The 138,294-nt window shown below is 43.5% G+C and overlaps 2 protein-coding genes and 1 long non-coding RNA gene across 3 annotated transcripts; 1 reads left to right on the forward strand and 2 right to left on the reverse strand.

Annotated features, from left to right (window-relative positions):
• Positions 1-1,307: 1,307 nt before the first annotated feature.
• Positions 1,308-71,633, reverse strand: KIF3A (kinesin family member 3A). The gene is given in 19 exon segments (XM_047778601.1): positions 1,308-4,391; positions 6,331-6,455; positions 7,314-7,382; positions 7,719-7,772; positions 9,100-9,225; positions 10,312-10,422; positions 10,611-10,791; positions 11,036-11,192; positions 15,034-15,042; positions 19,429-19,527; positions 27,973-28,137; positions 28,140-28,146; positions 28,456-28,653; positions 29,049-29,188; positions 34,200-34,305; positions 48,318-48,402; positions 48,728-48,872; positions 68,655-68,928; positions 71,472-71,633. Coding segments are annotated over 19 exon segments (2,106 nt in total). The 5' UTR covers positions 71,478-71,633; the 3' UTR covers positions 1,308-4,342.
• Positions 71,634-77,501: 5,868 nt separating this feature from the next.
• Positions 77,502-80,135, forward strand: LOC125126325 (uncharacterized). Its single transcript, XR_007134598.1, has 3 exons — positions 77,502-77,574; positions 79,002-79,141; positions 80,073-80,135. It is a non-coding gene; the product is annotated as an uncharacterized LOC125126325 (long non-coding RNA).
• SEPTIN8 (septin 8) lies at positions 78,964-106,312 on the reverse strand. The gene is given in 11 exon segments (XM_047778602.1): positions 78,964-80,270; positions 80,272-80,286; positions 89,906-90,096; positions 90,194-90,326; positions 90,537-90,705; positions 90,900-90,996; positions 91,562-91,723; positions 92,737-92,923; positions 93,275-93,470; positions 94,969-95,089; positions 106,156-106,312. Coding segments are annotated over 11 exon segments (1,449 nt in total). The 5' UTR covers positions 106,186-106,312; the 3' UTR covers positions 78,964-80,122.
• Between the last annotated feature and the right edge of the window lie 31,982 nt (positions 106,313-138,294).

The raw sequence follows: 138,294 nt of genomic DNA on the forward strand, positions 1-138,294 counted from the left end.
AGGAGGACTAAATACCTGATTTGCTTTGCAAATGAAATAGCTTAAGAATGCAACATTCAGATAATGTCATAACGTGTGTTCAGAAGACTCCTCCAGTTTAAGTTTAGGCAACAGCTTCAGATCTGTGTTCACTGCTGCTGTAGGCATAGACTAACTGTGGGGTCTATGTCTAACTGAGGGACGTGGGGGTTTTATTTTGTTGTTTTTTGTACTTGGTTTTAAAAGAGATTCTCAGGGGTGAGTATTCATAAGCAGGTGGGATGGGCAACACCCCCAGCAGCATGCTGACAACACAGGTATTACGGTTTCCTAGGGGCGCACCTTACTGGTGTTGCCTGGAGAGAGTTGAGTATCGTGGTGGCGGACGGGCAGCAGGTGGGAAGGTGGCGCTACCCATTATTATTACTATTATTTTTTTGTCTTTTTTGTCTTTTCTAGGGCTGCACCCATGGCATACAGAGGTTCCCAATCGGAGCTATAGCTGCCGACATACACCAGAGCCACAGCAACGCAGGATCCCTAACCCACTGAGCGAGGCCAGGGATCGAACCTGCAATCTCATGGTTCCTAGTTGGATTCATTAACCACTGAGCCACAACGGGAACTCCACTACTCATTATTTTGCTTGGCAGATGACAGGCCTCTATTTTCATGTTCTATGTGCGCGTGGAGGAGCTTTACACCAGCTAGCAGATGGAAAAGGAAGAGAGCAAGCCCTGAGATGGCCAGAGGTGTCTTCTCTCCTATGCAAAAAGCACACTAAAACCCTTTGAAACTTGTCGACAAATCAAAACTTCTCAAAGTCCAGTGACCTTCTTGAGGCTGCCTAGCATGGTACCTGGTAATCAAGAAATATTTGTCAAAAGAACACATGATTAGCAATAATCCAAGCAATGCTATTGTCTTGGAAATATTTTAAGCTCATTAAACATTTTTGAAAGAGATCATGATATCACTGCCATGAAGAAATGTCTCCTTTTACCTTTTAGTGAGATACATTTTCCATGCAGACTTCTTTAAGTTTCTGTTCTCAAACACCTAATGACAAGGATAACAAAACTTGGAAAAAGATATTCTTGGTGAAAATACATTGGATCGATGAGAAGAAGCGTTTTAAAAAACATCTCTCCCAGGTTTCTGCATCTTGATGATTTCTGTTTGAAGACCCACAACATTAAAGAGTTTCTGGGTGTGAAATTACATAGCCCTCTCTTCTTGAAATTGAGATGCTAAGCACAAAGAACTTGCCTATTACGATCAGGATGGACATAAACACAAAAATTGTTCAGTAAAGAAGCAGACCACTATTCCACGCATTAGGTAAAGATTTTTATTTCTTATTTAACCATGCTGTATGTGTACATACAATAACAATATATACAACTTGAACAAATAAAATTTATACATAAAATACAATGAAAGTGTGGCTTTTGAAATTAATGCAACAAACGCATCATACAATTTATAATTTTGGCCAGTATACAGTGTTGTAGTAATGCTACTGAAGTTATTAATGATTTAAATTAGACTACAATTAAGCTCAAAGGCACTAGAAAGATCTATGTTTTCTTCTAGCATTTTAAGATCAAAGAGTAAGTAAAAAGGAAAACAACTGTATACATTAAGAAACTGGGCAGACACTGGCATACTTAAATGTAAACTCTACCCATCTTTAATTCACAGCCCTGTAGGAAAGGGAGAGACCTTCCTCAAGATAAGAGCTAAGGGGGAAAATATTTTAAAGGACTAAAAAGAAAAAAACAAAAACCTAAAGCTATAACCATAATTTAAAAGCATGTTACAGTTGAAGTAGAACCGCCCCCCTCCTCTAAAGTAACCTTAAATTTCTTGCTGCAAAACAAGGTCCTTTTTCCCAGAAAGTAGATGACATAGCATGTCAAGTGGATTCTACTTTTGGAACAAAACAAATAGATGTAGACACCCCCGCAGTCTTGATGAATCTTAATACTTCACAAGAATCTAAACAAAAACGGGAACTATTATACCCTAATGTCCTAATTATTACTATATATAATTACAGGTTTATTAAAGAACATACCACATTCTAACAAGGTTTCTTTTAATAAATAAGCATTACTTTTTTAAATTAATGAGAAAAAATAGCCATTCAATAACCTATTTATATGTAACACTCATTTTAAATCTGCCTCATTTCAAATAATGAGTAAGTCTGTTCATTCATATCCTTTCATGAAATTAACAATGAAGTTACAAAATATTCTCTTTGTGAACAAAGACAAAAAGTGAATGTGAAGAAACCACAGAACTGCTATGACTGGAGCTAAATGAAGAGCTCTTAAGTCAGGCTCCCATGTTTTCACACAGATATTCAGACCTGGCTTGAATATCTATCTAATTTTGGTGTTACATAAGATGAATATTTAATGCCCATCTGCTATGATCAATTCTGATGTAAATGCCTTAAAAAAGCTAAAGCTGCCTGTTTTTAAATTTTCTCAATGTTTTAACTTTTTACAGATTTCTTTTTGTTACTGCAATGGCGTGGAAAAGAAAAAAAATCTAACAAGATTGGCTTACATTTTCTACAATTTTTTAAAGCTTAATGCAAAGCTTTATTCCACTTCTATTAACTGGATGGTTAAGTAGCAGTCATATTTTTTCTACTGGGACAATTAAGATTTCTCTAGAATAATCACTAACAGAGTTAAACGTGTATCTACAACTGCCAAGGTACTCTGCTCACACAAAGCTTTTTTACAAGACACAAATTCACCTCAAGGCTTCACAGTACCTAAACAATGCCCCACAGAGTCAAGTTGTAAATGTCTAACTATCCTACACATTACAAAGGAAATGTTGCCAGTTAAATGCAATTTTATTTCCTAGAAAATATCCACCATACATAGGACATCTGAGTACGCCACCTTTGGAATGTACTTTGAACTTATGGACACATTTTTACCATCATTTCACAAGCAGGCCTCCTTCACTCATCCCTGCTCTATACAGCTTTGTAATTATAAACCAGTATTTAACCAAACTTACTAAAATAATGTTAACTTAATAAATACTCATTTATGAGGTCTCAAAACTTGTAGCCAATGTGTTTCAGGGCTGATTACATAATTTAAAAACTCACAAAAGACACATATATATATATGCACATAGTGGTTTTGGAGTAGCATAATGTTAAAAAAAAATAAAAATGTTGTAAGCAGCCAACAAAATAATAAACAATTCTATCTACTACAACTTATTTCACTATAAAATAAAAATAATTTTTATTTTAGAGTTATGGTCTAACTGGATTTAACAATGGAAGAAATTCGGGGAAGAGTATTTTCTTTATAAAATATGAAGAAAAACAAAACTAAGTGTTTTAATGGCAAAGAATTAAAGACATTTTTCTTCCTTTGGCTGCATTTGCTGGAAAATGAAGACCTTTCTCAATTGGGAGAAAAAAAGCAGTCTCCATCAAAATTTATAATGCAGACACAAGAAAACATCCGTTAGTCACACTTCAAAGTGAATTTTTAAAAATATACACATATAGGCAAATATTAGTGGTCAGTATTTAGCTTCTTAATATTCTGCAACTGTGGCTCCTTTATATTTAGGTACAAATTCAATGTTTCAAGAATCATGAAACCAAGAACAAACAAACAATTTAACTTGAGGTCCAAGTGGCAAAAAAGATCAAGAGAGGTCCAGATGAAAAGCATTTTCAACTTTTGCTTTTTAAATATGTATACTTCTAAAGATGGACTATCAAATTATAAAATTTTCCATGTATCAATAAGTTCACTCATCTCATACTTTAAATTCAATGAATGTTAAGTATAAAAATTAGAATATATTTTAAAAGGTCAGGGGGGTGTTAGGATTGAATCATTTCTTAGATTCACAGCCCATACATTCATATATAACAGCAAAACATATACAGGACAATTATACCTGCACTTTTCTGTGTGCACAACAGGACTTGCATTTTGTTTTGTTTTGTTTTGAATATCTGGCTATCTAAATATACAGTAGTTAAGTAAATCACTAGCAGATTTTTGTATACATTTAAATTGCAATGCTCTACAGAATGAGCTGCTCCCTCAACTTCCCTGCACAGTACAAACTGAAAAGTACTATGACAATTTGAACAATTACTAGTTGTACATTTTTAGTGTTATACTAACTTAATATATATAGACTAAAAGTTATCAGGCAAATTATTAGTTCCAGTCTTACTCCATGATCTACAGCTTCCATTATTTGAAATGACACAAAAGTCTTCAGTGTTTTTATTAATGATTTTGTCCAGGCATGAGAGTATCACTAATTTTTATTGTGACTTTTAAGTCTGTAACATTTACTGAAGTAAAGAGTCAATTACAGTTTCGGGCTTTGTAGAACGCTTTCTGTTTGGAGAAGAGAGAAAGAAAACGTGAATGCTCGCTCTCCTAAGAGACTGAACTGCCAACACTTTACGTAGTAGATGATAATTCGAAGCCACACAATCTAGAAATAGGCCAAGGTCTGACATGCTTGACCATGTTAAAAGATCAAGGTCACCTACAGTGAGTGCAAGAGCATGGCACGCCATTCTACCACCCAGAGTGATGAGGAGATGTGTGAATAATAAACTGGACTAGACAATCGGGGTGGGCCAAGCGGTCTCCACGCTTCCCAGATCTGAATCTTCAGATTACCTCTTCTGGAGTATGCTATAGACTTATTCAGTGAAAATCAAAGACAAACATCATCTGAAGCAACACCCCCCCACATGACTGCGTAGGAACCGATGGAAAGGGTCCATTAATGTATCATGTTAATTCCAAGTTTCTTTATTTAGCACACTGAACTATCTATTTCTGATGAGGAATGTCACATTGAACAATCCCAAGTATTGTAATGTAGGATTAATAAGCCTACTTGTTGTGGCTATGTGTCCATCTTTATGGCCATCTACTGTTTTCATAATACTGCAGGCTAATTCCGGTATAAGAGATGCTGGGTTTGGCTCATCTAATGATACCTCACATTTTTTTTTTCAGATGAAACCAAAAGAGTATACATTTTTAAAGGAGCATGCTGAAAACTATATCCAAATACTTTATCAAATTATTTGCTTGTTTTAGGTCCACATAGTTCTTCTTCAAGGGACTAAAAACAGAAAACTCATGTAAATAATCCTGATTTCTGGCTTTCTCCTTTGAAACAAGAAGATCCAGAAACAATGAGGCACTCTTCCGCAAAAGAACAAGAAACAGAGTAGTTAGACAGACCACTCACTTGAGACGGACCAGACCGCACTCCATTTTGCCCAGTCCACACCACTGCCTGCTTTCCGCCTACACTGAGACCAACCGTCTTATCATTGCACATCACACTCGCATTGCTACTTTTCTTACTGAGTGCAGAGTTAAGGGGAAAGTATCTCCATTAAAACTGGAAAAGTCAAAGATCCAAAGGGATTTGTGTATCTTTTAATTGATTTGCGTCATTCATTAGTATGACATACCTGGCTTCTGTGGGCATATAAAAACCTTTTAACCTCAGGCACCTAAATGCTGAAGAGTGCAGAAATTTGCACACTTTTACTATGCTACTAATTCCTCCTCCCCAAATTTATAAATGTTATTTAGGTTACATTTATGAGATTATGTAACACAAAATACTGCAATTTAAACTTCATCCTACATGTAACTCAAAAGTCTATATACTCAAAGAAGGAAAAAATAAGCTTTTATTTCCTGCCCCTTCAGGAACCCCAAAGTCTTACAGTCAGTTTAAATAAGCTGAACAGAACTTGACATGCTTGATGAAAAAAGAGAAGAAACAAGCGCCAGCCCAGGGCTCTCATATCCCGAATTCCTGGGGCTCTATGACAATACACACAGACACTCAAAACCAGCCCCCAAAGGAGAAGAAGAGATGGTCAGAGAAGTTTTCTTCAGTTGGTGCCTGAGATAATCAAGGTTCATGGGGCAACATCCATGACAGAAACAATGAGTCGGCTACATACAATACCCTGGGAGTCCAGCCAGGCAAATTAATTAGCATCTCAGTAGAATAGTTAGTGTAAGGAGTAAGGAATTAAGAGAGTAATGATTCATTACACATTTGGAAAGGACAAAGTAAATTAAAAATAAATCCTACTACTCAGGAGGGCTAAAGAAGTTGGAAGACCTTAATTCTTTAGCTAGATTTCATTTACCCAAATTGTAACTACACACAGACTTTAACATCAAATATATTAGCCAAAATACTCACCGCGTTAACTAGATTTCCTTTAAATGTATCTAACTGGAAAATCTCATTTTTTTTTATTTCTTGGGACTCCAGGACAGTTCTTACCTTCTCCCTGTCTTTGGTCTTGCTTTCCCCTTTGAAGTCCGTGGCCTCTCTAATTTCATCAAGGACTGGCGCAGGCTCTCTTCAGTGTAGGCAAGATAAACGTGGGAAAGATCCACCTCAAAAGGCTATGAAAAGGAAGCAAACACAAGACACTCTCACAGAAAGGATTTAAACCAGATTTGGGGGAAGATTTAAAATACTGAATTAACTCCTAGAAAAAAATCAAAGACGAAACCAAATAAATATCTAAAGATCTCTTTTCCTAATGCCATTTATCTCAAATGTATTCACCAAGTGTATAAGCCCCTGACATACTATAAATTCCTTTTAGTAAAGAAAAAGTGTTGGTGTTTTCCCCAAAGCTGCTACTTCCTCTTGGTGACCTACGACTAGGACCAGCTTTGAAAAGGACAGGACACATTTTAGTCTAACCATATCCCAAAGGCCCAGAGAGGTGGTGAAAAGAATCTTCAAAGAGGACTCTAGGCCACTATGGCAACAGAAATGATAAGCCGGGCATCATGACTGAAGGTGAGCAGAACTGTCCTAATAATCTCTGTCATAGAGTCTCTTAAAAAGATTAGCCTATTTTTTAAAAATTTATTTATTTTATGTCTTTTTAGGGCCACACCCGCGGCATATGGAAGTTCCCAGGCTAGGGGTCAAATCGGAGCTGGAGCTGCTGGCCTAGGCCACAGTCACAGCCACGCCAGATCTGAGCCGTGTCTGCAACCTACACCACAGCTCACGGCAATGGCACATCCTTAACCCAATGAGTGAGGCCAGGGATGGAACCTGAGTCCTCGTGGATGCTTGTCAGATTCGTTTCCACGTAGCCACAATGGGAACTCCCAGATAGCCTATTTTTTAACAGAGTTGACTAACAGATATTATGATAATAATACAATTCAGTAACCCACATTCCTATAAAGAATCAACTGTAGTTTTTGCTGTTTTCATTTTTTTAAAAAAAGCATTCTTACATCTTTCTCCTTTTTATCAGGAACTGGAGTCTGCTTTCTCATGTTATTTCCTGTGTAGGCAACACATTTCTCAAAAAAAGGAAAAAAGGGGAAGAGGAGAATTACCTTAATTAGCAATTTTTACTATGAATAAGACAAATGACTATAAGACAGTACATTCATAAAACATGATTTGACTGCTGGAACAGAAAGAGGCCCAGAGGTTATTCAATGCTATACACCAACCTATACCAGTTCTACTGAGTGTTGTATTTATTACAAAGAATCTAGTTACTTAGAAAAACATCTTATCTTCTCATTTGATTCATCCTCTGGACCACCCTTCTCTCCATGACAGCCAGCACAATTCCAGGCTACAGGAAGTATTCTGTAAGTAGTTTATGAAAGGATGACGGTAACACTCACTAGCTGCCATTCTCCAATGTCTTCATTCCAGTGCACATAGTTTTCAATCATTTCCTTTTAAAAGAGGAAGATGATATACTTTTAATATTTAATAATATTTAAAATACATAAAAATACTCATGCAACTAAAATCATATATTAAGTGATAAGTTAAATCTCAAAACATATACTGCATGATACCCTTTTTATAAATTTTATTTATTTATTTTTGCTTTTTAGGGCACACCCATGGATGTGGAGGTTCCTAGGCTAGGGGCTGAGTAGGAGCTACAGCTGCTGGCCTACACCACAGCCGCGCCAGATCTGAGCCGTGTCTGCAAGCTATACCACAGCTCACGGCAACGCCAGATCCTTAACCTACTGAGTAAGGCCAGGGATTGAACCCGAAACCTCATGGTTCCTAGTCAGATTCATTTCCCCTGCGCCACAAGGGGAACTCCAATATGTATTTTAAAATATACACTTGCGAGGAATATATGTAGATGCAATTAAGCTAATTTTTATTTAAAAAATAAAAAGCAAGGATGGTGGTTTGAGTTGGAAGAGGCAAAAGGATGGAACAGGGAAGAGGGAAACCATTTGGTTAGAAGTGGGTCACTGTCATGGTCCTAGTTTTTGTTTTGGGTGACAAGTTCACTACAAAATAACTAACTATATAAAAACAGGCCATCCAAGGACCATCAAGGACTGCGAGCCAAATATTAATTCTGTGCAACTGAGGTCCAAAGGAGACAAATACCAAGGCTTATATTCAGACAAATTTCTTAAAGCTGTATACAGATTCAAAATAAATTAAAAAAAAAATCACTGTTGAAGTTTGCTAAAATGTACTGGAAAGAGAGAAATTTGGGTTAAAGAAAAACAAACACATTTTTTAAATGATACTAGTATTTAGAGTTAGCATCTACCTAGGGAAGGATGGTAGAGATGACTGCACAACACTGTGAATGTACTTAATGTCAATGAACTGTACACTTAAAATTTAAAATGATAAATTCTATGGTATGTGTATTTTACCACACACACCCACAGACACAGAATTAGCATTCATAAACAGGGAGAAAAAGGTAGCACAGGAATTCTAGTCATTCTATGTATAGGATAAAGAATGTTATAATTCACGCACACCTTTACCTGACTTACATGAGTCTGACTTCCTCCAAAGGGATGAGAAATTTTTATTCAGATACTTAGATACTCAAACAGAGATTTATATATGAAGAAAAGTTAACAGCTAAAGTGACGGCATTCGTTCAAGAAAATTTTATCATCAACAACTGAAATGTAAATATTTACCACTGACTAAATTAGAAATTACATTTTTTATTCCTTAACCCCAGCCAAGTGATTTAGCATCTAGGTCAGAGAACTTCTCTCTTACCTGATAATCCTGAGGTATAAAGTTATCAATAATAAGCATCTGAAGTCGAAGCTCCCGGCTAAGTTGTCGAATGTTCTCCAGGAGGCCTTCAATTTCCCTCTGATGTTCTTGTTGGAGATCAGCCATCTACCAGAAAATCAATGAAAATATTAAAGATAGACAAGATTTTTTTTTGTCTTTTGTCTTTTCTTTTGTTGTTGTTGTTGTTGCTATTTCTTGGGCCGCTCCCACAGCATATGGAGGTTCCCAGGCTAGGGGTTGAATCGGAGCTGTAGCCACCGGCCTACGCCAGAGCCACAGCAACGCGGGATCCGAGATCCGAGCCGCGTCTGCAACCTACACCACAGCTCACAGCAACGCCGGATCGTCAACCCACTGAGCAAGGGCAGGGACCGAACCCGCAACCTCATGGTTCCTAGTCGGATTCGTTAACCACTGCGCCACGACGGGAACTCCCAAGATAGACAAGATTTTAAGTAACAAAACAATTCTATCTGACATAGGACACTGGTTTAAGACCTTATAAAAGCTTACCCAGTTCTTTCACAAAAACACTTGACAGAATAACACTATTATTGTCTATTCCACATTATTAACTTAAGTTTGGAAATAAATCATCTAGCTCAAGAGCTGAAATTATAGACTACAATACAGGTGCAAAATTTATTTCTTTAAAATTGTAAGCATATGGAGTTCCTATTGTGGCTCAGCAGGTTAAGAATCCAATTAGTATCCATGAGGATGTAGGTTCAATCCCTGGCTTTGATCAGTGGGTTAAAGGATCCAGAGTTTCCACAAGCTGCAGTGTGGGTCACAGACACAGCTCAGATCCTGCGTTGCTATGGTTGTGGTGCAGGCTGGTGGCCACAGCTCTTATTGGACCCCTAGCCTGGAAACTTCCAGATGGTGCAGGTGCAGCCCTAAAATGTATGCTTGCCCAAAGTGTAAGCATACATTTTGATACCTTCAGAAATATATATATATATATTTTTTTTTTTTTTTTGGGCCATGTCCACAGCATGCAGAAGTTCCTGGGCTAGATATCAAACCTGCACCACAGCAGCAGCTCAAGCCACAGCAATGACAATGCCAGATCCTTAACGTGAGCCACCAGGGAACTTCTCCTTTAGGATTCTTAATCATATTTAATCAAAGAAATTCTCCTCTAAAAAATTCAGAACTACAAGAGTAGGTAATTTCTAAAAGACCAACCTCTGACTTTGCAGCCATCAGCATAGTCCAAACTTTCTTTAACTTCTTGGTCTTTCCTTGAGCTTCTTCTTGTAAACTGGTATACTTCTCTTCAATATCCAAGCGTTCTTGCTATGACAACAAGTGATAAATTTCAGAATAATTTTCATCATTAAATCACAAATTTAATTACTTAACAAATGACATAAATGTATAGATATGCTTTAAAAATTTTACTAAGATTACAGATATTCAGCTTTTCACTAGAAAAGCTGAATACCTTAGGTGAAGAATCAACCAAAACCAAAAATTCACATTACCTCTTTTTCCTCAAGTTCTCTGCGAAGTTGCTCTGCTCTTTTCCTCCTTTCTTCCAGTTCCATGTTGGACTCTTCAAGAAGTTTCTCTTGTTCCTCAGCTTTCGCCAACAAATCAACGCCACCAACAATTACCTTCTTCTCCAATGCAGATAATTTCTCTAGCAAAGACTGATGTTCTTGTCTGTTAATTAAAACAAGAATACTCTATACCCATCCATTATCTACCATTCTACTAAATTTCCCAAAATTTAGTAAGAATTTGGATGTAAAATTTCAAAATAGGAATATAATTATGTAACATCTCTATCAAATTACACAACTGTGTAATACTGCTTTTAATTACTATCCAATTTTCTTGCTTATGCATCCTATAAAAAAACCAAGAAATTAAAATCATGAATTCATCTCAACTCAGTAATACTCACTGGGCCTTAAGGAGATCTTTTTCTCGTTTCTCTAACTCAGCTCTAGCCTTGTTTCTTTCTTCTTCTTCCATATCAAGCTTTGTTTCAAGTGCTTTTCTCTCCTCATCAATTTTTGCTTGCATTTCAACCATCTTATCTGGGGAAACTTTCTTTTTACCTATTTGAGTCATTTAATTGCAACAATCACTTCAGAGTCAATGTTTCAGACATAAGTTATCTCCAATATAAAAGATACATTCCTCAAGGACACAAAATCAAATGTTAACTTTTTAAGGAAAACAGCTAATAAATTTTATTTCTATTTATTATGTTCCCTAGAAGATCTTTGTAACTACTTGCTAAATTCAAACTCTTGTCCAATTATGCAATGATAACTAACAAAACTAAGTGAAAGAGAAGCAAAACAGATGAGCAGGGACAAGAAAAAAGAAAGACCAACAGAAAAACAAAATAAATTATACAAGCAAAGATCTCCATGTACCCAAATAACGTATCATCGAAAAAACAATATGACTATTAAATTACCTTTTTCTGATAACCAGGTTCGAAATCAAGCAGCTTCTCAAAACATCTCCCCACAAAATTCATTAAAATAAACAAATAAAAATCACTTATAGGTATAAAATGTATAGATAAAAATATCAGGCAGAATTTGTGTGTGTGTGTGTGTGTGTCTTTTTAGGGTTGCACCTGCAGCATAACAAAGTTCCCAGGCTAGGGGCTGAATTGGAGCTGTAGCTGCTAGCCTACACCACAGCCACAGCAACGCCAGATCTGAGGTGTGTCTGTAACCTATACCACAACTCATGGCAATGCCAGACCCTTAACCACTGAGCAAGGTCAGGGATCAAACTCGCATCCTCACGGACACTAGTCGGGTTTGTTACTACTACATCACCACGGGAACTCCTATCAGGCAGAATTTATAGCAAGTAATTTTTTAATATAAATCTTCAGAGTTTTTCTAAAATTTTGTTTGATAAAATTACTTGAAAGTATTTTATTTCATAGAATCCTTTTTTTCTTTTCTTTTTAAGGCTGCACCCATGACATATGGAAGTTCCCAGGCTAGGGGTCCGATCAGAGCTACTGGTGCCAGCCTATACCACAGCCACAGTAATGCCAGATCTGAGCCACACCACAGCTCATGGCAATGCCAGATCCTTAACCCACTGAGTGAAGCCAGGGATGAATCTGTGTCTTCATGGATTCTAGTTGGATTCGTTTCCGCTGTGCCACAAAGGGAACTCCTCACAGTATACTTTCAAAGCAAGTAACTCTATACTAATTAGATAAATTATAATTACATAATAATTAACCAGGCATTTTACAGTGTTGAGCTGTCATGACATATATCTTTTTTTCTTTATAGAAGACATTTTATTTATTTATTTATTTTTATTTACTTTTTTTGTCTTTTTTTTTTGCTATTTCTTTGGGCCGCTCCCTCGGCATATGGAGGTTCCCAGGCTAGGGGTCCAATCGGAGCTGTAGCCACTGGCCTACGCCAGAGCCACAGCAACACGGGATCCGAGCCACGTCTGCAACCTACACCACAGCTCACGGCAACGCCGGATCGTTAACCCACTGAGCAACGGCAGGGACCGAACCCGCAACCTCATGGTTCCTAGTCGGATTTGTTAACCACTGCGCCACGACGGGAACTCCGACATATATCTTAAATGAACAATTAAAACAGCTTGTTGCTATGTCAAATTCAGGATCCTAAATCTCCCTAAGTCAGATTACACATTCCAAGTGTCAAACATAAGTAGAAGCACTACCAAATAATAAAGCCAGAAATACAGCTTCCAAAGGATTATTTTGATAATGTCTAGGATTATATAGATATATATGAGTTGTTCAATGAAAATTTATTGTATGAATTTCAAAATCATTAAAATGAAATAAAACATCAAAAAAAGAAAAACTAACTTATTAAACTGATCATGAAACTGAATCAAAGATAATTCAATTCTAGTAATACAATTTCTTTGAAACATACTTTCCTTCAGAAAAACAATCAAACTTTTCACAGAATTGGTCTGAGGCCCTCCTGAAAGCTGTCATTCTTAACTTCCTTCCCAAAGGACCACAGAAGAGTGTAAAACAGACAAGTTTATAAGTTGTTAATGTCTCCACTCAAAAGCTAACCTCTCCTACTAACAAGGAAAGAGAACTGAAAAATAAAGACAATGGAGATAGAGATCTGCACATGTTCTTTTGGGAACCAGTAGACAATGAATCATTCATAGGCTTTAATTCGCTAGGTTAAAATTACATAAAAACCCTAAGGGCTTAAAATACATTACCCTTCAGTTTCACAGAAATCTCAGTCCAAAAAAAAAAAAAAGGAAAGAAATCTCAGTCCAAAATAAACTAAAGCCACAAAAAAAAAAAAGTTAAATAAAAGAGTAAACAAAAGCAATGATCCAAATTCATGCTTTGGTGTGGTGTGATTCACTGCAACCCAAAGTCAGGCTGTAGACCTGACTCTGTTGACTTCTTCGGCACAGTCACCTGTACTGAACATTCTAAATTACAATGTTAAAAACTCGTCTTAAAAAGCAATCTAACTCCTGTTTCCAAAGCATTTCTGGCAAGAATTTCCCATAAGTAATATTACTTCTTAGAAATTTGAGGGAGGAGAGTGTAAGTTCAGGTACCAAGTAAGTGTAAACATGAAAAATAACTTCCTTTCCACCTGAGAATTGCAAGTATTTAAAGAAAAAATGGCAAATATATCAAGATAAAAAGAATGTATTGTGAAAACTGTATGTGTATAGAGGAAATGATCTGATCAAAAGAGGGTACATTAATTTTTTAGGCTCATAGGGCTACAACTGTTTTCTTAAGTCAAAAACGTATAGTTTCCAAACTCATTAAAAAACAGTAAAATAAAATTTATATGTAAGAATACAAACCACATGCCTATTGATGGATTACTACTATACCTGAATTGCATAAGTTACCCACACCATTCGGGTAATATTTTCAAACTGATGTTTTAGCAGTAAACATCTTATTGCACTCTTACAGTATTTTCATAAAGATGACCATGAAATATAGCTAGGTTCAGTTTCAAAAGTCTAATAGTTAAGCAACGTATTATTTTAGCCAGAATCAGTGTGGTAAATCATTATATTTCTCTGCAAATAATTTTAAGCTAAATGGTAATGCGTACCAACTCTCCTAACCAAGCACTTAAAAACATGACATCAATAAAAGTCACTTTTACACTTTTTTTTATAAGATCTTTAAAAAAATTAATAAGCCAAACCAACAAATAATTCTTCTTCTAAAACAGCAAGAATTCAACACAAAATTTCAGGTAAAAACAAAAAATCTAAAAAGAATGTTAATATCATAGAGTATTCAACTGAGCCAAATAGCAGTGGTAATATTTTAAATTTCCCTCTGCCACATACTCTAACCAAAACTGTGAAGGTAAACTTTTCTGGCAAGGCAAAGTTAAAGGGAGGAATTTATTTCACTTTCATTACATGAGCATCTATGGGCATACATGCCAGGTATCTGATTCCTCACTTTTTAAAAAAAGGGAAAAAAATGAAATTATTTACAGCTGTATTTCTAAAATTTGGCTTAATGGGTCTTTAAGAATTTAGAAAAATGATTATGCCATCTGATTCTGGTGATAATATCTATTTTTGTTGTCTATTTAGTTAATTAGGCTTAGAATATCCCATATGCTTGTCACTGTCAATCTAATACTTCTGAAATGTCCCCATAAGAAGACTACTTAGAAAGAAAAATGTTCCTAAGACCTTCCTTAATAAAAACTGAAATAATGTAAAAAAAAGAATTTAGTAAAAAAGGAAGTTTTTTTTAAAAAAAGCTGAAGTTTAAAGATATTTTAAAATACAAAACACACTTACCTTATAAAAAACTATATTTAAAAAATGTAATGTATTTAAATAACAAAGTTCTTTATAGTTTAAATAACTGTACCATATGCAGTGCAAAGCAATCACACCAACCTGCTTGATCTTTCAATAAGAAGCAGTAAGCAAATCGGAGACAGGAAGCATGTGCACAAAGATGAGGAGGAAAAAAAAGAAAAACATTATTTATTTTATAAAATAAAGAAAAATGTAATAGCATTGATTTATAAGTATAGGAATCACTATAAAAACTGAAATAGAGAGGTTTATGTAAAAAAAAAAGTATACTCAACATAATCAGAGATATAATTTAACCAAGGGTAATAAGAAGATTAATTTAGCCTAAGATTACAATTCAAATCAATCCAAGAGTTCACACTGACTCCTAAACTCCTGCAAACATAACAGTTTTGCAACAAATGATGGACATGGAATTGGGAAGTAATCTAAAAGGGCAAAGCAGGAAATTGAGCCAATTTTAAAAAATTAGTAAGTTAAAAGTAGCAAAATTCATATTGTCTATTTTCAAAATTTCCCAATTCAATGACCCTAGCATGAGGATACATCACAGGTGTGCCTCCCTTTAAGAAAATCCAACACAAATAATTCAACCGACTAAACAGATAAATTATAGTAATTTGTAGTAATTTTGTGATTAACGAAAGCATTTAACGAAGAATTTTTAAAGAGAATTCTCCCAATGCATTTGATATCCCAACTTGATTTATAAGCAATTTTTTCAGAAAAAAATTTATTGCATAAAGTGAAGTACACCTGTATAACAAACTTGCATTCAATCTATTAGTAGACTATTAAGGGTAGTTATAATAATGATTCCACAGAAGTAAATGATCAATTGATGATTCAAGCAAAGAATACCTTAAAAAAAAAAAAAAAGAGCCACTCTTTCTTTCTTTTAAAGGAAAGGTACATACAAGTTACACACAGCAACCACATGCTGGGACAGCCATCTCTCCACTTCATCTACACTTTCATATTGCAACAAAAGAACTTAATATTATGTGCTAAGTACAGAAAGAGTAACTAGCACTGCTTGAATTGAACAAAGCACAACTCATTTCATCACATACTTTTATGTAACTATTTTTTAAGGATTAAGGTGAATTTTAAAACAAAATTAAATTACAATGCCTCCCACTCAGTTATTTTTGCATATTTTACAGTTTATAATACAAAATGAGACTTCTATATGGTTTCTAAATCGGAGTACTTCTAAATACAATTTCATGTATTTTATAAGTCATCCTATGACACTGTCTTGGTAAAATGTAAGAATTGAAAATAGAGAAAATAATTTCTAATATTCTTGGAATTCTTTCTCTAGAAAGCTAAAAGCATGAGAATAACCAAATATTGTTGTTTTTAGTTTTGGAAAGTTAAGTATATAGATAATGCTTTAAAAGGCAGTAAGCTGCAACTAGTACAATAAAGCATCAATTCTATTCTGGAAATAAAATAATACTTTACAACTTTATTAAATTATGGTTTAAGAAAAAGTTTTTAGGTTTGAAATAAGTAGACGCTTCATAAACAATTTCTTGTGGATCTGAATTTCCTAAACATATCTTAGAAAGTTTCTTAAAATCAATCAGGTAATTTAGAAATAGGGATAAATGGCCATTTGAAATAAAATACCATTCAACTTATCTTTACTTGCTTCAAACTTTACATTTTTCTTTATTTGGGAGCTTTCAATCTTAAGCTACCCTTATGAATAGGACACCAAAGCAGAAAAATCTTCACAAATTTAAGACATGTTATAATGGGCACTGGTGTATTTCCAAATATAATCTGTACCTTAAGAAATTCAGGATTTATTACATGTCCTTTACAGTGACTAAGATGTACCATGAAACATAAAAAAGAATCATAAGAATTACTCTTTAAACAGCTTACTAGCTCTCTTTACATTATCTCAACTGCAAAAGCATGAACCTCTCTTCCATTGTCTCAAACATAAGCTTAAGCATATGTTTTAACAATTATGGTTGACTGGAAGCAATGAAGAGGGAGGAAAAATCATCACATGCTTGTTTTACGGAGAAGCCCAACATGTATTCTTTAATTAATGACAGGGTGCAGCGCAGCATTTCTCAAATGAAGCCCATGGGTTATGAAAAAGCCAAAGCTCTGTTAGAGAATTTAAGAGCTACCACTCACTAGGCAAGAACTTATCCAGAGGTTTCTCTATGACAGAACATGTTGAGTCTGAACTACTGCTGCTGCTACTGCCTGGAAGACAAAGAAATGAGCCCAAAGGGAACCAAAGAAAGAGGAGACAAGAAAATGAACACACACACAGAGAAAAATTCAATTCCAGAGAAAGAATTTTAAAGGACACAATCAAGCGTTGTATTAAACAACCAAAACTTACTTTCCCTTAAAACCAGTCTTAGTAGTCTATCCAGTATTTTCTCTCTCTCTCCCTTTTCTTTTTTTAGGGCCGCACCCGCAGCTTATGGAGGTTCCCAGGCTAGGGGGTGAATCTGAGCTACAGCTGCAGGCCTACACCACAGCCACAGCCACAGCAGATCCATGCCGCATCTGCGACCTACACCACAGCTCACGGCAACACCAGATCCCCAACCCACTGAGCAAGGCCAGGGATCAAACCTCCCACCTCATGGTTCCTAGTCAGATTTGTTTCCACTGAGCCATGACATGAACTCCGAAATCCAGTATTTTCTAATTACAACGCCATTCAGGGGAATTAGGAACTGTATACCTTCAAGTATCCACTGTGGATAAACTCTACTATTCAGTTAAAATGTAGTAATGCAGAGGGTTGAAATGACAAGAATAAAAAATAAGCTATCTGGTGACATTTTATGTCTATTTTACACTATTTAGTTGATAAGTTAAAGGAAGTGAGTTTTAAATATTAAAGTCATGCACATTAAAATTGCAGGAATGATAAATTACCCTTTAATACAGAGGGCTTGGTTTGTCTTCAGTTTCACTCTTTCCCCTCCAAAACATCAAACTATCAGATGTGATTATGGGTGTTTAAGATTTCACAGCAAAATTCTGAAAGGCTCACTGAAAACTTTAAGATTTCTAAGACTAGAAGGGAGATATTTTACTACTAAATGTTTGAACATATTAAGTAGTGGCATTTTAATTTTTTACTGTATTATTTATTTATTTATTTGAATACACATGTGGCATGCAGAAGTTCCCAGACCAGGGATCAAATCTGTGCCACACTTGCGACCTGCACCGCAGCTAAGGCAATGCCAGATCCTTAACCCACTGCACCACAGGGAAACTTCGTAAAATTTTATTTTTAACAAATCTATTATCTGCTTTAGCTGTAAATAGTTTACTCTGTTTAAAAAAACAACAACAACAAAAAAAAACAGGTCTGTAAACAAAACCATTTCTCAAAATCAGGGGTCAGCAAACATTTTCAGAAAAGGGACAAATGGTAAGTACTTCAGGCTTTCTAGGCCAAATACACTCATGTGAGGACCACCATAGACTAATATGTAAACAAATGAGCATGGTTGTTTGTTTAACTTTTATTTACAAAAAAAAGGTGATGGGCTGGATTTGGCCAGCAGACTATTTGCCAACTTTAAATCGTATTTTTCCTCTCTTTTGAGGTTACAGACTCTTTATGGCTTTTAAATTTGGGACTCCTGATCAAGCAGTGATATGTGTATTTTCAGCAAGAACATTTTAATAAGACAAGGAAAATATGCACCAGCTTGTCAACAATGATCCACATTAATGGAAGAGAGTTCTGAAACAAATTAAATATTTAGGGTAAAAAGGTTTGAAATGTAGGCCATTATAATATGTCACCAATACTTTTATCACAATTAATAAAGTCTTAATTCATACTTAACAAGTGTCCTATAACAGGTGAGTATGAGACTGCATTTTATAGAGAATATATTTTACAGTCTATTAAAAATAGAATCCGCCTACAAATTTATTACTTAATAATATTAGTCTTAATTCATACTTAACAAGTGTCCTATAACAGGTGAGTATGAGACTGCATTTTATAGAAAATATATTTTACAGTCTATTAAAAAATAGAATCCGCCTACAAATTTATTACTTAAAAACTCAATGACATCTAAAGCCTAATCACATTTGAAAAAAAATCCACATTATCCTAATTTTCTAAAAAATTTAGGTTCCTAACACAATAAAGTTCTTGCATTAAACTAAAACCCCATATAATATTTTAAAACGGTATATCCACTATCATAGATTGTTATAATTTGAAATTGTAAAAACAAAACAAAAAACCCAGAACATACGGTATGCTGATTCACCTAGAAACAGGAGAACAGTATAGGAGGAAAAAATAATGCAAAATTAACCAGGCATACTTCCTCTGAATTACTACCACAATTAAAAAGGGAAAAATTAAAGGCATGCACGCAACTGCCTGGGAAATATTAAATCATTAGCCAGCAATCTCGGTTAATTTCTAGAATACTAAAAAGAACTTACCTCTTCTTTTTTTCCTTTTCTCTCCATCTTCTCCAACCTCACCCTCTTCATCCTCCTCCTCCTCTGATCCACTGATATCAGAGCCTGATATTTCCTCCCCTTGAATGGAAGAAATTTAATACAATTTCTTTTTTCTATCACATCACCGGATATTTAAGAACTGCCTATATCAACTTTCTTCATTAAGTTTTTGCACCCTAAACAGAAGTTCCCAGGCTGTCAACTTGTGCCACTGTAGCAACCCAAGCCACATCAGTGACAAAGCCAGATCCATAACCTGATGATCCACCAGAGAACTCCCAAACTTTTTATTTTTTTATTTTTTCATATATATATATATATATTTTTTTTTTTTTTTTTGGTCTTTTTGCTATTTCTTTGGGCCGCTTCCGCAGCATATGGAGGTTCCCAGGCTAGGGGTCTAATCGGGGAGCTGTAGCCACTGGCCTACGCCAGAGCCACAGCAACACGGGATCCGAGCCACGTCTGCAACCTACACCAGAGCAACGCCGGATCGTTAACCCACTGAGCAAGGGCAGGGACCGAACCCGCAACCTCATGGTTCCTAGTCGGATTTGTTAACCACTGCGCCACGACGGGAACTCCCCAAACTTTTTTAAATTATAGTTGTTTTACAATGTTGTGTCAATTTCTGCTGTACAGTAAAGTGACTCAGTCATACATACACATACATTCTTTTTCTCATACTATCTTCCATCATGTTCTATCACAAGAAATTGGCTATAGTTCCCAGTATTATACAGTTCCCAGTCATACATACACATACATTCTTTTTCTCATACTATCTTCCATCATGTTCTATCACAAGAAATTGGCTATAGTTCCCAGTATTATACAGTAGGACCTCACTGCTTAACCATTCCAAATCCAACAGTTTGCATCTAACCCCAAATTCCCCCTCGGCAACCACAAGACTGTTCTCCATGTCTGTGACTCTGCTTCTGTTCTGTAGATAGGTTCATCTGTGCAATATTTCAGATTCCACATATAAGTGATATCATACGGTATTTGTCTTTCTCTTTCTGACTTACCTCACTTAGTATGAGAATCTCTAGTTCCATCGATTTGCTGCAAATGGCTTTTTTTTTTTTTTTTATGGCTGAGTAGAATTTCACTGTGTATATGTATGTACCACATCTTCTTAATCCATTCATCTGTCAAGGGACATTTAGGCTGTTTCCATGTCTCAGCTGTTGTGAAGAGTGCTACTATGAACACATGGGTGCATGTATCTTTTTGAATTGTAGTTTCATCTGGATATATGCCCAGGACTGGGATTGCTGGATCATAAGGTAGTTTAGTTTTCTAAGGAAGCTCCACACTGTTTTCCATAGTGGTTATACCAATTTACATTCCAACTAACAGTGCAAGGAGGGTTCCCTTTTCTCTACACCCTCTCCAAGATTTGTTATTTGCTGACTTATTAACGATAGCCATTCTGACCAGTGTGAGGTGGTACCTCATAGTAGTTTTGATTTGCATTTCTCTAGTAATTAGTGATGTTGAGCATTTTTCCATTTTCCTGATGGCCATCTATATATCTTGAGAGAAACTGTAGTTTAGACTTGCATATTTCTAATAGTTATATTGAGCATTATTTCATGTGCATCTGTATGTCTTCTTTGGAGAAACGTCTGTTTAGGTCTGTTTGCCCATTTTTCAATTGGGTTGTTTGTTTTTTTGTTGTTGCTTTGTATGAGTTGTTTTTGTTTTTGTTTTTTTGGAGATTAAGCCCTTGTCAGTTGCATCATTTGCAACTAGTTTCTCCCATTCCACAAGTTATCTTTTCATTTTTTTTTTTTTCACGGTTTCCTTTGCTGTGCAAAAGCTTGTGAGTTTGATTAGGTCCCATTGGTTTATTTTTTATTTTTTGGTCTTTTTTGTTGTTGTTGTTGTTAAGGGCCACACCCACAGCATATGGAAGTTCTCAGGCTAGGGTCTGAATCGAAGCTGTAGCTGCCGGCCTACGCCACAGCCACAGCTACACCCAGATCCGAGCTGCGTCTGCAACCTATACCATAGATCATATTACGACAGACCCTTACACCACTGAGTGAGGCTAGAGATCAAACCCGCATTTTCATAGCTACTAGTCGGGTTTATTACCGCTGAGCCATAATGAGAACTCATTTTTATTTCTATTGCCTTGGGCGAATGACCTAAGAAAACAATTGTACAGTTGATGTCAGAATGTTTTGCCTATGTTCTCTTCTAGGAGTTTGATGGTATCTTCTCTTACGTTTAAGTCTTTGCGCCATTTTGAGTTTACTTCTGTGGATGGTGTGAGGGTGTGTTCTAGTTTCAATGACTTACATGCAGTTGTCCAGTTTTGCTAGTACCACTTGCTGAAGAGACAGGATCTCTTTTTCCCATTTTATATTCCTGCTTCCTTTGTCAAAGATTAACTGACCATAGGTGTCTGGGTTTATTTCTCGGTTCTCTATTCTGTTCCATTGGTCCGTATGTCTGTTTTTGTACCAGGACCACATTGTCTTCACTCCTGTAGCTTTGTAATATTGTCCGAAGTCTGGGAAAGTTATGCATCCTGCTTTTCTTCCCCCTCAGGGTTGCTTTGGCAATCCTGGCCTTTAATGGTTCCATATAAATTTCTGGATTATTTGCACCTATATTCACTGAAGATATTGGCCTGTAATTTTCTTTTTTGGTAGTCTGTCTGGTTTTGGTATTCGGGTGTTGATGTCCTTGAGAGTGTTACTTCTTCTTCAATCTTTCAGAAAGTTTAAGAAGGATGGGTATAAGTTCTTCTTTGTATGTTTTGTAGAATTCGTCTGTAAAGCCAACTGGTCCTGGACTTTTGTTTATAGGGAGTGTTTTATTATATATTCAATTTCAGTTCTAGTGATCAATCTTTTCAGACTATTTCTTCTTGATTCAGTTTTGGCAGGCTTTATGTCTCTAGAAAGTCTCCATTTCTTCTAGGCTGTCAAATTTGTTGGCATATATTTGTTTATAGTATCTTTCTTATGGGTTTTTATATTTCTGCAGTATCAGTTGAGATTTCTCTTTTTGCATTTCTTATTTGGGTTCTCTCTCTTTTCTTCATGGTAAGTCTGTCCAGACATTTGTCAATTTTGTCTACCCTTTCAAAGAACCAGCTCTTGGTATTATTGTGTTTTTGTAAAATCTCTATTTTATTGATTTCCTCTTTGATCTTTATGACTTCCTTCCTTCTGCTGATTTAAGGTTTTGTTTGCTCTTCTTTTGCTAATTCTTTTAGGTGGTAGGTTAGGTTGTTGAGTTCATATTTTTCTTTTTTTTTTTTTTTTTTTTTGAAGAAGGCCTATATCACTATCAACTTTCCTCTAAGAACTGCTTTTGCAGCATTCTATAGATTTTGTATAGTTGTCCAACTCTTATATTCTTAGACAGTATATCAGATACATTAACCTTGGAAACAGATATGATGTACACAGAATATTTATTTTTAAAGTTCCTAAAGAGAAGTTAAATTCTGATCCACTTATAATTTCAAATGATTAAATACAGTTCTAAATGTTCTATGTTAGAGTTAATATTTCAGTCTTTTTTTAGTTTTTTATTTTCTATTATAGTTGATTTACAAGATTCTGTCAATTTCTGCTGTACAGCAAAGTGACCCAGTCATACACATATATATTCTTTATCTCATATTATCCTCCATCGTGTTCCATCACAAGTAACTAGATAAAGTTCCCTGTGCTATACAGAAGGATCTCGTTGCTCATCCACTTCAAATGCAATAGTCTGCAGCTATTAAACCCAAATTCCTGGTCCATCCCTCTCCCTCCCTCCTCTGCAACCACAAGTCTGTTCTTCATGTTCATGAGTTTGTTTCTTTTCTGTGGATAGGTTCATTTGTGCCATATATTAGTTTTCAGAGATAAGTGGTATCATACAGTATTCATCTTAGGATGAGATTTCCATCCGTGTTGCTGCCAGTGACATTATTTTGTTCTTTTTATTGCTGAGAAGTATTTCGTTGTGTATATATACCACTCTAAGGATGGGCATTTAGGTTGTTTCCATGTCTATTAGGTTGTTTCCATGTCTTGGCTATTGCGAATAGTGCTGCAATGAACATAGTGGTGCATGTATCTTCTTCAATTAAAGTTTTGTCCGGATATATGCCCAGGAGTGGGATTGCAGGATCATGTGGTAGCTCTATATTTAGCTTTCTGAGGTACTGCTATACTGTTTTCCATAGTGGTTACACCAATTTACATACCCAAAGTGTAGGAGGATTCCCTTTTCTCCACACCCTCTCCAGGATTTGTTATTTGTAGACTTACTAATGATGGCCATCTGACCAGTGTGAGGCAGTATCTCATAGAAGTTTTCATAGGCATTTCTCTAATAATTACTGATGTTGAGCATTTTTCAATATGCCTGTTGGCCATCTGCCTATTTTCTTAGAAGAAATGTCTATCCAGATCTTCTGCCCATTTTTTAATTGGGTTGTTGGGTTTTTTTGTTGTTGAGTTGTATAAGCTGTTTGCATATTTTAAAGATTAAGCCCTTGTCAGTTGCATCATTTGAAATTATTTTCTCCCATTCTGTAGGTTGCCTTTTTCTTTTTTCTATGTTTTCTTTAGCTGTGCAAATGTTTTAAATTTGATTAGGTCTCACTGGTTTATTTTTGTTTTTATTTCTGTTATCTTGAGAGAATATTTCAGTCTTTACAAAATATGATCTCTTTTGCGGAGCATTTTCTCCTCAGTTTTCTGTTTAAGATTTTACATAATTCATTCAACCTGTGTATTTTCTAAGAGCCACAAATCTGTCATCTAATACAGTGATCCCACATTTAGGACTATACCACATGAAATAATTCAAAGTAAGAACGGCTTATTTGTACAATGATTACTTTAACCTAAAAAACCAAAGGGAGTAATTAAGCTAATATTAATGCAAATCAGTACTATATTACCTTCCAAGTAGTTATTAAAAATTACTATCGGCCATCCATTAATTTTTTTTTTTTTGTCTTTCTGCTATTTCTTTGGGCAGCTTCCGTGGCACATGGAGATTCCCAGGCTAGGGGTCCAATCGGAGCTGTAGCCACTGGCCTACGCCAGAGCCACAGCAACACGGGATCCGAGCCGCATCTGCAACCTACACCACAGCTCATGGCAACACCGGATCGTCAACCCACTGAGCAAGGGCAGGGACCAAACCCACAACCTCATGGTTCCTAGTCGGATTTGTTAACCGCTGCGCCATGACGGGAACTCCCATACATTAAATTTCTAAGAAAATAAAGTAACTGGGAGGGAAAAAGTAAAATATACACCAATTACAAGGTAATATTTGAAACTGTAAATATAATATGGGAAGAAATCAAGAGTCTTAAGAGAAGAAATTGATTAAAAATATTTTGTTTCATAGGCCTGCTAGCAATGAGCACACTTAATGCCCAAATCTTAGTTTCTAAATACCATCCTCTGGGAGTTTCCACTGTGGCTCAGATAGTTAAGGACCCAGTGTCATCTCTATGAGGATGTGTGTTTGATCCCTGGCCTCATGGCACAGGTTACAGATGTGGCTCAGATCCAATGTTGCTGTGGCTGTGGTACAGGACAGCAGCTGCAGCTCTGATTCAGCCCCTAACCCAGGAACTTAAATGTGCCACAGGTGTGGTCATAAAAAAGGAAAAAAAAATTACCATTCTCCAATGAAAGAACAGGGGAAAATATCTGATTTTAGGGACCAGGTAAGGAAAATACAAAATGAGCCCCAAACATATGTGGTGCCAGAAAGTGAGGAAGTGCTCAAAAAAACAACCAAACTGATGGGAATATGCTGAAAGCTATAGGAACTACACTGAAGGAGCTCTTAATGGCCAAAGCTGGTATAATTTGAGCAATAAAATAAACAGCAATAAAATAAACAATGATATTATTGTATTATAACTCACAGACTAAAATAAATACCTACATGTCCATAGTAACATAAATAAAAACCTGAATAAATAAATTATGGGGAAAAAGAGATCGCTCTTTCTTAAAATAGAATTTCAAACACTAAACACTAGAGGGAACAAGGGGAAGAGAAAGTCCCACTGAGCAAATGCACATAACTATTACTGGATGCTAAAATTAGTGGAAGAAAGTATGATGAGAAACAGGACCTCTGTATAGCCTCAAAGTGTTATCTCCACAAGACAGACATAAATGACAAAGGAAATAACAAAATAGAAGATTTATAAAAAACTTATAATTGTGAGAGAACTATGGATAAATTCAAATTGAGGAACATTCTACTAATATATGACCAGTACTTTTCAGACGAGATCAGGCACGTTCAGGGTGGTATGGCCATAGACTGACCAGTACTTTTCAAAAGTATCAAGATCATCAGAGACAAAGACTGAGAAACTGGGGGCTGAGGGAGACTAAATAGACATGACAACTAAATGCAATGTGATTCACAATTGGATCCTGAACAAGAGAAAAAGGACATTCCAAAGAAAATTGTATTACTGTAAATTTCATGGTGTCAATAACTGTACCATGATTATGTAACATGTTAACATTAGACGAAGTTGCGTGATAGGTACACAGGAACTCTCCTTGCTATACTTGTTGCGTTTTTTACAAGTCTAAAATTATTTCAAAATAAAAACTTTAAAAATATTCTTTTAATGTTTTTGCCTACTTTTTAATTGTTTATATGATTAACTCCATTAACTGGCTTATAAAATTCTGTTAACTGGATTATAAAAACAAAATGTCGTAAGAGCACAAACAAAATGAAATTTATTAAAAATGAAGTCAGAAGTGAAGTCAGACAATGAGGCACCAACATCAAATGCTATCACTTACATGTGGAATCTAAAAAAAGGACACAGTGAACTTCTTTGCAGAACAGACACTGACTCACAGACTTTGAAAACCTTATGGTTTCCAGATGAGACAGGTTGGGGGGTGGGAGGATACACTGAGGGTTTGGGATGGAAATGCTGTAAAATTTGGTTGTGATGACTGTTGTACAACTATAAATGTAATAAAATTCATTGAGTAATTTAAAAAAAATAAATAAAAATAAAAATGAAGTCAGCATTACCATATTATCCAGCAATTCTACCTTTGGGTATATACCCAAAAGAATTGAAAGCAGACTCAAACAGATATTTGTATACCCACATTCACAGCAGCAATATTCACAATAGTGAAAAGGCAGAAGTAACCCAAGTGTCCACCAACAGACGAAGGGATAAGCCAAACATAGTATATACACAAAATGGAATATTATTCAGCCTTAAAGAAAGGAAGGAAATTCTGACACATGCTACAATATGGATGAGTACTGAGGACATTACCCTAAGTAAAATAAATAAGTCGGATACAACAAGAAATTCTACATGCATGGGGTACCTAGAAGAGACAAATTTGTAGAGATAGAAAGCAGAATGGTAGGTTACCAGGAAGAGATGGGGTGTTAGTGTTTAAAGGGTACAGAGTTTCATTCTGGGATAATAAAGTCCTGGAGGTGGATGGTGTGATGGTTGCAGAACAATGTGAATGTACTTTATGTCACAGAACTGCACACAAAATAGTTAAAAGGTAAATTTTATCAAAATAAATAATATTTAAGAAGTTCAGCAACATAAAAGTATACTCTCAATATTAACAGATCTAAGAAATTTCACATCTTAAAAACATACTGACTATAAATACCACCTAGTGGTCACATTTAAAATATCAGATTCCCTTATCTAAGGCAGCTCAATTATCACTTTTTCTCAATAACCTCTAGAGTTTATTGACTCAGCACCATCTCCAAAGGTTTATGATGGTGGCATCTCTGGATTTCACATCTAATCTAACCTGCAGATTGAGAAGAGGCCTCTTCAAAGCCCTTTACTCACCCGGTACACAAAGGAGCCCTACATCAATTAGTTCTTAGCATGAAGGTTCAGGGAGTCACTGAGCACCTAATGATGGCTGCAGAACTTCTCACCCTCATGAATAAGTTCTTCAAATTATCTAATCTACTAATATTATCTTGTTAGAAAAGAATTCCCAAAATATAATCTCATGTTCAAATTTAAGCGTTGAAGCATATTTTCAAGGCCATGCAATGAATTTTTACTTACAGTGAACTAGGTTAACCCATGATTCTCTGACAGCTTTGTTTACTTCACATAATAGTGATGATACCTTTCATAAACAACTCTGGTCACTTTCACTAAATACATATATGGTAGAACCTGCTCTTATAGAGGAACAAACAAAAATCATGATTTAATAAGTGTTCATATGAAATCTTTACAAAAGATCATAGGGATTGAGATGAAGGTTTAAACAAATTTTTAAAAATCACATACATAAATACTATAACTTTACTTGAGCTTAATAAAATGCCAAAGTATGTAAATATCGAGTTACACTGCAGAAATATTCCTTTAAGATCAATGTTAGAGGTTCAAAGAATTTTTAATAGGTGATTTTTATTACAATACGTACTTGTTAAACAGCATATTTTTAGCCAACATTAAGATTAATTATCTTGAGAAAAAGTTACCTTCTTCAAGCTTTTTTTTCAGTTCTTCTATTTCTTTCTGAAACTGACGAAGCAAAGCATCCTTTGGATCTTCATTAATTCTAGCTTTATTTTTAATATTCTTAGCACGATTAGCATATCGTAATGTACTGATGGTTTCATCGTAATTGTAATCTGCTGGCCCATATTTGCACACTGTTGAATTATAAACACAAAACATTTTACACTTGACATAGTTAAAATTAATACTGCCATTACAAATAAAATCAAAAAGAAATTTGGAGCATATTTCCACACTGGCCTTCTTGAAAAAGAGGGCATCACCACATGGGTTTACAAACAGTATAACTGTAGGCTAGCACACATGATGTACTAGAAAAATAATCATACATTTCAAAAAGTAAAATAATCAACAGTTTTTAAATTTTTATGAATATCAACTACTGACATAAACAGGAAGCTTAAATTTCCCTAATGATAACTATACTACCAATAAAGTCTTACCATCATGGTTTTTGAATTGCCTCCTAAGGAATCCTGAAGAAGCCGAGTCAACTTAGAGTTTCGATAAGGCACATGAGTGCTTTTTCCATCAACCAAGGCAGAAATTACATTACCAAGGGTGGAAAGCGAAAGATTGATTTTTGTAGCTTCTTTTAGGCGCTGTCCAGTAGCTCCAGTTTTTGCTTGTCTTTCTGAACCCTAGCAATAAAGAGCGACAGAAACAAAACTAAAATAAAAAATACATAATATTCTTCCCAAAGTTAAAAAACTTATAACTTTTTTTTAACAATAAAACATCTGCTATCTGGAATTCACTTCAAAACAAAACTGGAAGGGAAGAAGTGGCTGAGGGTAGAGATGAAATAGGACTGACTATGAAATGATAATTAATGAAGTTGGGTGATGGGTACATGGGAAATCATCAACTTATTCTACCTACTTTTATACAGAGTTGAAATAGTACAGAGTTAACGAGTTAAACACAAACAACTTTAAAATGATACATATAATCACTCCCTTTCACTTAAACTATTCAATTATAAAATAAAAAGAACTCACAAGAGTTATGTCTTAAGTAGCATCTTGTTACTTACAGCAAGATCTACAAGATGGAGCTTCCCCATCCTGACATGCATGTTTCCATCAACGCCTTTTTCACTGCATTCTATAGTAATGGTAAAGATGGCATGGGAACGGGAACTGTGTTCATTCATATTAGTTGCACCAACAGAACCTTGAATAAAAGGAAGAAATTCTTTAAAACTGTAACAACTGGGAACACCTTTAAAAATAATTAAATTACTAAATTTCATCACAGCCAAAAGCCTGAGAGCATGGCTAAAATATAAAAGCTTAAGTGTAATTAGCCATTATTAGAAATTTTTGACATTTTATGTTGATAACAAAAATTGTAATTTTTTCATATTGAAGAGGTGATTTTAGGACAAAATACTTAATTTAAATTACAACTATTACAGGCCCCAGAAAATAACTAATTTACATTTAAAAAAATCTTAAATCATTCAAAATATTAACTGCTATTTCAGCTTTCTCTAAAAAGTACTATGTGTTGAGAATCAACCACAGGAATACTTGCATATATACGATAGATAATACAAGGATATTTATTCAGTGCAGAATTGTGTGCAACAGAGAGATCAGAAACAACCAACAGGACAATGGTGAACCACTTACAGAATAGTCACACTATGGATTACTAACCAGTCTTGAAAAAAACATAAGGTAGAGGAGTTCCCATCGTGGCTCAGTGGTAACGAACTCGACTAGTATCTTTGAGAACACAGGTTTGATCCCTGGCCTCGATCAATGGGTTTAGGATCCAGCACTGCCATGGGCTGTGGTGTAAGTAGCAGACATGGCTTGGATCCCTGCGTTACTGTGACTATGGCGTAGGCCGGCAGCTGCAGCTCCCATGTGACCCCTAGCCTGGGAATTTCCAGATGCCCCGAGTGTGGCCCTAAAAAAAAAAAGCAAAAATACTAACAATAAGGTAGATCTGAATGACATGGAAAGATACCGGTAATACATGAACTGAGGGGGGGGAAAAAGAGAAGAATGTAGAATATAATTCCATTCTTGTAAAACAAAAGTATCCATTCAAAATATGCTAAGAATTTGTGTGCGTAAAATATTTACATGAATATATTGTGCAAAGAAAAAGATATGTTTTGATTTTTTTTTTGTCTTTTTGCCTTTTCTAGGGCCACTCCCTCGGCATACGGAGTCTAATCGGAGCTTGTAGTAGCCGGCCTACACCAGAGCCACAGCCAACGCCAGATCCAAGCCATGTCTGCGCCACAGCTCACGGCAACACTAGATCCTTGACCCACTGAGCAAGGCCAGGGGTCAAACCTGCAACCTCAGGGTTCTGAGTCAGATTCGTTAATAACTGCACCACAACGGAAACGCTTGTTTTGATTTTATAATAGGCATTCACTGGTTTTTTCCCTCAAATTTCAAAGTACTTAAAGCATATTAATTTAACCTAAGACCAAAATTATTTTCTCACTTTATATTCATGTAGAACTTTTCCACGCAAGCTGTGATCTTAGAACTTAAACATTAAAACATATTCTTTATTAGCAAACGGCTATATTAAAAATCAGATAACCAGAATGTTAATTGCACTGATAAAGTAAAGCCAAGCCCAATGAAGAAGGGTAAATGGAAAATCAATGGAGGAAAATGCCAGGATTTGTGATGCCATACTACATTTTCAATTTTCTTTTAAATCAAATAATGAATTTATGAAAATTTTCCAAAAATACAAAAAACATAAATTTGATACCACTTCAAATCATCTAATCAGAAGTGACACACACACACACTTCCACAAAATAGTAGGTCTTACTTTATTTTCTGTTTCCTTCCACTTAACATTATCTACTACATATATTTCCCTGCAAAAACAACTTGAAATCTTTACTAAAACTTGTTTTGCTGTTCTCTTACTAAGAAATATTTGGGATTATTTCCCATTTTAGGTCTTCATAAGGGACATTAATGTGAGCATCTTTGAGCAGACACCTTTCTTTCTCTCTAGAATTATATCCATGGGATATATTTTCCAAACTGCAATTATCTGGTCACAGGATAGGAACAGTTTTAGAGGTATGTGATTATCAAATCCAAATGCAGCACTGCTTTTGAATTTCCAATGGGAGAGAGAATTTAATTTGAAAATGTCATATTAAATGTTTTAACAACTATTATTTTTTGCAATATATGTGTAATATGCTATTTATGATTGTAGTATTTCCCATTATGAAAACAAAGCAATGTAACAGACATGGCGTCAAAAGTGACCTACAATCCCTAGGAGAACAGCTTGCAGCAATCAAGTAGATTCAATGCTCCAACCTACCGACACATCACATAATGGAAATAAAATATAACACCTCTACAAATTTTTTGTCAAAATATTTGTTTTGGAATAAAAATTAAGTTGTATGTTTTTCAAGAGGGTATGGGAAAACTTATCCTATAAATATGCCTGCTTGTGTATCAACGCATGTGCATAAAAGAGTATTTATTACAGTATTGATCATAACAGCAAGACTGAAAACAACCCAAAGTTATCAATAAAAGATTGGTTAAAAAATTAGGTAGATCCATCCAACAAGACAATATATAGTTACTTTAAAACACTTATATATGTACTAGTACGTGTTAATGTGAAATGATCTCCAAGATAATATTGCTTTCTGTTTTTTAGTTTTTTTAGGGCCACAGGTTCAGCATACATAAATTCCCAGGCTAGGGATCAAATGGGAGCTGCAGCTGCCGGCCTACAACACAACCACAGCAATGCCAGATCCGAGACACATCTGCAACTTACACCACAGCTCACGGCAATGCCGGATCCTTAAACCCACTGAGCAGGGTCAGGGATCAAACCCACATCCTCATGGACACTAGTCGGGTTTGTTTTCACTAAGCCACAATGGGAACTCCTCCAAAATAATATTGACTAAATAAAATTATTTCTATACTATACAAAACAGATACTAATTTTACATTTGTAAATGTACAGCAGCTTTATTGTCATATCTTTACTGTAATATCTTTATTGTAAATGTATGGTAGCTTTATTGTCATATCTTCCTCCTCTGCTATTTTCCTCTTGATACTTACGTTATTATATTTCAAGATACTACAGTTTGTATTTTCAGGACAAACTTTTCCACTTGGATATTTGTACTAAATGTTTAATTCTTGAACTCAATCTATTTATTAATTAAGAGTGTTTTCCTCTCTGCCATTTTAGACCTTTAAATCCCTTCATCTTTCTTTCATTTTATTTCTCTCATTAGAATTTTTCCTTTTCCTTGAAAAAAAAATCTCACATACCAAGTTAAATTAATTCCTGCGTAATTAATGGAAGGTTTTATTTACTATTGTGAGTGGAATCTTATGTTAAAATTTTTAATTAAATGGGCAATAATATGAAAATATTCCTGATATAAAAAATTCAAAAATACAAACATACAAAAAAACAAGACAAAAGCTCCCTATACTCTTTTCCCTCAACCTTATTTCCCTTTCATTTAAGGTAACCACTGTTAAATACCCTTTCACTTCGTATTTCACCTACACACATGCTGACACACAAATACATAATATCCAAATACACAGGTTAATAATTTGGCTTTTTTACACATGGAAGTGGGATGATGCAAAGAAAGCAAATTAGCTTTCTTTTTCACTTAGCAATATATCTAGCTAAGTCTTTCAGGCTTCTGCATGTAGACTTCTTTTTTTTTTTAAACAACTTCATTATAGTCCATAGTATTTTTGTACCATAATTTATATAACTGATGTTTTAATGACAGTTATTTAGATTGTGCCAAACTTTTGCTATTACAAATTATGCTGCAATATAGTATTTTTTGTACAACTAAAAATATTTTTCTAGAATACATATGTAGAAATAGAAACAGTGAGTCAAAGGAATGGATTCTTAAAATTTCAACAGATATAGTTATACTGCCCTTAAAAGAGGCGGTAAACTTTCATCACCATTGTCATTTCTTTAGAGCCTCACCAATCTGGATATCTTTTCATTAAAACTGATGGGTAAAACATCTCCTGAGGTTGATTTAATATGCATTTTCCTGAATACCTGTGAAGTTTAATATCCTTTCATACGCTTACTGCTGTGAATAGTTCTGTGAACATGTTCATATACATATATCTTTTGCTCATTTTCCTGTTAAAATTTTGGTCTTTTTCTATTATTTCCTTTGTAAAAATGAAATTATTTTTTAAAACTTTTGTTTCATTTCCTTGAGTCTGCTTTTAATGTAGTCATAAAAACATTAAAAATGTTTATTTTGGGAGTTCCTGCTGTGGAGCAGCGGAAACGAATCCAACTAGGAACCATGAGGTTGCGGGTTCGATCCCTGGCCTCGATCAGTGGGTTAAGGATCTGGCGTTGCCGTGAGCTAAGCCAGATTGCAGGTTGCAGGTTGTAGGCTGCAGATGCAGCTCAGATCTGGCGTGGCTGTGGCGAAGGCCGGCAGCTGCAGCTCCGATTAGACACCCTAGCCTGGGAACCTCCACATGCCACAGGGACAGCCCTAAAAAACAAAAAGAAAAAAAAATGCTTATTTTGTGTTTTTATCTTTTGCCTCTCGTCTCTAAGTGCTGTTAGCAACATCATTAGTACTAGACCTGTGGCATCAGCAATACTGCCGAAGCTTTTTATTTAGAAAAAACTTGATTTGTTTCACTTTTCTTGTCAATAAAGGGGAGGCTTTATAGTGCCTGGTCAATACTGACTAATAGAAAATACTCAAATACTCACTCTGCCACTTATCAAGTAGTATATTACCTTGGACAAGTTACCTTAACCCTCAGTTTCCTCAATCATAACATAGGAATTTAATACTTCACAGTTCATTTTGGAATTAGATCATTGCTTATACAGCATTTGCACAAGCACTTGCCACATAGTAAGTGCTCAATAAACTACAGCTAACAGGAAACAGCAATATGGGTCTCAAAGATATAGATAGCATTACTACTAAGAAGCAAAATGTCAGTCAGCATGGAAAGCAATCTTTTGTTCATACATGCTTTCCACATAGTAAACAATCAAAGAGAAAGGGTTTTCAAGAAACCTAAAAATCCAATATTTACAAGGCAAAGTGCATAGCAGTTTTGCTTCTAAACCACTCTACTCCACTCACAAATGTTTAATCACAATTAAGCACGACACTTACGATTTTTGTGGCCCAGTGTCATGATTCTATCCATATCATCAGCATTGTTTACCACATAAGCTGATAAATCTTTAATATAAACTCCAACATCAGGTCTTTCTTTAACCTAAAAAAATAATAATAAGATTTTACATATATATCCGTAATTCTTCTACAGTTACTTATTGAATATCTACTATGTGTTGTACACTATGCTAGATATTGAGGATACACTGATGAACAAGGCAGACATAGTTTCTACACATGTGGAGGAGACAATCCATAGAGAGAACAAATGAATAATTACACACAAAATTATTTTATTTCAATTGTTACAACGCCATGAAGAAAAAAATATAGGAAATTATGAGAATACATTATATAGAGAGAGAGACTTAAGTTAGTGAAATGGGGACAGGATAAATTTCCCCAAAATGATGTTTAAGCTAAGACTAGATAGGAGGGAGCCAATTCTGCTGGAATAGGAGGAAAAGAGTATGTACAAGAATCCGGAAATGGGGAAAAAAAAAAGAAAAAAACACTGGGTACTAGCTAAAATAAAAAACAATCGCACAGGAGTTCCCTTGTGGTATAAGAGGTTAAGGATCCAGCACCATCACTACAGCAGCTCAGGTTGCTGCTGTGGCTTGAGTTTGATCCTTGTCCCAGAAACTTCCACATGCCACTTCCCGCCAAACAAACAGTCAGAAAACAACCAGACAAATAAAAGCCAGGGAAAGAGTAGAGGACAAAAGGGAAACAGGTGGAATATTTGGCTATAGATGTAGGCAGAGATAAGACTAAGCATAGTTATTGGTCTTTATCTTAAGAGCAATCTGCAGCCACTTGAGGATGAAAGTTGCATGAAATAATCAGCTCTGTAGTATTGATGTAAAAATATTACCTTTCTGTGAGTAACTTTATGAGAACTTTCACCAAATTTGAAGGATGCATGTAGAATATTTTTATCTAAATTACTATCTGTAAAATACGAATAGAAATACCAAATTCACTTTGTAAGGTGCTAGAAGTCACCTCCATAAATCAACAGACGTGAAACTGAAGCTTAAGATACCAGCAGGACAAGCCATTCCATAGGTAATAAAACCTCACAGACAAAGATGACAGACAAAAGTTTAAAAAACAATACCAGAATAGAGATTAAAAACAATAGGAAAAAAAATCAAAACCTACGGCTAGATCTTTGAAAGGGTAAACAAAACTGACAAACCTCTGGCCAGGCTCACCAAGAAATGCAAAAGAAGCCAAATAAACAAAATAAGAAATAAAAAATGAGAAACGTCAACTGTTAGCACAGAAATACAAAAAAAAAAAAATTTAGAGAATACTATGAACAATTATATGACAACAAACTGTACAACCCAGAAGAAATGGTTTTTAGAAGAACACAGGTCATCAGAACTGAATCAAGGAGTTCCTGTCGTGGCGCAGTGGTTAACGAATCTGACTAGGAACCATGAGGTTGCGGGTTCGGTCCCTGCCCTTGCTCAGTGGGTTAACGATCCGGCATTGCCGTGAGCTGTGTGTAGGTTGCAGACGCGGCTTGGATCCTGCTTTGCTGTGGCTCTGGCGTAGGCTGGTGGCCACAGCTCCGATTAGACCCCTAGCCTGGGAACCTCCATATGCCGCAGGAACAGCCCAAGAAATAGCAAAAAGACACACACACACAAAAAAAGAACTGAATCAAGAAGAAATAGCTTGAATAAACCAAACATTAGAAATGAAGTAGAATCTATAATTTAAAAAATTAAAAAAAAAAAAACCTCCCTACAACAAAGTCCAGGACCAGATGGCTTCACAGACAAATTCTACCAAACAAGCAAAAGAAAGACGAGTTTTACCAATCCTTCTCACACTCTTTCAAAAGACTGAAGAGGAGGGAACAACTACTAAAGACAGTCTATGAAGCCACCATCACTCTGACACCAAAACCAGAAAAAGATATGACCAAAAAAGAAACTAGATGCCACAATGAGGTCCTACTGTACAGCAGAGGGAACCACATCCAATCTCCTAGGACAGAACATGATGGAAGACTGTATGAGCAAAAGAATGTGTATACATATATATGTGTGTGTGTGTGTCTGGATCACTATATGGTATAGCATAAACTGACACAACACTCTAAATCAACTGTACTTTAATAGAAAATATGTAAATAAAGAAAACTAGAGGCTAATATCTTTGATGAATATTGATGTGAAAATTCTCAATAAAATATTAGCAAGCTGAATCTGAAGAACACAATAAAAAGTCACACACGGAGTTTCCATTGTGGCTCAGTGGAATGAATCTGACTAGTATCCATGAGGATGCAGGTTCGATCCCTGGCTTTGCTCAGTAAGTTAAAGGATCTGGCATTGCTGTGAGCTATGGTGTATGTCACAGACTTGGCTCAGATCTGGCATTGCTGTAGCTGTGGAGTAGGCCAGTGGCTACAGCTCCAATTCGACCCGTAGCCTGGGAACCTCCACATGCCACGGGTGCGGCCCTAAAAACACAAAAGGGGGGGGGCGGGTTAACATACTATCCATCCCAAGTTCACAAGGATGGCTCAATATATGCAAATCAATCAATGTGATATACCACATTAACAAAAGCAAAGACAAAACCACATGATCATCTCAAAAGATGCAGAAAAAGCATTGACAACATCCAACATCCATTCATGATAAAAACTCCTACCAAAGTGGGTACAGAGGAAATATAGCTCAACGTAATAAAAGCTATTTATGACAAACCCAGTGCCAATATAAGATTCAATGGTGAAAAGCTGAAAGCCTTTTCACTAAAATCTGGAACAAGAGACAAGGATGCCCACTCTTACCACTTCTATTTAACATAATATTAGTAGTCCTAGCCATAGCAATCAGAAAGAAAAAAGTATCCCAACCGGAAAGGAAAAAACAAAATTGTAATTACATGCAGATGACATGATCCTACACATAGAAAACCCTAAAAACACCATGCAAAAACTATGAGAACTGATAAACTAATTCAACAAAGTAGCAGGATGCAAGATTAACATACAGAAGGTGGTTGCATTTCTTTACACTAACAATGGAAATATCAGAAAGGGAATGTAAAAATAAATACCATTTATAATTGCACCCCCCAAAAAATTATATAGGAATAAACCTGACCAAGGAGGTGAAAGATGTATGTGCTAAAACTATAAAACATTAATAAAAAATTTAAAAAGGGTTCAAAAATAGAAAGCTATCCCATGCTCTTGGACTGGAAGAATAAGTTTTTTTATTAAAATTGCCATACTATCCACAGCAATCTACAAACACTGGCAATCCCTATCAAATTATTCATGACATTTTTCATAGAACTAGAACAAATAATCCTAAAATTTATATGGAACCTTTATAAAAGATCTATAATTGCCAAAGCAATCCTAAGGAAAAAGAACAATGCTGGAAACTTACCCTCCTGGACTTTAGACAATAGAACAAGCTACAGTAATCATACCAGTATGGTACTGGCACAAAAACAGATATATGGATCAATGGAACAGAATACAGAGCCCAGAAATAAACCCACCTACACCTAGAGTCAATTAATCTTTGACAAAGGAAGCAAAGGGGCAAAAATATATAATGGGAAAAAGACCCTCTCTTCACCAAGGGGTGCTGGGAAAGCTGGACAGATGCATGTAAATAAATGAAGTTAGAACACACCCTCACACCATACACAAAAATAAACTTGAAATGGCTCAAAGATTTAAACATAAGACAGGACACCATAAAACTCCCAGAAGAGATCACAGGCAAAACATTCTCTGACATCAATCATATCAACGTTTTCTTAGGTCAGTCTCCTAAGGCAATAGAAGTAAAAACAAATATTAACAAATAGGAACTAATCAAATTTACAAGTTTTTGCACAGCAAAGAAACAATAAATAAAAGGAAATGACAACCTACTGAATGGAAGAAAATATTTGCAAATGACGTGACTGACAAAGGCTTAATTTTCAAAATATACAAACAGCTCATACAACTCAACAACAACGAAACCCAATTGAAAAATGGGCAGATTTAAATAGACGTTTCTCCAAAAAAGACATACAGATAGTCAATAGGCACATTGAAAGATGCTCAAAATCACTAATTATTAGAGAAATGCAAATCAAAACTACAATGAGGTAACACATCACGGCAGTTCAAAGAGCCATCACTAAAAGTCTGCAGATTAAGGCTCTGGTATTGTCACTGCTGTGGCTCTGATTGCTGCTGTGGTGTGGGATCAAACCCTGGTCCAGGCATGACACGGGTATGACAAAATCATAAATAAGAAATTAAAAGTCGGAGTTCCCGCCGTGGCTCAGTGGTTGACGAATCCGACTAGGAACCATGGGTTTCGGGTTCGATCCCTGGCCTTGCTCAGTGGCTACAGCTCTGATTAGACCCCCTACCCTGGGAACCTCCATATGCCACGGGAATGGCTCAAGAAAGGGCAAAAAGACAAAAAATAAATAAATAAATAAATAACTATTTTAAAAAAAGAAATTAAAAGTCTACAAATAACAAATGCTGGAGAGGGGGTGGAGAAAAGGGAACCCTCTTGTACTGTTGGTGGGAATGTACACTGGTACAGCCACTATGGAAAACAGTACAGAAGTTCCTCAAAAAAACTAAAAACAGAATTAACATATTATCCAGCAATTCCAGTCCTGTGAATATATCCAGATAAAACTACAATTTCAAAAAGATACATGCGCCCCATCTTCACTGCAACACTATTCACAACAGCCAAGACCTGGAAACAACCTATATGTCCATAACGGATGAATGGATTAAGAAGATGTGCTCCACATACACAATGGAACACTACTCAGCCATAAAAGAGAACGATTAATAATGCCATTTGCAGCAACATGAATGCCACTAGAGCTTCTCACTGAAGTGAAGTCAGAAAGAAAAAGACAAACACCATATGATTATCACTTATATGTGGAATCTAAAATATGGCACAGATGAACCTATCGATGGACCAGAAACAGACTCACAGACATGGAGAACAGACTTGTGGTTGCCAAGAGGGAATCTGGGGTTAACAGATGCAAACTATTACATTTAGAGTGGTTAGGCAGTGAGGTCCTGCTGTGATCACTTGTGACAGAACATGATGGAAGATAGTATGAGAAAAAGAATGTGTGTGTATGTATGAATGACTGGGTCACTTCGCTGTACAGCAGAAATTGACCAAACACTGTAATTGAACTATAATTAAATTTTTTCATTTTTTTAATTAAAAAAAAAAGCAGAGACAAAAGTCACAAAGTCACTAAATTCCACGTGTTTGTTTTAAATCCAATTAGAGGTTTGGGCTTTTTTTGGTTTCTTTGGAGGGAGGGGTCTCTTTTACAAGATACATCTATACATCTAGAAAAAGTTACTCTTTTTCTCATGAGATAAACGTTAAGCCCTAATTTTACTAGTAGTAAGGTGTTGGTCTTGCCCAGCAGCTGCCTGAGCATTTTTGTCTAAGGGACAACCCACGCACTTGCTGCTAGCCAGACCCTGCCAGCCCCTGGTACAGTGATCCCCCGGTAAAGGAAACAAGGCTCTGGTCCTGGTCTGCAAGATGGTCTCTGGTAAGTGGCGCGACTGCGCGTTAGCTGACACCAGGGCATTCTTCACCACTGAGTTACCGAGACCGGAATTTCACTTTTTGTAGGGGGAAGACACAAAACTTGGTCATCTGGTATTGAGCAGAGTACTGCTTTAACTGGACCTTCTCTTTTGGGTGGCGGCATCCCTTGACCATCTGGCACTGCTCGTTATAACATGAGAAACTCCTTGTCAGAGCAAGGCTCATCTGCACCCCCTCTTCGAAGAGCAGATAGGAAACTTTCCATTCAAGTGCTAGGAAACTATGACCCTGAGAAGACACCAGATACCGATCTCCCAGTCTGTTTCTGGCCATGTCAGTTTTGTGAAAGAATAATGGGTAATAAAAACTCTGTTCCATCTGTCGTCCCGCAAGATGTTATTTTATGAAGTTGGGAGATCTTCAGCCATGCTCCCATGGAAACGAAGAAAATAAAACTCTGCTGTAAAACCACACGGCCCTTAGGCTCTGATGAACAATGATCCCTCAACGGTTCTTTAGACTGTAACACCAAGAGTCAACAAGAACTGTTTCGTAAAAGGGAAAGAAAATGGGATAAAATTCCTTATGTACAGGCTTTTATTCTATTGCATCAAAGTTAATCTTTGGGAAATGGTTTGACTTTTATCTTAGGTGTGCATATAAGTGTCTTGGCACATGAATTCGAATCCTGTTTTCCATCTCTGGTTTTGAAACTCGTTAGGTGATCCTGGCCCTAGTTTGAGGCAAGACCCCCACCAGGAGGAGAAAAAGGAAGGGAAAGAATTAATCCTTTTCACAGATACCATGTATTGATCTCAGCTTCATTACAGAGAGTCCTGGTAACTCAAATATGGTCTAGACATTCCTGGAAACTAACCGCTTATATTTAGTGGAGAGTCTGACTCAGAACTGGCAAGTTCATGTAGATATAAGGCACATGAACATGAGTGAGTGATATACATTATTGTCTATTACTGTTATTTATGAAACCTTTTCAAAATTTGGGTGAAAACGCTATCAAAGAATTTTTTCCATAAAAACACAAATTTAATTTGTATTAACAAATAGTTCACAGTACCAAAACAACAGATCTCAAACAGGGCTGGTTACTCCCCTGCCCAGAACAGTATAGAAATTTGTGGGCGAGGAGGGGAGAGATTAAGATGGCAGAGGAGTAAGATGTGGTACCCACCTTCTCCCACAAACACATACACACACAAAAGGCTACATGTACAATGATTCACAGGGAACATCTACCGAACACTGGCAGATAAACCTATAAAAGGGTAGAACAAAGAAGAAAAAAGAGAGAGAGAAAGGAATCAGGGCAGTACCAGCACTCCTGAGAGGGGCGCTGTGAAAGAGGAAAGGAATCTGCACCCTGGGAAGCCACCTAACTGATGGGCAGATCAGAAGGACCTCAAAGCCTCAGAGAAAAGCCCAACAGCTGGACGGAGGAGGGCAAAGCAGTGAGAGAGCAGCACAGACTGTCAGTACCACTGCCCCAGACACCACAGCCTGAGACATTTGGGCAGGGGCTGGGCACTGAGACTCAGGCTCCAGAGGTCAGTTCCAGGGAGAGGACTAGGGTTGGCTGTGTGGAGACAGCCTGAGGGGCTGGGGAGCAGTGTGCCAATGGTTGGGGAGTAGTGCGCCACAGCCAAGGGAACCCAAGAGGAGGTCTGGTCCCATAGGAGAAGCAAGGCACCATTCTTGGGGAGGGCAAGAGGAGGTGGGGGGACTGCCATAGGACTATCTATCACTGAGCAGATGCTTGGAGGGTGGGGCTATGGGTGCAAGAGCACCAGCTACCAGTGGTGGCACCTCTCCTGCTTGGGCTAAGCATGATGGGGCGCTTCCTGCGGTACAGGTGGCAGGGGCAAACCACAGCAGTTATCTCTGACTCCAGAGGTGGGTGTGGTCCACCAATACCAGGGGTCTGTGAACAGGCAGCACCTGCAGCCCCAGTCACCTCAGAGGTTGGCACAGAGGAGGGTGCTGCAACCGAGCACCACTGTTATTGCTCTTACTCTCCTGGAAATGCACATGCCCTACAGCTGCTGATGTCAAACCCTCTGGGCACCACCTACACCTGACTGAGGGTCACTGCTACTTCCCAGGCCCCTGCAATGAGGAACAACCTGCACTACCTTCCCATGCGTCCTTGCCACTGTCAAAGGCCCAGCAATCAGGCACCGGCTACTAGCCCTGTCCACTGCCTCCACGACCTGGACGCATGCACAGCACCCTATCAAAGTGATAGCAGCCTGCACACATTGAGCAAAGACACAGCAAGCAGCCAAACCAAAAGCAGCACCATGCCAAAAATAAATAGTAAGCTCTCACAAAATACTCAGGGACACTCTCACATATAAATAGCCCTCCAAGACAATAGCTGTTTTCCCTAAATTCACAGAATAAGAAAAATATAAACAAAATGAAGAAGCTCAGGAACCACTCAAGTCTACAAATAACAAATGCTGGAGATGGTGTGGAGAAAACGGAACCTTCCTACACCACTGGTGGGAATGTAAATTCGTACAATCACTATGGAAAGCAGTATAGAGGTAACTCAGAAAACTAAATAAAGAACTACCCCATGATCCAACAATCCCACTCCTGGGCATATATCTGGACAAAACTTCATTGAAAAAGATACATGCATGGCTATGTTCATTGCAGCACTATTCACAATAGCCAAGACATGGAAACAACCTAAATGTCCATTGACAGATGAATGGATTAAGAAGATGTGGTATACATACACAATGGAATACTACTCAGCCATAACAAAGAACAAAATAGGAGTTTCCATCTCAGCACAGCAGAAACAAATCTGACTAGTATCCATGAGGATGCGGGTTCCATCCTGGTATCACTCAGTGGGTTAAGGGTCCGGTGTTGCTGTGAGCTGTGGTGTAGGTCACAGACATGGCTTGGATCCCGAGTTGCTGTGACTATGGCACAGGCCAGCAACTGTAGCTCTGATTCAACTCCTAGCCTGGGAACTTCCATATGTTGCAGGTGCAGACCTAAAAAAAAACAAAAAACAAAAAAAAAAACCCATAATAATGCCATTTGCAGCAACATGGATGGAAGTAATATAGAAAGATTGCCACAATCCACTGTTCAGTGAAAAAAGCAAACTGCAGTGGGGGCGGCAGGAGAGGAGTAGTCTTTTCAATAATAGTGATAAGTCAACCGGATATCCATATGCAAAGGAGTGAACTTGGGCCTCTACCTCACATGCTATATATAAAATGAACTAGAGATAAATAAAAGACCTAAATATAGGAGCTAAAACTATAAAACTCTTAGTGAAAAAAAGGCATAAATCTTCATGACCTTGGATGAAGCAACATCTTAGATAAAATATCAACAAGCACAAGCAACAAAAGTAAATACAGATAAATCAGACATGATCAAAATTTTAAACTTTTATGCTTCAAAGGACATCAAGAAAGTGAACCCTGACACCTATGGTCAATTAATCTTTGACAAGGGAGGCAAGAACATCAAATGGGAAAGTCTATTCAGCAAGCATTGCTGGGAAACCTGGACAGCTGCATGCAAAGCAGTGAAACTAGAACACACCCTCACACCATGCACAAAAATAAACTCCAAATGGCTGAAAGACTTAAATGTAAGACAGGACACCATCAAACTCCTAGAAGAAAACATAGGCAAAACACTCTCTGACATCAACCTCATGAATATTTTCTCAGGTCAGTCTCCCAAAGCAATCGAAATTAGAGCAAAAATAAACCCATGGGACCTCATCAAACTGAAAAGCTTTTGCACAGCAAAGGAAACCCAAAAGAAAACAAAAAGACAACTTACAGAATGGGAGAAAACAGTTTCAAATGATGCAACCGACAAGGGCTTAATCTCTAGAATATATAAACAACTCATACAACCCAACAGCAAAAAAGCCAGTCACTCAATGGAAAAATGGGCAAAAGACCTGAATAGACTGTTCTCCAAGAAGATATACAGATGGCCAACAAACACAGGAAAAAATGCTCAACATCGCTGATTACAAGAGAAATGCAAATCAAAACTACCATGAGATACCACCTCACACCAGTCAGAATGGCCATCATTAATAAATCCACAAATAACAAGTGCTGGAGGGGCTGTGGAGAAAAGGGAACCCTCCTGCACTGTTGGTGGGAATGTCAACTGGTACAGCCACTATGGAGAACAGTTTGGAGGTACCTTAGAAACCTATACATAGAACTTCCATATGACCCCGCAATCCCACTCTTGGGCATGTATCCGGACAAAACTCTACTTAAAAGAGACAAGTGCACCCGCATGTTCATTGCAGCACTATTCACAATAGCCAGGACATGGAAACAACCCAAATGTCCATCGACAGAGGAGTGGATTCGGAAGAGGTGGTACATATACACAATGGAATACTACTCAGCCATAAAAAAGAATGACATAATCCACTTGCAGCAACATGGATGGAGCTAGAGAATCTCATACTGAGTGAAATGAGCCAGAAAGACAAAGACAAATATCATATGATATCACTTATAACTGGAATCTAATATCCAGCACAAATGAACATCTCAGAAAAGAAAATCATGGACTTGGAGAAGAGACTTGTGGCTGCCTGATGGGAGGGGGAGGGAGTGGGAGGGATCGGGAGCTTGGGCTTATCAGACACAACTTAGAATAGATTTACAAGGAGATCCTGCTGAATAGCATTGAGAACTTTGTCTAGATACTCATGTTGCAACAGAAGAAAGGCTGGGGGAAAAATGTAATTGTAATGTATACATGTAAGGATAACCTGACCCCCTTGCTGTACAGTGGGAAAATAAAATTATAAAAAAAAGAAAAAAAAAGAAAGTGAAAAGACAACCCACAGATGGGAGAGTAGTTTTGTCAATTACCTATTAACAAACCTGTACCTAAAATAGATTAAGAATTATTACAACTCAATAACAAAAAGACAAAGACCCAATTAAAAATGAGCAATAGATCTGAACTGAAATTTCTCCAAAAAATAAATATAAATGGTGTGACAAGATATTCAATGTAATTAGCCATCAGGAAAATGGAAATCAAGCCCACAATGAGATACCCTTTTACCACTAAAATGGTGACAATAACAAGTGCTGACGAGGATGTGGAGAGATTAAACACCTCATACATCGCTGCCAGGAATGTAAAATGATACAGCCTCTTGGAAAAACAGTCTAGCAGTTCCTCAAATGATTAAAAATAGAGTTACCACATTATCTAGCAAATGCATTCACTGATATACAACCAGGAGAACTGAAAAAAATCTATGGATCAAAGATACTGCAGGTTCAATTCCAGACCACTGCAATAGAGCAAGTCATATGAATTTTTTGGTTTCTCAGTGTGTATAAAAGCTATCTTTATACTGTGGTCTACTAAGTGTGCAATAGCATTATGTCTAAAAAAATGTATGTACCTTAATTTAAAAATACTTTATTTCTAAAAAATGCTGACCATTATCTGAGCCTTCAGCGAGTCACAAACTTTGAGCTGGTGGGAGGTGTGAAATATTGCAAAAATTACCAAAATGTGACAGAGAGATATGAAGTAATAAGCACACTACTGGAAAAACGGTGCTGAACAGACTTGTTCAATGTAAAGTTGCCACAAACCTTCACTCTGAAAAAACACATTATGTATAAAACCATAATCTAGTAGCACAATAAAACAGGTGTCCCTATAGTCACACAAAAATCTGTACAAGAATGTTCAGAGCAGTATTATTTCTAACAGACAAAAAGAAGAAACAACTCAAATGTTCCACTGATGAAAGAATCAAATACAATGTCATATCATTCAGTAAAAACGTCGTATCATTCAGCAAAAAAAGAAATGAAATACCAATACATGCTACAATATGCCTGTGCCATGAAAAGTTATGCTAAGTGAAAAAAGCTAGTCCAAAGGGCCACATACTGTGTTATACCCTTATATGATATATCCAATTGGGCAAATCTGTAGAGACAAAAAGTAGATTAATGACTACCTAGGACTGTGGAAACAGGTGGAGTGGGGTTGTGGGGGTGATAGCTAAGGGGTATGGGCTTCTTGGGGGTATAAAGGAATTCTAAAACTAGTTGTGGTGACAGTATCAAAAGACACTGAACTGTATATTCTAAATGGATGAAGTGTATGGTATGTGAGTTATATATCAATAAAGCTGTAAAAATAAAAAAGAAATGAAATACTGATTCATGCTACAACTTGCACAAATCCTGGAAACATTATACTAAGTGAAAGAAGTCAGACATATAAGACAAAAATTCTATGATTCTATTTAAATGAAATGTCCAGAATAGGCAAATGCATAGACAGACAGTGAACTACTGGTTACCAGGAGTGGGGGAGAAAGGGGAACGAGGAGTGACTCCTAATGGTCAATGAGTTTCTTTTCTGAGTAACAAAATGTTCTAATTAGATAGTAGTGATGGCTGCATAGCTTTGTGAAGATACTAAGAATCATTAACTTGTACACTTTAAAAAGATATTATGTTATGTGAATTATATCTCGATTTTAAAAATGAATGTGAAGCAGCTATACCTGTCAGTTAAAAGCATTATGTACCAATTTACAAATTTCGTGATTATCTGACATTTATGCAAATAATCTCACAATTGCCCTTTTCTAAGATGCAGGATGAAAATAGTCTTTAGTACCAACCTATTATCCAAAAGTATAGAAACTAGAGTTTCTCAATCACAAAGTTTAGTTTTTTGGAGTTCCCGTCATGGCTCAGTGGTTAACAAATCCGACTAGGAACCATGAGGTTGCTGGTTCAGTCCCTGGCCTCACTCAATGGGTTAAAGATCCAGCACTGCCATGAGCTGTGGTGTAGGTTGCAGACGTGGCTCAGATCCCAAGTTGCTGTGGCTCTGGCATAGGCCCACAGCTACAGCTCTGATTAGACCCCTAGCCTAGGAATCTCCATATGCTATAGGTACAGCCCTAGAAAAGACCAAAAAAAAAAAAAAAAAAAGACAAAATAAATAAATTAATAAAGTAGAGTTTTTCCTTTAGGTAAAAGAAAGACTGAAATCACAAGTATCTGTGACTACATTCAGTTAGTCTTAATACCTGTATTTTGACACTTTAAATGTTTGACTTAAATTCTGAAGTACTCTTGAGCATTCATACCAGAAAATGACAACTTTGCATAAAAATCTATGTGAATGTTTACAGTGGCTTTACCAATAAGTGCCCCAAACTGTAAACAGTGCAGACGAATTTCAACAGATGAATGGTTAAATACACTATGCAACGCTACTCAGTAACAAAAGGAATGAACTATGGATACAAGAAACAGCTTGGATGAATCTCTAGGGTGTCATGCCAAGTGAAAAATACAATTCTGAAAGGTTACATATTGTGTGGTTATATTTTCCTAATATTTCTGAAATGACCAAACTGAAGAATTGGAAAGGAGATGAGCAGTTGCCAGGGGTTGGGGCTGGGAACAAAGGGTAGTGGTCACAAAAGAGACAGATGTGGTTAGAAAAAGGCAGCACGGGCATCTTTGAGATGTAACTGTTCAGTACCCTGATGTGGCTGCAGATACACCGATCTACCCATGTGATAAAATGGTATTCGACACAAGTCAATGTAAGAAAAACTGGGGGCATCTGAAGAAGATCTGTGGACTGTATCAAGGTCAGCATTATGGTCGTGGTAATGCATTACGGCTTTGTAAAATGTTACCACTGGGGCAAATTGTGCAAAGGGCCATCTCTGTATTATTTTCTACAATTGCAAGTGAATCTACACTTGCCTCAATAAAAATTTCAATTAGGCACTTGCTTTTATCAATGTACATAGTATGCTATTTTTGGAGTAAAAATAAAATTTGTCTGTATTTACGTAAAGAATACTGAAAATTCCTTGGTGGCCTAGTGGTTAAGGATCTGATGTTGTGGAGTTCCTACCATGGCTCAGCGGAAATGAATCTGACCAGCATCCACGAGGACACAGTTTAGATCCCTAGCCTTGCTCAGTGGGTTAAGGATCCGGCGTTGCCGTGAGCTGTGAGCTGTCACAGACACAGCTCAGATCTGGTGTTGCTGTGGCTGAGATGCAGGATGGCAGCTGCAGGTCTGATTTGACCCCTAGCCTGGGAACCTCCATATGCCACGGGTGTGGCCCTAAAAAGATGTGGAGAAAAAAAAAAAAAAAAAAGGTAAGGTGTTGTCACTGTTGTGGGCACTGTTTGGCCCCTAGTCCAGGATCTCCTGCATGCCAGAGGCATTTCCCCCCCCCAAAAAACAGGTACACTGAAAGGATAAATGAAAATGGTTGTCTTAGGCTGGGCAAAATGGGATAGGAACAAGATTTTTCAACATATAAATGTTTAAAATATTTTTATTTTAAACCATGATATCACATTACCTGGTCAAAAAATAAGTTAAATATTAAAAGTAATTTTGTACAAAAAAGACCTTAATTTAGTACATAGTCTATTGCTCCAATTTCAATTATCCTTACCTCTAACCTCTGTGTCTGATCCTTGCCCAAAAGGTCACGAACTTCTTCATTATATATTTCCAAATAGGACACTCGAACCAAAAATCTGTAAATGAAACATCATTTTATTTTTTTATGAAAGTTCCTGGGTCAGGGATTGAATCTGAGCAATAGGTGCAATCTCTGCTGCAGCTGTGGCAATGCCGGATCCTTAAACTCACTGTGCCAGGCCAGGGATCAACCCCGAGCTATTGCAGTTGGATTCTTAACCCACTGCACCACAGCACAACTCCAGCAAAACATCATTTCTTAACAACATAAAAAAATACTGAAATGTTTAAAGAACACTTTTGCAATGTGTTTATAAAATAGATACGAAGACATCTTCTAATGTTTGTACTTCTCAATATTAGAAAACAATTTTCATTTACCTTGTATCACCTTCTGCTTTTGCAATGTGACCAAATATGTGAGCAAATGAATTTGGAATGATTCCTCTAAGTTCAGGAACAGCTCGAACACCTTCCATGGTAAAAGTTTTACCTGTTCCAGTTTGTCCGTATGCAAAAATAGTCCCTGAAAATAATGAAGAGAATCACTTTTTAGTCTAATGTTACAGGACAAGAGCTCTTAAAATTAATTCCTTTGACACTGTGATGGCAATTTCTACCCTAGATTAAAATTTATTCCAGTGCAATTTTCACCTTTACCATGCTGTACTGTACAATATGCACTGTTCGCCACAGGAGCACAGATAGCACTATTTAAGTACTGCAGTCAATGCCATAAATGCAAAATCTGACATTTGAGCTACTCATAAGAAATTTCTTAGAAAGTGTGTATTAATTATTTAATGTGGACATTAGAGAAGGAATATAGTTAGAGCAAAAGAATACAGGTTCCAGAGTAGAGAGATCTCAGCTTGAATCCACTCATCTGACATGTTTCTTCCATTTGACCTTTCAACATATCTAACCAGAGATTATCTCCTGGTAAAATGGAGATAAGAATAACCGACTCCACATTGATAGTAAGAACCAAATGAAACAATTTACTTAAAGAGACCAACCTGAGGCCTGGCAAATGGTAGCTTTTTTCCCTCTTAATCTAAATAAGTTCATTACTTAAAAAACAAAAAAATTGTTTTGGAGTTTGCGTCGTGGCTCAGTGAGTGGTTAACGAATCCGACTAGGAACCATGAGGTTGTGGGTTCCATCCCTGACCTCGCTCAGTGGATTAAGGATCCCGAGTTGCCACAAGCTATGGTGTAGGTTGCAGATAAACCTTGGATCTCTTGTTGTTATGACTCTGGTGTAGGCCAGTGGCTACAGCTCCAATTGGACCCCTATCCCGGGAACCTCCATATGCCATGGAAACAGCCCAAGAAATCGCAAAAAGAGAAAAATAAATAAATAAAATTAAATTTTAAAAAAATTTTAAGTAACAGCTGTAAGGAATAGAGGAAGTCAACAAAAAAGGCAACAATGCAATTATTACATGTAATTCCAGATACAACTTAAAACTTTCTAGATACCCAAATTCATTCCTTCAACAAATACTTAGTACACACCTGGGTATGGCATTGTACTGGGCACCAGGGACCCAGGGACAAACAAAAACAACATAACCTTTAATCTTACGGTGCATGTAATCTTGGGGAGGCCATGTTGACCAAATCATTAAAAGCTGGATGAGTGCTGGGAATGAGAAACACAGTTCTAGAAGACAGTAAGGAACATAATCAAGACAGGAGAGCTGATGCAGGAAGGGGTTGGGAGCAGTCAGGGAAGGCTTTCCAGAAAAGCTAGGTTTAAGATATGATCTGATGTCATAGCAAGAATTAGACATGAACAGAGTGGACAGCAAATGGCAAAATAGAGAGTAGAGAACCTGAGGAAATGAAATACAGAATGGAAGAAATAGAGATGGAAAAGGAAGGTGGATGGCAGAAAGGGCTAAAGAAACTAGGAGTTTCCCTCGTGGCTCAGTGGTTAACGAATCCAACTAGGAACCATGAGGTTGCGGGTTCGGTCCCTGGCCTTGCTCAGTGGGTTAAGGATAGGGCACTGCCATGAGCTGTGGTGTAGGTCTCAGGTGAGGCTCAGATCCTGCAGTTGCTGTGGCTCTGGTGTAGGCCAGCAGCTTCAGCTCTGATTAGACCCCTAGCCTGGGAACCTCCATATGCCGTGAGAGAGGCCCTAGAAAAGGCAAAAAGACAAAAAATATATATATATAATTTACATATGATCAGAAATCCCACTCTGGCCATATATCTGGACAAAACTGTAATTCAAAAAGATAAATGCACCCATATGTTCACTGCAGCACTATTTACAATAGTCAAGACATGGAAAAAACCTAAATACCCATCAACACATGAATGGATAAAGAAGACAATGTACCCATATAAAATGAAATATTACCCATAAAAAAGAACGAAATAATGCCTTTGCAGCTACACGGATGGACCTAGAGGTTATCAATATTAAATAAGTCATAAAGAGAAAGATAAATACCATATGATGACTTATACATGGAATCTAAAATATTATACTAATGAACTTACCTACTAAACAGAAACAGACCCAAAGACATAGAGAACAGATTTGTGGTTGCCAAGGAAGAGAGGGGTGGGGAGGGATGGACTGGGAGTTTGGGACTAGAAGATGCAAACTATTATATATAGAATGGATCAACAAGTTCCTGCTGTATAGCACAAGGAACTATATTCGGTATCCTAAGATAAACCTTAATGCAAAAGAATATGAAAAGGAATATATACTATATAATACATTACATATTATATATGTATAACATATAATATATATCTGTATTATATATTTATATAAAACTGAATCACTTTGCTATATACCAGAAACACTTAAAAAAAAAGAATATAAATAATGCCTTCAAAGGAGCTGAAAATATCATGAACTCATACACTGCACTTTTGGGGGCCATGTCCAGAGCATGCAGAACCTCTTGGGCCAGGGATTGAACCCATACCACAGCAGTGACAATGCTGGATCCTTAAACACACTAGGCCACCAGGGAACTCTTCATATATTGCATTTTAAAACAGACACAACAGCTACTATTTACTGATTGTTCCTATGTGCTGAGTTATGTACTTTTCATGTATTTCTATTTAATTTTCACCTTAACTCTAAGAGCTAGGCACTATTTATGTTCCCACAGGTCTAGGTGAGGGAAACAAAGGCTTAAAGAGGCTGACTGGCTTGCTCAATGTTATAGTAAGTGGTAGAAATAAGATCTGAACACACACAGTCCATTTGTCTCCAGAGCCCATACTTTCTACCAATATGTAATGACCAAAAAAAAAAAAAAAACTCATAATTAATTCCCTACTGCAATTTCCATTAATGCATTAAATATATGAAGATTACTAATTTAAGAAGGATATTTCCACAGAAAAGAAAATCATGGACATGGAGAACAGACTTGAGGTTGCCAAGAGGGAGGGGGAGGAAGGGGATGGATTGGGAATTTGAGGTTAACAGATGCAAACTATTGCCTTTGGAGTGGATAAGCAATGAGATCCTGCTGTATAGCTCAGGGAACTGTATCTAGTCACTTATGGATGGAGCATGATAACATGAGAAAAAAGAATGTATACATGTATGTGTAACTGGGTCACCTTGCTGTACACTAGAAAATTGACAGAACACTGTAAACCAGCTATAACAAAAAAAAAAAGATTATAAAATTTTTTGTACAATTTTAGAACTGAGAAAGGAAGACCAAGTATCCCTAAAATTAAAGAGATGAGAGTCCAAATTTCCAGTTTTTAAATGCCAAACTTAACAAATAGAGCATTATAATTTCCTTCAACATGAACTTCTCCCTGTGATTTTATCCAATCTCATTTCTGAATTACGTATTTAAAATAGCAGGAGGTCCACCAAAAAACCTGCACGTGGATATTTACAGCAGCTTTGTTCTTAACTGCCAAAACTTGAAGGCAACCAAGATGTTCCTCAGTAGGCAGGTGAACAGATAAACTGTGATACATTGCGACAATGGGATATTATTCATCAATAAAAAGACATGCCGCTATCAAGCCAGGAAATAGCATGGAGAAAACTTAAGTGCATGTTACTAACTGAATGAAGTCAATCTGAAAAGGCAACATATCTATGTGATTTCAGCAACATGATACTATGGAAAAGGTTAATTTTTCAGTGCAGAAGAAAAATGACACTAGATGGAAATATGGATCTACCTAAAGGAGTGAAGAATACATGAAATGGTAATTACATGAATAAATAAAGACATAAACTTTTTTCTTGTTATCTAAATCTCTTTAAAAGGCAACTGATGGTTTAAACAGAAATGGTAACACTTGGAGTTTACAACATGTAGAAGTAAAATCGATGCCAACATAGCACAAAACTTGGGAGGAAAGAGATTGAAGTACAGAGCAGAAATTACCAGAGCCTTGTACATTATTTATACCTCAACAAAACTTATCCTGCTAAAAAAGAGACTAAAGTACAGTAGTATAAAATGTTTATATTATCCATAAAGTGATACAGTATCACTTGAAAGTAACTGTAATATATTTAAGGTTTATACTATAAACCTTAAAGCAACAAAGATGCACTGCTACAAATCACAAAGATAGACTGGAATAAGAAAAATACTTGATTAATCCAAAAGAAAGCATAAAAAGAGGGAAAAGGGGAACTAAGAACAAATGGGACAAAGAGAAAACAAATAGCAAGATGACAGAATTTACACCTAAGAACTAATCACAATAAATACAAATAGGCTCATACCCTAATTAAGAAGCAAGAGATAGCAGAAATGGATTAAGAAAAAAAAAGACAAACTATATGCTTCTGTGCAGAAAAGAGCTAACACAGCAGACCCTAGACTGTTACCTTTTGCTATCCTTTGCTTTAAAGTTGGCCTCTGACTAGTATCTGGAAATTAAATTCAGGGAGGATTCCCACCAATCCGTAACTAATAAGAGTGGCTCACTATGCCGCAATTGCTCGTACAAACACAGCGGTTTATACTAACATCTGCTTTACATCTTTTGAGAGTCTGGGATCTTTGCACTTGCTAGGCTGAAGGTGACTCCATGAGCAGCTTCCAATAAAAACCTTGGGCACTGTGTCTTTACATCACTTTCCTGACAAAGAACATTCATGTATATTGTCGTGGCCAATGCTAGGACAATTAGATGTATCCTCAGCACCCACCCATGAGAGGACTCTTAGAAGTTTATGCCTAGTTTCCTCCAGACTTCATCCCATGCACATTTCCCATTCGCTGATTTCTTTTTTTAGTATCCTTTTTGTTCTAATAACCAAAGCCATAAATACAACAACACCTTCAGTGTCATGAATTCTCCTAGCAAATCAACAAAACTGGCATGATCTCAGCAACCTCTAGAAAAGGTACCTACTAAAAATGCCGTTTCAATATAAAACACAAATATGTTAAAAGCAAAAAGATGGGAAAGGATATACCATGTTAAACACCACTCAAAAGAAAACTAAAATTTTTATAATAATATCAGACAAAGTAGGTTTCAGAGTAAAGAATATTACCAAGGATAAAGAGTAGTAATTTCATAATAAAAAGGAGGCTCACCAAAAGGACATAAAACCCCTAAACATTTATGCATTTACTCACAGGGTTTCAAAATACATGAAGGAAAAACTAACACTATTTAAAGGAATAGGGAAATACAAAAATACAGTCAGAGAATTCAATACCCCCTTCTCAATAAGAGATAGACCAAGTAGAAAATAATTAATTACAAAGATGATTTAAACACTACAAATTGACCATTTATAGAACACTCCATTCAACAATAGCAAAATACATGTCCTTTTCAAGTATACACAAAACATTTTAAATAATAAAAAAGAAACATTTTGGGTCATAAAACGAAAAAGTCAAGAGATAAAAAGTATGTTCCCTTATTAAAATGGAACTATATTAGAAATCAGCAGTTTATACTATAAACCTTAAAGTAACCAGGTTTATACTTAAACCTTAAAAATCTCTGGAAATGTTAAAACAACTGGAAACTAAGACATTTCTAAATAACCTAGGAATCAAAAAAGAAGAAGGAAGGTAGAAAGTATTTTGCACTGTATAGAAAATGAAAACGCAGTATGTCAAAACTTTCAGGATGCCACTAAAGCAGTACTTAGGAGGTAACTTAATAGCATTAAATTTCTGTATTAGAAAGGAAGAAAGCTCTCACAACAATGGCCTCAACTTCCATCTTAAGAAAGTAGAGGAAGTTCCCGACATGGCTCAGCAGAAACCAATCTGACTACTGTCCATGAGCATGCAGGTTTGACGCCTGGCCTCACTCAGTGGGTTAACGATCAGGCATTGCCATGAGCTGTGGTGTAGGTCACAGATGTGGCTCAGATCCTGTGTTGCTGTGGCGGCTATGGCATAGGCCAGTGGCTACAGTTCCAATTCGACCCCTAGCCTGGGAACCTCCATATGCTGCAGGGGCGGTCCAAGAAGTGGCAAAAAAGACAAAAAAAAAAAGAGTTAAAAATTAGAAAAAGACTGAAATAGGAGAAAAGAAACAAAGATCACTGAAGAGAAAACATAAAAATAATAAAGAAAAATTAATAAAACCAAATGTTGGTTCTTTGAGAAGATTGATAAAATTGATAAACCTTTGGCCACACTAATCAGGAGAAAAAGAAAACACACATACCAACATTGGGAATGAGAAAAGTTCTATCACTACATTCTAACATAAGAATAGGGGACTGGAGTTCCTGTTGTGGCGCAGTGGTTAACAGATCTAACTAGGAACCATGAGGTTGCAGGTTCGATCCCTGGCTTTGCTCAGTGGGTTAAGGATCTGGTGTTGCCGTGGGCTGTGGTGTGGGTTGCAGACGTGGCTCGGATTCTGCATTGCTGTGGCTCTGGCATAGGCCGGTGGCTACAGCTCTGATGGACCCCTAGCTTGGGGACCTCCGTATGTCGCAGGAGCGGCCCTAGAAAAGGCAAAGAGACAAAAAAAAAAAAAAGAATAGGGGACTGATACACACAAATTTTCGGCAATAATGTCAACAATTTAGATGAAATAGACAAATTTCATTAAGATCAAGTGCAAAAAAACCACTAAAGGAACAGTTAACTTGAATATTCAAAGAAAACCTATTAAAACAAACTGAATTAAAGAAATGGAATCTGTAGTTAAAACCTTCCCATACACAAAAAATTCCAGGCCCAGTAGGCTTCATTTGGTTAATTTTACCAAACCTTTGGGGAAGATGTAATATTAATTCTACGCAAATTTTCCCAGGTAATTAAAGAGGGAATACTTTCCAACTCAGTCTATGACTAGCATTATTCTGATACCAAAAGCAGATAAAAACAAACAAGAAATTACATGCTTATATCCCTCATGACCACAGCTGCAAAAATAAACAATACTTTAGCAAATAAATCTAAAAATATACAAAAGAATAAATAATACAGCAAGACCAAGAGGCATGGCTGGTTTCCCATTTAAAAATCATTCAAAGAGAGGAGTTCCCATTGTGGCTCAGTGGTAATGAACCTGATTAGTAGCCATGAGGATGGGGGTTTTACTTCTGGCCTCACTCAGTGGGTTAAGGATCCCTTGTTGCCATGAGCTGTGGGGTAGGTTGCAGACATGGCTTGGATCCAGCATTGCTGTGGCTGTGGCACAAGCCGGCAGCTGCAGCTCCGATTCAACCCAAGGGAACTGCCACATGCAGAGGGTGCAGCCCAAGTTTAAAAAAAAAAAAAAAAAAAAAAAAAGACCAAAAAAAAATCAATCAAGGAAAGCCAAGATCAAGATGGTGCAGGAGTAAGACATGGTGCTCACCTTCTCCCAAAAACATGCACACAAAAAACCATCTACATGTACAACGATTCAAATACAACATCTACTGAACGCTGGTAGAATGCCTTAAACCTCCAAGAAGGGCAAGAAACCCTCCACATAACTCAGTAAAACAAACGGAAAAAAGAGAGAGAGAGAGGCATCAGGACGGGACTCCTGAGAGGCAGGTGTGAAAGAGGAAAGAAACCCACACCCTGGGAACCCACCAAACTGATGGGGAGATCAGCTGAGACAGAGGGACCTCAAAGCCTCAGAGAAAAGCCCAGCTGGATTGAAGGGGGCAAAGCAGAGAGCAAGCTGCACAGACCATCAATACCACCTCCCTGGAAACCACAGCCAGAGATACTCAAAAAGGGGTTGAGCAGTTGAGACTCAGGCTCTGGAGGTCAGTACTGGGGAGAGGACTACGGTTGGCTGTATGTAGATGGCCTGAGGGGCTGGGGGCAGTGTGCCAAGGGCTGGAGAGTGGAGCACCACAGCTGAGGGAATCTGGGAGGTCTGGTCCTGCAGGAGAAGCAAGGCACCATTCTCAGTGAGGGCAAGATGAGTAGGGGCAGACTGTAATAGGAATATCTATCACTATGCATGCATGGATTCTCAGAGGGTGAGGCTACAAGCAGAGAGGCACCTCTTGTGTGGGCTACAGGTGACAGCCCCTCTTGCACCAGCTACCAGTGGCAGGGCCTAAGCATGACGGGGCACTTCCTGTGTGGTGTACAAGCAACGGGGGCAAATCACCATAGTTATCTCTGACTCCAGAGGTGGGCATGGCCCTCCACCACTAGGGGTCTATGAACAGATACCACCTGCAGCCCCAGTCACTTAATGGGTTGCTGCAGAATAGGGCATTGCAACTGAGGACCACCCATTGTTGCTCTCACTCCCCTGTTAAAACGGACGTCCTGCCACTGCCGCAAGCTCCAGGCACCACCCACACCTGCCTGAGGGTCACTGTTACTTCCCAGGGCCCTGCAATGAGGAAGAACATGTGCCTTGTTTCCATGGGTCCTTGCCACTGTCAAGGGCCCAGCAACCAGGCCCTGTCTACTAGCCCTGCCCATTCCTTACATCTACCTGGAAGCATGCACAGCACCCTATCAAGGAGAAAACAGCCTGCACACACTGAGCAAAGAGACAGCAAGCATCCAAACCAAAAGCAGCCCTCATGCCAAAATAAATAGTAAGCCCTCACAAAATACCCAGGGGCACTCTTGCATATAAATAGCTCTCTGATACTACAGTAGTTGTTTTCCCTGAACTCACAGAATAAGAAAAATATAAGCAAAATGAAGCAGCTCAGGAACCACTCCCAGTTAAAAGAACAGGAGAATTTGCCTGAAGAAGCAAACAATGAAAGAGACCTATGCAGTCTAACAGACACGAAGTTTAAAAAAGAGATAGTGAAAATACTCAAGGAATTAAGAGAAAATATGAAGAAATTAATAGTGGATGTGAAGAGTAATACAGATTACTTTAGAGAGGAACTTAAAATATATGGAGGAGCCAAGAAAAATTAGAAAATTCATTTTCAGACACACAAGGTTGAGTTAAAGGCACTGAACAGCAGAATGAATAATGCAGAGGAAAAATTTACAGCCTAGAATATTTTACCCAGCAAGAGTATCATTTAAAATAGAAGAAATAAAGAATTTCTCCAACAAACAAAAAGTCAAAGAGTACAGCAATACTAAACCCATTCTAAAAGAATTACAGAAAGGGCTTCTCTAAATAAAAAAAGAATTAAGAAAAAATAGGATGGAGGAAATCACAACTGGAAAGTAACAACCTAAATAAGCCAGCATATAGACCTAAAAGGGGGGAAAAAAAGCAACTGTAAAAGTGACAATAAGCACAAGGAACAGCAAAAGGATAAACATGAAGATGCTAACAAATGACATCAAAATCATAAAATATGGGCAAAGAATTTAAGAAAATCTAAACTCTTTTTTTTTCTTTTAGAACATGTTTCAGCCTATATGACTATCAGGCTAAAGAAAGCAGATATAGGAAGGGGTTAATATACTTGAAAAACAGGGCAACCACAAATCAAAACCAAACATTACATTTACAAAAACTAAAAAGAGGAGGATACAAGCATAAAATATAAGGAAATCATCCAACCAAAAAAAAAGCAAGGAACAAAGGAGAAACGGAATCAACTGGAAAACAAGGCTTAAAATGGCAATACACACATATTTATCAATAATTACCTTAAATATCAATGGACTGAATGCTCCATCAAAAGAGACACACAGTGGCAGACTAGATTTTAAAAAAAGGAGCCTACAATATGCTGCCTACAAGAGATTCACCTTAGGGCAAAGAGATACATAGAAACTGAAAGTGAGGGGATGTAAAAAGACATTTCATGGGAATAGAAAGACAGGAAAGTATATGCAATACTCATATCAGGCAAAATAGATTTTAAAACAAAAGCCATAAAAAGAAGGACATTATTTAATGATTAAAGGATCCATTCAAGAAGAGGATATTACACTCATCGATGCATGTGCTGCTAATATAGGAACACTCAAATATATACAACATATACTAAAGGACATAAAAGGAGAATTGATGGGAATACAATAATACTAAGAGACTTCAACACCCCACTCACATCAATGGACAGGTCCTCTAGAGAGGAAATTAATAAGGCAACAGAGATCCTAAATGACACAAGAGAAAAGTTAAAACTTAATTCACATTTTTAGGAAATTACATTCCTGAAATATATGCATACACACACACACACCCATACACACACACACACCCATACACACACACTTCTTTTCAAGTGCACATGGGACATTCTCAAGGATGGACCACATACTGGGGCACAAAACTAACCTCAACAAATTTAAAAGTACAGAAGTTATTTCAAGTATCTTCTTTGACCACAATGGCATGAAACTAGAGATTAACCACAGGAAAAGAAATGAGAAAAAACCGACTACCCAAAGACTAAACAATATGCTACTAAAAAACCAATGGGTCAAAACAAACAAATAAAACCAATGGGTCAATGACGAAATCAAAAGGGAAATTAAAAAATATCTCAAGACAAACGATAATGAAAACACAACCATTCAAAATCTACGGGACACCACAAAAGCAGCTCCTAGAGGGAAGTTCATAGCAATACAGGCTTTCTCAAAAAAGAACAACCTCAAATCAACAACTTAACCTACCACCTAAAAGAATTAGAAAAAGAAGAACAAACAAAACCTAAAGTCAGCAGAAGGAAAGAATTCATAAACATCAGAAAGGAAATCAATAAAATAGAAATGCAAAAAGAAAGAAAGAAAGAAAAACAATAGAAAAAAATCAATAAAACTAAGAGCTGGTTCTTTGAAAGGGTAAACAAAATTGACAAACCTCTGGCCAGACTCACCAAGAAGAGGAGAGAAAGAACTCAAATAAACAAAGAAATGAAAAGAGAAATCTCAATGGATATTGCAGAAATACAAAAAACCATAATAGAATACTATGAACAATTATATGCCAACAAACTGGACAACCCTAGAAAAAAAATGACAACTTTCTAGAGACATACAGCCAGCCAAAACTGAATCAAGAAGAAATACATCACCTGAACAGACTGATCACTGGAAATGAAATTGAATACATAATGAAAACACTCCCCTACAAACAAAATCCAGAACCAGATGGCTTCACAGGCAAATTCTACCAAACATACAAGAAGAACTTATACCAATTCTTCTTAAACTTTTCCAAGAGGTTGAAGAAAAAGGAATAATTCCAAAGACATTCTATGAAGCCACCATCACCCTAATACTAAAACCATACAAAGATAATACCAAAAAAGAAAATTATAGGTCAATATCGTCGATGAATATAGACACAAAAATACTCAACAAAATTTTAGCCAACCAAATCCAACATTATTTAGAAAAGATCATACACCACGACCAAGTGGGAGTCATCTCAAGTTCACAAGGATTTCAACATATGCAAATCAATCAACCTCATACACCACATTAGCAAAAGAAAAGTCGGGTTCCCGTTGTGGTGCAGTGAAAAGGAATGTGACTAGCATCGGTGAGGATGCAGGTTTAATCCCGCCCTCACTCACTGGGTCGGGGATTTGGCATTGCTGAGAGCTATGGAGTAGGTCACAGACACAGCTAGGATCCCACATTGCTGTGGCTGTGGTGTAGCCCATCAGCTATAACTCTGATTTGACCCCTAGCCTGGGAACCTCCATATGCCACGGGTTCAGCCTTCAAAAAAAAAAAAAAAAAAGCAAAGAACAAGTCAACAACCACATGATCATTTCAGTAGATGCAGAAAAAGCATGTGACAAAATCCAACATCCATTCATAATAAAAACTCTTAGCAAAGTGGGTATAGAGGAACATATCTTAATATAATAAAAGCCATCTATGACAAACCCACAGCCAATATAATATAATAAATACTCAATGGAGAAAAGATGAAAGCCTTCCTGCTAAAATCTGGAACAAGACAACAATGCCCACTCTCACCACTTTTATTCAACATAGTATTCAAAGTCCTAACCACAGCAATCAGACAAACAAAAAAATAAACAAATAAAAGGTACCCAGATTGGAAGAAAAGAGTGTTGTAACACTGTCATTCTATGCAGAAGGCTTGATACTATATATAGAAAACCCTAAGGACCCCACGTAAAAACTACCGGATCTCACCAATGAATTCAGCAAAGTAGCAGGATACAAAATTAACATTCAGAATTAACATTCAGAAAATTAACATTCAGAAATTAACATTCAGAAATTCAATTAATTGGGGTTGCATTTTTCATTTCTGTATACTAAAAATGAAATATCTGAAAAAGAATATAAAAATACCTTTTAAAACTGTACCCCAAAATTTAAATACCTAGGAATAAACCTAACCAAGGAGGTGAAAGATTTATACACTAAGAACCATAAAACATTAATCAAGGAAATTAAAAAGGATTCAGACAAATGCAAAGATATTCCATGCTCCTGGACTGGAAGAATTAACATCATTAAAATGGCTATACTACCCAAAGCAATCTATAGATTCAATGCAATCCCTATCAAATTCTCCATGATATTTTTCACAGAACTTAAACAAACAATCCAAAAATTTGTATGGAAGCACAAAAGACCCAGAATTGCCAAAGTAATCCTGAGAAACAAAAACCAAGCAGGAGACTTAACTCTCTCAGACTTCGGACAATATTACAAAACTACAGGAATCAAGACAGTGTGGTACTGGTACAAAAACAGACATATAGACCAATGGAACAGAATAGAGAATCCAGAAATAAACTCAGACACCTACAGTCAATTAATCTTCAACAAAGAAGGCAAGAACATAAAATGGGAAAAAGACAAGTCTCTTCAGCAAGTCATACTGGCAAAACAGGACAGGTGCATGTAAATCAATGAAACTGGAACACACCCTCACATCATACACAAAAATAAACTCAAAATGGCTTAAAGACTTAAACATAAGACAAGACACCATCAAACTCCTAGAAAAGAACATAGGTAAAACATTCTCTGACATCAACCTTATGAATGTTTTTCTTAGGTCAGTGTCCCAAGGCAATAAAAATAAACCAGTGGGATCTAGTCAAACTTACAAGCTTTCGCAGAGCAAAGGAAACCATAAAAAACAAATAAACAAACAAACAAAAACTCAAAGACAACCTACAGAATGGGAGAAAATAGTTTCAAATGATGCAACCAACAAGGGCTTAATCTCCAAAACATATAAACAACTCATAAAACAAAACAGCAAAAAAACAAGTCCACTGAAAAATGGGAAGAAGGCCTGAAGAGACATTCCTCCAAAGAAAACATACAGATGGCCAAGAGGCACAAGAAAAAATATTCAATATCACTAATTATTAGAGAAATGAAAATCAAAACTACAAGGCAGTTACCACCTCACACAGGTCAGAATGGCCATCATTAGTAAGTCTACAAATAACAAATGCTGGAGAGGGGGTAGAAAAAAGGGAACCCTCCTACAACATTAGTGGGAATGTAAATTGGTACAATCACTATGGAAAGCAGTATAGAGGTACCTCAGAAAACTAAATTTAGAACTACCATATGATCCAGCAATCCCATTCCTGGGCATATATCTGGACAAAACTTCATTGAAAAAGATTCATGCACTCCTGTGTTCACTGCAGCACTATTCACAATAGCCAAGACATGGAAACAACCCAAATGTCCATCGAGAGATGAAAATGGATGAAGATGATACTTATATACAGTGGAACACTACTTAGCCATAAAAAAGAACAAAATGATGCCATTTGCAGCAACATGGATGGAACTAGAGATTCTCTACTTAAGTGAAGTCAGAAAGAGAAAGACAAATAGCATAAGATAGCACTCATATCTGTAATCTAATATACGGCATAGATAACCTATCTACAGAAAAGAAACAAACTCATGGACAGGGAGAACAGACTTGTGGTAGCCAAGGGGGAGGGAGTGGGATGGACTGGGAGTTTGGGGTTAGTAGCTGCAAACTACTGCATTTGGAGTGGATAAGCAATGAGATGCTGCTGTATACCACAGGGAACCATATCTAATCACTTGAGATGGAATATGATGGAGGATATTGTGAGAAAAAGAATGTGTGTATATATATATATGTATAACTGGGTCACTTTGCTGTACAGCAGAAATTGACAGAACACTGTAAATCAACTATAATAAAAAATTTTTAAATATATATATATATATATATATATATATATGGTGTCACTGAAAAGAGCAAAGGATTAGAGGTGTGACTCTAGGTCAAATCCACAGAATCTCACTACATTTAAATAAATAAAAAAATATCAATGTAATTGGCCACATTTTAAAAAAAAACTTTGAAAAATAATTTCTAAGTGCGAAAACACTGCACTTTGCAAAATTCAATACAATCCCCAAAAGAAATTCTCAGCATACTAGGAACAGAGGGGAACTTATTCTGATTAAAGGTATCTCCGGAAAAATCTACAGATAACATGGTACTGGTAAAAGCATGAATGCTTTCTCCCCAGGGTTAGGAACAATACAAAAATGTCCACTCTCACCACTTCTATTCAACACTGTACTGGAGCTTCTATTCTAGCTAGGATAAATTAGGTAACAAAAAGATCACAAAGAAAGAAGTTGTCCTATCTTTATTTTCAGACATGCTCTTGTAGGTAGAAAATCCTAGAGAATCAACCCATTAAAAAGCCTAATAAACTCAAAATGGATTAAAGACCTAAATGTAAGGCTGAATACTATAAAACTTTTAGAGGAAAACATAGGCAGAACACGCTTAGACATAAATCACAGCAATATCTTTTTGGATACACCTCACAGAGTAATGACAACAAAAACAGAAATAAACAAACAGGACCTAATTAAACTTAAAAGCTTCTACACAAAGGAAACCATAAACAAAATTTAAAAAATTACCCACAGAATGGGAGAAAATATTTGCAAACAAAGAAACTTATAAGGGATTAATCTCCGAAATATACAAACAGCTAATGCAGCTACATAAAAAAAAAAGCTCAATTGAAAAATGGGCAGAAGATCTAAATAGACATTTCTCCAAAGAAGACATACAGATGGCCAAAAAGCACATGAAAAGATGCTCAACATCACTAATTACTAGAGAAATGCAAATCAAAACTACAATGAGGTGCCACCTCACAGCAGTCAGAATGGCCCTCATCAAAAAGTCTACAAACAATAAATGCTGGACAGGGTGTGCAGAAAAGGGAATGCACCTACACTGTTGGTAAGAATATAAGGTAGTGTAGCCACTAATGGGAACAATATGGAGGTTCCCTAAAAAAATAAAAATAGAGCTATCATTTGATCTAGCAATCCCCCTCTGGGGCATATATCCAGAGAAAATCATAATTCAAAAAGATACATGCACAGCCACGACTTGCAAAGACACATGTACTCCGATGTTCACTGCAGCACTACTCACAACAGCCATGGACATGGAATCAACCAAAATGTCCAGTGACAGGGGAACGGACAAAGAAGATGTGGTACGTATATACAATGGAATATTACTCAACCATACAAAAGAACGAAATGATGCCATTTGCAGCAACATGATGGACACAGAAATTATCACACTAAGTGAAATAAGTCAGACAGAGAAAAAGAAATATAGAAGATCACTAATATGTGGAAACTAATTTTAAAAAAGAACTTATTCATAAAATAGAAACAGATTCAAAGATTTTGAAACCAAACTTAAGGTTACTCAAGAAGGAAATGTGGGAGGGAGGGATAAATTAGTTAGGATTAACATATACACACTACTATATATGAAATAGATAAGTAACAATGACCTAATATATAGCAGAGGGAAATTTACTCAATACTGTGTAATAACCTATATGGGAAAAGAATCTGAAAAGGAATGGGTATATGTATACTACAAAAAATTAAATAAAGTATTGTTTATTTAAAATAAATTAAATAGATAATCACCAATGACCTACTACTGTATAGCAAAAGGAACTCTACTTAATATTTCCTAAAGCCCATATGGGAAAGGAGTCTGAAAAAGAATGGATAGACATACAACTGAATCATTTGCTATACACCTGAACCTAATATGACACTGTAAATCAACTATACTCCAATAAAACTTTTTTAAAGCATACTGGAGATAAGAATCAAGTTTAGCAAAGTTGCAAGATACAGAGTCAATATACAAAAATCAATTGCAAAACATGAAATACTAGTTCACACCCACTAGGATGGCTATAATTAAAAAGAGAGATAATACGTTTTGGCAAAGATGTGGGGAAACTGAAAACCTCATACATTGCTGGTGGGAATGTAAAAACAGTGCAGCCACTGTGGAAAACAGTCTGACAATTAACCTTTTGACTCAGCAATTATATTCCTCAGTACCTAAGGAAACTGAAAATACATGTCCACATAAAAACATGAACAAAAATATTCATAGCAACATTATTCATAAAAGCCAAGAAATGGAAACCACATAAATGTTCATCAACTGACTAATGGATAAATAAAACAGAGTACATCCAGACAATGGAACATTATTTGGCCATAAAAAAGAATTAAGTACTGATACATGTTACAACATGGATGAACATCAAAAACATGCTAAGTAAAAGAAGCCAGACACAAAAGAGTACATGGCATGTGGTTTATTTATATGAAATGCCCAGAACAGGTAAACTCATATGCATAGAAAGTAAGTGCCTGCCAGGGTAGGAGGGAGCAAACTAGGAGTAATTGCTAATGGCTACAGAGTTTCTCTTTAGGATGATAAAACTGTTCTGGAAACAGGTAATGATGGTTATACAACATTGCGAATGTACAAAACCCCTGATTTTTATACTGTAAAGCGGTTAAAACAATGAATTTCACATTATTACATTTTATCTCAATTAAAAAAAACTAGGGAGTGCCTGTCGTGGCGCAGTGGAAGCGAATCCGACTGTGAACCATGTGGTTGCAGGTTCGATCCCTGGCCTTGCTCAGTGGGTTAAGGATCTGGCGTTGCCCTGAGCCGTGGCGTAGGCTGCAAACGTGGCTCAGACCCGGCATTGCTGTGGCTGTGGCGTAGGCCAGCAGCTATAGCTCTGATCAGACCCCTAGCCTGGGAAACTCCATATGCCATGCGTGTGGCCCTAAAAAGACCAAAGACAAAAAAATTTTTTTAATTAAAAAATTAAATTAAAAAAATTTTTTAAATAAAATAATCAGGGAGGTCTACTCAATGTTCTGTAATAACCTATATGGGAAAAAAGAATGGATATGTGTATATGTATAACTGATTCACTCTGTTGTATACCTGAAGCAAATACAATGTTATAAATCAACTATACCCCAATAAAATTAAAAAATAAATAATCAACTGCATTTCTATACTAACAATGCACAATTCCAAAAAGGGAATTATGAAAACAATTCTATCTACAATAGCATCAAAGAAAGACCTTAGGAATAAATTTATCAAAAGTAGAACAAAATTTATAAATTAAAAACTACAAAATATTGATGACAGAAATTAAACAGGACATAAACAGAGAAAAATATCATATTCATGACTGGAAGACTAAATATGGTCAGAGTAACAATTCAGTAAAATCCCTATCTAAATCCTAGTATTTTTTTCTTTAGGAAATTAACAGGATATTCCTAAAATTTATATGAAAATGCATATTTTAGATTTAGAAAAGCCAAAACAACCTTGAAAAAGAACTAACAAAATTAGACAACATATACTACCTAATTTCAAAATATTCAAGAAAGCTGTAATAATTAAAACAGCAGAGGAGTTCCTGTCATGGCTCAGTGGAAACAAATCTGACTAGCATCCATGAGGACACATGTTCAATCCCTGGCTTCACTCAGTGGGCTAAGGATCCAGTGTCACCATGAGCTGTGGTACAGGTCCCAGACATGGCTTGAATCTGGTGTTGCTGTGGTGTAGGCCAGCGACTGCAGCTTCAACTTGACCCCTAGCTTGGGAACCTCCATATGCCATGGGTACAGCCCTAAAAAAAAAAAAAAAAAAAAAACACCATAGACATGGAGGAATTCCTTTGTGTCACAGTGGGTTAAGGATCTGGCACTGTCACTGCAGTGGCTTGGGTCACTGCTGTGGCTGCATGAGTTTGATCCCTGGCCCCAAAACTTCCACATGCCAGCCAAAAAGAAAAAACAAGAACAAAAAACCCCCGCACAGACCTGGAAAAGAACAGGCAATCCAGAAATAAGCCTACATATTTGTGGTCGGTGGAACGTTGACAAAAGCACCAAGTTAATTCAATAGGGAAAGACTAGCCTTCTCAACCAACGGTGCACAAACAACTGGATATCCACAGGCAAAAAGGAAATAAGAGGAGGAGGGGAGAAATCAGACCCTCATCTCACACCTTGTATAAAAATGAACTCAAAATAGATCACAGACTTAAATGTAAGACCTAAAATGTTTACAACTTCTAGATAAAAACATAGGAGAAAATCTTTGTGGACTTGGGTTTGGCAAAAATTTCTTAGCTATGTCACCAAAAGCATGTGACAAAAGAAAAAAATTGACAGCTGGACTTAATCAAAACATAAACTTTTCAAAAAAACACCATTAAGAAAATGAAAAGACAAGCCACAGACTGGGAGAAAATATTTTCAAAACACATATCTGATCATGGATATGAATCTAGAATGTATATAAAGAGTATGATTCAATAAGAACACGGGAAATCTTGGAGTTCCTGTCACGGCACAGGGGAAACGAATCCAACTAGGAACCATGAGGTGGTGGGTTTGATCCCTGCCCTTGCTCAGTGGGTTAAGGATCCGGCGTTGCCATGAGCTGTGATGTAGGTCGCAGACGTGGCTCGGATCCGGCATTGCTGTGGCTGTGGAGTAGGTCAGCAGCTGTAGCTCTGATAAGATCTCTAGCCTGGGAAACTCCATATGCCGCAGGTGCAGCCCTAAAAAGACAAAAAAAAAAAAAAAAAAAGAACACACGAAATCAAATTATAAAATGGGTAAAATATGTTAAGAGATATTTTACCAAGAAGATAGACAAATGTTCAATCAGTACACAAATAAATGTTCAACGTTGTTAATCATTTGGGAAATACAAGTTAAAACAATGAGATACTACTACAGATCCTCTAGAATAGCTCTAATTAAAAAGACTAATAGTCTAAATACTGGTGAGAATGTGAAGAGACTAGAAAGCTCACACCATGTTGCTGGGAATAACAGTACAGTCACCACTTAGGAAAAAAGTTTTAGTTTTTTCACAAGAAAAACATATATTAAAGGTAAGACCTAGCAATTCCACTCCTAGGCATCTGCCCAAGAGAAACTTTGAAACATATCAGCAAAAAGACTTTAAAAGGATGTTCATAACAGTATTATTTTTCATAGTCACAAAACTAGATCATTCAAATTCCCATCAAAGATCATAAAAGATGGCAGAGTCACAGAACAGACTACAACTCAACAATAAAAGGGAACAAACAACTGATACATGCAACAACATGGGTGACCCTCAAAAATATTACACCAAGTCTAAGGAAACAAAGATAAAATGGCCTATCATTTGATTTACAGAAAAAAATGTTTTGGCCACCCCCCAGACATGTGGAAGTTCCTGAGCCCGGGGTCAACTTGAGCTGCAGTTGTGACCTTGGCCACAGCTGCTGCAATGCCAGATTCTTAACCCACTTTGCCACAAAGGAATGTCCGATTCATATGAAAGGCAAAACTAGACAGAACACAGGTCAATGACTGCCTGGATGTGGGACTGCAAACGGACATAAAAGAAATTTGGGGGTGATAAAACTAGATTGTGGGGATGGTTTCACAACTGTATGTATTTACTACAAGTCATCACACTGTACAATTTGATTGTACAATTACAAAGGGTGAATTCACTGGGAAATGTAAATAGCTGATAAAGTTGTTTAAAGTACTCACCATTGTAGCCTTCAAGAACAGAATCAATAATAGGTCTAGCAGTTAAATTATAAACATCTAGTTGTTTACTCTCTGGTCCAAAAACAGTATCAAAAGTAAATGTCTTTGGAGGTTCGTTGGAAGAATCAGTCTTATGTACAGTGATAGTCCCCCTCATCTCATCCACACTGACGGCCTGTTTGTAGCACATTGATTTCTCTCTCTCATTGAGGGGGCGGCACCTCACAACCACTTTCACATTATCGCAGCTTTCCGGCTTCTCCGATTTATTGATCTGGTGGAGAAAATATTTACAAATGACAAAAATGATATTTACTTTTACCTTCAGAAGATTAAATTTAAAATTTGAAAAAGGATGCTTTGCTATCTCAGTGCCTTGCACACATTAAAGCACTCCATAAATAACTGTTAAAAGCAATTAAAGAATTACAGATATACAGGAAAAAAGCTTACTAAAAGATATAAAAATAGTTTCTTTTACAATATAAATGAGGGGAGAGGAAATGTAATTTATAGTTCATGCAATTTAGGCAGAAAATGAGCGAGTATATCAGAGACTTCTTTCTGCACAGAAGTCCCTGACTTCCTGAGTCTCCAGCCTGTAGGAAAACACATGTGAACATGGTTAATAACTTTAATCAAGAACATGGTAGTAGGTCCTCTGTTCTCCTGAGATTGTGTTTTATTTTCTATATTAGCAACAAATTTTAATTAGATAATGTATCCATATATAGTCTACCTTCTCTATAGAAGACAAGTAAAAGAAAAGACTGGAGGAGAAAAATGTTTTATCTTGATTCTAACCTTGTGAACATTTGTATATATAAAGTTTCAATTTTTGAAATTTTATGATTAAGTATCTATATTAAAATACTAAGGAAGTTCACCACTTCCATTAAACAAGTAGTAAATTCCTAATGTCTCAAATTCTCTCCTAAGCATTAGAGAAAAAAATACGAGCTACTGTTCTTGACAAGGAACAGATGATACCAATTCAACACACCTATCTCCATGTCTACTTTCACCACCTTCATCTAGGTCATCATTATCTCACCTGGAATTATCAGAGACTCCAAACTGTCCTCGTGCACCTAATTAGATCCCCCTACAGTTTGTTCTCCACATGGCAGTCGGCATCAACACAAGCCTAATTATGTCACTCCCCTACTTGAAACTCTTCAATGGTTTTCCCACAGATCTTAGGAAAAAAACTGAAATCCTGAAGGTGGTCTGTAAGGTCTGGCTCTGGCCCTTGTCTACCTCTCCAGCCCTATTTCACGAGTTACCCTGCTTGGCTTTCTTAGCCTCAGCCACATCGGGTTTCTTTTAGGCCTTTTCTTGTCACCATGCTCCTTCTTATCACACACCTATGTGCTGTTCCTTCCGCCTAGAACATTCTCCACCCGCCCCTTCACTTACCCTGCAAATCTCAGCTCAATAGCCCCTTCACCTTACTACTGCGTCAAATCCTTGTATAGGCCCTGAGAGCGTACTTCTCTCTTCTTCCTCTACAGTTGTTACAATTCTCTCTCTCTCCCCCCTCCCCTTTTCTCTTTATTTGATTAATGTGTGTCTATCTAAACCATAGGTTCCAAAGAGGAAATCAAGGGGCCACACTCAACCCACAAATGTCTTTTGCTTGGCTCAATTGAATTAGCCGCTACAATTTAAAAATTGAGAAATTTCACAAAAGTCACAATTTCTAGATTCTCTTGAAAAAAAAAACAGATGATCTGACATCTGTAGGTCAGTGTTCCCACATGGCAGTACTTTACAATTCACCAGAATCTACTCCTATCTACAGTATGCCACGCAATCACGTCACTCATTACTGTTAAGTGTCTTGTCTCTGTAAATACGTATGGTTTTCACCTCTGCTCAACAAGGTACGTGTCTACAACTGCAAGCACCTGGTTGGTTTTGCTCACTATTGTATCGCTATTGCCTAGCATGTGGCTGATGCCCAATATCTGCTGAATGAATTGATAAATAGAAAGCAAGGACAAGGAACAAATATTAAGCATTTAACGCTAAATGTCAAGCACTGTCCTTCAAGTCTCCTGCGCAGTAGCTTATTTCCTCCAGATAACAACCCCGTGAGGAAAAGTTTAATTATGTGGGAACGAAGGGCCCACAAGGATTAAATAATTGCCCAAGGCCTCGTAACCAGTAAACTGGCCACAGCTCAAGTGTTCTCCATGACCCTATACTAGACTTACACGACGACCCCTTATCAAATGCAAGATAACAATCTGTGAAATCCTACGAGACAAACATAGCACCCCCCCCACCCCCCTCACACACAAAGACACCTACGGGTTACATTCTGCACTGTAAGCTAGAGCGCCACGAGAGGAATGACAGGTCGATTCAGGAGCCTGGAGTAGGGGAGGAAGCCCGTGCTTTGACGCCTTCCAGAGCTTGGCTCCGGAGCGCAGATACCCCGCGAGGTGAGAGGCATCCAAAGTCGACCCTCGGCGGCAGCTCCTAGACGCCCTACCCAACGGGCTGGGCTGGGAGCTAGAGCGCATCCTCTGGCACAGCGCCTTCATGTTAAACAGGGCAGGCCTTGCGGGATGCAGCAGCGACGAAGGCGGAAAGGCCGGCCCCGGGCCCCTCCCAAGGTCGGGCAGACCCCCCAACAGGCCCAGGCCCATCCGCCGGGCTCCCCAAATGCTCGGCCGGCCGGGCCTGCCAGGTCCCGTCCCGCCCCACCCCGGCCGCCCTTCGGCTCCGCGCCTCCATGGCAACGGCCGCGCCACCCTGCCAGGCCGCTGGGATGAGGAGGAACCCCAGCGGCTGTGAGACTCTCCTCACCGGCATCGTGGCTTCCTCCCGTGCCCGGCGGACGTCCCCGCCCGGGGTGCAGTCCAACGACGCCGGGTTCGCGGGAGAGGCGAGTCAGAGAATACCGAAACACCTCCTGGGCGCTCCCGAGACTGCGGCTCCTGAGGCGAGAGCGCGCGCTACGCAGGCGCATTCCGATCTCGCCCCGCCCCATCCCCTGGCCTCAGGTTTCTTCTTGCATTACGCCTGCGCGGAGACTTTCGGAGTCCGTCTCCTAGGACGCCAGGCTGAAGCCGCGCCTGCGCAATGCTTCCATTCCGCTGTGCTGGAACCGTGGCCCACTTTGGGGTGGGGATGGATACCAGGCTACCACCGAAGGGGAGGAGGAGGCACTCCTAGATCCGCATCTTCTATCTTCTAGCGTTTGCGGTACTCCAAATATTAACAACAAGAATAGCAATTGTATAGTGTGTCCTATCCGAAGAGTCAAAAACTAGACAGACATTACTGCGCTTGATGGCTGACCTGTTTATGATCTGTCTCACCCTTAGGTGAGGACCTGAGCGGCTCTGTCGGTATTCTCACAATTACCTCCAGAGCCTAGAATAAGCAAAACGTGGGTTTTCAATACATATTTGTGAAATTAAAAAAGAATAATCTATCCTCTTTCCTGTCCGAACCTCTCCTCTGAATACAATTCCACTTGGATGTGTAATAGGCACTTCAAATTTGTAGTGTCCAAAATTGAAACGTTGATTCCTGCCTCCTATTCCCTACTAGTACCCATCCCACCCCCGTCAAACGTTATTGTAAATAAAGTCGTTTATTTTAAAGGTTCATCACAATAAATGTGAGCTCAATTCTGACAAGTGATCTGGTCAAAACAGTCTTTTTTCTCTCATACACAATATCCAATCTTTCTATAGAGCTAGCTATCTTCAAAGTGGAACCAGAATCTGATTACTTCTACCACACCAACGCTCACCTGCATTACTACTAAACAGCTCAGAACTGGTTTTCTTGTCCCTGCTAGTCTTTTTCTTTCTTTTTTTTTTTTTTTTTTTTTTGCTTTTTAGGGCCGCACCCACGGCATATGGAGTTTCCCAGGGCTAGGGGGTCCAATTCGGGCTGTAGCTGCTGGCCCACGCCATAGCCACAGCAACGTGGGATCTGAGTCACGTCTGAGACCTACCCCACAGCTCAGGGCAACGCCAGATCCTTAGCCCACTGAGAGAGGCCAGGGATCAAACCGCAACCCCATCCTAGTCAGATTCTTTTCTGCTGTGCCACGATGGGAACTCCCATGCTAGTCTACTTTCAACATGAATCAGACACTGTGTTTTCTCAGTTCAGAACCTATCCATGATTTCACCTGAGAGAAATAAAAGTCAAAGGCCCTCTTCCTGCTTCCTGCAATCATCCTTACTCAGTATTGCAAGCTATCCTCCTTGCACCAGCTCCACCTGGCCTTTAGCCCCAGCCTTCTTATCGCTTCACCCTACTTTATATTTCTCCATAGTAGTTATAACTATCTGATATACCATATATAACATTTACATACACACAGCTTTATTAAGATATAATCATGTCATACAATTCACCAATTTTAATTGTACAATTCAATGATTTTTACTATTTGTAGAGTTGTGCAATCATAACCACAATCAATTTTAAACATTTTCATCATCCCAAAAAGAAACACTATACTAACAGTCATCACCCCTTCTTCCCACCTGTACGCCAGCCCTAGACAACCACCAATCTACTTTCTATTTCTACAGATTTGCTTATTCTGGACATTTCATGTAAGTGGAATTATATATGACCTTTTGTAAAATGACTTCTATCACTTAGAATAATGTTAAGGTTCATTCCTATTATAGCACGTATCAGTAATCCTTTTTTTTTTGTCTTTTCATCTTTTCTTGGGCCGCACCCCCCCCCCCGCCCCGGGCATATGGAGGTTCCCAGGCTAGGGGTCCAATCGGAGCTGGAGCCACAGCAATGCGGGATCTGAGCCACGTGTGCGACCTACAGCACAGCTCACGGCAACGCTGGATCCTTAACCTACTGAGAGAAGCCAGGGATTGAACCCACAGCCTCTTGGTTCCCAGTCGGATTTGTTAACCACTGAGCCATGACGGGAACTCCAGCAATCCTTTTCATTTTATGGCTGAATAATATTCCATTGTATGGATATGCCATATTTTTGTCCATTTGTCAATTGATGGACGTTTGGCTACTTTTTGGCTACTGTAGATCATGCTGCTACAAGTTTTTGCGTGAACATGTTTCGTTTTCCTTGGGTATATACTACAAGAGGAATTTCCACATCATTTGGTAACTCTAATATTTAATATTGTGAGGTGCTGCAAAGTTGTCTTCCATAGTGGCTGCACCACCAGCAATGTATGAGGTTTACAATTTCTTCACCTCCTCACAACACCTGGTAGTGTTGTATTCAAGCTTTTCTTATTACAGCCATCCTACTTGTGTAAAATAGTATCTCCTTGTGGTTTTGACTTAACTTCCTTGATGACGAATGATGCTGGATGTCATTTCATGCGCTTATTGATCATTTGAATATCTTCTTCAGAGAAACCCTTTGCCCTTTTCATCCGTCTTTTCATGAAGTTGGAAGAATTATTTATATATATTCAAAATACAAGTCTCTTTCAGATACGTTATATATTTTTTTTTCTCTCATGTGTATTGTCTTTTTAATTTCTGGATGGTGTTCTTTGAAGCTCAAAGTTTTTCAATTTTCATCAAATTCGATTTATACATTTTTTTCTTTTGTTGTACTTTTGGGGCATACTTAAGAAACCACGTCCCAACCCAAGACATGAAGATTTATTCTCTCAGGAGTTTTATTGTTTTAACTCTTACATTTAGATCTATGATCTATTTTGAGTTCTTTTTGTATATGATATGATTTAGTGATCCAGCTTCATTCTTCTGCAGTATGAATATTCATCTGTCCCATCACCATTTGCTGAAAAGCCTGTTCTTTCCCCCACTATTGTGGCATCTTTGTCAAATATTAATTGGTCATAAACATGAGAGTTGATTTATAGACTCTCAATTCAATTCCGTGGATCTATATGTCTATTAAATACTAGACTGTCTTGATTACTCTAGGCTTGTAGTAAGTTTTGAAATCGGATAATGTGAAGACTCTATTCAACTTTTTAAGATTGTTTCGGCCATGGTGAATTCCTTGCAGGTTCATAGAAATTTTAGAAATACCCTGTCAATTTCTGCAAAAAGACATCTGCAAACTTAACAGGGATTATGATGAATTTATAGATCAATTCGGGAAGTATTTCCATTTTAACAATTTAAATCTTCTGGTTCATGAACACAGGATGTCTCTCCATTTCTTTAGGTCTTTAACTTCTTTCAGTGATAACTTTTCAACATAGAGGTATGCCCCCAAGGGAGTTCCCATTGTGCCTCAGTGGTTAACGAACCCTGAGGTTGCAGGTTCGATCCCTGGCCTTGCTCAGTGGGTTAAGGATCCTGCTTTTCCTTGAGCTGTGGTGTAGGTTGCAGGCACGGCTGGGACCCCGAGTTGCTGGGGCTCTGGTGTAGGCTGGCAGCTACAGCTCCGATTGGACCCCTAGCCTGGGAACTTCCATATGCTGCGGGAGCAGCCCAAGAAATGGCAAAAAGACAAAAAAAAAAAAAAAGTATGCCCCCAAGGGTAACCACTATCCTTCCTCTAACATTATAGATTCATTTGTATACTTTATATAAATGAAATCATACAGTATGAACTCTTTATCTGTCTCCCTACATTCAATATGATGTTTGTGAGAGTCTTCCTTATTGGGTACAGCAGCTCATTCTTTTTCAGGGCAGTGTAGTGTTCCGTTGTATGAATGTACCACAATTTGTTTAGCCCATTCAACTGTTGACAGATGTTTGGGTTGTATCCAGTTGGCGGCTATTACAAATAGCGCTGCTGGGAACATCATGTGGGTGTCTTTTGGTGGATCCAAGTGCTTTTCTGTTGGGCATATACTTAGAAGTGGAATTGCTGGGATTTCCATATATTCTACTCATATTTATTGCCTTTTTCCTGACCAGAACGTACGTTCCTCGGCTATTTTATTCACCGTTACGGTCGTAGCACCTAACACGTTGCAGGGCTTCAATAAATAACCTTCCTCAGAACCAGCATTGGTACCAGCTGCCCCATCCTGGGCAGGCTTTGGGCGTTCAGTGGGTTCGCATAAGGTGGGAGGAAGAGCAGAGAGGATCCTTCACCCACCTGCGCGTTCTCTGTCCCACCCGCCTCCCAAGTCCCTGTCCCTCATCTGGCGAGCAAATGGCTAGGAGGGGCTGGCCCCACGCGCCGGGACACCTCTGGACCCAGGGCGGGGGGGTGGGGTGGGGCCTCCGAGCCCGCCCTGCCCCGCCCGGGGGCCGCCCCAGCTGCAATTCCCAGGCGCCGGGTTAGAAAAAGCCGGGCTAAACTCGGATGCAGACCCAGGATGCTGCGCTGCCATGGCCTCCCGCCCGCGCCCCCGGCCGCAGCCCTCGGCCCTCGGAGGTAAGAACCGTCCCGCGTCCAGCTGAACTGGTCCTTCGCTGGATTCTCTCGCCGGCCCTGTGGACCGCCTCTCTCCCCCGGAGGAGACTCAGGACCTTGCCGGGGGAGTGCCTGTGCGGGGCCGCCCGGCTCCCCGCGCCGGTTCCGCCCGCTGCACGCCCCACCCCCGCCCCCGACGCCGCTGTGGGGCCGCCGCCGCCGCCGCCTCCCCCGCCGCCCCCGCCGCCCCCAGTCCCGAGCCAGCCCTATCTGGTGCCAAGCGACTGGGGAGGCGTCGTGGACGAGCGCCAGCTGGATGCCCACCTGACGCAGGCCCTGGGTCGCGAGGCGCGCCTGTGGCAGGGCGGCCAAATCCAGGTACCGGTCCCCGCGCCGGGCCTTCCTGGGAGCGTGTTCATCCCCGTCCTCACGCGCACACGGTTCGCGGCGGGGCTCCACTTGCACCCGCGCTCAGGTGAGCAGCGCCCTGGAGCGCGCACCTTTCCCAGGTGCGTCCCCTCGCACCAAGCAAGAGGCGGGATTCGCTGACTTCTCCCACTGAGAGGGTGCTTCGGAAAAGGGCTTCTTTGAGTTGGGGAACTCTTCGTAGGACCCACAACGGGCGCGGGAAGAAGATCTGAATGGGGGAGCCGCTGGGCAAGAGGGGCTCTTTACTGACCGAGATTGGAAGTTGAGGGGGCTTCTCACCGCCTTTCTGATCATCTTAAGCAGACGGTCCAGCCCCTGGTGGACAGAGACCGGCCACTAGTGACCGTCCCTCCCCTCTCCCACCTCCTCTTTCCAGCAGGTGGAGATGTGCAAAGCCTTCGAGGGAGTCGTGTTGTGGCTCCTGAGAGTTGAGAATATCTTTGGCTTCTCCCAGACCACTTTAACCTGGCTCTCACTATCTTCAGCCGCTTCATACTTTCAGTAAAGGTTAGGAGGTCTCTGATGGATGGTGACAGGTGTTGGGGGGTGGAAAGGGAACTCTGTTCCCCATTGCTGCCTGAGAGGAGATTCATGCCAGATGTCCACACTGAGCCTCATACGCTAAGTAAATTGTTCCAACTGGAATTGGAGCCCCTCCACCTCCTACCACTCTGCCCCGTCTTGCTCAGTATTTGGGTCCATTAGGGGTTGACTTGGGGAGCCTAAGAGGACCTAGTGGGGAAAGGACTCCCTGTATGATGATGTTGGGTGTGCTTGTCTGGACCCATCCACAGCAGCCTCAGGCCAGGATGAGACTGTGTGTTCCCTAAAATGCTGCCCTATTTCCCACCTCCAGACAGTCCTCTGATAGACGACTGCTGGCTAGTGAGTCATTTGTGGTTCTGAAACCAGGAGGTTTTCACTGATCATGTCTGAAAATGAAACTAACTTCCATGTGGATAAATACAGTCTGCCTTTTAATTTAAAAAGGAAAAACTTGATTTCTTTACTTAAAAAAAAAAAAGAGATACTTTACAGTTCATCTCTGGCATTCGTATTCTGCTCAAGTGTGTTTCTTCCCCCACTGCAGGTAAAAGAAGGCGTTTATTCCATTGTGTCACAATTACTTCCCTGAGACTTGCTGCCAAAGTTAATGAAGAAGAGGAGGTATGGGTCCCTGGAAGTTCATTCCAAGCTACTTTTGAGGGATATGGGTGTATAACACTGGAAGTTTCCTGTAGGGTCTGTGCCCTTGGGAAAAGTTTTCCATTCTGGAAAAGTCATTACCCTTCCAAGATCTCAACTGTCCCTTCCTTAGGCTTGTCAGATGCTGGGACCCCACAAATGGGGAATTAGAAGAGCCGAATTCTCCTGGTCCAGCAAACCCAGAGGGCTTACCTCCTGGCAGATTTATCTTGCCTCGTGGGTTGATGCAGGATGCCACTTCCCACTTAGCAGAAGAAAAAGGCCATATGGCCAAAGCATATGGCCAAATGGCCACTCCCAGACACTACACCTAAGAAAGCTGCTTAAGGACTTGGCTGTGTCCCTGGTTTTTAGGGACTATGGGACCATTCTCCCAGAAGGCCAGGAGGGCCATGTGCAGTGGGTGGAGAAGAAGCCCCCAGAAAGGCTTCACCTTGCTTGAACTTCTGTTTCACTGTGGCTTCTGTTCAGGAGAGAATCCTGAACTTTCTGAGGCCTCTGTCTCTCCCTCCCTCCAACTTCTCCTCCTTTGGGGATATGGAACCCCTGCTATTTCTACAAGGCCTCACCCTGAGATTGGCTGATCTCAGGGTCTAAGCAGGCAGAAAGAGTCTCCTGTGTGTCCAGTTCCAAATCTTTGGGAAAAAAAAATTTAAATCCTGTTTGTTAGACTATAATGTAAGCCTCCCCCCAAGATGTTTTGTCCAACTAAAAATCAAGTAAATAACCTTTATAAAAGAAACTGTTCCTAGAGGTTGTAGTAAGATTTTGTTATTTAAAAAAAAAAAAAGTAGAGGGACCAAGTCTTTCATGCACTTGGTACTTGAATGTTTATTCACAGACAAACTTTTGTAGTATATGTGGAAAAAATTCAGTTTTTCTGGGACTGACCTGCCTTCAATGAAGGCAGAAGGAATGTGTTTGTACCTATGGTGTTGCCAAAACCCATGCGAGGTTTTATCAGCATCTCTTTCTCATAGAGAGAAAGGCATACCCTCTATGACAGGAATTACGGTAGGGCTGGAGATGGGAGAATGGGTTGAGGCCCACAGCTGGAAAGCTTTGAGTGGGTTCTGCAGCTGAATGGGGGAGACAGCACAGCCCCAGCCTGCAAGGCCACCTTCGGGTATGAGCTGGACTGCAGTTTGGGGATCAAGACCTGTTGGCAGCAGGCGGCCATGTGGTAGTCACTACACATTGTCCCAACGACCTAGGGACTTGACAGACAGCCAAGATCTGGTTTGGTTTTTCTTCTGGAAGCATTTTTCTGTGGTGGGTCACTGGCAGACCACTCTCCTAGGGTCATGGATGCCCAATCCCAAGGAAAGGAAAACAAAAGCTACCACGACATGGTGTAGGGCTTTGGCCTCTTTATTTTCTTTTTACAGTTAATTCCGCGCGTAAAAGACTTCATAAAGCACTATGGCTCTGGCTACTCCCCCAAATGAGCTGCTGAGGATGGAGCTGGCTATTCTGAACAACTGCACTGGGATCTCTACACTGGGAACCGCTGGACTTCTTGACCATAGTAAGTATGAGGAGTTTCCCTGGACTCGTCGTGCCTTTGGAAGAGCTGTTCACAACACAGGACGGCAAAGCACACGTCCTTGCACATGCAGCACAGTGAGGTCACCCACAGGGCTCACAACACACGGACAAGTGACATTGTATCTTCAATCCAACAGAGTTCTGCCAGACTCCCACTTCTAAAGACATGAACTTTACAAAGATATTTAGACGGCACTATTAGAGTGAGTTTCTCTTTTAAATACACACTGCAAAAATATGTAACTTTCCATTCTATGAATACTGTACATAAAAATCTGTCTGCTTTTGCTACACTTTACACACATTCATTTAGCTGTCTTTATGCACCTACCCACAATCCTTACTGAGGCTTTAGACCATATTGATCCGGCACTTAAAAAAATGTCATATAGTTTTGTGTTTGTTTTAGTTGGAGGATGATGGTCGTCCTTAAGGATATGATTCCGTTAGTAAGGCAAAATTACGCAATGTGGAAACGTCATGGGGTTTTGGTCTGTTATGAAGCATGAAGATTAAATCACTAAGGACTGTAGCATTTTGAAAACCCGCCACTGTTGCCAAGTTGCAGAGTTTCTTCTCCTGTTCAGCAGATACAAGTAACTTTTCTGTGACCTTAATCTTGAATGGACTGTTTCTCTGTTCCAGAATTGAAACACTGTCAGGCGGGGTACTTGAGGCTCCTAATGACCCTGCTGCAAAGCAGACTGTCTTTTCCTCTCCCAGGTTGAAGCTGAACTTGGCCACAGAGTGGGTATTAAGCCTCAAGCCCCTGCGGGGCCATGAATGGGAATGAAAGGGGTTGGGCAACATTTGATGTTCCCTGATGGAAATTTAAATTGTTTGCACTTTGGGTCCTTGGTATCTGAAAAGTATGGGCTCTCTGACCTAATCTTAAAAACCACCGTCTCCAGTTCCACACCCTGGTGGTCCTGGGCTGGCCCCACGTGAAGGAGCTGCTGCCTCAGAGGAATCCTTCCCTCCACGTCGCGTCCCTGACCAGGCAGCTGCAGCACTGTATGGCGGGCCACCAGCTGCTGCAGTTCAAGGGCTCCACACTGGCCTTGGTCATCATCACCTTAGAGCTGGAGAGGCTCATGCCCGACTGCTGCTCCTATCTCTGATCTGCTAAAGAAAGCACAGGTAGACATGGACTTGGCCCCAGACCAGGCTCTCAGTTCTGCCCCTTGAGCTGAGGCACTCTGCCCCCCGAAGGGTACCCGTGGCCCTTCTCGACCCGTGTGGGCTTCAGAAGATGCTCTGGCCATGAGGACTCTGAACACGCATGGCATTCCCTCTGGACCTGAGTATGGGACCCATTCCTTCAGCAGACCAATTAGACAGGGAGAGACGCTTTGTCCCAGCAGCAGCCCCTGTAGCCAAGAGCATTCAGGGACCTGCCCGGCTCAGTGGGATGCAACACTGAACTTAATATTGGGGAGTGTAAATTTCAGACACCCCCCCCCCCCCGCTATATGGTCCCAGGCACTGGGCTTCCATGAGGCAGGCACTGGGAGGCAGAACTGCTTAGGATGGACAGGGTTAAGATGGAATGTGTTAGACGAAGGACAGTTTTAGGGAGGTGGAAGATGGGTGTCCCTGAGATGGTGGAGTTTAGGTTCTTAAGTTGGGTGGTTGGACTTTCCTGAAATTGCTCCATGCTGCCAAGTTGGCACTCAGTTGCTCATTCTTTAGAAGGTAAAAGGGTTCTGCCTCAAGAATGACCACTCTGTTTTAATTACAGGTTGGCATTAGGCAGTGGAACCGCTGCAAAGAACTTGTAAAGCAGCAGCTGATACGTGTGTAGTCACCTTCCTGCACAGACAACGTTCTGTTTCACCTGCCAGCCCCTGTGCCCCTACCCCCGTGCCCTTGAGAGCATAATGGCAATCCCTCCTTGCATGGACTCCTCATATTCGTGGCTTTATGGATCCTATAACAAAGGAAGAAGGCCCTGAAAGAGGAACTGAGAAAATGTTCCTGAATCTTGAGAAAAAAAAAATAAGGGGGCAAAAAAGATGGGTCTGGGTCCTTAAGGGAAAGGGAGTCTGACAGATTGAACCCCTGCCTCCCTTGCCACTCTGGGCCCCAGAGAGAAGGAATAAATGCTCCTGCTGCAGTGCGGTTTTGCTCCTTTCTCCAGCAAGAGCTGTATCAGGGCTGGAATATGAGGCCAGAGGTAGGCTCTGCGGAGGGCCAGAGCGAGCCCTGGTACTGACAGACACATTCTAGCTGCTCCACCTGCCAGGGCTGGCCAGGGCCTTCCAGTTTCCTAGGCTTATCTCATGAACATGTGCAGCGCTTCGGGTCCCAGCACCCTGCCCGCCCCTGCAAAAATGGGACAGTCTCTCCAGATCCCTGGACCTGGCCATGATTTAAGTCTTTTGTTCTAAGGACGTGATGATCAAGCAGGCTTTGTTTATGTACAGAAGGTAACTTGATGAAGCTTTAGGCAAATCTCTTTTTACTCCTAAGCAAAGGAGTCTATTAGCTTAACGAGGGGAATTTTTGAGTTAAAGAATGACACTTCCAGTTACCCTTAAGCTGGGAAGGCACAACTCCCAGACGCTGTTGAGGTGAGCAGGTTCGGAGGCTGAGCCTGCCCCCGGCCCTGCGCTGCCAGGAGGAGGAGAGGACTCGCAAGGCTGTGAGGACTCGCAAGCTGCCCTCGGATGCTGTGACACTGCAGAGCCTTCTCTAGGCAGGGGCATCCAGTTGACAGAGATACCTGCTGGGGCTGTGTCGGTAGTGCTGGGGATATCACAGACTGAGCCACACACGTAGAGGTGTTCTGTGAGGTCCCTCCATGGAAGTTTTTTTGGGTAAATGTGCTAAGCCATAGGGCGTGTGATTTGCTACGAGGTTCAAAATAGTCAAGGACCAGAGACAGATGATAATAGTGTCTGTACGGTAGTCAGTTCACATCTCTACCATCTGCTGAGACATAGCTACCTGCTGGGGCTTTTGGTAAAATACACTTTGATTCCTTTCAACCCCGTCTGAGTCTTATTTCACATGGATACCATGCATGTGGACTTTATGATAGAGTCAAACACACTTGAAATTCCATCTCCCGGGTCCTATCAGGAACCGTCCTCTAGTCCCACCCGGAGCAAGACACTGGTGGCAGCAGGCTGCTTGTGGCCACAGCTCCCTCTGCCCCCCTCCTCCCACTGTGAGGGGGCACTGTCGTTGGTGGTGGCTTGTCCTACAGGCCCACGCCAGCTCAGGCTGTCCCTGACATCAGGACACTGCTGACAGGTACCCAGAACCCTTAACCCAGTAGCTCTGGATGTAAAGCTGCATCCCTGGAGGTAAACCAGCTCTCAATCCCTTGGAGACAGAAGGTAGAGCTGTGAGCCACAGTCCTGGGGTAAGGGACCGCCTTGCTGCTTCATCTTTCTGTAAATAACCTTCCCCTTCTTTGGGGAGGCAAACTTCCGTATTGCCCAAGTACCACTCGTGAGGTGGTGGTTGTTGTTTTGAGTTTCTGTGCTGTCCAAGCTTGCCTGGGGGTCCCAGGTCCCATCCTAACTCTCCTCTAACACTTTTTTTTCCCCAAGGGTAGGAACTCAGATCAGAGATTGGGGGGGGGGTCACTGTGGTGGCAGAAATAAGGACACACTCCATCCTCCTACAGGGGCTAGGGGCTGGTGAAGGGCTGTGGCTGCAGAAAAATGGAGATGGGAGAGGGCTCAGAGGCGGAAGGGCTAAGAGAAGAACAGGGTAGATGAGCATCACAGACCTGTCTGAAACTTTTCAGATATTTCCTCCCCCATTGTGTGAGCCAAGTTTTATAATGTTGTTTCTTCCCGCGGTGTGGCCCTACTGCCCCTGGCTTCCTGGAGAGTCTGTCCTTCAAAGCTTAGAGAAGACTTTGCATCTCTGTCACCTGCCTCCCCATGGGGAGAGTTGTGCCATACCTTCTCCAGGGCTGCCTGCATGCCCTTCTTCCAGCTGGGCTGTCAACGTCCCCACCTTGGTCCCCTAGCTCCTCACTTGGGTCTTGCCAGAGATAAGCCTAGTGTCCAAAAGAAAAAGCTCCCCAACAGGTGGGCCCAGGAGATTGCCATCGCTTCCTTCAACCACCAGTCTGCCCTTCCTCAACCACAGATTCGTCTCCTTGCCAGGGCACCCCGTGTCTACATAACCATCTCAAGGCCACCCTCCCACACTGTCAAACTGCATGCTTTAATATTGGCCACATTTCCCCTGTTCCTCCATCATTCCATCAGGTTGCCAAGGAACAGCCATAGCTCAGAAATTAAGGGTGCAAGATACCAATATTCAAACCCCAAATCCTCCCAGCTAAGAGCTGTATGACCTTGGGTCATTGCTCGACCTCTCTGTGTCTTACCGCTAAGATGGCGAAAATGATACCTAATCATACGATTATGGTGAAGATTAGAGGAATTAATATATGCAAGGCACCTGAGAGTCATGACTGGCAGACAGGAAGAACTCAAAGGTTGGCTGTTCCATGTCAAGCCTCCACAAGGATGTAAACTCTTCAAGGGCAGGGTCTGCCTTTCCTCATGTGCTACCTGACAGTCACCTGGTAAAGATGCATTGGCCACAGGCTGCCTCTTCTCAGTCGTAACTATCTTTCCTCCACTGCCAACCTATTCAAGAGCCTTTCACAGATGCCCATGGCAGGATTCATTATTAAAACATACCTCCTACAGAGGCTGATCAACTCCACAAAGTTCACAGATAAGACAAGCTGCGTTTTAAACGGGATGCCGTAGCGGATTAATAGGCTAGGAAACATTAAATCAGAAAAGCCACTGCCCAAAAAAAGACACCACAAAAACTCAAAATAAATGCAAAATTTAATGGAAAAAAATGAGTACAAAGTGAATGGAAGGGAACAAAAACAGTCAATGAATGAAGGAGTAAATGAATTAACCAGTGAGGCAGTTTTAGAAAAGCATGTTAACGTAACAGAGTAGCAAGCCACACTTCCCTCCGGCCTCTTATCCAGTTATCTGAGCCCCACTTCACAGGGAACCCACACGAACATACATGAACACATATGCGGCCGGTCTGCACAAGTACAGACCACCTAGACTCAGGTTCCCCATAACTCGGGCGACCGCACATCCCAGGGTGCCTGAGACAGTTACGGCTTATGCCTGTTGACCTGGCATAATAATTAAGAGCATCTCCTTTCACTCGCAAAGTCTCAGTTTGGGCAGTAAATTATATGGTGATTCTACCCCAAACCAACTTGGTTCATGAAAGACATGATAGTAAAGGCCAGCATCATCCCACTGACAACCCTAACAATACCAACAGACACCACTGTGACAGCAAAGGAGGGGCGGGCAGGCCCCGCAACAAAGGCCCCATTCCATGGGGGCAGCTCGGTAAATAACAGCAAGTTTCAAGCTTGCCGTGTGCACCAAGGATTAATTTGGTCTCAGCTAAAACGACAAAATTCCAAACACAAAGAGCATGGAAGAAAAGTGCAGCGGGGCCCGCCAAAGCCAGTGGGACCTGGGAGGCAGCTCAGACCTCAGAAAACGTCACAATGGCAGGTCTCCCCCAAGATGCCGGGAAGCCTTGGGCCCACAGACAGGTAACCAGCCCCACCTCTGGCCTCCAAGGTATGCCTGGGGGTGGCCCGCAGGCAGCGGTGGGCGGATGGCAGAATCTACCTGCTCCGAGAGTCCCCAGATTGGCCCACGAACCAGGAATCTTCATTTCTTATGTAATCGAGGACCCCGCTGGGTCGCTGGGCCTCATCTTGAGAAATACACTAGCTGATAGAGGCGATCTTAAAGGTCATACTCCCACCAACTAAATACATTTTCAGACACATAATGGCCCTAAAGTTAAGCTGCTTGCAGTCCACATCTGCCTCAGATAGGCTGATGTGTCTTTCTGGATACCCACACGGAAGCATCAGTCCTCCGTTACAAGCAGAGGTGGATTCACTATGACACGAACGAAGCTTAAGTTTCAAGGCCCCTTCTAAAGCCTTGTACCGACCTTATATTCGTATCCCTTTTTTTTGTTGTTGTTCTTTGGGGGGGGTATGTTTTGGAAGAAGGCTTCTCAAAGAGTTCAAGCTTCCAGCCCCTCTAAATCTGTATCCACCTCTGGTAAGGGCAGAATCCTTGGAGCCAGTGATAAAACGTGAGCGTCACTAAAACCTGCCCTCCTGGTGAGGAGAAAAAGGCCTGCTTTTCCTGGCCGTACCTCGGTGGATACACACAACTCACCCTCCACCCTTCTCTGCATGGCAGCGGGGAGCCAGGACCTAGTCCTGGACATCAGCAAAGCAGGAAGCCAAGGCACAAAGAGGGAAGCCACGGTGGGAGGAAAGAAGGAGGACACAAAAAACAAACTGCCGATCCGACCATACATGAGCGCGGCTTCCTAAGGCTTCCAACTCAGGAGGGCACTAGACTGTGAGCTCCTTGAGGCTACAGCTGCGTGTCACTCTGGGGAGCCTGTGCCCAGCTCAGTGCTTCACCAGCATTCAGTGAAATCCTCCCTTTAGCCATGCATTTCTCGCATCCCGTGTTATCAGAGCGTATTTTCAACCCTGACAGTCTCAGTGGCTTGCAAACCAACAGGAACAGAGGAGCATGTGTGGACCTGGGATGGGCTCCCTAAGAGGGCAGCTAAAAGGGAAAAGCTCCTCTGCAGGCAGTTTTTTTCTCACATTGTTCACGAACATCAGACACCTTCGTCTCTTCGTCCTGTGACTCCGCCAGGAAAAAGCAAACAATGACCTGGAAAAAAGAAACCTTCTCCCTCTGAGCACGCTTTGCATTCGGAATCTGCAGGGTTGGGGTGGGAGTCTTAGCAGGAGTCACACACTGAACACACACACGTGGGGCTGGTCCCTGTTTACACGTGGCGCCTCTGGGGCACACGGACAACGGCTGCGGGCTGCTGTTCCATTTACATTCACAGTGAAAACATGGGCTGTGGTCTGGTGCGTGACCCGCTTCCATCCGTAAAGAAATTCCAAACACTGTCATGACAGGATGTTTATTACCCACCTCTCCCTGTATTGTATAGGGATACTTTATACATCAGGAAGGCTGAGATGTTTTTAGTTTTTAAAAATCAGGGTATCTGTGTTACTTATGAAAATAATGGGAGAGGGTATTATTTGTCTTGATGCTGGTGCCGAAATAAAAAATTTAGAAGTGCTTTAAAAGTTATTATTATCATTAGGCTCTAGGTTAGAAAAATTAAAACGAAGGGGAATCGGGCGGATCTGCAGCATTGATACCGGCCTCGCCTAGGGCACTGCGCGAGTTGCCATCTTGACGCTGAACAACTAGGCCGAGCATCGCCGGCGGGGGCCTTCGCTGGAGCGGCACAAAACTGCTCCATCAAGGGATAGTGACACTGTAAATGGAAGACCAGCCACTGGCTCTGAAAAAAATAAACCTCATCAGTTTGGGATTCCAGCATTCATGGCTTTGACGAATTTGCATAGAGAGGGTGGCCCCTCCCCAAGGCCCGGGCAGCCTCGGTCGGGGGGGGACAGGGCTGGGGGACAAAGCAGGGCTGTAAACACTGGAGTCTGTACCGGCTCCCAGTCCGTCCTCACACCAAGTTATGGGAGAAGGGTCACAAGGTGTAACTCAAGCAACTTAACACATGAAAGTCTAAAGTCCGCTCTTGACATGTAAGTCTGTGCGTGCGTTAACTGAAAAATAAAAATAAAACAAACAGAACAGAAACAGACACATTAAAAGATACGCCGACGACCAAATCAAACAGAAGCAAAAGACAGCAAGGTGGACACTGGGAAAGGACAGTCAGTTTGGCATTTGGGACGAGCAAAGCAGAGAACTCGCTTCGGTTTATGGCATCCCAGGCTGAGCGTCCAGATCCGACTAGGAGGTAATTTTACAAAAAGGGATTAAGGTTTGACGAATAAGTACAATCGGTCAAAGCCATTCAAGTAAACGGGCGTCCCCAAAGGCCCCTCTAAATGCACTCCTGACTCACCCCGGTGCCCTGACCAGGCCGGGGGAAGGGTGCTCCCAGCCACCCCATCTACCCCGCTCCTGGCCTCCCCGAGGCCTGCACAGGAGGAGAGGGCCCTCTCCCAGAGGCCAAACTGACTGAAGCTTTCTGGAATGTCCCGCCAACAGAAAAGACCTGTTTCCAGGCTCAGGTCACATGAAAAAAGCCTGGAAACCTGACACCAGTGATGAGCCCCACCCTGAGTTGTGCCAGTGCCCTTGAACCCGGCCGACCCCACCCCACTGACCTTACACCCTAACCCAGCCACAGGTCCTCGTCCTCAGTTTTCTAGGGGTTTTTGCTTTTTTTTTTTCCCTCTCTTTAGGGCCATGCCCACGGCATCTGGAGATTCCCAGGCTAGGGGTTGAATCGGAGCCACAGCTATTGGCCTACAGCACAGCCACAGCAGCGCCAGATCCCAGTCACATCTGTGACCTACATCACAGCTTATGGCAACGCCGGATCCTTAACCCACTGACTGAGGCCAGGGATCGAACCTGCGTCCTCGTGGATGCCAGTCAGATTCCTTCCCACTGAGCCACAACGGGAACTCTATTGTCTTCAGTTTTTGAGAGGTTTCTCCACATCTCACTTCCTAGGGGACTCTGCCTTTTTTTTTTTTTTTTTTTTCTTTTTAACCGAGATGGCCTGGGCTAACCTGGCAGGAACAGGGCAAAGTCTCTTGGGGTGCCAGCACCTGGGCCACAAACTGGCATACTCCTTCCAGGAGAAACCAGATTTCTTAGCTGCTAGCTTGAAATCCACACAGGTTCCAATTCACAGAGCTGGACATGGGACCAGGGCTAGAAGCAAAGGCAAAGCTGAAGGGAAACTAATACAGCTGAGGGGAGTGTGGGGCCGGGGTCCTCCCTGAGGACAGGCAGGGGCTTATCTGCCCCAGCAGTGCCAGCAGGGGGATTGGGAGTCAGCAGGATGGGGAAACTATAGCAAGAAGGAAGCCTCTCTGTCCCAAAGCAGAAAACAGGCCTGAAGACTGAGAACTAGCCTCTAGTTCCTAAATGCCTGGCTTTGTCCTCCCGGCCTCCCCCGAGGGAGAAGCCCTTTAACTTTCTTTTCCTTCGATGTGTCTGTGCCTCTGTGCAGGTGTGTCCTGGGAACTGTGTATATTGGTAGCCGTGCATCTGAGTCTCTGTGTGTGATGCGGCAGGAGAGACTAAGACAGCGTACCTGTGTCACGCATGTGCGTGTGTTAGGGAACGTGATGCTGGGGGGCAGGGGAGGGCTAACGCCACAAGCAGCATCCCAGGGCCACAGCTAGCTATGCACTGCATGGCTCTAACCACAACGCTCCACTGCCACCAAGGAAAGAAGGGCCTGGACATACACATTCTCGAACATTCCAGGAGGAAATGAGATTCCAAGAGGATAAGACTGAGGGCCGAGATGGATACGCCTGCTTAGTTTTTGAGGTAGGCAAGAGAAGGAAGTTACTGACACAGGCCAGGAGCAGGGAGAAGCAGGAATGGACGAGATCCCCAAGGGGGGACGGGGTGTGGGACGCTGAATGAAGTGAGGTGGGAGAGGAAGCCAGGGCACCCGGACGCCAGCTCTGAGTGTGGAAACGGGCCATGAAAAACGCTGAGGAGGAGGGACTTAGGGCGGCCCCCACCTGGCCAGGAGGCTGCCAGGCCTCCTGGAGGCTGGGAAAGGCCTCCTCTCATCCCCTACCCCTCTCTCTCCTCCCCGTCAACTCCTGACTCCCAGAAGAACAACTCCAGCCTCTCCTCAAGGGGCAGCCCCTCTGCCCAGCAGGACTCAGGGAGCCCCTACCGGGAGCTGTGGCCCTTCCCTCAGCAGGCCGTGATCACAGTGTCCAGGGGGTCAGGCCTGGCTGGGCTCCACTGTCCTCAGTCAGCACCTGCCTGTCCACATGGGGACCACGTCCACAGCCTCAGGACGGAGGGGCGGCACCACGGCCGCCCAAGGAGAACCCACAGGGGCTTTGGGATTCTGTCCAGAAATGCTGCCATGCCGAGGCCCTGACCCTCTCCCGGCCTGAGAGACGTTCCCCAGGAGCCTACACCCTCTCAGGGGCCACTCCCTGCCTGGGCGGCCGGCCTCCTCCACCCAGCTCTTGAGGGGCTGCAGGAGAAAGAGAGTGAGAGAGAGAGAGAGAGTAATGGGCTGTGGGATGGGGGAGGGAGAGGGGCCACTCATGCACCAAGACAAGGGTGGGCGCCCGCGCTTGATTGAGGTCTTGGTCCATGAAGGCCACCAGAGAAAGAAAACGAAAGATGAGTGAGAATGAGGTGAGAGAGCAGGGCAAAGGAGAGAGCAAAGGGGTGAACCGGTGAGAGGGAGGGAGACAGAGGGGGCGATGAGAACGAACAAACCACAGGGGGCGAGAACGAGAGAGAGAGAGAGAGAGAGAGAGAGAGAGAGAGAGAGAGAGAGAGAGAGAGAGAGAGAGAGAGAGAGAGAGAGAAGAGAGAGAGAGACAGACGAGAGACAGACGAGAGAGAGAGAGAGAGAGAGAGAGAGAGAGAGAGAGAGAGACGAGAGAGGGGGTGGGGACGAGAGAGGGGGTGAGAACGAGAGATGAAAGGGGGTGAGAACGAGAGAGGAGAGGGGATGAGAACAGGAGAGGGGGTGAGAACAATAGAGGGGGTGCGAACGAGAGATGAGGGGAGTGAGAACGTGAGAATGAAAGGGAGCGAGATGAGAGCTGAGAAGGGGCGAGAAGGAGCGGGAGTGGGAGGGAGCCCAGGGCCAGGAGCCCACCACCTACTTCTTCTTGTCCTTGTCCTTCCTCAGAGGCTGCTGCGAGGTGGCGTGCAGGGCCTGGGACTGCAGGGCCTCCACTGCAGCCTTCCTGCGGTTGAAGGCACTGGTCTCCTCCTCCAGTTCGCGGCGCTTCTCCTCCACTTTGCGCTTTTCCTCCTGGTGGACCCGCTTGAGGTGCTCAAACTTCTCGTGGAGCTGCGAGCAGAAGGAGCAGAGGCCGGGCTTCGCGTGGGCCCGGAAGGAGCCCCGGGACCCCCCCTGGCCTCGCCACAACCCCCAGCCCGGCACCCACCTCTCTCTCCTTCTCCTTCAACTCCAGCTCCGTCTCCTTCACTTTGTTGACAAACATCTGCCTCATCTCTTCCTCCTTCCTCTGCAGCTCACTCAGGAACTCCTTCCTCTTGGCCTCATACGTCTCCTGGAGGCTGTGGGGACCCGGGAGAAAGAGGCCAAGGGCGGGATTACGGCGGGACCGGGACGGGGTAGGCAGAGCCAGAGAGGCAGAAGCACTTGGGCACGCTGGGGCCAGGGGGAAGGATGCTCGCGTCCCCGGGGCCTCGCTCCCTGGCTCACGAGCCCCCAGAACAGGTGCCCGTGTGGCAAGTCTGGCCGTGGCTGTGGAGACAGGCTGTCACCTGAAGGGCTGGCTGTCACCGTCGCTGTCCTGGAAGCCCAGCTCCTCCAACTTGCAGCGCCGGTAGAGCTCGTAGTGCCGGCTGTGCGTCTGCTCGCGGAGGTCCTCCATGTTCACCCGGATCAGCATCTCCCGGAGCTTCACGAAGTCGCAGTGATTCTCGTTCTCCACTGAAAGCAGAGGGCATGTGGGCATCAGCCGGGCATGCAGGCAGGCGGCGTGGGGAGGACAGCGCAGGACCGCGGCTAGAGTGTCAGAGGCAGACTCCAGAGGGTGGACGGGTGGCAGGCGGTCGCGCGGAGGACGCAGGACAGGGGGCGAGGTTCGGGTCTGGCTGGGGACGCGCTCTCGCCACCACACTCACCCTGCACCACTCCCCACGGGTACTGCCGTGCTCGCACCAGCTTGTTCCCCACCTTCACCTCCTCCGTGCTGCCCACCACAGCAAAGGGCAGGTGTGCCTGCAAGGGGTCCAAGTGCGCATGAGCGCTGAGCTGACTCGGTTGACTGACGGCCCCACCCTCGCTGCCCCTGGGCCCCAGGGGAGTGGGTTGCCCAGACCTGAACAAGACCTGGCCAGATACTCAATTCCTGGCTCTCCTTGGGAGAAGTATCCTGGAACCTCCAAAATAAGGTTCCTCATGTTCTAGGGTGTTGTTTCAGTCTTTGGACTCCCCAGGAGCCCCCGGAAGCTCCCTCGAAGGACCTGTGGGCCTGGCTCTCTTCCAAGTTCCCAAGCCGTGGCATCCTACCTGCTCACTCCGGCAGGTTTCAGATCCCCGCCCTAAGCTTGCCTCGTGGGCAACTTAAACCTAGGGATGCACCAGTACCAGGCTAACACCCGAGTCCTCCCATTCCGGGTCCACAGGGCACAGGACTGGCTGGCTCCCAGATGCCCACCCGACTTTGCTAAAGAGCAAAGGCAGGCATCTAGGGGAACGGGAGTGGCCTGGGGCTCTGCCAGAGATCTGTGCAGGCTCCAAGCCCTCCAGCCCCAGAGCCCTGAGGCCCCGGCTCGACGCTCACATTCATGACTGCGTTGATCTCGGCAACAGCCTCGTCATCAGTGGGAAACTGGTAGATCTGGACCCCATTGCTGACCAGCTCTCCCATGATCTTGATCTTGAACTTGTGGAGCTCACTCTTGGAGATGGTGTCAGCCTTGGCAATGATGGGAATGATGTTCACCTGCCAGGATCGGGGAGAGGAGACAGCAGGCGAGTTACTCCCTAACTGTGGACAGCCCTGCTCAGGCCACAGACTTGGGCAGAGGGGCACGACATCAGAGAGAAGGAGCTGCTCCCAAGGGGAGTCCTGGCCTGAACCCAGCCATCTGGGGCCATTGCGATGGGTTGACACAACTGGCTGCAGGGCTCACAGCCCCGGCTCCCTCAAACCTCCATTCAGCCCAAAATTAGTCCCCTGTGCATGCTCAGCTTTGACCTAGAGTGCTCTGAAGGTCTTAACTAGCATGGAGCCTAACAGGAGCAATGGCAGGAGGCTGAGCTCCCCACAAGCAGGAAGTCAAAGGAAGACCCCAAGATCTCCCAAGCCAAGGTTACCCCATTCTTCCCGGTGAAAATTAACTCTTGTGGAAGGTGACAGGTGACTGTGAAGCTGCACACCCTCCAGGACCCCACGCGGTTCCCACTGTCCCCATGAAACTGCCCTCGTAACACCCACTCCCCCTTCCTACTCCAATTCTGGGCCTTAACTCTCCTCTCTCTGAGGTCCTCAGGAGGACCCCAAGGGGAGCCACGACAGGAAGGACAGGGGACGTGAAGGGGGCAGAGGAACTAGGAATTAAGTGAGATGAGATAAGCAGAGAATTGGGGTGCCCTGGGGAGGGGGTCAGAGGGCTAGAGGGGCCAGGGGACACACAAGGGGGGCGGGGGTAACCCTAGGGTGATGGGGAGGTGGCTACGAGCTAGCAGGCTGAGAATAAGAACCAATTCAGCAGGAAAGAAGGGGCTCAGAGCCAGACGCAGGGGACAGAGCTCTGCAGAAAGAGCCCAGAGCATCGGGGGTTGGTTGGAGGCACAGGGACAGAGAAAATACAGAGAAGACCAAGCCAAGAGGGTTGTCTGCAAGGCCCCAGCCAGCGGAGCCCTGAGGACCACAGCGGAGAGTCGCATGCAGCTGCCTCACCCCACCTCCGCGGAGGACCGGGAGCCCACAGGACCAGCGGGAGGGCACCAGACCTTGCTGTCCAGTTTCTTCATGGTCACCAGATCCAGGGACTTGAGGGAGTGCCCGGTGGGCGTGATGAAGTAGAGGCAGACGTGGATCCTCGTGTCGTGGTAGTCGAAGAGCGAGCGGCGGATCTTCAGCTCCTCCTGCAGGTAGTTTTCAAACTGCGCGTCGATGTAGTCGACGATGGGCCTGTAACTACAGGGAGCTCCGTCACAGGCAGGCAGGCAGGCGGCAGGCGGCGGAGCGGCGGCAGGGCCCCAAGCCAGGCCAGCTGCCCCCCGGCCTTCTCTGAGGAGACGGACAGCGTCTCCCTGGGATCCCTGTCTGGGTGCTGGTGGCTGACCCCTTCTCCTGGTCCCCAAGGGGTCCTCGGGACCTCAGATATTCCCCAAGCGGCGCTCCCTTGGCCCCCATGGAGCACGGGCTGGGCTACCGGTCCAGGGGCAGCGAGGAGCGCGGAGTCCTAGGATGGAGGGTTGGCACCCCACCCGCGCGGGCGGCACCACGGGGAAGAGACCAGGCGGGGCTGCCCTTCCTGCCTCTTGCCTCTCATCCTTGTTGATCTGATCCCCGAAGCCCACGGCATCCACGATGGTCAGCTTGAGCTGCACGTTGCTCTCTTGGAGGTCGTAGGTCTGGGGCCGCAGCCGCACGCACTCCTCGTGGTGACTGGCTTCCTCAGTCTCGAAGGTCGTGTTGAAGAGCGTGTTCATCAGTGTGGACTTGCCGATGCCCGTCTCCCCTGGGGGGCGGGGAGGTCAGAGGCCGGAACAGGGGCCCTCCCTGGTGACTCGCCCGGGCTGGGGAGGGGGGCACTCAGGTACCCTCGGCCTCCATGCAAGAGAGAGGGGCAGGCTCCCCCCTCCATCCCTCACCATCCCCAACCCCAGGAACCATCCCTTCTCAGTGGCCTCAGAAAGAAGAGTCAAAAGGCTGACTCAGGAGTTCCCATTGTGGCTCAGCATTAAGGACCCGACTAGCACCCATGAGGACGCGGGTTCAATCCCTGGCCTCGCTCAGTGGGTTAAGGATCCAGGGCTGCTGTGAGCTGTGGCGTAGGTCGCAGACTCGGCTCGGATCATGCATTGCTGTGGCTGAAGTGTAGGCCAGGGGCTAGAGCTCCGATTCAACTCCTAGCCTGGGAACCTCCCTATGTAGCAGGTGTGGCCCTAAAAAGCAGGAAAAAAATAAAAAGCCTGCCTCAAACATAATATGTGGGTGCGTGGGACACGTGAGCTGTTTCCTCAGGGAGCGGGGAAGGGGCGCGTAGGGTGCAGTGAGATGCCACTAGACACTGGCCTCTGTGGGCCTCAGTGGGACCAACGTGGTCACCAGCTCTGCACACCAGCCCTCTGGGCCCAGGATGGTCATGGGGCCAACAGGGCTGGGGTCTGAAGCCACCAGCAGCTCGGCCTAACTGTCTGGGTGACCCCCAACTCCATGTAGCATTAATTAGGAGCAGGGAGGCTCAGGATAAGCAGATGCCAGGGCTTGGGCATCTGTGGAGGGTCTGGCAGAGCTCTCTCTCCCCTCTGAGAGGCCCAGGCCCTGAGGCACATAGAACCTTCCAGAGCCTCCCTGTTAGGGGCTTTATTTGTTCAGGTGTGTGCCATATGACAGTGTAATGGAGGGAGAGTCTGATTTACCACAGTGTCCGTGACACATAGTAGGAACAGAAATGAATGTTTTTTAAATAAACAAACAAGTGCATCTAAACCACTGTGATAGGAATCCCCGTTGTGGCGCAGCGGAAACGAATCCGACTGGGAACCATGAAGTTGCGGGTTTGATCCCTGGCCTCACTCCGTGGGTTAAGGATCCAGCACTGCCATGAGCTGTGGTATAGATCACAGACTCAATTCAGATCTGGTGTGGCTGTGGCTTCGGTGTAGGCCGGCAGTTACAGCTCTGTTTCGACCCCTAGCCTGGGAACCTCCATAGGCTGCGGGTGCAGCCCTAAAAAGACAAAAGACGAAAAAGGTAAACCACTGTGATAAATATTCTTACTGTACAAAGCACTTTCAGGCACCTAATCGCATTTACTCTTCACAGCAACCCTGAGTCAGGCCCTGGCTCCACCTTGATCCTTGACCCTGACTCCCTCGACCCCGCAAAGTGTCACTCTGCCTGAGAGTCCCCCTTGCAGCTCGACAGGTGGCCAGGGCAGCAGCACCCCATCTCCCAGGAGGCCCTCGTCTGCCCTTTGCCTGAGGCTGCCCCCGGCCGGGCCTGACACTCACCCACACAGAGGATATTGAAGCTGAAGCCCTGAGTGACCGACTTGCTGACCAGCTGGTCAGGGAGGCTGTCAAAGCCCACGTGGCCACCCAGGGAGAGGCTCCGGGGCTCGGGCTCTGCATTCTGCCGAGAGAGGAGAGACAGGGGCAGTGAGCCCACTGGGGAAGAGGGAGGCTAAGCCTGGGTCAACCCCCTGCCCGCCACCACCCTGTCTGAATTCCTGGAAAATCTCAGGACACACCCTGAGGGCACCAGAGCTCCAACTCCAGGCCAAGTATCCACAGAGGGAGCCTCAAGTGAAAAGGCCTTCTCACCCACGGCCCTGCGCCTCCTGGGCTGGTGAGGAACGCCTGGGCCTGAGGTGTCTCCTGGCAGATGGCCCAAACACCTACGGCTGCTACCCCAAGGGCTCACTGCCCTCCTGCCCAGGGGGAGGCCCCACATGATCCCTGGACCTTAAGCCAGGATTTCAAAGAGTTCTGGTCGTGGTGCAGCAGAAACAAATCCGACTAGGAACCATGAGGTTGCAGGTTCGATCCCTGGCCTTGTTCAGTGGGTTAAGGATCTGCCATTGATGTGAGCTGTGGCGTAGGTCATAGACGCAGCTTGGATCTGGCGTGGCTATGGCTGTGGCTGTGGTGTAGGCCGGCAGCTGTAGCTTCTATTAGACTACTAGCCTGGGAACCTCCATATGCTGCAGGTGTGGCCCTAAAAAGGGGAAAAAAAAAAAGATATCAAAAGGCCAAGACTGGAGGGTGTGCATGTTCCTGCAGTCTCCTCCCACTGAAGCAGGACTCAAGCACAGGTAGGTCTGGCCTGACCCGCTGATGCTCACACTGTCTGGGGGCCTCTCCCATTGGGCTGGGTTCAGGGTCCCCCACAGACACCCCTTGCTCGTCACACACCCAAGGGCAGAATGCACACATGGGCCCTGCTAAAGGGGCCGGTACTCACTCGGATTCACCACTAGGTCTCAGGACTCCCAGGCCTCCTCTAGGGACTCCCAGGCTTGGGTTCCTGCCACCCTCCCAGCCCCACCCAAGTCCTAGCTGCTTGAACTGAGATGCCAGATGAGAATGTGGAGGCCTGCCCAGAGAGGCAGGCAGCGGGCGGGAGCGAGCAGGGGCCACTGGGCTGCCCACAGCACTATAAAAAGAACCCGCCAGGACCCGAAGTAGAGGGTCAGGGTCAGGCTCCAATTTGTGGGGATGGACTCTCTGCCTCCCTGGGAATGGGGCTGGAATGTGGTCCTCGGAGAGAAGGTTCCCAGGCTCAGCCGTTCTGGGCTTGGCCCCTCTCAAGGGCAGGTCCCAGTCAGCTCCGTGGAGGGCAGAAACGCGCCTCCTCTGTCCCCGAGCCCCTCTGCCCTGAGTGCCAGCCAGAGCCGGGCAGGTCAGGGCAGTGGGTCTGAGACTCCTGCCATCCAGCCCACAGCTGCAGAGCGGAGGAAACAGGCCTAAGTGAAGACGGTCCCAGGAGCACTGATTGTGACAGTGGCAGCCCTTATGCGATATAGAAATGGGCACAGTGAGCAGAGGGGGCTGAGGACCAGAGAGCAGGGCCCCAGCTCCCTGTCCTCCAGCACAGGGGTCTTCTGAGCATCTGAGCTCCCCCTGACCTCCCTGCAGCCTCAGCCTGAACCCTGCAACCACTCTTTCCTCCCAACCAGAGCTCCTGGCACTCAAACCCAACCCTCTCTTCTTCATCGGTTCTGCCCATCGGCCTCTTCTCCCCACCTTCACTCCCCCACCCCCCGCCAGCTCAGTCACTGCGACCCTACATGGAACACTCCCAAGTGTGCACAGGAGCAGCCGAGACCCTTCGTGGCCCCTCTGGGCAGTGGTACTACTCCCTTGAGCAAGTCAGAGTTACCCCTAACCTGTTCTCTCCAACGACCCTCTTCCCGCGGCGCCTCGGCTCTGAAGAGCTGATCCCTTCTCCCTAGCCCCTGACCCCAGGGGATTACATCACCAACTTCCCAATCAAGCCCGGCCCCCCAAAGGCAGCTTCCCTTCATGGGTGCCCACACCAAAACCAGTAAGTGGATGTGCTGGGCCAGGGCCGAACCCCCCAGCATGGCACTTGGGGCCCCTCACCATCCGAGGCCTTTCTTTTTCACAGGCTCAGTTCCTGCCCCGCTGGTAACCTTGGAACGTACTTCCCAAACTCAGCCCCTTCCCTGAGCTCCAGAGCTCTTGCGACCTCTTCCCTGGCACCTGCTCGAACCTGGCCTCTAAGTGCTTACATTCCAGACCCCTGGCTGGGCTCTGACCCCATGTCCTTACACGGTTAGCTGTCCTTTTTAGAAGCGACGTGATTCTCCAGCCTCCCCCTGAAGGAGGCTGCAGGAGGGCAGGTTTCGCATTCTTCCCACCCTCCCACCACTGTGCCCAACCTGCTAGACAACGCCAGCATTTATAAACAGCCAAACCCGTCTTCGCCGCCACAGCACCAGGGGCAGCTGCCCCCTCACACAGAGCTTCATTATTCAGCCTCTGTTCCACCTGCTCGTGGCAGCAGGGATCAAATGGAGGACAGAACAGTTAGTCTAGAGCTTGCCTCCTTCCAGGCGAGACTGAAAATCTCCAACATGTAAGGCGTGCTGTGCTCGCAGAGAAGACTATGTGTTTATTCATCCTCTTCTTCCAAGGGCGACACCATCAGGATGCAATCCAACGCCCTGTAGTCTGCCGCCAAAACCCACCCCGTCAGCTGTGTCTGGAAGCCACACATGTGCGCATGCGCACGGACACGCTCTGCTGCAGAGTCCTTGCACACAAACAGAGGCCATCCTATTCCTGGGGTGCCCTGCCTCTCTCACTTTGGAGTCCTAGGCTCCAAAGCCTACGAGTGGCCCTCAGGGTCTCACACTGGCCCGCCTACCACACTCAGCAAGCCCTGCCTGCCTTCACTTACGCAGCTGGGCTCACCCTGGAGGAATGTGCAGCGGACAGGCCCTCGTCTCCAAGGGGTTGTCCAGGCTGCACTGTCACTGCAAGGCCCGGAGACCTAGAGCAACTGATGCCTGCTCAGGAGTCGCTGCGGCCACAGGAGTGTCCATATCCAGTGCATGCGTGCACACACACACGTCCACACATGGAAGAATGGACGCTGGTCCTCACAGGAACAGAGTGTTCGTCCCCGGTCTCAGAGGCTGGTCTGACCTCCCGGCTCCACTGAGGTGTGACTCTCACGAACGCCAACCTCCCTGATCCCATATTTGGCATCCACAACATGTGATCCAAGGGGCCCCACTCACTCCGAGGCGCCCGTCCCATGTGTCTCTGCTGACCTGCACAGGGTCCCAGCCCAGGAGGAGTCAGCAGCCTACAAAGCACCACTGGCACGTCTCAGCCACGACAACTCAGAAAGGAACTTCAGGGCTCCCACTGGCTACTGCAATCCGTCGGGCAAGACCTCAGCTCCAACGCCGGGGCCGGGTTCTCATGGTCCTGAGCCAATGAGCATGATCCCACGATGGGTTCAGGCAAAGGCGAGTGACCCAGGGTGAGCCTTCGTGACCATCTTGAACCATGAGGGGAGCCGGTCTAAGACCGAAGCCCGCTCACGGAGGATGGCAGAGCCAAGGAAAGCACAGAGGAGAGAGCTGGTGTCCTCCCTCCCTCTGGGCGTTTCCCTTTACCGGGGCCACAGCCAGCTTTCCTGCTGAAGCTAGCTGAATGGGGCCATCTCGACTTGCAATGGAAAGCATCCTGACTGCTTCAGGCTCCCAAGTAAAACTCTGAGTGCGGAGGAACAGGGAGAAAGCAAGGAGAGGAAGGACAGGGAAGGAGAAGTCGTATCCCAACCACAGGAAGGAATGGATGTCCAGTGATGACAGACACCAACACCTCCCTGAGGACCACCTGCACGGGCTAAGCCAGGTGAGTCCCACAGGCCCTTGCCCGCCCTGTGTGGCAGAGACCATTATTACCCATTTTACAGGTAAGGAAACTGAGGTGCACAGAAGCTGAAGAACTAATCAGGGCAGAGGAGGGGTCTGAGAGCAGCCGAGCCCTGGCCCCGAGACACTCAGCTTTACTACCTCCGCTGCTCTTACAACGCTCCCAACTCATTCATCCAGCCACCTGACACATGCTCGCTGGCACGTCTGCTGTGTGCCAGCCACTGGGATGGCTGCCAACGAAAAGATGAGGACACTAGATTCTTGACCACGGGGCTCAGTCTAATTCAGTCTAAACTCAACCGGCTGGAGAGGCCAGGCAGGTAATGTGAATGGGTGAAGGGGAGCAAGATGGTAATAACGACAGCAACCACACCTACCAGTTATCGAGGGCTCACCATGTGTGCTTCTAATTCCATCTCGCTTAGCCCACCCATCCGCCCTATGAGGTAGGCTGCCTATTATCTCCACGGCACAGAATCAACAACTGAGGCACCAAGAGATTAAGTAATTTTCCCAAGATCACACTGCTCAGGAGGGCGAAGACACGATCTGGATGGAGAGGGTGCGACAGCAGAACCCACACTTCCAGCCACGTCACTCTGCTTGCTGCCTATTGGACGAAAGACTCGGTGACTGGGCTGAGTGTGGGGGCCTGCAGAGAGAGGCAGGAACCATGGAGAACTGCAGAGGCTGTGCTCGGCCCATGATGGCTATGGTTTCGTGACTCCAGCCAACTAGGGGAATGCACACCTCGTGTTGCCAAATCTTCCAATTTTTTAAAGAGAGAATCCAGAAATCTAGATTTTTATTTGAAAACTCATTACTTTTCGAAGATTGGCAACACCTACAAATTGAAACTATCATGATGGCCCAACACAACACGTCTAGGGGGATGGACCTGACCCATGGCCTGACAGTCTGCAACCCCGGCTGGCAGGAGAGTGACCTGGAAAGACAAAACACTCCGTCTCCACTCTTGGGGCATGGGGACCCACAGGAGGCTGCTCCGTGGAAGGAGCTTTCAGGCTGGATGACTTAACTCAGACCCTAATGAGAGGAGGACCCAGCTGCTTCTGGCCCTTTCCATATGCCCTGCTCCCAGGGGTGCCAGCTCAGGGGGCTCAAACGGTCCTCAAAGCTCCAGCTCCAGGACAGAAGTTGGCAGCTCTGAGCTTTACACACACAATGGGAAACTCCACAGGGCCATTATCCCCCCTCTAATCACTAACAAGCTTTTGGCTCCTGCGCCGGGCTCCGGGCTTCTATGTCATCATTTCTTTGCAAACATCAAAGACAGCAACCAAAATAATAACCGCTCAGGCTGACTGCGTTCCTCCATGCCCGCTCGTCCAGAACAAAGTGGAGAATGGCATTTTGTTATGTAGCCCAGTGGATAAATAGGACGTCCTTTTCCTGACCAGGCAATGCTGTCTAAGCTTTCTGGAGCAGCCCGAATCACCAGGCAAGAGGAGCTGGCTCTTGGTGGGAATTGGGGAGAAACTGTGTCTTGCGCTTGCCCCCTCCCCCAAAAGACAAAACTTTTTGTCCGAAGTACTGGGAATCTGTTCGTCAGAACCAGCAGAACTGAGGCAGACATGGGTGAAAAAAGCCCCCTGACACCAAACCTCCCAAACTAGTTTGGTTGTTGGGCTGAAAGTAGAGGTGATGCCCCACCGTCAGTGTATGTGGCTCCTGAATCCCAGACAAAGAGCAGCCCCCACCCCAGGCCTTCCGCAGAGTTCTCTCCAAGTGCCTTGGATATTGGACAGGATGTCCCCCCCAGGCTCCCAGGCCTGACACCCACTGCCCTGAGCACCCTCCAGGCAGACGGGAAGCCTTCTCCTCACAAGAGCTTGAGCTCTGGGTGTGTGGGGGGGGGCTATAAAGTCCTTGTGCAATGGACACAGGAGTCACTGTGCCACCGGGGGACTTCTCTGCCCATGGGTCTGGCACAAACCACCCTACCCCCGGCTCTAGCTTATGCTCAGCAGCCTGGGCCTTAAATAGCCAGAGCAGAGGCCTCTGGCCAGAACCGGTCATAGCGCAACTGTCCTTGAGTCCAAGAGGAATCCTAGGAATTTTCCCAGGAAAGGCTTAGGCTCTGGTCCCAGGATTCCATAGCAAGCCTCTAAGTCCAGGTCAGAGGTTACGGGAAATAACCCAGGGATGTACATGGGAGGGCAGGGGTGGGAATGCTGCGGCCTTGGGCCAGGAGGGAAGAAGAGACACAGGATATACCTGTCCCCGGTCAAGAGGACACCTGAGAACCCAAGTGGCCCTCTCCTAAGGAGGCAACAAAAACCCGGGGAGAAGACACAAGCCAGGCTCATGGTGACAGCACAGTGGCAGACACGGTAACAACGGCAAGACGGCAGTTGGGCCCCAGGAGGAGGCCACCAGTCACTCAAGGCCAGTCATCCGGGCCCCTATCCTGGGAAGTGAAGGGACTTTGGGAGCAAATGACCGGCAAGAGTCCAAGGCCACCTCACGCCCTGACCCCAGCACTCCAACCTCTGGGCTTCTGGTCCCTCCGAGAGGCGCTTGGCTCCCTCTTCCTGCACAGAGACAACCAGGCCTGCTGCTTAGTCCCCCGGGATGATGGAGCGCACACTTCTCTGGTCAAAATGAGGTCTCCAGGAAGGCAAGTTACTGGTCTCTGGGCCCACTGTCCCTGAAACGCTCCTGGGCTTCGTCATCCTCCTGAGAGGGAACAGTCCAACCCACCACAGGGCAGATGCGGAAGGCACTCTGGGCTGCAGAAGGTACTGGAACCCCAGGTGGTCACTTTCCCACTTGCGCAGGGACTCCGGGGGCAGGGAAAGCCACACGGTCTGGACAGCTGGATGGAGGCAGCCTATGTTCCACAGGGAAGGAGATGCCACCCTTGGAAAGAGGAAAGTGGGCAGCAAAGGTGACCGTGCCCCCCGCCCCCCCCGGGATGGATGCTGGTGTGTGAGGAGAAGGGCCTGAGCACCAACCTGAGGCTCAAGGCGGAGCTGCTCCACTTTCCTGTTGCTTGTCTCCCCACCGCCCCCTCCCCACCACCACACTGGCAGAGTATCAGACTCACAGTCCATGCCCACGGCCTGTGCTGAACCTCAGGGCCCAGACGGTCCAAGCCCAGAAGGCCCCTCAGAGAGGAACTAGCACCTGCGATCCGAAATCGGCTCCCATTCCTTCCTCCCCTGCTTCTGTCCCTCCAATGGAGCCTCCAAGATAGGGGCCAGGAACTATCCAGAAGCCATGTGTCCTGAGGAAGAGACTATCCAATCTGCCCCAATAGCACCCAGGGCAATTGATGGTTCAGGCCAGGGGTCCCCTGCCCTGCCGTCCACCACCTCTTCCCAGCGGTGGCTCCTCACACGAGCCCTGGGCATGCAGATGGCACAGGTCGCCCCAACTCTATCACGAGGACATGTTGCCCTTGGGAGGCATCCTCACCAGGCGGTTGTGTCTCCCTCTGGCCTGCTTAGCTCCACATCGAGTTATCTGGCAAAGTTTGTGCCTTGGCGGCCATAACGGAGTCCTGGGACCCAAGCTGGCAGCACAGAGGCAGGAAGACTGGAGAGGCTGCAGGGGACACACAGAGGCCAGCCAGTCCTCAGGCCCTTTGCTCTGTCATCCTGCAGCGGCTTTCTTCTGGTAGCTGGACTGGAGCCACAGAAACACGCATGGTGGTTACTGCCCCAAATCCATACCTCCCTCCAGCCTATCTCAGGGCTCAAAACTCAGAGGGCTCCACCTTCTCTGTCATCTCAAGGGGTCCTTGGGAACTGAGGTTGGGTCTCAGGCCCCAACGTGCCAATGACCAGCGTTTGCATCTCACCCAGCCATGGGCTATTGGCATCAACAAGATGATGGACAAAAGCATCCAGTGGCCTCCCTGCCATCCAAAGCTTTTGACAGATGTCTGGTCCTGGGTTCCCAGCCTTCATCCATTCTCCTGTGTCACTGGCATTGCAGTCAGTCTCCTTCTCACCCCCCTCTCTGTTCCGACTCTGGTCTGTCCCTTGTCATGTGCTGCGTTGGCTCACCCATGCACTCCCACCCATCTCCCCGCCCTGGCCCATTCCAATCCACATCCCAGGCAGATCTTTCTTAGGTCAGCACCCACGGCAAGGTATGGTGCTAGGCAGGCCAGACCCACCTCCCAGGGCAAGGGGCTCTGCAGCTGGTGCTCACTTACGCCCCCTCCAGACCTCCAGGCACTGAGAGCTGCACAGACACCCCTTGCTGAGCCCTCATTTTTCCTTCAGAACAGCTCAGCCAGGAGGTTACTGGCCCTTTGTGCAGGGGCAGGCGCTACCACTCCATGACGCCCCGCCAGGGTGAGAGCCTGCCTCCTGCCTTCCTTCCCTCCAGCTCTTGCTTCAGGGGTGGAACAGGCACTCCCGGGATAGCCTGCTTCTTGGGGAAGTGTCAAGATTACAGGGGTGACAACGGAAGTGACAGATGGCGCTGGGATAAAGTGGAGATGGAGGTGGGGGCGGGTGATCGGCTGAGAGGGGTGCCAGGCGTGAGGCTGCCATGCCGCACACTCCTCTCTCCCCCTCAGAGCTCCACTTCCCCTGGGCCCTCCATCCCCCCTCACCACGGAGTCTGAACCTTACCCATGAGAGTCTAATAGGAGAAACACAGGAGCCAGCCCCTGAGACCGAAAAAGAATAAGCCCCAGAGCCTGGGACCCAGGCTGGAGGAGGGGCAGAGCATCGTGGACAGGAGTCTGGCTGCCCAAGGAGGGCAAGAGGCAAGAGACTCCCCAGGGGGCTGTCCCAGACACGCTCATCCAAGGAGATTTCAACCCTAACTCTGGGGTTCACCTAGGGCTGGGCCAGGCCCAGCCAAAAGGTAAAGGCTGCTGAGCCTGAGCTGTTCGCATCATGCTACGTAGAGAACAGGAACCCCGCACACACTGACCTCAAAGCACCATTCCATCTGCTTGTCTAAGCTCCAGGTTGGGAGAGTTCCCAGGCCCTCTGGGGCTGGTCTGACCACCGAGCTGGCCTCAGCAGCAGTGTCAACCTGCCACAGTTCAAGCAGATCACAGCCTCCCGGCCACTGCTTAAGACCCAAGTCAACCATGGGGTTGGTGAGACAACTACGCACATATCCCCAGACATGCCGTAGACTGCGATTCATCTTCCACAAACTCTCTGAAAACATGAGCATGGTTATGCTCACTGGATAGCGAGGTAAAGGAAGAAATAATTTGCCGAGGATGACAAGGCAGGAGAGGAGAATGGAGCCCAGGCTCCTACATGAAGGCCAAACCCCACCCAAGGTCTCCACCCAAATTCAACTGTGTCCAAGTCCTCCCAGGAGGCTGACGGCCCAGAGCTCGAAGGGTGTGGATGGCGTCCATCCATCCAGCTTAATCTGGCACAGTAACCAAGGCCCCTGAGCCGGGACGGTACGCCTTGCCTTGAGTCAGCCCCCTCTTTGCGTCCCGGCCCACTCTGGGCATTAAGAGCCGGAATCCCCACAGTTGTGGTTAAAAAGCTACCATCTCTCAGGGATGGTGGCCCCTGGAGAGGGGGCCCTGTAACGGAGCAAACCCATTCACTGCTGCCTTCTTACACAGAGAGCCAGTCTTCACAGCCACATGCGCGCTGGGGAGAATGTACCTTGTGATGTGCCTACCACGTGCCAGTCACTGCTCTGAGTACCTGACCTGGATCCTCTCATTAAATCCTTCTAATCACCCTATGGGAAAGGCAGTACTCTTATCCCATTATACAGGTGAGAACACTGAAAGCTTAAACAAATTGCTCAAGGTCACGTGGCCAAAGCGAGTCCAGGATTCACATTGGGGCGTCTGATTCTAGTTACGCTACACACCCCTTCCATCTGCAAGACCTCCTGTTAGAGCAACCTCTGGCCACGGAGAGACAGAACCCAGCCATAACTTTCTGCTCAGCAGGGCACAGAACATGCACACAGACACGCAGGGAGAGATGTGTAAACACACACAGGTCTCTTGGCCTCCAGCTAACCAGCAGGTCTGTCGGGATTCACGCGCAGCCCTCCTGGGGTACATAAATTCCTATTTACCGTGCAGGCCAAGCTCTGAACCTGCTCCTCCTGTATTCAAACTTACTGAACTGACTCGCAGCCCCCTCTCCACTGGAAATGAAACACTCCAGTACAGAAATTATGAAACCAAGAGTCTCTGCTTTAGTTACCCCTATTTCCAAAGTAGACCAACAAATGTATTTTCAGATGAAAGAGAAAATTTACATATATAAATTCGGATGGCAGTATTTATAGCATTAATTACGTAAGTCCCGGATCCCTTATTTAGCCCCAGAACCAATTCCTTATCGGTCATATATTTAGCATTTCCCCCCACCCCCAACGTCTCCCGACTCTCCCTTACAACGACCAGGGCCTCACATGCTGGCAAGAAGACACAGCTTCCTTCACTGTCAGAGCCCAACCTCCCAGACACACCCAAATTCAGCCTTAGAATCAGGGGACATGCAGCCACGACCCCCAAAAGTCCCCTCTCCCCTCGGGTGAATTATAAAAGCCTTTAGAAAATAGGCTACAGGCCGGCTCGGGCCCGGAGAGACCTCTGGAGGGACCACCAGAGATGTGAGCCCTGCAGAAGGCATACCCGACCTGGGGCCCAAGCAAACATCCACTGGGCTGAATCTGGAATCTCTCCAGTTTCTGGGGAATGGCTGCCTCCGACCCTACCACTGAGGCCGGACCTGCCTGGAATCGCACCCGGGATCCGGCCGCTTGGGTTGGGGTGCAGGCTGGGGTTGGGAGAAGCAGGGCCAGGACCTTGGGTCTTCAGGACCCAAGTCTGCAACTGCCCTTGGCTCACTTGAGGGACTCCCTCGGACCCCTAGGGCTTCATCCTGAGCCCAGCCAGCAGCACCTGCGCGGCCAGGGGTCTCCCCCGCCGTGCAGAAACAGGCAGGGAGACGGGGCTTCGGAAGAGCCTGGATCCTCCCCTCCGGCGCCCGGGGCTCCGGTCTGTCCTCTCACCTGGCCGGAACCAGGAGGATATTTATGTGCTCCTTTCCGCGAAAGGAGTCCGCCTCGCCTTCGCCCAAGCAGAGCGACCCCGCCAGCCGCCCGGCGAGGCGCCCCCGCCCGACGCCCCAGGTCCCGGGGCTAGCGCTGCTCGGAGAGCCAGCTCGTGTGCCCCCGGCCCGCCCGGAGTCGAGGTCGGCTCGCGCGGCACTGACAGCCGGGCTCGCGCCCCCGGCCAGCGGCACGCGGCCCCCTCCCCGCGCCTCTCGCGCGCGCCGCGGCCCAGCGGGGCCCTCACCGAGAAGCGCTCCAGGTCAGTGGCCGCCATGGCGAGCTCCGCACCGGGCAGGCGGGCCGGGCCGAGCACCCGGGCCGCGACAGGGACCAGCCGGCTGCGGGACGCGCTCCGCCCGGGCGGCTGCGGCTGAATGGATCCAATATGGCCACTTCCTGGAAACTCCCCTTGGCGGCAGCGGCGGCGGCGGCGGCGGGAGAAGCCGCGGAGCCGCCCCCGCCCCCGCCCGCGGGACCGGCCTCCCCGCCTGGCCCCGCCGCGAGCGCAGCCCGAGCCCCAGCGCGGGCACGGCCGGGGGTCTCCGCGGCGAGGCGGGAGGTGCCAACTGCGAGGACTGCTGGGACTTGTAGTCCCGAAGTTGGGGGGCCAGCAGGGCCGTGCCTGGGGACCCGGGCCAGTGCCCGCCGGCCTGCCGCGTGTCCCTGGGAGGCTGGGGACGAGGCCGGGAGGGAGTGTCCCGCGCCTCCGCGCTAGGAAGCCCGCTCGTTGCCGAGAAGTGTAGGGTGCGGCGTGCGCCCTCGAGGTCTCCCCCAAGCCGCCTCCACCCGGTCAGAGCCTGCAAATACACGGAGACCACCAGCCAGAGTGTTGGTGGATTGCGTGCGGTCCGTCGGGTCCAGGAGAGGCCGCCTCAGCCTCTTATGGCCGTACGCTGGGCCCCACCTGATGCTCTGGTCCGAGCCAGGACGGCACCCGGGGCGGGACCCGCGCGTCCGGCTGGGCGGCCTTCCCGGGCCAGGGACCAGCCTTCGGCTCCTTGCGCAATGAAGGCGCAGGATGCGCAGTTCAGGCTCAGATTCGTGCAGTAGACAAGCTGAGTTCGGCATTCAAGACATCAGATAGCAAGTGACCGTCACCCTGCCTACCCCTAAGGGTTTCGGGGGAGGTCTTAATGGAGTCTGGGAATTGCGCAAGGAAGACTGCAGCTCCCAATGCATGCGCATTCTCTCTGCGAATCCCACTACTCAAAACACGCACAAAACTTAGAAAACTAATACCTCTGCCCAAGCCAAAGGCCTTCAGGGGACTCTGGTCCTATTCACTGACTAGCCTTCTAAAATCCAGCTCCGAATCCTCCAAAACCCTCCTTATTTTGTCATTCCCTCTGCCTCTCTGTCTGCTCTCTCTTTGGGAAGGTAGCAAGGCTTGTCTCCTGCTATTTCAATGGCCTCAACCTGGGTGGGTCCACCCTCCACACCCTTCCCACCCACCAAGATTTTCCTGAGAAACAGCCCAGCCTGTCCCTCTGACTCAGGAACTTGTGGTTGAAGGTGTCAGAGGACCACATCTGGGCTTGGCACACCTGGCTTTAAGAGGAGCTCCTCCCTGCCCTTCCGCTGGCTCTCAGGTAGTTGACCCTGTCCCCTTGAAGTAGCTTTTGTCTTCCTTCTCTCCAGGGCACATTGTAGCAGGTCACTAAGGTGAAATGACATCTTGCTGGTCCTTTCTGATTCAGTGTTCACTCTGTGCCTCCCTCTCACAGTGTTTCCCATGCTGTATTGTAGCTATCTGCGAGAAACAGGCAAAGCTGTGGTTAAGGGTGCTGGACCCAAGGCAAACAAACCACCTGGGTTGGAATCCTGCCTCCATCCCTTGCCAGCTTTTTAACCTCAGGCAATTTACTTACCTGTGCCTCCCCTTCCTCCTCCTAAAACTGAGGCTAATCAGAGTACCTCTGCCACAGGATTAAACTCAGGAAAATAAGGGCTCTCCTCTACACTTGAAATAAAATGCTTAATCAAATCTCCTCTAGACTACAAAAACCTTAATTTCAAAGCCCAGAGAGACAGACAGACAGACAGACAGAGGGAGCGAGATGTGTGGTCAGTTGGTGTTGCGTTGATCAGCCTGGACCAGATCCACTATTTCCTTTTTCTTTCCTGTAACTGGCAAGAAATCTGTCCCGAAGACCATTTTCTGCATCACAACTCTCTGGAATCTGCCCTAAATTATCTCAAAAATGGTCTTTCCCCCAAGTTGTGCATTTTTTTCAAAATAATCCACTTCTGCAGCCCCAGCTGCTGGCTGTGAGAAGGAAAAGCCGAGATTACAGCTGACTTCCTTCTCTTGGGATGTGGTCACTGTTAGGAAAATTTACATCTCCTCCCCGAACCCCAAGTTTCTTTTTCTTTCGTCCTCTTCTCCTTCTCCTTCCTGTTCCTCTTTTTCTCCTTCCTCCTCCTCCTGTTTTGTTTTGTTTTGTTTTTGGCTTTTTAGGGCCGCACCCATGGCATATGGAGGTTCCCAGGCTAGAGGTCTAATAGGAGCTACAGCTGCCAGCCTACACCAGAGCCACAGCAACGCCAGATCCAAGCCACTTCTGCGACCTCCACCACAGCTCACGGCAACGCCGGATCCTTAACCCACCGAGCAAGGCCAGGGATCGAACCCACAACCTCATGGTTCCTAGTCAGGTTCGTTTCCGGGGCGCCCCGACGGGAACTCGCTCTTCTCTCCTCTTCTCCCTCTCCCTCGTAGTCGCCTTCCTCTCTGCCCCCACCTCCTCCAGTGCGGCTGCTGGTCAGAACTACTGAAGGAGGGAGAGTGAGTTACCTGTGGGGAAACAAAGGCAGATACAGCAATCATTTCTCACACGAGGTAAAGTGGTATTTCTCATGGCAGCATTTCCCAGTGTTCCTTACACACCTAGGAGAAGGGGATACCTGCTAACACACACACACACACAGACACACACACACACAATGGTTCCCCAATTAAATAATAGTACATGTGCAATGCCGAGTTCCAGACAGGACAAGGTTTCTGTAGAAGTCCTCAGAGCTTTGGGTGACACCATCTGAGAGGTAAAGGGACTATGCAGCCTTCCTCAGACTTAGTTCCCCGCACCCCCCGCTCCCCCCCCCCCCATATACACCTAGCACCACACTGAAATTTAACCCCACAGGCCTCACTGTTGCTGGCCTTTTACTTTTGTTTATAGTTTCTTTCTGTCACACAAAAGTGTAGAATATTGATGCTGTCAAGTGTACTCGAAATTTCCTTTAGCGTTTTCATCATAAAACCCCTTTTAAAAATCCTTCCCTATCTTAAATTCATGAAGTTATTCTCTTTGGCTCTCTGTATAAAACGTTCCAAAATTTTTTGTCACATCTAAGTCCATCAGCGATTTGCTTGTGTATGTGACAAACTGGGCTGTGTCACCATCACTGATCTACAAGGCAAATTGTACCGGGATTCAGCGGTTAGCAAGCCCAACTAGCATCCATGAGGACACGGGTTCCATCCCTGGCCTCGCTCAGTGGGTTAAGGACCAGGCGTTGCCGTGAGCTGTGGTACAGGTCAAAGATGTGACTTGGATCCTGCGTTGCTGTGGCTGTGGTGTAGGCCGGCAGCTACAGCGCTGATCGGATCCCTAGCCTGGGAATCTCCATATGCCTCGGATGCAGCCCTAAATGACAAAAAGACAAAAAATAAAAAATACAATGCAAATAATACCAAAGATTCTATTTCTATATGTGTGTGAGTAGGTCTGTGGATCGGTTAGGATAAGGTTCAGTCGCTTCAGCAAGATAGACGTTTCTCACTTTATCCAGGGAGGCAGTCTAGGCGATGCGACATTCTGTTCACACTTTCTGTTGCTTTGCTTTGAAAAGTCTTGACTTCATGATTCCGCGTGGTGAAATCTGCATTCCAGACAGTAAGAGAGGGTGAAGATAATAAAGAGAAAATTGAGCAAACACTCTCAGATGGTTCCAGAAGCTGCCGTGTGGCACGTCTACTTACATCCTATTGACCGTAGCTAGGAAATGGGGTCTTTATTCTGGCCATCAAGTGCACAGCAAAAAATTCCATAAAATATTAGGAGAGTAGACATTGGGAGGTGGCAGCCATCGCTGCCAAGTCTGTGTTTATTTATTCCATTTAGTGTGATGCCTGAAAGAATATTTTTTTAATGTTTTAAATGTATTTGTTTAATTGTTGGAAAATTAAAACATAAAAAAAATGATAAGTGAAGTTCTCTTGTGGGGAAGCCGTTAAAGATCTGGCAGTGTCACTGCAGTGGCAAGGGTTGCTTGCTGTGCTGCAGGTTCGATCCCTGGCCTGGGAACTTCTGCATGCCGTGGGTGCAGCAAAAAAAAAAAAAAAAAGACAAGCAAGTAAACAATCAGCTATATACCACCTTTCAGAGTCAGCCACAGAAATGAGCATTACATTACAACGTTTTAGAAAGCTTTCTACGCATATTTATAGACAGGAGAAAAGACCACAGAAATATTTTATATGACCTGTACCATCATACAGATGCCATTTTAATAAAAAATTATTTTTATTAATAAATTTTCCTCGAATTTAAAAGAAGTGGAAGTGAAACTGAAGGAAGAGTTGAGCTTCAAATAATGCTTCTTGACCACAGGAGATATTACTTCCTAAAAGATACCTCTGAGGTTAAGCAAAAATTGTGAAAAACATTAAGAGCTTGGAGCCAGTGTTTTGAAATTACACACTTCAATATTATGCGTGTGCGTATGAGTGTTAGCTCTCATGATTCTTTCCATCTCTCCACCTCCCCTGACCCTGCCTCCTGACATTTACTGCTTATATTATTATTGATACATTTTCCAGGTTTATGATAATCATACTCTGTTCTAGTTAGTTGGTATACATTCCAGATTTAAATAAATTCAATGCTCATCACAGGTTCTTTTATCAAGGATTCTCTATTTGCAAGCTCTTTATTTCATTTCATCTCTAAATGGCCTAATTTCATTGTTTCATTTTTGGTTTGGTTTTGTTTTGTTTTGCCTTTTTTTTGTCTTTTTAGGGCCACACCTGCTGCATATGGAGGTTCCCAGGTTAGGGGTCCAGTCGGAGCTGTAGCCACCGGCCTACACCACAGCCACAGCAACGCCAGATCCAAGCCACGTCTGCAACCTACAGCACAGCTCACGGCAACACCAGATCCTTAGCCTACTGAGGGAGACCAGGGATCAAACCTGCATTCTCAAAAATGCTAGTCAGATTCATTTCTGCTGAGCCACAATGGGAACTCCTAATTTCACTGTTAAGCTGTTTTCTCAAGGAGGGTTTTAGCTGTGTGAGTCTATCCGGCTGTTGCTTTTACACTTCCACCCTTGGTTGGATTTAATATTCTTGAACCTCACCTTCCTTCCCATAGAATGTGGCAGGCAGCTTTTGCTCCTTTTCTTCTGGTTAGAAGTCTGAGGCCAGCCTGCATTTCTATTCTTGTGGCTGACTTTTTTTTTTTTTTCCTGCTTGTTTGTGTAAAGAAGTCACTCTTCATTCTTTTTTTTTTTTTTCCAGTTCAATAACTAAAAACATGTCTTAGTATTAAACATTCTGAGCAGAGCTTTTCTGGAACACAGTGTCTTTCAATCTGCAGTTTTAGTTTTGCTTCTTCTGTGTTAGAATTCTCTTTTAGCTCTATTTTTGGTTTCTCTTCTTCAGCAATATCAATGAATCCTTATATTGGGTCATCTTTATCTGTATTCCATTTCTATTAGTTCTAATTTCTTAAATCACCTTCCCTTGTTTAGCTGCCCCAGCTAAGTCATTGGAGTTTCAGTGGGGTCAGTTCTCTTTCTTGTTAGTTCTTATTTGTTTATTCTATCATGGTGTTGCTTTTGTTCTCAGTTTGCTTCCTTTCCATCAGTTCTTTTGTTTTATCATCCCATCTTGGAGCCTCCAATTTATTAAATTCATGTTCTTACTAAGGTGCTTTATATATAAAGCAGCGGTAAGAAATTTCCTTTTGGGGGGAGGGGAGGAGCCCTAGTCTTTTGCCCACAGTTTTCCTTCTATGTATCATTTATAATTCGCTGTCATGCGTTGGCATCCATTTCTTTCCATCTTGGTTTCGAGACTCCGTCCAGATCTTCTTTATGCTACCAGAATATGACAGCAAGGAGGGGTTGCTTACTGACCATCTTCTCGTGTTTGAGACCAGTGTGTTTTTCCCTCTGACCTAAAAGACAGGCAGGGCACGTAGAGTCTATGAACTTTTTGGTCGTCTGAAGAGGACAGCTCAGTCAAAGCAGGTGCAGCCTTTGTTGGTATAGCTGTGCGTATCCCTGTCCTGAGGTTCTGATGAATGGCCAGCACAAGTCTCAGGTCACCTGCTGGGGATGGCGAGGGGGACACCATACACCTTTTCCAAGGAAGGAGGATAACCCAGGCTTTGGATCAATTTCTCAAGTTGGAGTGTTGATCTGGAGTCTGTATTTCCATTGGCTGAGTCAGCCCCATGGATCATGCGCCAAGCTTCCTCTATGTCAACCCAGCATGCTTTTTAATATTGCTCATTCAGAAGAGGAAGAATATAAGGGTATGACTCATAAATGGTTCTTTGCAGATTCAGGAGCACTGGGAGGAATGTGCAAGGCTTTTGTCATCCTCTGGGCTTTGAGGACAGAATAGGGAGCAGAGGTGCGCTGTGCCACTCCTTGCCACTCAAAATCTTCTGATTCTTTCTTTGGATACCACATTTGAAGTGTATTGTATTTGTTGCTGATAGTAAATTTCCCCTGTGATTTTATCTACTTAATTTTGTTAGGAACTGGAAAAGAGGAATTCTTTAGAGAAGCTTTAATCTACTGTCTGTATCTAGAAGGACCCCTATATTTTTTTTTTCTTTTTGCTGCACAGGCAGCATGTGGAAATTCCCAGGCCAGGGATCAAACCTGCGCCACAGAGTGACAATGCTGGATCCTTAACCACTAGACCACAAGGAAACTCCGTCCTTACATATTTTTAAAGCAGCATTGCCCATCTCTGGCTTTCACATCTGACTTGTTATCAAGGGCTATGAAACGATACAAAGCAGAGCAGATCCAAGGAGCCTCCTGGGTCCTAAGCACTGAGTTCCCAAGTCCTAGGTTGTCCCGAGCAGGCAGACAAATGCTCCCATTTTGCAAAATATGATTCTTAAAAGCCAGATTTAAGAATTATAGTCAAATGGCAGTTCTGCCAGCTTGAGGCCTAGACCAGCAGTCCTGGCCTGGAGAGAAGGAACCATGTTCCAACTCCTAGGAGACTGACCAGAGTTTGCACCAAGGCTGGACTATAGCATCCATGTGGCACAGAGGCAACGAACGGTGGAAAGCAGCCCTTCCCTGGCCTCATGGGTTTCCGGCTGGCCTCTGCCCCAAGCTCCACCTGGAAACTGCATCCCGCAGATGGGACAGGAAGCATGTCAAAACACAGGCCTCCCTGCCTTCCACAAGAGCATGTGGCATGGATGCTTTGGAAAGCCCTGGAGATGGGAATCTCTGTCTGTTTACTTATTTATTTATTTAGTCTTTTTAGGGCCGCACTGTGGCATGTGGAGGTTCCCAGCCTAGAGGTCAAATCGGAGCTATAGCTGCCAGCCTACACCACAGCCGCAGCAACGTGGGATGCTTAACCCACTGAGTGAGGCCAGGGATTGAACCTGCATCCTCATGGATACCAGTCAAACTTGTTTCCACTGAGCCATGATGGGAACTCCTTTGTCTTTTCAAACAGAAGATCCTCCCGTGGCACATGAGTCCCTGGGTCTCCTGGGAGAACACCGAAACCATGGTTCCCAGGGATACGTCCAGGTTTTGTAGAGCCTGAAGCGTATAGAATTTGGAAGGCTTTCTTTGAGAAAAAAGAATACACAATTATAAATACAAGATTGAGTATGGAATTAATTATTGAGAATGAGAAACAAACAGGACTTGGAAGGAACCCATACATGCTGGACACTTCAGCTTCATGTGTTTCCAAAGGTCCAGGGTGCCTTTAGTACATGGACCACAGAGACACCCATGGGTGCCTAGACTCTGCATCTACAGGCACTTTGGAATCAACCCCCACGGTCCAGAGCTGCCCAATGGGAAGGAAATCCTACTCCAAACCCAGCATGGAGGGCCCAAGGACAGGGGTTGATATCGACTTTACAAGAGACCCCATGTGACCTGTCAGAAGATTCTGTCCATGCCTCTGCCCCTACCCCCATGCCAACATCCCCAGTAGGCACAGGCCTCCCTAAGGTAGAAGCATTTCAGCTCCTCCAAGGTCATTGTGACCAAAATAAATTCTCTGGGAAAAAAAAGTGTCAACCCTCCAGTAACCAGAGAGCTACAATCTACATAAATGGAAGACCCAAGATGCTTGCATATGGAGAAGCCAGGTGACAGTGCTGCTGGCCAGCCCATTTCCACCTGGTCTCCATCCCTGCAGCCCCACCTATAGGCAGGGTACCAGCAGGTGAGAGGCGGCCTCACATGATGACAAGCTGGACCAAGATGATGAAGTTAAAATGCTTTGCTGCTTTGGAAAAATGTGCCTTTCAAAGAGCATGAGGGAAGTGGAGAAAGAATCCTTGATTCTGGCCAAGGTGCCAAAGGAAGGGTTCGGGAGAGGAGACACTTAACTGCGGGGAAGCCAATGGCAGCTCAAGACAAAGGGGAAAGGTCTGGAGAGCAATGAGCCCAGAGGGGCCCTGGGGAGCACAGGGAAGAGAAGGGCCTACCCTCTCCCGAAAGAGTTCCATTTCATCTGCTTTATACATTGGGTTTTCATTTCAACGAAGGATTCTTCTGCAGCTAAAAATAGATCGGAAAACCACATATCTGGGGGAATTTACTCAGACGAAATGGGTCTGGAAAAGGCTGCTGCTGGAAGGAATCCAAGGAAACTGAGTGTGAGACAGCTGAGAGGTAGAGTTAGACCTGGAACCAAGGGACTGGCCAGGGAGATTGGAGGAACGAATCCAAGGGAGCTGAGAGCAATTACTCTACCTTGAATTAGGAGTAAAAATAAAAGTAAATGAGCAGTAAAGAAAACACTTGGAGTTCCCTGGTGGCCTAGCAGGTTAAGGATCTAGGGTTGTCACGGCTGTGGTGCAAGTTCGATCTCTGGCCTGGGAACTTCCACATGCTGTGGGTACAGCAAAAGAAAAAAAAAAGAAGAAGAAGAAGAAGAGAAAACACACAGAGAAGAATGAGGTCAGCTGGAATGAAAACAGAGGGGGAAAAAAAAGGATCTGATTTACGTACAGAACCTAATCTAGAAGAACCGAGGAGGCCAAGGCCTGTAACTCAGCTGTTTGGCTCCTACTACTGGTTTACTAGGTATTCATCTTCTGCTTGTCGGCAGGGGCAGGCTAGGGGTGAGCGGGATACGACAGAAGCTTTCAGGAAAGCAGGCAAAGGTTTGAGGGGACACTCCTCCATTCCCGAGTGTTTGTCAGAATGTCTGCGGCGGGACCTGGGGCCTGGCAGTCCGGGCCCTGGTGTAGGGCAGGACATTGGAGCTGCACAGGCAGGATGGTGTGGTAGTGAGAGTAATAGCCCCCAACGACATCCATGACCTCATCCTCAGACCCTGCGAACATGTCACCTTCCATGGCAAAAGGGATTTTGCAAATGTCATTAAGTTAAGGATTTTTTATTTATTTATTTGGTCTTTTTGCCATTTCTTGGGCTGCTCCCGTGGCATATGGAGGTTCCCAGGCTAGGGGTCGAATCAGAGCTGTAGCCGCCGGTTGACACCACAGCCACAGCGACGCGGGATCCAAGCCGCGTCTGCCACCCACACCACAGCTCATGGCAATGCCGGATCATTAACCCACTGAGCAAGGCCAGGGATCGAACCCACAACCTCATGGTTCCTAGTCAGATTCGTTAACCATTGAGCCATGAGGGGAACTCCTAAATTAAGGATCTTCAGATGAAGAAGTTATGCTGGATTACACAGTTGGGCCCAGTATAATCCCAAGAGTCCTTACAGGAGGGAGTCTGGAGTATCAGAGAAGGAGCTGTGACAGAGGATGCAGAGCTGAGGGTGAGGCAGCCGCAAGGCCCGGAGTTCTGTCAGCTTCTAAAACTGGAAAAGACCAGGAAACCTGTTCTCCTGCACACCTGCCGAAGGACCGCAGCCCTGCCAGCACCTTCGTTTTAGCCCAGAAAGACTGCTGACCACCATAACTATAAGAACAAATTTATGCTTCTAAAGCTACATGGTTTGAGGCAACTGGTTAGAGCAACAACAGGAGACTCTGCAGATGGCACTGTGTGTAAGCGTGTACACTCTGAACTCAAGTTTCTGGATTCAAATTCCAGGACCACCACTTGCCAGCTGAATGACCTCAGGCATGGTACCTTATGTTCTGTGCCTCAGATTCCTCTCATGCAAAATGAAAATAATGATCATTTCCACCTCATAAGGGCATTTTTCTAAATGTTTATTTTTGCTTTTTTAGGGCCATGCCTGCAGCATATGGACATGACCAGGCGAGGGGTAAAATCAGAGCCAGTAGCTGCCGGCCTACACCACAGCCACTGCAATGGCAAAATCCAAGCTGCACCTGCAGCCTACACCACAGCTCACAGCAACGCCGGATCTTTAACCCACTGAGCGAGGCCAGGGAAGGAAGCTGCATCCTTATGGATACTAGTCAGGTTCATTACTGCGGAGCCACAATGGGACCTCCCTCTTTAGGGGATTAAATGTGCAGTGCTTAGAACCATTCCTGAGAGAGTAAACTTTCACTAAATGTGAACTGCTGTTAACACTATTATTATTCCACGGTCATCATAAGACTCCTTTTCACCATCCTGCTTTCACCTTCCCTACTCAGGACACAGAAGTGAAGCCTGATGGCAAGACGAAGCATGATGTCAGAGTCACAGCTGTTAGGGCTGGGCCAGGACCATTCATTCACTCATTCAACCATTTGTTGAGTGACTGTCATGTGCCAGCCACCGTTTCAGTGCTGAGGACAAAGGAAGGGAGGAAGGGGACAAAGGACCTCTTCCCTTGCATGGCTCTTACCATTTGCTGAGAAGAAAACCTTTCCTGGATGGCCCCCTAAAAACTCCCCCTGCAGTCTCACTGACCCCCAAAAATGAGTCACATAACCACCTTCGTTTCAGCCCAGAAAGACTGCTGACCACCAGACCTGCTGACCAACAGAAGTTCTGAGATTGCCGAACAGCGGCTCAGACTTAATGTATGTCGGCTGTATTACTGAGAATATTTAAATCTGCTGCAGAAGGTAAGAAAAGCAAAAAACAAAACAAACATGCAAAATGCATCAGATCTGGTAAGTACAGATAGTAAGTTGCTAATTTGTGACATGTGCTAGACGTAGTATAAATGAAACATGTGGATATTGACTACAGACAAGGAGGATACATGAACACAAAAGTGTTATTTGTACATCCCAGAAAGGGATGGGGAAAGTTTCAAGGTAAGGATCATGCTCATTCTAGATTGACAGCCATCCTCCCCAGAGACCCCCCCCCTTGGTGACACCCATCATGATCCCATTCTGGCCCCTCGCGTGCTCTTCCCCAGCTGCCCACAGCGTCATCCATGCGCTGTGGGTGTAGCCAGGGGTACTCGACTGTGTTTCTCCAATAGAGCTGGTCGCTGAACCCTTTTGTCCAGTCCCAACTCTGGCTGTCACAGCTGCATGGTCCGTGGGGAAGGATGATGCATGAAGGGGCAGGAGGGGGAGGATGGGAGCTCCGTAGCACACAGGATTCAGGCAGTGTGTGCCTTCCCCTCTGCTTACACCACACCCTAAGTGGATCCACCTACCTCAATTCCCCCTTCCCCTTGGTTCTCGCTGCAAGCTTTAAATCAAACCCTGAAGCTAGGTGCTTGGACCATCTTAAACTGCTCTCGGAGTCTTTCTGTTCGTGACCTTTGGACAGCTTGCCCCATAGGGCACTTAGAAGCCACATGGAGTCAAGATCCTTTCCCACAAGACAAACAATAATGATTCATCCCCAGAGCTGAGCGCCTTGCTATCTAAACAAATCTGGAGTCCTGTTACACAGAAGGGGAGAACGGCTGGTGGTAGCTGCCTGAAGTCAAAGGAGTCCATCTAGTCTGGCCTCCTGACTCCAGGTCAGATACACGAAGTCCATTTTTCTGATCAGCTGCAGATTCGGGGCCTTTAGAATTTGTTCTCATCTATGAAATCCTTCGTGGAGAGGACAATTTTCCCAGGGTCCTGCTGGTCCAGACTACTTTTTGATTTTTTGGGGGGCAGGTGGTGCATAGGTGTAGCATATGGAAGTTCCTAGGCTAGGGGTTGAATTGGAGCTACAGCTGCCAGCCTACCCACAGCCACACAGGATCCTTAACCCTTGAGTGAGGCCAGGGATTGAACCCACATCCTCATGGATATTAGCCGAGTTCCTTTCTGCTGAGCCACGACAGCAACTCCCCAGACGATCATACGGTTTTAGAAGCTCCTGGACTGGCTAAACACTGAGGTCATGTCTTCATTCACACAACAGAGCTTCAGGGAGCACTTCCCACGTGCCGTAGGCATGAGGATAGCAAGACACAGTCACTGCTTCCCAGACGTCAACAGGAGAGCAAACATAAAAATTGCTTTTAATGATAATATATGGCTGATCTTGGCCACCCTTTCAGAATCCTTCCTGGGCAAAGCAAGACATGTTGGGAGTCCAAGAAAAGGCACAGCACCGGTATCATGAAGCCCAAAGCCCAAGCCACCTTGTGCCAGCCACCTGCTCCAGTCTCTCACTGCCAGCCTCTCTTTGTCCCTCCTGTATCTGTCTCACTCGCCCAGCCTGCCAGGTGTGAGGTGTGCCTCCAGAACCCTGGGTCCTGGTTCATGCCATCGCTCCTGCTCTCCCTGGCTGGACCATCCAACTGAAGGCCCCCGGGGACACCTGACAGCTCAACCTGGCTCCCACCCTTCCAGCATCTCTGCCTGGGCAGAGACTGTACCCTCAGCCCAGGCTCCCCAATGGGGCTATCGGTGCCCCCTGCCAGGGATCCAGAGAAGGATGCAAGGATGGAGAGGGAAGAAGTCTCCCAGAAATGACATTCAGACACACAAATTTGCTCTGGTCACAGCAGCTACAAACCCAAAGGACAAGGCCACCCTAGGCAAACATGCTCTCTAGGAATGAAGCCAGGGCCCTGGGAGCAACACTAACTCTTCCAGGCCTCCACTGAGAGGATGACAGCAGGTCAACTCACATTACAAAAAAAAAACCATCTGCTTTCTCGGCATGCTCCTGCACTGCCTGGCCTCCTACAAGAGAGAAAAAAGATCACAAGCCCTGCTGCCTGCCAGCACGAGCTCCTGATGGTTCCATGTGTGGCAGACCTCCCAGGTTGCTTGGAAATCCCATGCTTCTTGCTAGTCACCCCACTGGCCCACTCCCCATGGCAGTGGCTCCAAACAGCACACACTTTGCCCTGCTCCATCCACCTTCACACTCAGTTTCTCTCTTTCATTCAGTCAACAAACATTCGCTAAAGGTCTCCTCTGTGCTAGAGCCATGGGGATAAACCAGGCATGGTTCCTGCCCTTGCAGGACAGTGTGGAGTCAGAGAAATACAGACACAGAGTTCCCGTGGTCACATCATGGTTAACAAATCCAACCAGGAACCATGAGGTTGTGGGTTCGATCCCTGGCCTTGCTCAGTGGGGTAAGGATCGGACGTTGTCATGAGCTGTGGTGTAGGTCGCAGACATGGCTCAGATCCTGTGTTGCTGTGGCTCTGGTGTAGGCCAGTGGCTACAGCTCTGATTCGACCCCTAGCCTGGGATCCTCTATCTGCCTCAGAATTGGCCCTAGAAAAGGCAAAAAGGCAAAAAAAAAAAAAGAGAGAGAGAGAGAGAGAGAGAAAAATACAGACACACAAGAAGCAGGCTACACTGTAACAAGCTGCAGGCACCCGCCAGCTTCCAAGCCCTTACCCCACACCCACCCTCAGCGCACACCCAGCCCCCACGCATGCGTCCAGCAGCACTGCCTGGACCACCTTCCCCTGGAATCCAAGGAAGGAGGCCCCCAACTCCTCCTGGGAGGAGTTCACAGTGTCCGTTATTCCTTCCTTTCCCCCCCGTCTTCACTCTCTCCCTCCCTCTCTCCTCCTACTGTCCTATCTGGCTAATGCCCCCAAGCTGCATCATCTAAAAAAGGCTCTCTTGAACCCCATTCCTCCCATGTCCCCTGCTTATCTCTCTGCTTCCCTCTCCTGTCCAACGTCTGGAAGGAACAGTCTGCTTCTCAGCTCACTGGTGTGTCTTATGTCTCCTGTCAATCTGTCTTTTGCCTCCACATCTCCAAACAAACTGTCCTTCTCGAGGTCACCAATGATCTCCTAAAGGTCAAACTCAGGGGCTTCTTTACAATTCTGATTTTATTATTCCTCACGCCCCGCACTGGGCTCCAGTTACTCTCTCTGTGAGATTGGATCTACTCACAGAGAAAAAGCCAACTCTCTACAAGGACATAAAAAGGAAAGAGTGGGCTGGGAGGCCCCTGTCCGGCCTCCCCTCCACTCCCAGGCTGACCATGGCTTTCCAAATGTTTGTCCAGGTATAAACAAAAGCAGAATCCATGCACATTTAGAGTATTTTAAAAAAAGACAAAACAAAACACATCAGAAACTATACATCTCATTCTACATGCTCCATCCCAGCATTGATTTCCCGCCGTGGGCCTGGCTCTAGCCCCCAAATAGCTGAAGGGCATTTTTAGCCCTTGGCGCTTCGCAAGAGCAACATTCCTGAGTATCTCCACTGCCTCTGGACTTTGAGCCCATCAGGTCTGTGGCTTGCGTCTCTGAGTTTCTGTCCTGTTTCCGGCCCATGGAAATGTTTATCTTGTTTCAGTGCAACGCCAACTTCTGAATTTCCTTTTCCCGCATTCATCTATCACTGTGTTGGGTTTCAAAGCAACACTCTCAATGCCAGTTCTCTTGCTCAGCGAGTGACTCTGCTGAAGCCCACGTTCACCGCTGTCACTGCCATGCTTACAAACTTGCAGTGGATCCCACCTCCCCCAGAGCAAAAGCCCAAGCCCTTATCATGGGCTGCGAGGTTGTATGGGATGCAGCCGCCTCATGCTTCTTGGACCTCTTCTCTTGCTCTCTCTGCTCCAGTCACACGAGAGTCCCTGCCAGCCCTTCAAACAGTCCACATGCCTTCCTTTCCTGTAAGCATCCCCCCCTCCACCGCCACATATCCACGTGGCTCACTTCTTTACTCTGAGTCTTTTCTCAGGGGGAACAAAGAAATGTTCAGAATTTTAAAAGGTACAAAGCTTACCTCATGTTGAGTTTGGGGGAATGCAGATATAAGATCCACAAGGTTAAGTAAAATTCTTCAGTCTTCGATTTGATTTAGAAGCTCATGAGAGTTCCCTTGGTGGCTCAGCAGAAACGAATCTGACTAACATTAAAAAAAAAAAAAAAAAGTTGGAGTTCCCGTCGTGGCGCAGTGGTTAACGAATCCGACTAGGAACCATGAGGTTGCGGGTTCGGTCCCTACCCTTGCTCAGTGGGTTAACGATCCGGCGTTGCCGTGAGCTGTGGTGTAGGTCGCAGACGCGGCTCGGATCCCGCGTTGCTGTGGCTCTGGCGTAGGGCGGTGGCTACAGCTCCGATTGGACCCCTAGCCTGGGAACCTCCATATGCCGAGGGAGCGGCCCAAGAAATAGCAACAACAAGTACAACAACAAAAGACAAAAAGACAAAAAAAAAGTTTATGAATTTATGAAGTATTTTCTCCCTCTCTCTCTCTCTTTTTTTTTTTTTGGTCTTTTTTAGGGCCACACCTGCAGCATATGGAAGTCCTCAGGCTATGGGTCTAATTGGAACTGTAGCCACCAGCCTATGCCACAGCTGCAGCAACACTAGATCTGAGCTGCATCTGAGAACTACACCGCAGCTCACAGCAACGCTGGATATTTAACCCACTGAGCGAGGCCAGGGATCGAACCGGCATCTTCCTGGATACTATTTGGGTTCCTTACTGCTGAGCCATAATGGGAACTCCTATGACATATTTTCTCTTTAAAAAATGTATTTCCATGAGCAGAAGACCTAAATAGACATTTCTCCAAAGAAGATATACAGATGGCCAATAGGCACATGAAAAGATGCTCAACATCTCTAATTATTAGAGAAATGCACATCAAAACTGCAATGAGGAAGTTCCCATGTGGTAGAGCAGGTTAAGGATCCAGGAACTTCCACATGCTGTGGATGCATCAAAAAAAGAAAAAAAAAATACAGTAATGTACCACATCACACCATCATTTGAAAAGTCTGCAAACAAGCAGAGTTCTCATTGCAACTTAGCGAGTTAAGGACCTGACATATATCCATGAAGATGTGAGTTCAATCCTTGGCCTCACTCAGTGGGTTAAGGTTCCAGTGTTGCTTCAAGCTGCAGCATAGGTCACAGATGCCACTTGGATCTGTGGCATAGGCCTGTAGCTGCAGCTTCAATTTGACCCCCAGCCCAGGAACTTCCATATGCTGCAGGTGCAGCCTTAAAAAAAAAGTCTACAAACAATAAATGCTGGAGAGGGTGTGGAGAAAAGAGACCTCTCCTACACTGTTGTTGGGAATGTAAATTGATGTACTATGGAAAACAATATAGAAGTTCCTCAAAAAAACTAAAAATAGAACTACCATATGATCCATGAGATCCTAGGAATCCCATTCCTAGGCATATACCCAGACAAAACTATAATTCAAAAAGATACGTGCACCCCTATGTTCAAAGCAGCACTATTTACAATAACCAAGACATGGAAACAACCTAAATGTCCACTGACAAAGAAATGAGTAAAGAACACATGGTATATCCACAATGGAATATTACTCAGCCATGAAAAAGAATGAAATAATGGCATAGGCAGCAACATGGATGGACATAGAGATTATCACTCTAAATAAAGTCAGATGTATAAAGACAAATATCATATGATATCACTTATACATGGAAACAAACATATGGCATATGGAGTTCCCATTGTGGCTCAGCAGGTTAAGGACCTGATGTTGTCTTTCTGAGGATGCGGGTTTGATTCCTGGCCTTGCTCAGTGGGTTAAGGATCCGGCATTGCAGCAAGCTGTGGCATAGGTCACAGATGTGGCACAGATCTGGTGCTGCTGTGGCTGTGGCGAAGGCCCCAGCTGCAGCTCCCACAGCCTTTAGCCTGGGAACTGCCACATGCTGCAGGTGCAGCCATAAACATAAGTAAAATAAAATAAGGCACAATGAACTTACGAATCAGAAACAGACTCATAGACTTTGAAAACAAACTTATGGTTACCAAAGAGAAAGGGGGTGGGGGAGGGCTAAATTAGGAGCTTGGGACTAGCAGACATACATCACTACATATAAAATACGTAAACAAGGTCCTACTGGATAGTGCAAGGGACTCTATTCAATATCTTATGATAAATCATAATGGAAAAAAATGTATTTCCAGATCTGTCTACTGAAAAGGGCTAGAAAATGACCTGCCCAGCAACAATGAGAAATGGCTTGTTCCAGGCCTAGGACAGGAAACATTCAAGATGAAAATGGAACACCTTCTCATTTCAGAGGTCAAGGAAAAATGATGTCAAGAGGCTCAGGAGCCAAGTGAACAAAACTGCCACTGGCAAATGGAAAGATGATGTGAACATCATGAAGGATAATAACTATAATGAAACACATCAAATATGTTTAAATTCATGAGTAGAAATTTTGAAGCTCACAGGTTGCCTTTGGAAGATGCTAAGGATCCATTAGTTTAAAAGATGGTAAATAATGGGAATTTATTCAATCTTTCCCATAGGAGCCTCAGGGTAGCTGAATGGTAAATTAGGAGAAATTTCTAATGCAGAGATCTTGCAGCTGGTAAATGTAGGAGGAACAGAATATCACCTTGCTGCAATCCCCAATAAAACAAGGCATCTAGGCAAGAATCTCAATGGCTGCTACATTATAAAAGAGAGATAAGTAGACATGACACCTTCCGGAAGTACACATTAGCGTCGATGATGGTAGCCCCAAAGTAATCGAACTTGAATCTGCTCAAGACTCTAGATTCAACTACTAATTCACCGGAAGTACAGGAGATAAAAGACTACGTCAAATGTCACAACAGGAATGCAAGGAGCAAAATCCAGATTGTGGGAAACTTTTAAGAAAAACAAAAACAAAAAAGTTCTTTTTCAATAAATAAACTGTAAGGAAAAACGAGACAGGGGAACCATAGATTAAAAAAAGACTCAAGAGCAGTTCCCTTGAGAGATCCCAGCATGGCTCAGTGGTAACAAACCTCACCAGTATCCATGAGGACGTGGATTTGATCCCTGGCCTCGCTCAGTGGGTTAAGAATCCAGAGTTGCTATGAGCTGTGGTGTAGGTTGCAGACATGGCTTGGACCTGGCTTTGCTGTAGCTGTGGTGTAGGCCGGCAGTTACTGGGGATGCGTGAGGTCCTCAGCAGTTTCGACCCAATCACCTTTTCCAACCTGTTTCTGCTCTCACTCACCCCATCCTCACCCTCCTTTTTCATCCTGGGGTTCTTGCTGTTCCACAAACATTCTACATGCCTTTGCGTTTGCTTGCATCTTTTCGGAGAATGCTTTCCTCTCCCTTCTCAGTCTGCAGAGCTCGGGATCATCAGCCCACATGTCTTCTCAGAAAGGCTTTAGCATCTCCCAGGGAGAAGGGCTTCCCGCCTGGGCACGCAGCATGCCCGCAGATCCCCGTCTGGCCCTAAGCGCATCCTCTCGTAGATCCCCGCTGATGTCACCTTCCCCACCAGCCACGGTTTACAGCATAGAGGAAACATCGCCTATTATCCTTTCTGTTTTTACCTTTGAAACTAGAAGTATGAAGCTATCTCACCTTGTTTGCCAACCTGCTCAGCTTGGCGATGACAACACAGAAGGCCACGCTGCAGATGCAGGCACTGCAAGGTGGTGGGGGGTTCCGGGAAAGTTCAAAAACTACTGTGGGCGGAGGACGAGACGGACCAGGAGTTCGGTGAAGGAGCTGACAAGAAACAGCCCTCCCCAGCAGAGTGAAAATTCCCTGCTGGCCTACCATCTCAACACAGAACAAACCTCACAGAAGACCACCTTAGATCTGGCTACCTTTACACTGTTGGCGAATTTTTGCTCCCCAAAATTTGATGCATACATCAGGATGCTCCAAGCTGCAGCCACGGCTATGGGCTTTCATTGAGATATGCCTGGGCCAGATCTTGTCGCAGCCTTGAGTTATCTGCGTCCTAGGGACCCGTGGAATGTTACTTTGGGATGAAATCCTCCACTCTGGGAATATTTGGATAAACCCCCCACGTCTTCCTTTCCTTCTGTCTTAGTTTCCTGGAGCTGCCATAACAAATTACCACACACTGGGGATCCAAAAGCTGTAGAGATTTGTCCTCTCACAGTTCTGGAGACCAGGAGTCTAAAATCAGAGTGTCAGAGTTCCCACTGTGGCTCAGAGGGTTTAAGAATCCAACATAGTGTCCATAGGGATGCAAGTTCTATCTCTCACCTTGCTCAGTGGGTCAGGGATCCAGCATTGCCATGAGCTGTGGTGTATATCTTAGATATGGCTTGGATCCAGTGTTGCTGTGGCTGTGGTGTAGGCCAGGGGCGGCAGGTCCGATTCAACCCCGAGCCTGGGAACTTCCATGTACCGCAGGTGTGACCTTAAAAACAAAAACAAAACAAAATAAGATCAGGGTGTCATCAGGCTGTAGTCCCCTAAAAGCTCTAGAAGAAATTCTTTCCTTGACTCTGCCAGCTTTGGGGGCTCCGGGCATTCCATGGCTTCCCTGGCTGCATTGCTCCAATCTTTGCCTCTGTCTTCACTTAGCAGTCTCTGCCTCTGTGACTTCTGTCTCTTATAAGGACCCTTGGCCCTGGATTTAGCACCCACTTGGATGATCCAAGATGAGAGCCTTAATTTAATCACATCTGCAAAGACCTTTTTTCCCAAATACTAGTCCCATTCATAGGTTCTGGGATGTAGACTTATCTTTTGGGGGGTCCACTGTATCTTCTGAATGGAAAAGGACCAAGAGGGAACAGCATTTGTTAACTTTGAGATGTAAACAATTTGTCTTCATGGAAACACACACAATGTTCTTTAAAAATTTAGAGTGAATAGTAAAACAAACAAACCAAAAAAAAAAACCTACGACAAAGAAACAGCAGCAAAAAGCCTAATCCCAAACAACAGCTTTAATATGATTGTTTTTGTCCTCACTGTCACAGCCACAGAGAAGGCTCTGTGCAGACTGTGGTCTTATTGTCTCTCCCCTGGAAACTTTCTAAGGCCCAGTATGTTGGGCTCTGAGGACATTAGAATATTGGGACATTTTGCCAAATGTTTCCCGTTAAAAAAGAAACGTTTCTTTTGCCCAGGAAATTCTATTATCATGGCTCAAGAAGGGAAGCTTGGAGAAGGAAGAAAAGAGGAAGGAACACGGCGTCTTGCATGAAGAGCCAAGCAGCAGGCTGCAGCCCCTCTCCACTGAGAGAGAAACCCTCGATGGCTAGGGTTTCAGAGACAGGATGGGGGAGCAGAGCCTTCCCCCTGCCGAGCCCCCCCAGCACCTCTGTATTTTGGATCCTTGCTCTTGCTCCAGCCATTCTACCTGGAATTGAATTCCTGCAGCATCAGGGTAGATGTTTGTGTTGCTGACTGCGCTGTACTCACTTCCATTTGATCAACATCTAAGAAGGTAACCAGAAGTCTACATTTAGAAAAATCCAGGGTGGAGTTCCCTCTCTGGTGCAGCGAGTGAAGAATCAGACTGCAGTGGCTCAGGAAGGCAGCCCTCTCTGTGGCATCATTCTTAGTTCCTGAAATTATGGGGCTACATTAACCTGTCGGAACATATCCAGGTTGTTTACTGACTCCCATCCCAAGGTGGAACCTTCATCATCAACCCCAAGGAGAGGTAGGTAGACAGTAATCTCTGACTCCATTTTGAAAAGAAACAATAGGAGTGCCCATCGTGGCTCAGTGGAAACAAATCTGACTAGTATCCGTGAGGATGCAGGTTCGAACCCTGGCCTCGCTTAGTGGGTTGAAGGTCTGGCACTGCCATGAGCTGTGCTGTAGGTTGCAGATGCAGCTTGGATCTGGTGTTGCTGTGGCTGTGGTATAGGTCAGCAGCTATAGCTCCAATTTGACCCCTACCCTGGGAACATCCATATGCCATGGGTGTGACCCTGATAAGACAAAAAAAAAAAAAGAAATGAGAAGAAAAGAAACAACAAACAGCTCATACAACTCAACAGCAAAATAGCAAACAACCTAACTGAAAAATGGGCAAAGACCTAAATACACATTTCTCTAAAGAAGATGTACAGATGGCCAACAGGCACAGAAAAAATGCTCAACATCACTAATTATTAGAGAAATTCAAATCAAAGCTACATTAAGGTACCACCTCACACTGGTCAGAATGGCCATCATTAGTAAAGTCAACAAATAAAAAATGCTGGAGAGGGTGTGGAGAAAAGGGAACCCTCCTACACTGTCAGTAGGAATGTAAATTGGTACAACTGCTCAGGAAAACATTACTGAGGGTCAGAAAACTAAATACAGAACTACCATACAATCCAACAACCCCACTCCTGGGCATACATCTGCACAAAACTATAATTCAAAAAGATACATGCACCCCTATGTTCATACAACAACATTTGCAATAACCAAGACATGGAAACAACCAAAATGTCCATCAACAGACAACTGGAATAAGAAGATGTGGTACACAGTTCAGCTATAAAAAAGAATGAAATAATGCCATTTGCAGCAACATGGATGGAACTAGAGACTCTTAGTAAGTCAGAAGGAGAAAGACAAAGAGCATGTGATATAACCTATATCTGGAATCTAATATATGGCACAAATGAGCCTATCTACAGAAAAGAAACAATGGCTAAAAACACATGAAAAGATGTTCAACATCACTAATTATTAGAGAAATGCAAATCAAAACCACTATGAGGTATCACCTAACATCAGCCAGAATGGCTGTCATCAAAGTCTACAAACAATAAATGCTGAGAGGATGTGAAGAAAAGGGAACCCGATTACACCGTTGGTGCGAATGTAAATTGGTGCAACTACTGTGGAAAACAACATGGAGATTCCTCAGAAAACTAAAAATAGAATTACCATTTGATCCAGCAATCCCACTCCTGGGCACCTATCCAGAGAAAACCATGACTCGAAAAGATACATGTACTCCGATGTTCACTGCAGCACTATATACAATAGCCAAAATGTGGAAACAACCTAAATGTCCATCAACAGGGGAGTGGATAAAGAAGATGTGGTACACATACACAATGGAATATTACTCAGCCATTATAAGGAAAGAAATAACGGCATTTGCACCATCATGGGTGGACCTAGAAATTATCATGCTAAATGAAGTTAGTCAGACAGTGAGACACCCACATCATGTGCTATCATTTACATGCAGAATCTAAAAAAAGGACACAGTGAACTTCTTTACAGAACAGATACTGACTCACAGACTTTGTGAAACTTACGGTTTCCAAATGAGACAGGTTGGGGGTGGGGGGATGCACTAGGGGTTTGGGATGGAAATGCTATAAAATCAGGGTGTAGCGTTCCCATCGTGGCTCAGTGGTTTACAAACCTGACTAGGAACCATGAGGTGTGGGTCCGATCCCTGGCCTCGCTCAGTGGGTGAAGGATCCGGCATTGCCATGAGCTGTGGTGTATGTTTCCCTTAAGGGTTTTTTTAAATTACTCAAAAAAGAAAAAGAAAAAGAAACAAACTCATGGACATGGAGAACAGACTTGTGGTTGCCAATGGGGCGGGGAGTAGGAGGGACTTTGAGTTGGGGGCTAGTAGAGACAAACTATTATATGAGGAGTGGATAGGCAAGGAGATCTACTGTACAGCATAGGGAACTATATCCAATCACTTGTGATAGAACATGATGGAGGCTAAGAAAGTGAGAAAAAGAATGTGTATATGTAATATGTATAACCAGGTCACTTTGCTGGACAGCAGAAATTGACAGAACATTGTAAATCAACTATGATAAAAGAAATGAAAAAGAAAAAGAAACAAAGTGATGAGAGTCCCTACCATCTGACACATTGTTACTTTTTAGTTATTATCAATGGTTATGGAACATATAGGAAAACTACTGAATAGCTATTGTAGACGTGCCCTCTAGCCCCATTCTGAAAAAGAAAAATCAAAGCAATAAAAGTCACTATTATGTGACAAATTGTTGCCATTTTATCATTATCAATATTAACTGAACATACAGCTATCACCCAACAGATGAGGACACAGCATCTTGCTCCTGGGAGCTTGAGCTACTGAGAGAACAGGTAGATGAAAAGAGACCTCAACCATCCAAGTTTTCATCTAGCGCTGCTAGTAATTTATTGATGTTTAGTCAGGTAAGAAAAACCAGTACTATTGATGAGTTCTTGGCCAGACCACACAACCTGAGAAGTAAAGTTCATCTTCCTGCTTTTTGTTCATCGTTCAATGTCACCAGTTACTACTCTGGGGACTGTTAATAAAATTGTTTGATATTTACTTAGCGGATAGTCTCAAAGCAGCAGGCAAGCAGATCTTCTGAGGACCTGAAACCAGCCCTTTGGCTGCCTGCCCCCCTCCCCTCCCACCTGGGCAGCTCCCTCAGTTAGGCAGACCTCAGCTAGACTCCTCCCCAACGCGCCCTCCAGAAGGAAGGGTCTCAATTAACCTTGCAGTCTTTTGTATAACTTGCTTCAAAGTATCCTATTCTGAGCTTTCCCTTACTGAGCTCTTAGAAACACTGAACAGGAAGCTGGAGAAATTGACATGAAAGGATTCTTTGCACCTTTACCCAGGATGCTGAATGGAAGGCAAGTTACACAGGGTGTACCAGTACCACAGGAGTTTAGGAAAGAGCTGAGCTATTTCTCCTTGTCCATCTCTAAAGCCAGCTGCTGCTGGGGATTTCACAGGGCCAAATGTTTGGTACTGTCATCCCCAAGCCCATCTGAACGGGTAACCGTCATGGCTTGCTGATTGGTCCACCCTGACCCAGGTAGGGACTCTACGATTAAGGAAATGGTTAGAACAGCAGTTCGCAGGCCCCTCAAGCTAAGCCCTCCTAACATAGACACTGACCCAAGTAAAAGACCCATAATGTCCCTCTGGGGGTAAAAAAAATTTTTTTTTTGCTTTTTAGGGCCACATCCGAGGCATATGGAGGTTCCCAGGCTAGGGGTCTAATCAGAGCTGTAGCTACCGGCCTGCGCCACAATCATAGCTACAGCAGATCCGAGCCACATCTGCAACCTATACCACAGCTCACATCAATGGCAGATCCTTAACCCGCTGAGCGAGGCCAGGGATCGAACCCACAACCTCATAGTTCCTAGTTGGATGCATTTCCACTGCACCACAATGGGAACTCCCCCGCAAAAGAAAATCTTTTAGGTCATAACTAATCTATGAAAATAAAACAGGCCAAGAATGGATGACTGAAGGCAGCCAAGGATGTCCTCATGCTTCACCTGGCCAGGACACCATGGACCTTTCCAGGTCTCCAGGGACCAACTCCCCTGTTCCCTACCTAGCAAGCAACCATCTGAGGAATCGAAGAAGCAGCCTGAAAACTGACTCACAGATAGGAAAACTCAGTTTATAACAGAGGCAAAGGCTCTGACATGTGTCACTACGATTTAGAAATAAAGAAAAGTCCCTTTGACCTCAGAGAGGACTGGGCTTCACAACTTAGAGGCATGAGCAAAAAAGAGGCCCCTCTTGCTTCCCCTGGGCTGGTAAGCAAGAACAAAACATGATTTGTTCCAGAAGTCATGACTGCAAAAGCTTGATATGTGGACAAAGTCCCTTTACAGCCGTTCTGAGCTGCCCATCCCCCTCGTGTCCCTGGAGCTCCTGCCCACTGGGGCCCCAGACACTCATCCTCCTCCTTCTAGATAACTAGGCATTGGTGAGACGGCAGGGGGCAGAGGAGGCAGGCTGTGGTGGGCTAAGCCTAATGGGAGGGGCCTAGTCACGCCACCAGGACAGCCACCAGGCAGTTGCAAGCATAAAGCATCCTCTATGGCTCTCTGCGGGGCTCAGGCCTGGGGTTCAGAGAAGAGTGTCGGATGGAACAGGCAATGTAATATAACATAACCACGTAACACAAAAATATAATATAGTTGTAGAGGGCTTTAATTTTTTATTTCTTTAACAATATGGCTTTGAACATGCAAAGGGCCTCCTTCTAGCCTGACCACCTCCAGATTTAAGTTAATGAGACAGGAACAAAATGTCCTGCCTATTGCTCTCTCTCAGTGTTCAAGACACATTATAGAATTTTACCCTTGCTATAAATATCATTTTCTATTTGATTTTCCTAATGTTTACGGGCAAACTGCTGGGTCACTGGAAAAATTGATTCAATGGCCTCACTGGCAGCAGGGCACCCAGATTTAAAAGCAGCCTGGGGAACTGGATGTCACTGGCATCCTCATCCTAATGTTTGCTCAAACCATAAGCTAATCACTTAAAATAGTAAAGCGGAAGATGTGCAGATGCATAGGTAGAAAAGTTTAAGCTAGATTTTTATCTGAGGACTTTCTCCCCTTCTTTGTTGATTGAGCATCCAGAACATCCATTTTAAGTGATGGTGATCTAATTTTGCACAGTAAATGAGCACAGGCTTTGGAATCGGACAGCCTGGGGCTCTAGTTTGGGCTCCGCCAATTATTAACTCTGACCTCAGGCACAATTCTTTGTAAAGCTCAGAGCCCAGAGCCTGTAAAGCGCTGTCAATAAATAAACTTCGCTTGTATCAGCAATTCGGTACAAGCAAAGTATTTAATCCCTTGTCTATTGTCAGGGATCACGGTCAGAATGAGTTCAAACCACATAAATTAATAATGATCTTTAACAGGGAAATCTCCTTCCTCCTCCCCTCAGAGAGAGAGGGCACAGAACAAAAGTCCAAGCAGGAGTTCCCATTGTGGCTCAGTGGTTAATGAATCCGACTAGGAACCCTGAGGTTGCGGGTTCGATCCCTGGCCCCACTCAGTGGGTTAAGGATCTGGCGTTGCTGTGAGCTGTGGTGTAGGTTGCAGACGTAGCTCGGATCTGGCGTTGCTCTGGTTCTGGCATAGGCTGGTGGCTACAGCTCCGATTGGACCCCTAGCCTGGGAACCTCCACATGCTTCAGGTGCAGTCCTAAAAAGACCAAAAAAAAAAAAAAAAGCACGCAGGCAATATAATGCAAGTTCTGCTTCTGAAACATCTTTGTCATTCCTCTGTCCTTCTGCCCTAGCTGAAAGTCCCTCAGCATCTCTCAGAGGGACACTGCCACCATCTCTCCAGGGCACCCTCCTCCACTCATTCACCACACCAGCACTGGTTACAGCAGGCTATGAGGGAGCATAGGTTATGAAACAATTAGTGATCTAATTCTGTGTAATGTGGGTTTTAAAGGTGTACATACATCTATGGATGTAAACCACAAAGCTCACAGAATAAACCAAAACATATTAAGAGTGGTTCTCTAACATGTGATTTTTTCTTTGTGTTATTTTGGAAACTACTGAGAAATTGGAAAATATCACTCGTAATTTTGTAATCAGGAAATTGTTAAAGTTACTTTTAAAAAGAATAAAAGTTTTTAATGGCATCCTACCACAAACAGGGTAAAGTCAAGCGAGCATTTAAGGTTCTCCATCCATGACCCCATAAGTACTTTTCAAACATTGTCTTCTCCTGTGTATCTGACACATACCCTAAACAGAAAACACACTAGACACTCTTCACCCTGAACTTAGCCTTCACGGTCCATATTCCAAGCCCTCGCCTATCCTGTTCTCACAGTCTACCTGCTAAAAAAAAACATGGAGCATTTATTTAGATAAAATAAATAGTACAGATAGTACACACAACACAACTCACTGTGGTTTTCTCTCCACCAAGTGGTTAGCTCTTCAAAGGCAAGTTGTATCTTCTCAGAACACCTGGTTCACTGCCTTGCACCCAAAGATAGTCAAGAATGGTCACTGAAACAGATTACAGAAGAGCGAAGAGGATTATACACCCCAGGCAGTTGCGAAAGATTTGACACTGTTGGGATTGGAGCTGGGTTTAAAGAAGGGGTAATATTTAGAGAGAAATGATAGCTGATCATGGTTATAATTCTGTGATAAAAATGTGAGGATTTTTCCCAACGGCATTGTTATCATTCTGATGTAGATTGTTTGATGCCCCAGGGTAAAGTGATCCTAAAAGTTCTCTTGTAAATAGGAGATGTACCTTCTTATATTTTGCATGTATCCTCTTAAGCTAAAAGGATCCAATATTTGCAATTAAAAATTAGTTGTCAGGAGTTCCCGCCGTGGCGCAGTGGTTAACGAATCCGACTAGGAACCACGAGGTTGCGGGTTCGGTCCCTGCCCTTGCTCAGTGGGTTAATGATCTGGCGTTGCCGCGAGCTGTGGTGTAGGTTGCAGACGTGGCTCAGATCCAGCATTGCTGTGCTCTGGCGTAGGCTGGTGGCTGCAGCTCCAATTCAACCCCTAGCCTGGGAACTCCATATGCCCCCAGAGCGGCCCAAGAAATAGCAAAAAGACAAAAAAAAAAGAAAAAAAATTAGTTGTCAGAATTCCTGCTGTGGCGCAATGGGATCAGTAGCGTCTCTGGAGTGCTGAGATGCAGGTTTGATCTTCAGCCAGCACAGCAGGTTAAGGATCTGGCATGGCCACAGCTTCAGGGTAAGTTCCAACTGAAGCTCAGATCTGATCCCTGGCCTAGGAACTTCGTATGGCTCAGGATGGCCAAGAAAGAAAAAAAAAAAAAAAAAAATTAGTCATCTAACAAAAAGAAATAAAAGGCATCCAAATTGGAAAAGAAGAGGTAAAAGTGTCATTATATGCAGATGAAGATACTATATATAGAAAACTTTAAAGACTGAACACAAAACCTACCGGAACTGATAAACGAATTCAGCAAGGTAGCAGGATAAAAGATTAACATAAAGAAAGCAATTGCATTTCTTTATACTAACAATGAAATATCGAAAGGGAATGAAAAAAACAATACCTTTTAAAATTGCACCCAGGAGTTCCCGTCGTGGCGCAGTGGTTAACAAATCCAACTAGGAACCATGAGGTTGCGGGTTCGATCCCTGCCCTTGCTCAGTGGGTCAAGGTTCTGGCGTTGCCGTGAGCTGTGGTGTAGGTTGCAGACGCGGCTCGGATCCCGCGTTGCTGTGGCTCTGGCGTAGGCCGGTGGCTACAGCTCCGATTCGACCCCTAGCCGGGGAATCTCCATATGCAGCGGGAGCGGCCCAAGAAATAAGCAAAAGACACACACAATAAATAAATAAATAAATAAAAATAAAATAAAATTGCACCCAAAAAATTAAATTAAATTAAATACTTAAGAACAAGCCTGGCCAAGAAGGTGAAAGACATATGCTAACATCTATAAAACGTTATTAAAGGAATTAAAGGGAGTTCCCATCGTGGTTCAGTGATTGACGAATCCAACTAGGAACTGCAAGGTTGTGGGTTTGATCCCTGGCCTCGCTCAGTGGGTTAAGGATCCAGCATTGCCATGAGCTGTGGTGCAGGTAGCAGATGCGGCTCAAATCCTGCATTGCTGTGGCTATGATGTAGGCTGGCAGCTATCGCTCTGATTGGACCCCTAGCCTGGGAATTTCCATATGCTGAGGGTGTAGCCCCAAAAACCAAAAAACCAAAACAAAAACAGCGTGATATTGGCACAAAAACAGACACATGGATCAAGGGAATAGAATGGAGATCCCAGGGAGATGTCGTCATGGCTCAGCAGTTAACAAATCCAACTAGGATCCATGAGGATATGAGTTTGATCCCTGGCCTCACTCAGTGGGTTAAGAATCTAGCGCTGCCATGAGCTGTGGCGTACGTCACAGATGTGGCTCAAATCTGGTGTTGCTGTGGCTCTGGTGGAGGCCAGCAGCTGTAGCTCCGATTGGACCCCTAGCCTGGGAACCTCCATAGGCCTCAGGTGTGGCCCTAAAAAGCAAAAAAAAAAAAAAGAGAGAGAGAGAGAGAGATCCCAGAAATAAACCTACACACCTACAGTCAATTAATCTTTGACAGAGGAGGCAAAGGAGTGAAAAGGCAAGAATATATAATGGGAAAAAGACCATCTCTTCAGCAAAGTGCTGGGAAAGCTGGACAGCTGCAGGTAAATCAATGAAGTTAGAACACACCCTCACGCCATACACAAAAATAAACTCGAAATGGCTCAAAGATTTAAATATAAGACGGAAACCATAAAACTCCAAAAAGAGAACTTAGACAAAACACTCTCTGGCATATATTATATACATGTTTCCTTAGGTCAATCTCCAAGGCAATGAATATAAAAATAAAAATAAACAAATGGGGCCTAATCAAATTTACAAGTTTTCACGTAGCAAAGGAAACCATAAACAAAATGAAAAGACAGCCCACAGAGCGGGAGAAGATGTTTGCAGACAATGTGACTGACAAGGGCTTAATTTCTAAAATACACAAACAGCTCATACAACTTAATAACAACAAAAAACAAAGAACCTAATTGAAAAATGGCAGAAGACTTTAAATAGACATTTCTCCAAAGAAGACATACAGACAACAGGCACATGAAAAGATGCTCCAAGCGGTTCTAATTATTATAGAAATGCAAATCAAAACTACAGTGAGGTACCACTTCATACTGGTCAGAACAGCCATCTTTAACAAATACACATACAAACAAATAACAAATAACACATACAAATGCTGGGGAGTTCCTGGGGTGCCTCAGCAGAGATGAATCTGGCTAGCATCCATACACATAACAAATGCTGGGGAGTTCCTGGGGTGGCTCAGCAGAGATGAATCTGGCTAGCATCCATGAGGACAGGTTCGATCCCTGGCCTCACTCAGTGGGTTAAGGATCCGGCATTGTCGTGAGATGTGGTATAGGCTGCAGATGGGGCTCGGATCCCACGTTGCTGTGACTGTGGTGTAGACCAGCAGCTGAAGCTCTGATTGGACCCTTAGCCTGGGAACTTCCATATGCTGCAGGTGTGGCCCTAAAAATCCAACCCCCCCCCCCAAAAAAAATGCTGTAGAGGATGTGGAGAAAAGGCAACTCTCCCACACTGTTGGTGGGAATGTAAATTGGTGCAACCACTATGGATAACAATATAAAGGGTCCTCAGAAAACTAAATATAGAACTACTATATGATCCAGCAATCTCACTCTTGGGCATATATCCAGACAAAACTGTAATTCAAAAAGATACATGCACCCTTATATTCATTGCAGCACTATTCACAATTGCCAAGATATGGAAACAATTGAAAATAAATGTCCAATGAGAAAGGAATGGATAAAGATGTGGTACATATATACAATGGCATATTACTCAACCATAAAAAAGAAAGAAAAATGCCATTTGCAGCAGCATGGACGGCCCTAGAAACTATCACACTAAGTGAAGTAAATCAGAAAGAGAGAGGCAAATACCATATGATATCACTTATATGTGGAAGCTAAAATACGACACAAATGAACCGACAGAAACAGACGCACAGACTCAGAAAACAGAATGGTGGTTGCCAAAGATGGGAGAGGCAGGGGACGAATGGACTGGGAGTTTGGGATTAGCAGATACAAACTATTACATATAAAACAAATAAACAACACAGTCCTACTGTATAGCAGAGGGAACTATATTCAATATCCAGAGATAAACCATAACGGAAAATAATATAAAAAGAATGTGCGTATATACATTATGTGTGTATATAAATAAATAACTGAATCACTTTGCTGTACAGCAGAATTTAACACAACATTGTAAGTCAACTGTACTTCAGTAAAAAAGTGGCTGTCTAAAAATGAATGTATAATCAGAAAACAAAATTAAAAGATAAATGACAAAGTGGAAAAATACAGCATATATAATGAAGGATTGATAACAAGAAAACATTAACAAATGGGTAAAGAGGGAAACGGGCAAGTCATAAAAGAACAAATCAAATAAGAGGAGAAAGAGAAGTTTTACCTCATTAGTGATAAAGTAAGTAGAAATCAGATACCATTTTTTTATCTTTCAAATGGACAAATTAGAAGATATTATAGAAGATATTGCACAAGTCAGGGAGGGAAAGACTAGGGAATTTCATAGGGCTGTAACTTCTGGAAAACGACTTAGTAAAAAGTTTCAAAAGTTTTAAAAATAATTCCCTTTGACTTAGTAATTCTCCTTGTGGGAGTCTATCCTAAGAAATTCATCCTAAGAAATTCATCTATAAAATTCAAAATTTTATAGATAAGCAGCACTATCCAAAAGAATTAAAAACAATGTAGACTGTCGACAATAAGAACATAAAGTGTATCTACATTTATTTGAGGCTCTCATGTAAACATCATATATTTTTAAAGAATAGTTATTGTCATTGGGGGAAGCACTCACACTATGAAGTGAGGTTACAAAGAAGATCAAATGCATTCTGGAAATAGCCGAAGATGGAAATTGTCTCTGGGCAAGGGGTTTGGGAAAAGGGAGAACTTTCCTATGTTCTCTTTTTTTTTTCCCCTTCGGTAAGAATAATAGAAGTGACTATACCGCTACTAATAATTTGAATGTTTACTGTGAGCCAAGCATTGTTGTAAGTGCTTTGTCCATTCTCTCACTCCTCACAGCCTGGTGACCTGAGTATAATAGTACCATCTCCTTACCCCTTCACAGATAAGAAAATTGAGGCATAGAGAGGTCAAGCAAGTAGCCCAATGTAGAGCCAGGATTCAAGTGTGGAATTTTGACTCTAGAGTTAAGCAAGTAGCCCAATGTAGAGCCAGGATTCAAGTGTGGAATTTTGACTCTAGAGTTTTGCTCTTTTTTTTTGTCTTTTTTGTTGTTGTTGCTATTTCTTGGGCCGCTCCAGCGGCATATGGACGTTCCCAGGCTAGGGGTCGAATCGGAGCTGTAGCCACCGGCCTACGAGCCGCGTCTGCAACCTACACCACAGCTCACGGCAATGCCGGATCGTTAACCCACTGAGCAGGGGCAGGGACCGAACCCGCAACCTCATGGTTCCTAGTCGGATTCGTTAACCACTGCGCCACGACGGGAACTCCGAGTTTTGCTCTTTTTAACTACTAAGGTATGGTGCCTCTGGTGATATCTTTGAAGTATTGTGTTTGCAAATTAAAAAACTGATCTCACCTTTGCCCTGGCTGCTCCCTCTGCTGAAAAAGCTTCTTTTCCTACCTAGGTACCTAACCCCGCCCCCCCACCCCCATCTCTTCAAGCCCTTGCTTAGCTGTGGCCTTTACAAGGAGTCCTG

The sequence above is a fragment of the Phacochoerus africanus genome, chromosome 4 (assembly GCF_016906955.1).
Source record: "Phacochoerus africanus isolate WHEZ1 chromosome 4, ROS_Pafr_v1, whole genome shotgun sequence".
In the NCBI taxonomy this organism is placed as follows: Eukaryota; Metazoa; Chordata; class Mammalia; order Artiodactyla; family Suidae; genus Phacochoerus; species Phacochoerus africanus.